This window comes from Capra hircus, chromosome 4 (assembly GCF_001704415.2).
Source record: "Capra hircus breed San Clemente chromosome 4, ASM170441v1, whole genome shotgun sequence".
Lineage (NCBI taxonomy): Eukaryota > Metazoa > Chordata > Mammalia > Artiodactyla > Bovidae > Capra > Capra hircus.
In genome coordinates, this window is record NC_030811.1 from 16,776,279 (window position 1) to 16,898,174 (window position 121,896).

Sequence of the window (121,896 nt, forward strand, 5' to 3'; positions counted from 1 at the left end):
TTCTCCAGGCCAGAATACTGGAGTGGGCAGCCTTTCCCTTCTCCAAGGGATCTTCTCCACCCAGGGACCGAACCCAGATCTCCCACATTGCAGGTGGATTCTTTTACCAGCTGAGCCACCAGGAATGATACTGCATTGACGGGGTGTTTTTTTACCCCTATTTTATGGATGGAAGATCAAAGTTTTGAAGAGGCTTATATCCTTCAGTGACAGAGAGGGAACTGGACCCCAAGTCCATTGCCTTCCTACTTCCATTGAATATGAAATTCAAGTCACAGGAAGATTACAGGGGACATAACAGCCTCAGTGAACATGTAACAGGTCTGAGGGACAAAGGTATCACATGAATCTGAGCAAACTCTGGGAAATAGTGAAGGATAGGGAAGCCTGGCACGTTGCAGTCCATGGGGTCGCAAAGAGTCGGACATGACTGAGCGACTGGACAACAACATCAATAAATCACATTTTAAGGGGAACAAGGGTAAACTCAAGCATTTCCTAGATTGAAATAAGCTTCATGAAAACACATCAGGTGGCTGCTTTTCAACATTGTATCCCAGTGCCTAACAAGATCTGACACAAAGTGGGCGCACCATCATTTATTTACTGGATGTCGTCGTTCAGCTGCTAAGCCATGTCCAACTCTTTGTGGCCCCACGAACTGCAACACGCCAGTCTTCCCTGTCCTTCACCATCTCCCTGAATTTGCTCCAACTCATGTCCATTTATTGGATAAAGCAATGAATTGGGGAGATGATGAAAGACCTGGAAGCCAAGTCATTTAGGAAGTAGCTGAAAGAGCTTAAAGCATGTAGGCAGGAGAAATGTCTTCACATCTGAAAAGCCCCCATGTGAGAGAGGGATCAAGCTGATTCGTGTAAATCCAGAGCAAGGCAGAGACAGCCCAGGGGCAGGACAAGAGCCCGCGGGCAAAATTAGAGTGAGAGCAATCTTGGCTCAACAAAAAACTTTGCAACAGTGAAAACTGTCAAAACAAAAATGGAAGGCTTTGGAATGACTGTCAGCTCTAGCATTTTGTAAAAGCAAAGGGTATGCTGTGGGAAAGATTGGGAGCCACAGTACTTAGGCTGAGTCTACAGAGAAAGCAACTCAGCTAGCAGGTGCCAGAGAAACCAGGCCCGTCTCCCCACTCACTCCCAGGAGACCAAGCTTCTGGGAACTTCTGGGGCCCTTTGTGCACTCCTAGGAGGATCAGAGGACCTTTGAGCCCCATGAGCCTGTCTTACTGCAGAGGCGCAGAGATGAAACCTCAGCCATGTCAGTGATACTTGAGCACAGCTCACAGGGCAGATAAGAGGAAGAAAGCGCTGAAGATCACCGGCTGGCAGACCTGCCACGTGGGGAATTTCGGGGGAAGGTGTCCCAGCCTGGGTTGCGGCCAAGTATGGAAGGAGAAGTGAAGACATTAAGCGCGTCTTCACTTAAGACTCTTTGCGACCCTGTGGACTGCAGCGTGCCAGGCTTCCCTGTCCTTCACTATCTCCCAGAGTTTGCTCAGATTCAAGTGATACCTTTGTCCCTCGGACCTGTTACATGTTCACTGAGGCTGTTATGTCCCCTGTAATCTTCCTGTGACTTGAATTTCATATTCAATGGAAGTAGAAAAGCACTAGACTTGGGGTCCATTTCCCTCTCTGTCACTGAAGGATATAAGCCTCTTCAAAACTTTGAAAGGAACCACGGGACTTGTTGCCTGATTGAACATGGCGGGGAAAGGACGGGAGGCTGAAAATAATTCTGAATGTGAAACTCAAGACTGGTGGTTGTACATTCAGGGAAGAAATTGGGAAGGAGAGACCATTTCTGATCCAGGTAGGCTGTCAGTGAGATGCTGGGGGTGAGATGCTTTAAGATAAGCCTAGAGCCTGGGTGAGATGGTGGAGCTGTGAACCCAATGAGATAGCAGAAACTCAGTAGAAATTGAGAAGGTGAGGTCTTGTGGACAGAACTGTTCCGAGGGGAAGAGTTGAAGAAAGGGAACGAAGCCCAAAGAGGGTGCACAAGAGTCACAAGGTCCCAGAATTCAGGGTCCCTGGCTTTTAGGTATACTCCCAATTACTATAATAGTTTTCCCTTTGATATTTTCTTATACATGAGAGCTATTCCATTCTGACCTCACAAGGCTGGTCATTTCCAGAGGTGGTGCGCCTGCGCTATTCCACGTTCTCCTGGCCTGATTCTCCTTGGAATTTAGAGCCTGAGTGGAGGACTGGCTTGCAGGTTACAGGCAGACCTCAGAGATGCTGGAGGTTCCGTTCCAGACCTCTGCAAAATAAGTGAATTTCACAATAAGGCGATTCACATGAATGTTTTGGCTTCCCAGTGTGTATAAAAGTTTTGCTTACACTATCTTGTAGTTGGCTAAGTGTGCAATAGCAAGATATGCATCCCTTAATTTGAAATATTTTGTTGCTAGAAAGATACTAACAATCACCTGAGCCTTCAGTAAGCCGTAATGTTTTTGCAATAGTAACGTCAAAGAGGACAGAGCACCAAGAAAAAGAGAATAATAATGCAAACATTTGAAATATTGTGCAGATTACCAAAATGTGATACCAAGATACAGACTAGCAAAGGCTGTTGAAATAAAGGGTACCAGTAGACCGGCTCCATGCAGTGTTGCCACAAACCTTCAATTTTTCTTTTTTTAAATACAGTCTCTGGAAAGCACAATAAAATAAGACATGCCTCTCATTTATTTTGCAAAGAGATTCCAAGGAACAAGAGAGAGGACTGGGGAAGTGAAACAGGAAGGGGAAAGGTCCATCCTATTGGCTTTGGGCAACTGGACTTTGGTGGCTCAGTGATAAAGAATCTACCTGCTAATACAGGAGACACAGGAGACACAGGAGACAGGGGTTCAGTCCCTGGGTTGGGAAGATTCCCTGGAGAAGGAAATGGCAACCCACTCAGTATTCTTGCCTGGGAAATCCATGGACAGAGGAGCCTGGCATGCTGCAATCCATGGGGTCACAAAGGGTCAGACATGACTGAGTGACTAAGCAACAACAACAGATTGGAGCTTAATCTCCCTGGGGGCTGCATAGCCCACACCTAAGCACTGATGACACCACCTTTATGGCGGAAAGTGAAGAGGAACTAAAGAGCCTCGTGATGAAAGTGAAAGAGGAGAGTGAAAAAGTTGGCTTAAAGCTTAACATTTAGAAAACGAAGATCACAGCATCTGGTCCCATCACTTCACGGGAAATAGATGGGGAAACAGTGGAAACAGTGTCAGACTTTATTTTGGGGGGCTCCAAAATCACCGCAGATGGTGACTGCAGCCATGAAATTAAAAGACACTTACTCCTTGGAAGGAAAGTTACGACCAACCTAGATAGCATATTCAAAAGCAGAGACATTACTTTGCCAACAAAGGTCCGTCTAGTCAAGGCTATGGTTTTTCCAGTGGTCATATATGGACGTGAAAGTTGGACTGTGAAGAAAGCTGAGCACCGAAGAATTGATGCTTTTGAACTGTGGTGTTGGAGAAGACTCTTGAGAGTCCCTTGGACTGCAAGGAGATCAGCCCTGGGTGTTCTTTGGAAGGAATGATGCTAAAGCTGAAACTCTAGTACTTTGGCCACCTCATGTGAAGAGTTGACTCATTGGAAAAGACTCTGATGCTGGGAGGGATTAGGGGCAGGAGGAAAAGGGGACGACAGAGGATGAGATGGCTGGATGGCATCACCGACTCGATGGACATGAGTCTGAGTGAACTCCAGGAGTTGGTGATGGACAGGGAGGCCTGGAGTGCTGCGATTCATGGGGTCGCAAAGAGTCGGACACGACTGAGCGACTGAACTGAACTGAAATGAAGCGTTGTTCGCTCAAGGGGAGGGGGAGGAGGATGTTCACTGGTTCTTGCTTCCTGAGAGTCACCATTGTCCCATGGTGAGGGGATTCCTGCAGGCTACCAATGACAGACAATAGCAGAGAGACCCTGGGCCAGAAAGCAAGAGATTTGGGGCACAGCTGAGACAAGGCATTGTAGATGACCCTCCCATGCAGCTGGTTGTCAGAGCAAGAGCTGGAGCAGAGAGGGTGTGAGGCACAATGTCCCATCCGTGCAGGTGTTCAGCATCGCTAGGGGGACTTCCCTCATCAGTGCTAACAGCACCAGGAGGAAGAGTTCTCCTAGGTTCTCCACCTGTGGTTCCCACCATAGTGCTCAGCATCACGGGTGAGGTCATCTCTCACCTGCTGCTTGATCACTTCCACTGTAGCTCATCTCTTCTATGGGCAGGTACTGCCCTTCTCTTGTCTTCCCTGACAGCTCAGTTGGTAAAGAATCCGCCTGCAATGCAGGAGACCCCAGTTCAATTCCTGGGTCCAGAAGATCTCCTGGAGAAGGGATAGGCTATCCACTTCAGTTTTCTTGGGCTTCCCTCGTGGCTTAGCTGGTAAAGAATCCACCTGCAATACAGGAGACCTGGGTTCGATTCCGGGGTTGGGAAGATCCCCTGGAGAAGGGAAAGGCTACCCACTCCAGTATTCTGGTCTAGAGAATTCCAAGGACATCCATGGGGTTGCAAAGAGTTGGACATGACTGAGCAACTTTCAGTCTCACCCTTCTCTTGCAGTTTTTATAATCAAGATGATTGCAAATGTCAGGATTCACCTTGATCAAAAGATAACCTTCTTTTTGCCTCATTTCGTAAGTATGGGAACCAATACAGCGCTTCCCATCCCTGTTAGCTGCCCCAACAGCTCGGCTAAGGCATTAACCAGTGCCTATGTGTCTTCACACTGGCCGGTGTCTACCATCTCCCCACTTCACTCCTAGGACTGGGGTCAGGGCTCCAGAGATGTTGTAGTCCTTGCATGATTGTGGAACTGCCAAGTTCAGACAGAGCTGTGTTTCCTAAGTTGTGTCTCATCTGTGGGAAGTAGGTGGAAATTCCCTACATTCTGGTCTCTTCCAGCCAGACTGAATTTGTTACTTGAATGGAAAACTTTGCTGAAGTTTTCAGGATCCCATTCTAGCTATTTCTATCACTGTTGGATTCTAATCTCCTTATATTTATTCTTTTTGCCTCACTCATAGCTACTAAGTGTATTAATAATTTTACTGAGTTTCTGTGGACAAGGTTAAGTAGTCTCTTTTCATGACTTCTTGCAATTTTCACTGACCCCTGTTTGAGTTTCTTAATCACACAACCTCAGGGGTTTTCTGAGGTTAAGGGAATAAGGCAGCTTGAAGGCTCAGGAAGTGGTTGGGCTTTGGGAGTTCTGGAAATAGAGCCCATTTGTAGACTTAGACATTCTTGATGAGCCTATATTGGTGACTTAGATGACCTGGTACTCTAAGGACTGAGTAATGCAGCTAGGCCGGCCTTCTGCCTCAGGAAACACAGCACACAGGGGCTCTGAGAGTGAACGGAAGGTTGCTAGTCATACTTCCCAAGCCATAGAGTTGGGAATTATCCTTAGGGCCTAGAGAAAACTTTTGAACTTGCTCCTGATTTGTATCAATTATTTCAGATTAAGCTGCAACAACAGCAACTTAACCAAGATATACTAAATAGTCTAGTTGCTTTATGTCAGCTTCACCATCTTAAGGGACCCAAGCTCCTTCCAGAACTGTCTGCTCTCCCTAGATAGTGTGATACATCTTCATGGTCCAAATTGACTGCTGCAGCTCCAGCTATCACATCTTACTTCCAAGCAGTAGGTCAAAGACTTTCTGGAAGAACCATACTATGCTTTAGCTTACAACTCATTGGCTAGAACTTAATGGCCAGATGAAGTTGAAGGAAGACTGGGAAAATTAATCCTTTAGCAGGGTATGGTGTTACTCAGAATAAATTTGGAGTTCTGTTATCCCAAGGGGGAGAAGGAACATTACTGTTGGGTTGGGCAGGCAGCTAGAAGCCTGTATCAGAGAAAGCTGGATTTAGAAGCTGTAAAATTATCATCTTATTCCAATTTATAATTCACTTCTTTGTGTGACCATAGATCACTTTACTTCTTCGAGCTTTAGTATCTTCATAAAAAAAGTGAGACTTTATGATCAATAATTGAGGTTGTTAAATGGTTCCATGAAGTCCTGGGGTTTCTTGGAATTGCCTCAGAGGTGAACGGGAGGTACCAGCTGAGGCAGGAGAGGAGCCCATGAACATCTCTCTTATCGGATTTGTTATGTTCCCATGGAGCTCAGCAGCTCCAAGTCTCCATGGCCGGGGGGGAGACACTTAGGTGCAGAGTTTCTGGGTTTCAAGAGGAACAGACTGGACAGCTTATGTAGGCTCAGATTTCTTTGGTTCGGGATACAGAGAGAGGCATTTCTATAATTCTGAAAATCCAGGGAGGCTTCAGAAAAAAAGCCTGGTTATACTTTTATGAATCTGTAGGTAATCAGACATAATTTTCAGGGACTTAGGGTGTATTTCCTAAGGGCTAGAGTGAAGAGAGGAGAACCTGGTGGGCTGCCGTCTATGGGGTCGCACAGAGTCGGACACGACTGAAGCGACTTAGTAGTAGTAGTAGTGAAGAGAAAATGGTCTTCAGAATAAGATCCAGGCTTATTTTCTTCCTCTGCCATTTGCTGCTTATTCTCAATCTCTCTGAGTCTCAGTTTGCTGCTGCTGCTGCTAAGTCACTTCAGTCGTGTCCGACTCTGTGCGACCCCATAGACAGCAGCCCACCAGGTTCTCCCGTCCCTGGGATTCTCCAGGCAAGAACACTGGAGTGGGTTGCCATTTCCTTCTCCAATGCATGAAAGTGAAAAGTTAAAGTGAAGTCTCTCAGTCATGTTCGACTCTTAGCGACCCCATGGACTGCAGCGCACCAGGCTCCTCGGTCCATGGGATTTTCCAGGCAAGGGTACTGGAGTGGGGTGCCATTGCCTTCTCTGGAGTCTCAGTTTGCTCATCTATAAAATGGGGTTAATAATGCCTGCTGTGAGAATTAAATGTAATCAAGTATGTAATGATTAGTAGGCTGTGAACATTCAGTTGGAAAAGAAAGGACAAGTGTTAGTCACTCAGTTCTGTCCAACTCTTTTCAACCTCAGAATATTCAGTTAGTTTACTTTAACGTTACCCCTTCATAAGAGGGTCCCCACCACTTAGGCGGCTAGGGTAGAGTAGAAAGGCCTAGTCTTATGGATTCCGCCAATGAGTTTCAGTTAGCTCAAGATAAAAATGATGACACTGAGGCTTTGAAACATCACTTTGAGCACTGTCTGGGCCGAGCCCCTATCCCATAGTGTTTGTGTAGTGCTTTAGAACCAAACAAAATGAAAGTGAAAGTGTCAGTTGCTCAGTCACATCTGACTCTTTGTGACCCCATGGATTGTAGCCCACAAGGCTCCTCTGTCTCTGGAATTCTCCAGCCAAGAATACTGGAGTGGGTAGCCATTTCCTCCTTCAGGGGATCTTCCCAACCTACGGATAGAACCCGGGTCTCTGCATTGCAAGCAGATGCTTTACTGCCTGAGCCCTTATGGAAGCCCAGGCCAGTTGGCCAGTTCAGTCACTCAGTCGTTTTCGACTCTTTGTGACCCATGGACTGCAGGACACCATGCCTCCCTGTCTATCACCAATTCCCAGAGTTTATTCAAACTCATGTCCATTGAGTCTGTGATGCCATCCAAACATCTCATCCTCTGTTCTCCCCTTCTCCTCTTGCCTTCAATCTTTCCCAGCATCAGGGTCTCTTCAAATGAGTCATTTTTTTCACATCAGGTGGCCAGAGTATTGGAGTTTCAGCTTCAACATCAGTCCTTACAATGAACGCTCAGGACTGATCTCCTTTAGGATGGACTGGTTGGATTTCCTTGCAGTCCAAGGGACTCTCAAGAGTCTTCTCCAATACCACAGTTCAAAAGCATTGATTCTTTGGTGCTCAGCTTTCTTTATGGTCCAACTCTCACATCCATACATGACCACTGAAAAACCATAGCCTTGACTAGATGGACCTTTGTTGTATGTTTTTAAACTCTTGCAGCTTTCCTCTCTACTGTTCCTGTCCCCCTTCCCATGGCTGTCTCAGTTCTGCTCCTGAGGGCTGCCCCAGTTCTCTCTGATTTACGTGATCCCCCAAATTAGAACACATCCCCTCTGTCTTTATACCAAGAACATACCACTCACTCAGTGCAACCAGGTAAAGAGACATTATTCAAGTTTATAGATGCTTTCAGGGAATTACCTCACAGGTGAGAAAGCAGAAAGCATGGAGCACCCTTCCCAGGGACCTGTGACCTGCCGGCCACTGGCCCTGTGGAATCTCTTCCCAGCACCTCTCTTCTTGGCCAGTCTCTCTTGCTTTGTGGCTGCAGCCTCCTTGCTTCCCACCTGGAATCTCCTCCCATATTTTAGCTTCTTTTAGTCAAAAGGCCCACCCCAATGTTCTGTCTCTGGGGTCACCAAAGGCCCATGAAAATAACTCTTACTCTTTACGCTGGGCAATTTCAGTTCCGTGTTGACTCAATGTTCTCTTTTTGGCAAGAGCGAGGGTGGGTGCCTGGGGGTGCCCCCGCCCTGGACTTACCCAGCAGGCCCTTATTCCCCATTCCATCCCAGGGGCTCCATCATTAGCCGCAGGAAACACTGGCAGATACTCTGAGTTCAACTCTTCTTTCATGAGTCAGTGATTTAAAGGAATATCCTAGGCTTCCCTCCCCACCGGGAGCACCTGTGGAAGGAGTATGATGTTTTCTAGTGCAGACTCTTGGGGTTGTGGTTTGTTTGTCTTGTTTGTCTCCCCCTTACATTTCTGGGACCTGTCTGCAGAGCTGACCCCTCAGACCACAAGTTCCTGCTCAACATCCTGACACTCTCCTCCCTGGGCTGTCGTCACCTTACGGTCTCATATTGTCTTGCTTCCTCTGTGCCTATTCTTTCTTGTCTCCTCCCAGGGCACCTCTTCATCTGATTGTTTCTTTTCTTTTTAAATTTTTATTTATTTTTTGGCCGCTGCACAACATGTAGGATCTTGGTTCCCTGTCCAATGATTGAACCTGTGCCCCTTTTTGCAGTGGAATCTCAGATTGTTAACCACTGAACCACCGGAGAAGCCCCTAAAAAACTTTTATGTAAAAATACTTTCATGCTCTCCACCCCAAACTGTCACAACATTGTTAATCAGTTAGACTCCAGTTAGACTCCAATATAAAAGAAAGCTTCTTACTTTTAAAGGTTAAAAAAAAAAATACTTTCAGACTTACCAAAAGCTGTTGCATAACAATTAAATATACTTGACACTCTGAACTGTGCACTTGAAAAGTGGTTAAGATGGTAAGTTTAGTGTTATATATTTCTTTATTACAATTTAAAATAATAAACAAAAGAATGCTGTTTGAAGTCTTAGGCTTCCCAGGTCACTCAGTGGTAAAGAATCTGCCTGCCAATGCAGGAGACACTAGTTTGATCCCATTGAGAAGATCCCCTGGAGAAGGAAATGACAACTCACTCCAGTATTCTTGCCTGGGAAATCCCATGGACAGAGGAGCCTGGCTGGCTACAGTTCATGGGGTCAAAAAAGAGTCGGACACGACTAAGTGACTAACATTTGAAGTCTTAGTTACATTGCAAAGGAAAGGAAGGGGTAGAAATGAGAGTTGAAATTTTTGGAGAACAACTCACAAGTCAGTTTGACACTACTTAGTAAATGCCTAGCCTTTAATACACACCTCAAAACAATTTGGGTTTTACAGAAAAGTTGAAAACAATGCCACAAAGAATTCCAGAATATCTGTACCCAGGTTCCCCAAATGTTAACAGCTAACATTTTATCACATTTGCTTTATCCTTATCTGTTTACCTATCTATCTATCTATCTATGTTACTTTTCCCCTGAACTATAGAGAGTAAGCTATAGACATAATTCTCCTTTAGCTCTAAATACTTCTATTGGTATTTCCCAAAAAGGGCTTTCTCTTACACAGTACAGTGACAAAAGTCAGATCAAAATTATAAAACCCCTGATTTAGTACTAATGTCTATATTGACTATAAACTTTATCTCAAATTTTGCTAATTATCACAGAGCAATTGTATCAACTGTATCTCGTATTTCCTGCTACAGGATCTAATCTAGGATCATACACTGAATCCTTTAGTTATTATGTTTGTGACTTAGTCCCCTTTGATCTGGGACAGTTCCTTAGCCTTTTCATGCCTTTCATGATCTTGAAATTTTTGAAGAGCACAGGCCAGTTATTTTGCCCTGTTTTAGTTAAATTTTTGGAGAAGGCAATGGCAACCCACTCCAGTGTTCTTGCCTGGAGAATCGCAGGGACAGGGGAGCCTGGTGGGCTGCTGTCTATGGGGTCGCACAGAATCGGGCACGACTGAAGTGACTTAGCAGCAGCAGTTAAATTTTTAGGTCTTTGAAATGTCTCATCTTGTTTCTGGAGTTCCTCCTGGATGTCCTAGACCAATGAGAGCTGTATGCCAAAAACTGGCCACCCTGCCCCTAGGAACCATTTCTGTGAGTCACCATAGTCTTGATTACTTTCCTAGCTAAATAAGAATGCTGTAGATGTCTTTCGATATGGATTTGTCCTATGTTCCCTCATGATTAGACTCAGATTATGAATTTTGGGCAGGAATGTCACAGGAGTGATGTTGTTTCCTTCCCAGTGATTCATATCAGGAGGCCCGCGATGTCTATCGGCCCCATTAGTGGCCATGTTCATTTTGATCATTGGGTGATGGTGGTAGGTGGCAGGTGTCTCCACTGTAAAGTTAATTTTGTTAGTAACTTCAATGTTTTTACATTGTAAAGTTACATTCTGGTGATAATAAAAATGTCATGTATGGAAGACACTTTGAGACTATGTATGTTTCTTTTTCAATAATATTTTTCTTCATCATTTCATTTTAATTTACTTACTTTTGGCCATACAGCATGTTGGATCTTTAAGGTTCCCCAACCAAGGATTGAACACACGTTCCTTGCAGTGGAAGCCTGGAGTCTTAACCACTGGACCCCCAGGGAAGTCCCAGGATTATGAAAATGCTTACGTCTTCATGCTCCCCTGTCAGCCTCCAGCTCTTCTCACTCGGCCACGCACGTGGCTTCGGCTACTCTGGGTGCACCCCTCTCAGACCTCTGTCTTTGGCTGAGATGGCTCCTGCAGGCACAACTCCCTCACCCGTGGCCGCCTTAGAGTCAGCACCGCTCTTCCTGTCCAGGGTCTTGTCTCTCGTTCCTCCTCTGTCCCTTGATGACAGCTTATGGCACCACCACGTTCCCATCGTCCATCATCCTGGCCTCCAGACCCCTCCCCTTCCCCTCACACTTCACGCCCAGCCAACCACTAAGTCCCATTGATCTTACATTCCCAGTCCTTTTACTACTCCCTTGGTGCAAGCTGTTATCATCACATCCTTGGAATCCTGCCACAGTTGCCCCTTCCTGCCCAGGACCTGCCGTCCCTCTCACTCATTCTCCATCAGGTGGCTGAGCAAGCTTCCCAGAGTATAGCCCTTGATCATGAAGAGCAGAGCAAGTGCCGTGGGTACCACTCAGACCCCCTGATGGCTCCCCATCGCCCTCAGGATGCCAACCAGCTTCTCTGTGATTGGGCCCTGCCTCTTCCTCCAAACTGCCCCAGTCACTTTGACCTTTTCAGTTTCCCTGAGGCTTTTCTCATGTGAAATCTGCCATTCTCACTTGAACCCATTCACCAGCTCTGGTTGCCATTCAGGATGCAGCTTAGACTCTCTATCGCTCGCTGAGGAAGACAGTCCCTGCACCCCTGGACATGAATTAGATGCCATTCTAGTGTTCCCCTAGTACCTTGAACTTGCTCCATCCCACTGTGACACTGATCACATCGGTGAAATGGATTAGATCTGCTTGGATACCTTCCAATGGGCTGGGAGCTCCCCTGGTCCAGGAGGCATGTCTCACCATTCCTTGTTGGGCAACTTGTACATTATCTGGCTCCAAAGCACGTGCTCTGTAAACATTTGCTGCCTGGATGAATAGATGAATGAGCAGAGGGGCGAGTGAAGGCAGGACTGACACGGCTGCAGGGTGGTGTTGATCTAGGAATGTAACCAAGTCTCTGGCGACTTAGTTTCTAGGGACAGGGGGGCCAGTTCTTGGGGTCCAGCTCTCACAGGTTTAGGGCATCCAGGGGGAGCACCAGAAACAGGAAGAGATATTTCAGAGACCTAAAGATTTAATTAAGGCAGAACACTCATCAGATATGCACAGTGCCTGTGATCCAGCAGGACTGGGTTTCCAAGTTGTACATGACTTCAAAGCAACAGGTTTCCAAGGCCTAGGTGACTCAGATAGGGTTGGGCTCCTGAGCTCAGGAAGGTAAAGTGCCAAGTAAGAAAGCAATGAGCAAGCCTTCTGCCCAGGTGGCCAACCACATGGCCAAAACCCTCCATTGACTTGGCAGCCAGTTTAGCCTGTGATTTCCTAGGGAACTGAGGGCCAATCTGTAGGACAGCTTGGCATGGAGCTGGGGACAGTTTTTGAGGGCCAGATGGCCAGACTCTGGGTGTTGTCAGTGTCACAGGGTGGGTAGCTGAGGGTCTTCAGGTTAGGACTCAGCACAAGGGCTTGGAGGGTCTGAGAAAGGCTAGAAACTCACCAGGTGAGGGGCATGGGAACAGTAAGATCTGGAGATGTCCACCACAGTTGGCAGTTAGGAATGTGCAGAGCCAGAGCCTGGTAGGGAGGCGAGGCCCCATGTCCTAAAGTCAAGGTAAGAAAGTGACTTAGAGACTTGGGAGTGACGACATGGTTGGCTTCTGGGTCTAAAATATTATTTGCCCCATGAAAGAAGAAACTTGTCTCTCTTTTTCTCTGCTGTAATCTGCACTGCTTAGAACACAGCCTGGAATGAAAGACATACTATCTCATTGAGAGCCAGTTATGGCTCTTGAAGGTCAGGGCTGATGGTGGCCCTTTCAGTCCCGGGAGACAGAGCAGTCTAATGAGAGAACTGACCAGACATTTTTTAAAAGTTTATTTACTAGGATTAATATCTACATGAAGCGTTGATGGTAAAAAGTCATGAGGAATAAACTTGTAAACAGTCATGGTCCTGCTTCCTAGGTGGTGCTAGTGGTAAGGAACCCCGGCCGATGCAGGAGGCATAAGAGATGTGGGTTCGATCCCTGGGTTGGGAAGATTCCCTGGAGGAGGGCATGACAACCTACTCCAGTCCTCTTGTCTGGAGTATCCCAAGGACAGAGGAGACTGACGGGCTACAGTCCATAGGGTCACAAAGAGTCAGACACGACTGAAGCGATTTAGGTCCCCAGCACCTCAGACACCAAGCCCAGGTGTTAGAGGGTGAGGTTGTTTTGTCAGGGATGCCCCATTGCTAAGGCGACCTTGGAGGAGGGAGGAGGCTTCAGTGGGAAGCTGGTGGGCCAGGAGCGAAACTCTAGACCTGACTTATCCTGAGAAGGCAGGAAATGACTAAAACTGAACCCAATCACCAGATAGTTTCTATCTGGATCTTACTCAGTGCATATGTAGATTAAAGGAGTTCCGAGCATGCGCACTGGCAGTCTGAAGCAGCCTGCGTTGCGTAACAGCAAGGGGAAACCGTTTGTCATATGCGGTTGGCGATGGGCGCAAAATACTCCATCTGTTGGATTTTTTCCCCAGTGGCAGCAAGAACTGGGAGGTAGGCACATCTGCACAGAGAACCGAGGGGCTGACAGACGAGAGGAAAGGCCTGTATTGCTTACATGAGCTAGCAGTGCAGGGAGGGAACCCCTGCCGCCAGGAACTAGGGACTCTGGACTCACAGGCTCCTGGGAACTCTGGAGAAGCCTCTGACATACAGGGGATGGAGGAGCTCAGGTCGGGACAGGGAGACTAGTTAGAGAACTGGGCAGACTAAAGCCAGGTCTAGGGAGAAGGCTGCATGAGAAGGCGGAAGAAATGGCAGGATCTGTTCCAGCCCAGCTCTGGAATGGGTAGCCCATTCTCTGTAACATAAGTGACCCTCTTAATGCCTTTCAAGGCTTGGTATCACCGCCATCATCTTCATCTTCCTACCCTTCACCATCAAAGTACCATTTATTGAGGACTTCCTTTTTGTTCAGTTACCTCACTTAATTTGCACAAAAGTGCTGAGGCCGGAACTCCTTGAGGAAACAGGCTCAGAGAGGTTCAGTGACCTGCCAGAGGTGACTGTTACTAGGTCCTTAGTTGCGGGGTTGCAGAGCCAGACTTTGCATCAAGGTCTGATGGACTCCAAACTCTGTAAGGTAGCTCAGAAGCTGGGGGCACGGACTGTGGAAACAGACTTGCTAGTTGTGTGGCCAGGGGCAACTCCCTGACTTAGTTTGCTCATCTGTAAATGGGAATGATGGTGATACTAGAACCAGTTCATAAGGTGCTACTGAAGAGCAAGTGACAAACTGAAAAATATACACAATGGATAATGTTTTAGAACAAAAAGTTTTGCAATATTTGGGACACACTTATACTAAAAATTACTCGTTGCTTTGTCTGAAATTCTGATGGAACCGAACATCTGGTGTTTTATCTAGTCACCCTATGGAAGGGGGCTCCCAGGCAGGCTTGACCCCTTGTCCAGCTCAGAATTCTTGACTTTAGTGGAGCTGGGTCCTCCCTGGCCTCCCAGCCTCCTGGTTTCTGGTCCTTCACTTTCATGCCTCCAGCTCTCTCCCCTCCTGGCCTCCTGGCCTCAGGGCCTTTCCTTCCTTCCAGCCTCTTCCGGGGCGTCTTCCTCCGTCTTCCTGTATCTTCCTCTCGCTGATACAAGCCAGTCCATCAGCTGCTCATTCAGGTGCGTGACTCCTGTCTCTCTTAACTGGGCGCCATGAGCCTGTCACACAAAGCTCTGTCTTTCGTGTTCGGCACACGTACAAGTTTCAGTAAATTCTTGCTTCATGAGCAGTTACCGAAATGGAAGCAGCTTCCTCAGGGAGCCACTTCTGTTTTCCTAGAACTGCTGGGGTTGTGCAGGCAGACTAAACCAGAAAGTCTCTGTGTCTCTGGAGGACCCCAGTCGGCCCCCCTCCCTCTGCTCTGCAGCCCCGTTTCACTTCTCCTTCCCACAGAGGGGAGTGGCTTGGGCAGAAGTTTGTTTTTTTCTCCACCAAGGAAGTGGCCCCTCCCTTCCACTGCAGTAAGGAAACACAGCCCAGCCCAGGGACCCTTAGAACACAGCAGGAGGGGGGGCCCTCACAGATGCTCGTCCAGCTTTGTCGCACCTCGTCTCAGGTGGCATCAGGCCTGCCTGGCTCCTTCCCCTGTTCCTTAGCCCAGGGTGAGTCCTTGGATGGACACCTTGCCCTTGATACTCTGCCCTTCCATGCTTGCCCTTGTCTTTCCTGGCCAGGTGTGGCCCTTGGAGGCTGCATCACTAAAGCCAACCTTCCAAAGAGTGAGCCTGAGTCACAGGAGGGCATATTAGAACACTTGTAGCTGGCCCTACCCGTGGATTTTCGGATTCAGAAGTCTGCACTGTGAGAATTTGCATGTCTATCAAGTTCCCAGGTGATGCTGAGGCTGGGCCCAGAGTCATGCTCTGGGACCCATTATGTGTACTAAAGTTTCTGGGTCAGCAGCAGGTTGAGCTTCTGAGAGGTGTTCTTGACTCTTGGCTTCCTGATCAGAAGACGAGGGATCCTGAGTTAGGATGACAGTCTTCCGCAGGCAAGTTTTTCATGACTGGTGTCCCTGTAGCATGAAGGACTGAGTTCGGTTATGGCAGAGCCACTTGGTAAATCCTGTCTGGGCACACTATCAGGAACCATGGAGTGGTGATCGAGGGATGCTTAGAGCTGGAAGGGCAAGACTTTCCCACAATGTATTTATCACCCAGTGGAGACACACAGTGAGAAGTAGGGGTAATGATTAGTCACTTTCAATGTAATCACATCACTCAGTAGTGGGTTCTGAGGGTGCTGCTGGGAGCAGGTGGATTCAACTCTTGAGCTGAGTCCCTACCAGGAATTGCCCTCCTTGTTCAAGATACCTCCTTCCTCCAGGGACAGGTCACGTCCCTTGACTGGTCAGTGCTGGGGTATGGCCTCCTTTCCTCAATTCTGGACACTCTGAGGGGCTATCCCAGCTCCAGAGCTCCCTGTTGGGGAGTGAGGCCTTTTTTAATGGCCCCTCACAGCTCAGCTCCTCCCTCTGCCTGAGTCTGCAGCCTTCACTCCTCGCCCATCATTAAACCTGAGAGCCTTCCCAGTAAACCTCCTGCGTGCCAGTGTCCCAGAGTCTGTGTGCCTGGGAAACTGAGACATCTGTTGTTGTTTGGTCGGTAAGTCATGTCCGACTCTTTGTGACCCCGAGGACTGTTACACGCCAGGCTTCTCTGTCCTTCACCATCTCCTGGAGTTTGCTCAAACTCATGTCCATTGAGTCAGTGATGAATCCAACCATCTCATCTTCTGTTGCCCCCTTCTCCTCCCACCTTCAGTCTTTCCCAGCATCAAGGTCTTCTCCAATGAGTCAGGCTCTTTGCATCAGGTAACCAAAGTATTGGAGCTTCAGCTTCAGCATCAGTCCTTCCAATGAATATTCAGGGTTGATTTCCTTTAGGATTGACTGGTTTGATTTCCTTGCAGGCCAGGGGACTCTCAAGAGTCTTCTCCAGCACCAAAGTTCAGAAGTATCAGTTCTTCAGTGCTCAGCCTTCCTTATGGTCCAATACTCACATTCATACATGACTACTGGGAAAACCATCAGTTCAGTTCAGTTCAGTTGCTCAGTCATGTCCGACTCTTTGCGACCCCATGGACTGCAGCATGCCAGGCCTTCGTGTCCATCACCAACTCCCAGAGTTTACCCAAACTCATGTCCATTGAGTTGGTGATGCCATCCAGCCATCTCACCCTCTGTCATCTCCTTCTCTTCCTGCCCTCAATCTTTCCCAGCATCAGGGATTTTTTTTAATGAGTCAGTTCTTCGCATCAGGTGGCCAAAGTATTGGAGTTTCAGCTCCAGTATCAGTCCTTCCAATGAACACTCAGGACTGATCTTTAGGATGGACTGGTTGGATCTCCTTGCAGTCCAAGGGACTCTCAAAAGTCTTCAACACCACAGTTCAAAAGCATCCCTTCTTCAGCGCTCAGCTTTCCTGTTTATCTCTAAATCTGGGGAAGGTAGGCCAGAGAATGAACACTTCTAGAAGTCAGAGGAGGGTTCTGTCTTTAGGACCTGGTATTCATATGAAGAAGATGGGGCAGTGATAGGGTCTGGAAGCATTTTCCTGCCTTCTGCACTGGCTCCTTGCTCCTGAGACCCTGGAAGCCTGAGATTTATAGCTTGCTCCTCTCCTGGGACTTTAACAGTCCATCTGCTCACTCCCCTTCCACCCAGACTCTGGCTCCTTTCGCATTCTTCCTTGTACTAAGTCCTGAGGTATTACTACAGAGAAGATACTCATCTGTCAGTCATGACCTTTTATCACCGTAAAAGCCACTTGGGTAGATACCATCATCAGGAAGAGATGTCTGGAAGGAAAACAACACTGAAACTATGCAGGGAATCTTTGAAGGGGTCCCCTGATAAGGTGCTGTGAGCATTTACAAAAAACAAAGAAGCTCTTGAAACATGAGGTGCCCAAAGGACTTCAAGATGTAAGGATTGCTGTCCTTGATCAGAATGACTTCTGGGCTTCCGTGGTGACTCAGTGGTGAAGAATCCACCTGCCGACGTGGAAGACATGGGTTCAATCCCTGGTCCGAGAAGGTCACACATGCCACGGAGCAACTAAGCCTGCGTACCACAACTACTGAGCTTGTGCTCGAAGAGTCAAGGAGCCGAAACTACTGAGCCCATGAGCTCTGCAACAAGAAACAGGAGAAGCCACCGCAATAAGTAGCCCCTACTTGCTGCAACTAGATTATAAAAAAAAAAAAGAGAGAGAGAGAATGACTTCTGGGTTGAACTAGGGAAGCTCTGCAAAGGCAGACAGGAGGACTAGCCTCCGGGCTTGCAGTAGGCTTTAAACAGACATCGACTGAGTAAGGAAATATAGGCTGGGTTGATCTCTCTGTCAGATATCTCTTCCTGAGAAACACTGATGATGTCAGCTAATTTTTAAAAATATATTTATTTTAACTAATTAATTTATTTGGCTGTGCTGGGTCTTAGTTGCAGCACTCAGGACCTTTGATCCTTGTTGGGCCATATGGGCTCTTCAGCTGGGGCATGCGAACCCCTAGTTGCAGCTCATGGGATCTAGCTCCCAGATCAAGGATTGAATCTAGACCCCCTGCATTAGGAGTAGGGAGTCGTAGCCACTGGACTACCAAGGCAGTTCCAATGTCAGCTGATTTTGAGACTCTAAAAATATTCCCACCATGCTTCCATGAGACCTTTGCAAGTAGTGGCCCCCAAAGATTCCAGAGACCCCCCACCCCCACTGAATCCTACAGAATGTGAAAGAGGAAGTCCATTTGGAAAGTGTATCTGAAAAGGAGTCCTCAACTGCCTCTCCCCAAAGCTTTCCTAACCCTCCCACCCATGGGCAGACTCAACCTGCCCTCCCCAAGGACGGCACCACCCCCCTCTAGGACGGCACCACCCCCCAGGGCCTTCTCTGAACACCAGGCTCTGCTCATGTAACTCTGCACTGCACTTACTTCTGGACAAGTTTCTCCTCCCCGGCCTGTGAGCTCCAGAGGGGCAGGGGCCATGCCTGCATTTACTTCCATGACCACAGTGCCTGGCACGCTAGGTGGAGGGGGAGCATTAATATTTATTGAGTGAACCAACAAATGACATACATTTCTTCCAGAAATAATCTACGGTGGGAAAGATAGGGCAATTCATTTTGTGTGTCTGCGTTCAGTTCAGTCGCTCAGTCGTGTCCGACTCTTTGCGACCCCATGAATAGCAGCACGCCAGGCCTCCCTGTCCATCACCATCTCCCGGAGTTTACCCAAACTCACGTCCATCGAGACGGTGATGCCATCCAGCCATCTCATCCTCTGTCGTCCCCTTCTCCTCCTGCCCCCAATCCCTCCCAGCATTAGAGTCTTTTCCAATGAGTCAACTCTTTGCATCAGGTGGCCAAAGTATTGAAGTTTCAGCTTTAGCATCAGTCCTTCCAAAGAACACCCAGGACTGATCTCTTTTAGAATGGACTGGTTGGATCTCCTTGCAGTCCAAGGGACTCTCAAGAGTCTTCTCCAACACCACAGTTCAAAAGCATAATTCTTCGGCATTCAGCTTTCTTCACAGTCCAACTCTCACATCCATACATGACCACTGGAAAAACCATAGCCTTGACTAGACGGACCTTTGTTGGCAAAGTAATATCTCTGCTTTTGAATATGCTGTCTAGGTTGGTCATAACTTTCCTTCTAAGGAGTAAGTGTCTTTTAATTTCATGGCTGCAATCACCATCTGCAGTGATTTTGGAGCCCCCCAAAATAAAATCTGACACTGTTTCCCCATCTATTTGCCATGAAGTGATGGGACCAGATGCCATGATCTTCGTTTTCTGAATGTTGAGCTTTAAGCCAACTTTTCTACTCTCCTCTTTCACTTTCGTCAAGAGGCTTTTTAGTTCCTCTTCACTTTCTGCCATAAGGGTGGTGTCATCTGCATATCTGAGGTCATTGATATTTCTCCCAGCAGTCTTGATTCCCGCCTGTGCTTCTTCCAGCCCCGTGTTTCTCATGATGTACTCTGCATATAAGTTAAATAAGCAGGGTGACAATATACAGCCTTGAGGTACTCCTTTTCATATTTGGAACCAGTCTGTTGTTCCATGTCCAGCTCTAACTGTTGCTTCCTGACCTGCATATAGGTTTCTCAAGAGGCAGGTCAGGTGGTCTGGTATTCCCATCTCTTTCAGAATTTTCCACAGTTTATTGTGTGTTAGTCATAGTCATGTCCGACTCTTTGCCACCCCATGCTGTAGCCCGCCAGGCTCCTCTGTCCATGGGATTCTCCAGGCAAGAATACTGGAGTGGGTTGCCATGCCCTTCTCCAGGGGATCTTCCTGACCCCAGGGATCAAACCCAGGTCTCCTGCATTGCAGGCGGATTCTTTACCATTTGAACTAGCTGGGAATGGATGAAACTTTATTCTTCCAAAATCCTTGAAGGTGATAAAACGGAAACAAAGAAAAAAGCTGACAATGTAAGTGGGAGCACACAAAACAAGACTGATTAGAAAACTGGGGAGAGAAAAAACAAGATGTTCTCTATGAATCTGGGTTCATTTTATTCTCAGCTCCTTTTCTGGAAACCAGGGCTTTCTGTATCTTTTTGACACAGTGGAGGACACTGAATACAGAGAGCATAATGATTTTCTTTGTTTTACTATGAAGCTGACCCCCACCACCCACCTCCAACCCCCAGTTCTTAGATTTTGTCTGATTCTCATAAAACAGGCAAAAACCGACAAGTCAGTTTCCTTTGACATGAGTTTCGTTCACAACAAGAATTCAAAACATATACCAAGAAAGTCAACTGATGAATTTACAGCTAATGCTTAGGTAAGCTGTGCTCTTGCAGTTGCTATATAAAGCATTCGATGAGAAGTTATGGGCTTCCCTGGTGGCTCAGTGCTAAGAATCCTCCTCTAATGCAAGAGACCCAAGTTCAGTCCCTAGGTTGGGAAGATCCCCTGGAGAAGGAAATGACAACCCATTCCAGTATTCTCTGGAGAATTTCATGGACGGAGGAGCCTGGTGGGCTATATACACAGCACATTTTAATGTTCCTGAATATCAAAGTGATTTCAGCCTGCAAAAGGGCATTTGTATATCTTTCCCATTAAATGTATTTCTCTTTTCCTAAGTGTCCCTGTTTCCTTTTTATTCCCCAGAGACATTTGTCATGTCTTCAGGTTTTTGTATCAATCTGTCACTCAAACAGGACTTCCTTGGTAGTCCAGTGGTTAAGAATCTGCCTGCCGATGAGGGGTGCGTGGGTCTGATCCCTGGTCTGGGAAAATCCCACATACTGTGGGGCAACTAAGCCCTCGTTTTTCAACCACTGAGCCTGCACACCCTAGAGCCCATGCTCTGTGACGTGATAAGCCACCACAGCTAGAAAGTATTCTTCACTCGCTGCAACTAGAGAACGCCCAGGCAGCAACGAAGACCTAGCGCAGCCAAATAATAATAATAAATAAAGGAACATGGAAGGAGAAAGTTTTGGAAAATAAAAGACTAACAGTTCAGATTTACCGAGATTTGCTATGTCCCAGGGTCTTTCTAAACATGTTATACTGCTACCTCATTGAATCTTCACAGCAACCTCGTGAGGCAGGCTCTGTGAACTCACCAACCATGCACGTGGAGTTTCGCCCAAGATCACGCTGGTGTTTGTTGATGGTGCTGGAGCGTGAACTCTAGTGGGTGATGCTCTGAGCCTGTGCTCTCCTCTACCGTAACATCCTACCTGCCTTCTGTGATCAAAATGAGGAACAGAGCAAAGGGAGGCTCTTGCTTCAGCCCAGTTAATGAGAACTGATACATGATTACCTTGCATGGAGGATGTCTTTCCCGGGTGCTACTGAAAGGAGATCCAACCAGTCCATTCTAAAGGAGATCAGCCCTGAGTGTTCTTTGGAAGGAATGATGCGAAAGCTGAAACTCCAGTACTTTGGCCACCTCATGCAAAGAGTCGACTCATTGGAAAAGACTCTGATGCTGGGAGGGATTGGGGGCAGGAGAAGGGGATGACAGAGGATGAGATGGCTGGATGGCATCACTGACTCGATGGACATGAATCTGAGTGAACTCCAGGAGTTGGTGATGGACAGGGAGGCCTAGTGTGCTGCAGTTCATGGGGTTGCAAAGAGTTGGACACGACTGAGTGACTGAACTGAACTGAACTGACTGAGCTTGTCTGCTCTGATGCTTCTTGGCTGTCTCCACCCTCAGAGTCACCAGTATTTAACACAGAAAAAAAGATTCTATATCTGGTTCTCACCCTCTCTCCCTTACTCTGTTGCTGTCTATTTCAAGGCTTTCTGTTGGATTCTCATCAAAAGAAAATCTCTTCTACTGATGCTTAGTAGACACTTGAACTTCCTTCTCCCCTCCCCAGCCTCCCTGTTGTTCCCAGACAGAGAACCACTGAAAACAATTGAAAGGTCAGAGGTCAATGACAGGAGTCAAAGGATGCTGGCCTGGCCCCCTAAACAATGGTTGAGGGTCAGACAAATGAAAACAGAAGGGTGGTAAAAACTTCTGCATCTGTGAACCAATTAATTAGACCCCGTGTCCCTGTGGCATGTGTGCAGGATGCCTCAGGTCCCATGTGGGCAGCGCGAATGAAACAGCGCTAAGGTGACGGCTTCACAGAGAGACTGAGCTTTCCGGAAAAATGCATGGCCTTTCAGAAACCTATCTTATTCATATATTCCATTCATGATTCCAATCAATATTTGTGGTCTGCCTGGTGTGAGCAGGGCACAAGGAGGAGGTAGTGGTGGTAGCTTAGTCAGTCGTGTCTGACTCTTTGCGACCCCATGAACTGTAGCCCGCCAGGCTCCTCTCTGCACGGGATTCTCCAGGCAAGAATACTGGCGTGGGTTGCCATTCCCTTCTCCAGGGGATCTTCCCGACCCAGGGATTGAACCTGGGTCTCCTGCATTGCACGTGGTCTCTTTAACCAACTGAGCCACCAGGGAAGCCCCAAGGAAGAGGGGATGAGGCCATGCTATCTGTGAAGTCAGGGAACTTCAGGTGACCTGTTCTCCACCAGGGCGTAGAGGGTGTCAGCTCAGCAGGAATGAGCACCTGTGACTTCTCAGATCTATTCTGTGCTCCTTTTATTCACCATCCAGTGTTTCAGGCTAGACTCTCTGGCACGCACAAGACACCTCTACTTTCCTTTCCAGGAGTGAGGGCATTTTGTTCTGGAAAGAGAGGCTTTGAGGCCTGCCAACCTAGGGCAACTCAGACCTCAAAAGCCAAACAGGTTTGGGCTCTATATTCAAACTCTTGTCCAAACTCTTCAATTTTTTTGGCCACACTCTGTGACATGTGGGATCTTAGTTCCCTGACCAGGGATCCAACCTGTGTCCCCTACAGTGGGAGCTGGGAGTGTTAAGCACTGGACCACCAGGTAAGCCCCTAGGCTGTGGCTTCTGAATCTAGAAAAAGAGGAAGTCTGGGAGAGGGAGTTCAGAGGGTGGATGAGGTATGGCCTCCATCTGCCCTGGGCTGTGAGGATCTCTAGCAAGCCTTTTGCATCCTTCATACAGGATGTGTTGTTTTCTCCCTGGGAACTGTTTATTGAGTCCAAATAACTGCTGGCTGGATTCCTGGCCATGCTCTGCCCATTCAGCAAACGCTCTGTGTTGTTCTCATGGCAGAGGGTGATTTCTGGTCTTCGGGTAACCAGGGGTGCAAGAAAAAGTCATGTTTGAAGCTGGAAAAAATTCCTCACTCCAAAATTTTCCTTGGGACACAGTATTTAAACTTCTGTCACTGACGAGACTTTGCTCCTCATTTTCCTGAATGACTCAAATGTTTGCTTCAGACAATGGCAGAGTGTATCTTGCTTGAATCATTGGATTTCTGTTATTTTTGTAAAATGTGGGTGGGCAATATGACTCAGTATTTTTCCAAGAGATGTAAAAATTATATTGCCTATTTTGGATCATTTCGTGCTGAGATCTGAAGACTTTTTCGTGAATTTCAAATCTTGGAGCTTGGGAAATTTTTGTTTTCATTTTGCTTCTCGATCATTTCGGATCTTTCCCAGATAAAATGTTAAAGGAAAATGACTTTAAGTTACTGAGCCATAGTTCTAAGTTGTGAAATATATTTTGAATTATAACCTATCCTACATTTGAAAACTAAAAAATTTGCTGAATCTAGGAGTGTGTTTGCCATCTTGGTTATAAAAAAAAATTGGGGAATGTGGGGTAAGTAGTATTTTGAAGATCATCTAATTCAAAACCTTATGTGTGGACTTCCCTGGTGATCCAGTGGTTGAGCGTCCACCTGCCAATGCAGGGAACATGGGTTTGATCCCTGGTCTGGGAAGATCCTACATGTCATGGGGTGACTAAACCTCTGAGCAATAATTGCTGAGCCCATGGTCTGGAGCTCGTGAGCTGCAGCTACAGAAATCTGCCCACCCTAGAGCCCAGACTTCACAAGTGAAGCCACCAGCCATGAGAAGACCAGTGCAACCACAACCAGAGAGTAGCCTGTGCTCCTTGCAACTAGAGAAAGCCCGTGCCTAGCAATGAAGACCCAGCACAGCCATAAATAAATAAAACCTTATGGGGGCACTTCTCTTTGGTAGCTGAGTTCTCTCTGAATGCATTAGGTGATGGAGAGCTCTTTGGGTACGAGGCAGTACCACTTCTGCACAATACTTTCACACAATACTAAAACCTGCCTCCCTGTGCCTTCCAAACCCTAGTTCTGATTCCTATTCTTCATGGATCTCTATTGTAACAGTGCGATAGGTTTTAAAACACTTACTGCTGTATTTTCCTTCTTGATAAGTCAAGTCCTTTAGTGGTCTTTCCAGTATCAATATCAATGTTAATGGTAAGATAAGAGTCTGAGGCTTAGTGTCTCCAGGGAGGATAGTGTTATCTGATGAATTGTGACCCCCCTCCCGCCACCCAATTCAGCTGTTAAGGTACTAACCTCCAGTACCTCAGAATGTGACTGTATCTAAAGATATCTTCAGAGATGATGAAGTTAAGACAAGGTCTTTAGAGTGGGCCCTGATCTGATCTTACTGGTGTCCTCAGAAGAAGAGGAAAATTTGGACATACAGAGAAGCACCAGGAGCATGAGAGCGCAGAGGGACAGCACAACGATGGTGGCCTCCAAGCCGAGGAAAGAGGCCTCGGGAGAAAGCACTCCTGCCAACACCTTGATCTTGGACTTTAAGCCTCCAGAACCACGAGAAAGTGATTTCTATTGTTTACGGTTCCCAGTCAATGGCATTTTGTTGCAGCACTCCTAGCAAATGAATATAGATTTGGCAACTAAGAATAAGGAAGCCAAGCCACTAGGGCAGTGATGTTCAGATAGGAGGAATGGAGGGGAACACGAAGTCCTTCCGGAATATGTGCAGGAGAGCCACTGCGCAGAACTCCAGCGGAGTGTGGAGAATGTGTGTGGCCCCAGGGCTCTCGCTGTCCCCGTGCTCCGCTTGCCTCCAGCCTAGAGTTGGCCCTGAGGGGAGCCACTAAGGGGCAGCAGAAACATCTCCAAAGCACCGGAGCAGAGGCAAATTTACCATGAAGCTAATGAAGCTTACGTCTCAGGGCCCCTAACTTGTTGGCGCTTCTTCCAATGTCTGAGGAGGTGCCCTAGCAGAGTGTTCACATAGTTGTGTTTTTTAAAATTGGCAAGGAACTTCCCTGGTGGTCCAGTGTTTAAGAATCCATCTTGCCCTTGATTGAGGGAAAGGGATGTGGGTTTGATCCCTGGTTGGGGAACTAAGATCCTACAAGTTGAGGAGCAGCTAAGCCTGCACGTGGCAACTAAGACCCGATGCAGCTGAATAAATAAAATATATTTTTTTAAATTGTCAAAAGACATTTTTACTGCAGTTGGTTAAAACTGCTGCCTCTTTCCGCTTGGACTTTCTCTCCGTCACACTTATCCTCCTGTTGAGAGTAGCTACAGCTAAGAAAAATTTGAGGTGGAGTTTCATTTTGTTTGCTTCTGTGGAACATATTTGTGTGTGTTGTAGTCGTGTCTGTGTGCACTTATTTGATGGCTAGCTGTCCTGGGGTAGGAATGGCCACCAGGTTGCGGTGCGCTAGCGAATGTTGAGCAGCGGATTTGCGGTGTTGGCTGATTTCCGAAGCAAAGACATCACTAGACGGCAACAGTCCATCTAGTCAAAACTATGGTCTCTCCAGTGGTCATGTATGGATGTGAGAGTTGGGCCATAAAGAAGGTTGAGCAACGAAGAATTGATGCTTTTGAACTATGGTGCTGGAGAAGACTCTTGAGAGTCCCTTGGACTGCAAGGAGATCCAACCAATCAACCCTGAGGGAAATCAACCCTGAATATTCATTGGAAGGACTGATGCTGAGGCTGAAGCTCCAACACCTTGGCCATATGATGCGAAGAGCCAGTTCATTGGTAAAGACCCTGATCTGGGATGATGGACGACAAAAGGAGAAGGAAGGCAGCAGAGGATGAGATGGTTGGATGACATCACTGACTCAATGGACATGAGTGTGAGCAAGCTCCAGGAGTTGGTGATGGACGGGAAAGCCTGGCCTGCTGCAGTCTGCGGTGTCTCAGAGTCGGACACTACTAAGCGAATGAACAACCATAGCAACATGGTGTAAATACTCCCATCGGCGCATATTTCAAGCTGTCAATGTGACATCACTGTAAGCAGAGCTGGAAAGAGGACACACCATTATATAGCATTCACATCCAATAGACTCAATAGATATAAATAACCTTAACAGCATAGTAGTGGTAAAATGCAGTGAGATAATTTGGAGATGATGAATTTTGAGTATTTATTATCTTTTAGTTATTATTTATTTATTTAACTTTTAATAATGTCTCTGTTTAACAACAGACTCCCCAAATTTCTGAAAACCTGACAATGGAGTCCTATGAGCCAGAAGGAGCCGGCTTCATCACAGGGCTGTGAACCAGCACATGTCTACTGCCCACTTTGTAGATTCACCCCGTTTTATGTCAGAAAGGGGCAGGGCTAGAATCAGGAATTTGCTATGAAACATATGAATAAGGGAGGAGAAACTAGGTTTGTAAATATCTGGAACCAGAAGCTAGTCTGGAAAATTCTTTCAGTCATCAGGTATATAAATTTGCACATACATGATTTGGTTCTCATCAATGCCTAGTTGAAATGATAGCTCTTGCCTGTCAAGAATATGACTGATAATGCAGTTTGTACACTTATAAATTCTCTGTAGAGTTAAAAGGAAATTTTGATGGTTCTTAGCCCCTATCCACTTTCTTCTCTCATATCTTCCCCGACAACACTCCCTTTTGCTTTTTCTACCCTAGCCACTCTGGCCTCCTTGCTGTTCCTGGAATTTACAGGGTATATTCCTGCTCCAGAGCCTGTGCTCTTTTTTCTGGAATACTTGGCCCAGGTAGCAAGACTCCCAGACCTTCATCATTATCATGTATAAGTCATTCAGTCACTTTCTCATGAGGCCTTCCCTCAGTCTAAAGCTACCATCAGTCAGCCCTCACACTCAGTTGTCCCCTTGTCCTTCCCTTTGTTCAGTTGCTAAGCAGTGTCTGACTCCTTGCGACCCTGTGGACTGTAGCGTGCCAGGCTCCTCTGTCTTCCATTACCTCCCAGAGGTTTGCTCAAATTCATGTCCACTGAGTTGGTGACGTTGTCTAACCATCTCATCCTCTGCTGCCCTCCTTCTTCTTTTGTCATCAATCTTTCCCAACAGTAAGGTCTTTTCCAATGAGTTGCTCTTCACATCAGGTGGCCAAATTATTGGAGCTTCAGCTTCAGCATAAGTCCTTCCAGTGAATATTCAGGGTTGATTTCCCTTAGGATTGACTAGTTTGATCTCCTTGCAGTCCAAGAGACTCTCAAGAGTCTTCTCCAGCAATATAATTTCGAAAGCATCAATTCTTCAGGGCTCAGCCTTCCTTATAGTCCAACTCTCATATTTGTAAATGACTACAGGAAAAGCCCGGAGAAGGCAACGGCACCCCACTCCAGTACTCTTGCCTGGAAAATCCCATGGATGGAGGAGCCTGGAAGGCTGCAGTCCATGGGGTCGCTGAGGGTCGGACACAACTGAGCGTCTTCACTTTCACTTTTCACTTTCATGCATTGGAGTAGGAAATGGCAACCCACTCCAGTGTTCTTGCCTGGAGAATCCCAGGGACAGGGGAGTCTGGTGGGCTGCCGTCTATGGGATCGCAAACAGTCAGACACGACTGAAGCGACTTAGCAGCAGCAGCAGCAGCACAGGAAAAGCCATAGCTTTGGCTATATGGACATTTTCTTGGTTGAAATTTATTTATAAGAGCTTATTGCCTAGGATGTGAGCTTCCTATATTAGGATGCAAGTTCCATGAGGACAGTCAATTTTTTTTTAACTTTTTAAAGTTCACTGCTGCACCCCTGGCTCCAAGAAGAGGGTCTGAGACACAATGGTAATGAATTCTTGTGATCTACTAGTCTAGTAATCAGAAAAGAAAGTCAAATTCAAATCGTAACGGCTCCTGTTGATCTCTATCTCCCTCGTTTCCTTTTTTGCTTAACTGCTTTGTAATTTTAGAAATAATGCATGCACATAACAAAATTAGAATGATACAAAAAGTATAAAATAAAAGTATAAGATGGAAAATAAACTTCACATTCCCTTCCCCGAACTGCTCCCTCAGACTCACTCCTCAGAAGCCCCCACTGTGAAGATTTTCTGCTTTACATTTTATGGTAGTTGTGATACAAACTGACATAATTTGTTTATGACTGTTTCTTGAATTATCAATGTAGAAAGTATCTACTAATTCCCTGCTATGCAAATAAAGAATTTAACATATATATAATGCTGCCTACTCTCCCTAATCAGTTTTATTAGATATGTTATTTCAGTTCTTTACATCTTCTATGGGATATCTTATAACCTCACATAAAACACTAAAGCCTTTTTTCTGGGTTTGCCAAATTCAGACAGATCCTATTGAATCTCTGCGGACAGATGAAGAAATTTGCACATTTCCTTTCCTTTCTTTTCTTTTCTCATCTGCCTCTCATTTCTTTATTATGCATTTTTTATGTTATCAAGATTTAAAATATACATTCTGTTCTGTAGCCATAAGTCAAGTTTTCCATGTTTTGACTGTAGACTGATTCTAAAAATAAAAATCATGTAAAAAGCCATGACAGTATTGTAATTATTTGAATATTATTCAGGGACTTCCCTGGTGGTTCCCTGGTTGGGAATTCACCTGCTGGTTCAGGGGACACCAGTTCCATCCCTGGTCTGGGAAGATCCAACATGCCGTGGAGCAACTAAGCCTGTGCACCACAACCACTGAGCCCGTGCTCCAGAACCCGTGAGATGGAACAGGAGAAACCGCTGCCACGGGAAGCCTTTGCACCGCCACTAGAGAAAAGCCCCTGCTCGAGCCCAGCTAGAGAAAAGCCTGCACAGCAATGAAGACCCAGCAGAGCCAAAAATAAGTAAACAAATGGTATTCACCATTGAACCAACAGTGATTAGCTCTGTAGGGTAAGAATGTAATCCAATGTTATGAAATCTTTGAAGCCTAAAGAAAAATCACAGATGCATTAATCTTCTTTTACTTCTAGGTCATTGTCAGCTACCATTGCTTCTGATTTTTTAAGTCACTCTATTTCTTGGAGTTCCTGATTTATTTTTCTGGAAGTTCTGGGGTTTTGGGTTTTTTTGTTTGTTTTTGAAAACCACTCGTATGATACTTTTTTTTTTTTCCATGCAGGGTAAGTGTCAAATTTTCTAAATTCTGACAAGTCCAGAAACATTGGTTTGCACTTCCATTTAATTGACTGTTTGGTTGAGTATAGAATTTTAGGTTCAAAGTCTTTGCTTCTCTAAGCTTGGAAGCAGGGCTGCCTTCACTCCAAGGAAGAGAGCAGCATGAAATACAACAAGCATTGGTAGCTGAGAGTAACCTGAAAATAACTGAAGTACCATTAAAGAAGCCTTATATTTAGAAGGGCCCTTGTTTGGCTTAAGTCTCTCCTGTCCCAACTTGGAAATCTTGTATCTATTTATTTTTGGCTGCACTGGGTCTTCTTGCTATGCAGGTTTTTCTCTGGCTTTGGCGAGCAGAGGCTACTTGGTGCTCAGGCTTCTCATTCCAGTGACTTCCCTTTTCGAGGAGCACAGGCTTCTGAAGTTGGGATTCCCCGGCTCTAGGGCCCGGGCTCAGTAGTTGGTGGCCCATGGGTTTAGTTGCTCTGAGGCATGTAGGATCTTCTCCAACTGGGAACTGAACCCATGTCTCTTGAATTGGCAAGTGGATTCTTTGCCCCTGAGCCACCAGAGAAGCCCCAGGGTCTTGAAATTCTTAATGATTTTTTGTGGAGTCCCACCTTTCCGTTCTCCCTGAGCCCTGTAAATTATGAAGCCCTCTTCAGAAGACAGTCAAGCATCTAGCCATGTGGACAAGTCTGAAGTCAGACTAATTTTTCTTTTTAATTGAAGGATAATTGCTTTACAGGATTTTGTTGTTTTCAGTCAAATCTCAACATGAATCAGCCATAGGTATACATATAACCCCTCCCTCTTGAACCTGCCTCTCATCTCCCTCCCCATCCCACCCCTCTAGGTTGATACAGAGCATCTGAGTTTCATGAGACATACAGCAAATTCCCGTTAGCTACAGACTAATTCTTATTCCTTGGCAGGTAATATGCTTTATCTTTCTGGAAACTTTCAATATGCATAAATAATAAATGTTTTAACCTTAATTTTATTCTGGATTTTCACCCCTTTCTTTGGGTCTCATTATAACTGCTCTGCTTTGGCATTTACTGGGTCCTTTCCATCTGAAATCATTCATTCTTAATTGTAGGGGATTTTCTCCTTATTATTTCTCTGATTTCCCTGCCCCCTCTTTGTTTTCTTTCTTGAAGAACTTCCATTTAATAAATATTGGACTTTCTTCATCCTCTATGATTCAATTTCCTTCACATACCTTCCTTCTATTTGCTTGCCTTTTTGCATTATGTTTTGGGAGATGTCCTTAGGTTTATCTTCCAGATCACTAATTTGGCCTTTAACTTTGTTCATTCATTATTTCACTCATTCACTTTTTTTCTTTTACTCCAGTAGTCAGATTTTTTAGGTTCCTCAAACTCTGTGAGGAACAAAAAAGGAGACTTCTTGGTAGCAGCTTGCTCTTTTTTCTTGAAATTCACTCTCAACTTTCTTGAGGCTACTATGCAGATGACACCACCCTTATGGCAGAAAGTGAAGAGGAACTAAAAAGCCACTTGACAAAAGTGAAAGAGGAGAGTGGAAAAGTTGGCTTAAAGCTTAACATTCAGAAAACAAAGATCATGGCATCTGGTCCCATCACTTCATGGCAAATAGATGGGGAAACAGTGTCAGATTTTAATTTGGGGGGCTCCAAAATCACTGCAGATGGTGATTGCAGCCATGAAATTAAAAGACACTTACTCCTTAGAAGGAAAGTTATGACCAACCTGGATAGCATATTCAAAAGCAGAGATATTACTTTGCCAACAAAGGTCCGTCTAGTCAAGGCTATGGTTTTTCCAGTGGTCACGTATGGATGTGAGAGTTGGACTGTGAAGAAAACTGAGCGCCGAAGAATTGACTCTTTTGAACTGTGGTGTTGGAGAAGACTCTTGAGAGTCCCTTGGACTGCAAGGAGATCCAACCAGTCCATCCTAAAAAAGATCAGTCCTGGGTGTTCTTTGGAAGGACTGATGCTAAAGCTGAAACTCCAATACTTTGGCCACCTCATGCGAAGAGTTGACTCATTGGAAAAGACTTTGATGCTGGGAGGGACTGGGGGCAGGAGGAAAAGGGGACGACAGAGAATGAGATGGCTGGATGGCATCACCGACTCGATGGACATGAGTTTGAGTGAACTCTGGGAGTTGGTGATAGACAGGGAGGCCTGGAGTGCTGCGATTCATGGGGTTGCAAAGAGTCGGACACGACTGAGCGACTGAACTGAGCTCATCAGAGTTAAGAGAAGATGTGTTTCTCTTATGTTCCTGAATTATGCTTCCTCTAGTGAGCTGTTTCTTTTGTGCTTGTTTTCCACATTAGTCCTTCTCTTTTATGCTGTAGATTTTTCTCACGTGCCTTTTTGTCCTTTATGTTTATAATACACAATTCTGTTTATTAGTCTGAGCTGGTTTGGGCTTTTTCTGCAGTTTATCCACATGGTTCTTTCCTCAATAGGAGCTCTGACTGTGTGTTTTAGGTAGATGGGCGCGGAGTGTTCACTGGCATTCAGATCAGGTCTGTGAACAGCAGCCCAGCAGGTTGGGGAAGCTCTCAATTATCAAACGAAGAAGGGCTTTATTCTGGGGAAATGGCTGCTTAGTGTATTTCTGTCCTTCTCGTCCACTCCAGCTCTTCCCTTTTTTCCTGGTGTTCTGTTATGGAGGCCTGGGGTTACCTTAAGCTCTGTTGCGTCTCTCTCCCATTCCTCAGCACCCTGATTAGGAGCTCTGTAGGCATGCTGCCTGCTTTCTTTAGAGAGCAGTTCTAGCTTTCCCCTAGCTCAGTGGTTCTCAGTGTGGTCCCAGACCAGCAGCGGCCTAGGGATCACCTAGGAACTTGTTACAGATGCAAATTCTCTGCCCCACCCTAGACCTACTGAGACTCTGGGGGTGGGGCTCAGCAATCTGGGTTTTAACAAGCCTGAAAACATGCCCAGTAATCTGACAACTGGACCACAAAAAAGGCTGAGCACCGAAGAATTGATGCTTTCGAATTGTGGCGTTGGAGAAGACTTTTGAGAATCCCTTGGACTGCAAGAAGATCAAGCCAGTCAATCCTAAAGGAAATCAACCCTGAATATTCATTGGAAGGACTGATGCTGAAGCTGAAGCTCCACTATTTTGGCCACCTGATGCGAAGAGCCAATTCATTGGAAAAGACCCTGATGCTGGGAAAGATTGAAGGCAGGAGGAGAAGGGGATGACAGAGGATGAGATGGTTGGATGGCATCACGGACTCAATGGACATGAGTTTGAGTAGTCTTTGGGAGTTGGTGATGGACAGGGAGGCCTGGCATGCTGCAGTTTATAGGGTAACAAAGAGTTGGACACGACTGAGCAATTGAACAACAACAACAAATCTGATAATGGTTATCGGCCTGAGGCAAAGCTGATGCCGCCAGCAACTCTGTTTCTGAGGAGGAAAGGCGAGGATATACCTGTTCCAGGAGGTTGAAGGGTTCTTTAATGAGTTACCCTCATGATTGTCCCATAGTTCACTCTGTCTTTAAATGTATTGACTGGAGTTTGAAGCTTCCCTAAATCTTTCTTGGGACGATCCACAATTACTTTTGGTGTGTTTCCTTTCTCTTTTTCCAATCCCATCTGTTTTTAAAATGCTCACAATTTTTTCATAATGATGTAAGGATATAAGTAATAATAAATCAGATAGTATAGAATTCAGTGAAAAAATGCTGGGAAATATTGAAGGCGGGAGGAGAAGGGGACAACAGAGGATGAGATGGTTGGATGACATCACCGACTCAATGGACATGAGTTTGGGTGGACTCTGGGAGTTGGTGATGGACAGGCAGGCCTGGCACGCTGCAGTCCATGGGGTCGCAAAGAGTTGGAAACGACTGAGTGACTGAACTGAACAGTGAAAAAAGTAGTCCTTTGCTATCATTGCTACACCTTGGCTACCCCAACCCGGCCACATCTGTCCCCATGCCTCCCAGACCCATTCTCCGCTGGCAAGTACTTTTAACGCTTTTATCCACTTTTCTGTTATTTCACTTCATATTTCTAAATAAAATACCTATATGGCTATTTCTCAATTTTGGATATTGCCAAATGATTTCCTGTTATTGTTATTGAGGATTTAACTCTTTCAATCCAACCCCTCTTCTAGATTTTCCATCTTCTAAGTACAGTTATATTACCATAAAAAACAAAACGAAACAATAGCCAGAGTTTAAATAGGGTTCACTATAGAACTCCATAGTGTACTCCGATTATTTCCTTTCTCTTACAAATTTAGTGTATCCTAAGATTAAAATCAACTTATTTTTCAATTTGCTTACTTTTCTAAATACTTAATTATTAATTCTCCTCCCTCTGCTACCCCATGCTCCAATATCTGAGGAAGGAAATGGCAACCCACTCCAGTATTCTTGCCTGGAGAATCTCATAGGTAGAGGAGCCTGGTGGGCTACAGTCCATAGGCTCGCAAAGAGTTGGTCACAACTGAAGTGATTTAGCACATGTGCTCCAATATATGTCATCAGTTTGTTTTTTTATGTTAACAAGATGATTCAAAGCAATTGATCAGTTTCATTAGTTTTTGGTCCCTGAAGACCTTTCTCTTGTCCTCCTGTTCTGTCCTCCTCTCTCATGTGACAGATTGCTCTCTAGGCCTTCTGCTCAGTTATAACCCTGGGATTTCCCTCTACCATTTTCCTGGGTTGTGTGAATCTTAGCAGGAAGTACTTAAGCACCTCAGCAGCAAGTCATCTTCCTTGAATTGTATTTCTAATTCCTGGCCTCTGTCCTAGTCCCTGCGACAGGTCATTCTTTTGATATATCCAAGACCACATAGGCCTAGGGCCTAACTTTGTTCCTGCCAGTCCCTTTGCCCAGGGAAGGCCTCCTGCCTCCTAAACTCCAGTTCTAAGACAGGAACCCTCATAGCTGCTGACACACTTCCTTGATGTCAATGGGTACCTTTGATTCTTTAGTTTATTATCCCTTGGATTCCCTATTATTGGGCCATTTTTGGAACACAGAGGAAAGAGACTGTGAAGTCATATGGACCTGGAGTCATATCTCACGTGTTCCTCTTGCTAGCTGCATAGCCTGAGCAAGTTGTCTTATTTTCTACATCAGAAAAGTCCAAGGATCAAAATACTACTCTCATTAAGATATATATATATGTGTGTGTGTGTGTGTGTGTGTGTGTGTGTGTGTGCACGCTCTAAGTTGTTTCAGTTGTGTCCAACTCTTTGCGACCTTATGGACTGTAGCCCTCCAGGCTTCTCTGTCCATGGTATTCTCCAGGCAAGAATACTGGAGTGGGCTGCCAGCATATCTTAATATATGTTTATACACACACACATATATATATGATAATGTACACCAAGAATCTAGGGTAGTTTCTGCACATATATATTGGGTTGGCTAAAAAGTTTGTTTGGCTGTAAGTAAAAGTAAAAGACACATTTTTCATTTTCACCAAGAACTTTATTGAACAACCTATTCACTAACAGAATGAACCTTTTTCGGCCTACCTGATGGTTCTGGATTCCATTCTTTACCACCTTGTCTCTAGTCCTACCACCAACAGCCTTCTTGGCGCCGTCATCCGGTGTTAATGTTTCCGCTGGATACACTGGTCCTTTGTGCATCTTCGCCTGGATCTCTCTAGGATCACCTGCCTCTGCCTCTCCCATCCTTTGATGCTTCCCTTTGGCTCACTCAAGAAGCGAAGTCTAGTATCAAATAGAGAACATTTCTAGTCTTCCCAGTGCTGCTACAAATAAGTAGGTCAAATCCATACTTAGTCTCACATACCATCTTTTTTTGGCAGAGACTATTTTCTAGCTCAAAAGACATGATAAGAGATGAAAATTAAATAGATGTTGAGAATTTCGCTTTATCATCTGTCAGTACTCCGCCATCCGCCTCTACCATTATGCCTACACCTTCCTTGTTCTTTTCCCTACTCTAAATATAGATCCAAGAGTCCTTTTACTTGTCCCACATTTATTTTGGCACGGCCCAGCTCATCCTAGGCTTTGGTCTTCCTCACACCTTTTATAGAAATCTGTGCTGCAATTTTGTATTTGTTTTTGACGGAATGTTCTTTTCACCAAGTTCTTTGAAAATCTTGGATTAAAAGGGCTGCCTGCGTACTACATGTTTAACTCTTGGTTCACTATTTTTTTAATCATGTAAATTATAAGTGTCTTAAAAGCAGGAACAATTTATACATTTCTTTCATTTTTTTCATGGCATCTAATATACTGCCTTACATGAAACAGGCCTCAGTAAAACCTTATTAAGCCAACTTATTCGTTTCTACATGCTAAAGTAATTCTTTTTAGTGTTTTTGTCAATATCATCTTTAAAGCAATTTTTTTCTCGAATGTATGAGACTATAAGCTTCTTTCCCATAACTGGCCCTGAATATTAAGGCTGACTATACATGAATTACTATTTTTAATTACTTAAGCAAAAGATAGCTGGAAATTCTAAACCCTATCTCTGATACTATAGTATTTTATAGTTTCTGCGCAATTAGAAAACAAAACTAAAACTTCAAAGCACTTATTTAAAAAAATTGGAGGATAATTGCTTTACAATGATGTGTTAGTTTCTGCTGTACAACAGCATGAATACGTATAAGTATACCTATATCCCTCCCTCTTAAGCCTTCCTCCCACTCCCCCTTTTTGTTTTAATGTTAATTTCTTAATTAGGACTTATAAAATAATAAAGCTGTGATGCAATACAATTAAGAGGCAGGACTCACAATTTAATTAAATCTACAGATGTAATAGGTTGTAAATTAAGTTGTAAGTTATTCTTGTAAATTATCCATAGGCAAAAGGTTTATAAGTCATGAGGAATTCAAAGATGATGAACAATATCCAAACATTACATATAATGTTGCAATTTTCAGGTCACAAAAAGTATTAGTTGTCATTTTGGGTTCAATTTGAAAGAGATTCTTTGCATTTTAAAAACATTGTTTACTGATCATTAGGAGTGACTGCTGATTGCCATCAATCAGGAACAAGGAGGACTCACCCCTGAAATAAGAATGCAAACAAAATTTATTAAGAAATTGTTCATAATTTTCTCTTTTTATTTGGCTGTGCTGCATGAGGGATCTTAGTTCCCCAACCAGGGATCAAACCCATGCCCTCTGCATTGGGACTGTGCAATCTTAACCACTGGACCACCAGGGAAGTCCCAATAACTTGTCTACAATTTTTATTATCAGTTCAGTTCAGTTCATTTCAGTCACTCAGTCATGTCCGACTCTTTGCGACCCCATGAATCGCAGCACTCCAGGCCTCCCTATCCATCACCAACTCCCAGAGTTCACTTAAACTCATATCCATCGAGTCGGTGATGCCATCCAGCCATCTCATCCTCTGTCGTCCCCTTCTCCTCCTGCCCTCAATCCCTTCCAGCATCAGAGTCTTTTCCAATGAGTCAACTCTTTGCATGAGGTGGCCAAAGTATTGGAGTTTATTATAGTGTTAAGCAAATTTTTCTAAAATCTACAGTACGGCTGAATACACCACCTCGAGTGCTTATAAATTCTGTTGTTACACATAAGATTTTTCCGCTGCCACTCATTCAGCCCCCTTTAACGATAGATACCCCAGACTCATTACTAGTAAGTAGTACCTTGATTATTTGGTTTGCTTCTTATAACCTGAAACCTATAAACCAATGTATAAATCCCACCTCTTCTAGAGGTGGGAGTATAACTTCTTTATACTGCTTGAAAAGTAAATGTTTTACTACTTCATAAACAGAGAAGGTGAAGGAAATACAATTTTTCAATATTTTTCTGTCCTTTCAGACTAAACATTCCCTGATTAACTCCATCAGATTAGATGTCCTTCCTATGTGTGGCCAGAGCTCTTTGTGTTTGTCTTCTATGGTGTGTTATGTTACAATTTTATATCTACTTGTTTATCCCATTCATGGTGAGAGCACACTGAGAACAGGTGATGTGTCTTTTGTTCTTGTGTTCTTAGCAACTACCAGCTGTATGGAGCAGACACTCACTAATGAATTAACGTATGAAGAGGCAGACGGATGAATAAATACTTTTAATTTTTGCCAATGCCTCAGGCTAATGACAGGTACATATGCATACAGACACGGACATGCAAAATGTTCCAGACTAAATCATTATTAATAAGATGTGGCTTACCCCACCAGGTGTATCTTTTCCAGCTGCATTGAAGTACACCAGAACTCAGAATGGAAAACCATGATCTAATGCCCTGCATAGGTCTTTTAGTAAGTGGATTGGTATTTGAAACATGGGGACTATGTCGGTAACATACCCAAGAGTTTTTTGATAGATCAAAACAATGGCAAATCCAAAGCATTATGATTATGGGCTAACTCTAAGCTCTAGGCCCCTGAAAGAAGAGTTTTAAATTTACAGAAAAATTGAGATGATAGCAGTTGCCAAGTTTCCCCTGTCATTAACATCCTCCACTTGTCCAATACATTTGCTACAATTAACAAACTGACATTGATGCATTATAATTGACTAAAGCTCATGGTTTAACCATATTTCCTTAGTTTTAACCTAACATCCTTTTTCTTTTCCAGAATCCCATCTAGAATACTACATTACACTTGCTTTTATTTTTTAATTTTTTGGTGGAAAGGAAAGTTTGATTTATTTTGGATGCCGGCATTTGGGGGCGGGGAGAGAGGGAGGGCAGGCTCCTTTTCAAAGGCTGACTCCCTACACTGACAATCAGTGGGCAAGAGAGTTCTAGACTGAGGGAGGGGGCTACCTACAGAAATAGAACATTCAGCTGTGACAGTCATCTTGAATTTAGTCATGTGGTGGTGTGATCAGCATCATCTGGATCATTTTAAGAACAGTTAAACTTCAGTCCAGGGTGGATTTGTTCCCATTTCTTCGAGACCAGGTCTCAGAACTGTGGCAGCTTTGGTCTTGGCTACAGTCTGGTCATTGAGCAGTTAATTTCTCTGCCTGGTGAGGATTTCAGTGTCTATAAGACAGTTCACAGGATACAGCTTAGAATATTATCTATAGCCCTTGAAAAGGAACTAAAGTCCTTAACTACACCTAATGGCTATTTAGTCTTGTTGGACTGTTTCCCTTTGTTTCTGCATTTTCTTGCTTCTCTGATTAAACTTATTCTTTTTCTTTATTGGAGTATAGTTGCCATACTGCTGTATTAGTTTCTGCTATCCAGCAAAGTGAATCAGCTATACTTAAACATATAGTCCCCTCTTTTTCAGATTTCCTTCCCACTTAGGTCACCACGGAGCATGGAGTTCCCTGTGCTCTACTATAGGTTCTCATTAGTTCTCATCTCAGCATTAGTTCTCAATAGTCCTCATCTATTTTATCTTTAGTATCAGTAGTGTATAGAGGTCAATCCCAATCTTCCAATTCATCCCGTCCCCCTTGGCAGGACACTACATGACATTTAACTGTCATGCGTCCTTAGGCTCTTAACTGTGACATATCCTCTGGTTTTTCTTGTTTCCCATGACCTTGACAGTTTTCGGGAGTACTGGTCAGGAACATTGTAGAAGGCCCCTCTAATGGTTAGACTGGGGCACAGTTGGAGCTTTTTGTAAGGAGATAGAGTCTAAAACAGTGGTTATCAACATTCTGCTGCATCTTCGCGGTCCACGTGTGGGGCACACGCCCACGAGTAACATCATCTCTCATTACACAAGGGATGGAGTGGTGGGCGCACTAGGAGCATTTAGGAAACTTTTTTGTAAAAGATGCCCCTCCCTATTCCTGTTTAGAAGGGTCAGATTTTCCCTCTTATTTCATAATCCTTTGGTTTGTAAAGCTTAAACAAAAAAATGGTCCCATAGCGCTTTGATCTCTGAAAGACAGGTGTAACTCGAGAAAGAATTACCCACTGCAAAAATATCATTTAACTTTTGAAAAGACTCAGGAAAGGTTATACTTTTAAACTTATGAAGACTTCCAAAATACAGATAGTTGAAAGACTAGTACCATGAACATTCATACACACATTACCTAGATTCAACAATTGTTAATATTATCAGATTTGCTTCATTCATCTCCATCTTGCTTTTCCTTTTTTTTTTTTTGCTGAACCTTTCAAAGCAAGTGCTGACATAACGCTTTACTTTTAAAGCCTTAGCTTTGTTGTTGTTTAGTTGCTAAGTCGTGTCCGACTCTCTGCAACTCTGTGGATTGTAGCATGCCAGGTTTCCCAGTCCTTCACCATCTCCTGGAGTTTGCTCACGTCCACTGAGTGGGTGAAGCTATCCAACCATCTCATCCTCTGCTGCCCCCTTCTCCTTTTGCCTTCAATCCTTCCCAGCATCAGAGTCTTTCCCAGTGAGTCGGCTCTTCCACATCAGGTGGCCAAAGTATTGGAACTTCAGCATCAGTCCTTCCAATGAATATTCAGGGTTGATTTCCTTTAGGACTGAGTGGTTTGATCTCCTTTTACTCCAAAGGACTCTCAAGAGTCTTTGCCAGCATCACAGTTCAAGAGCATCAATACCTTAGCATGTGTCTAAAAATAAGGGTGTTCTTCTATAAAACGACAATATTGTTTGCACCAAAGAAAATGAATGTTTATTTAATGTTATCTACAGGTTGTATTTATTGACTATGCCAAAACCTTTGACTGTGTGGATCACAATAAACTGTGGAAAATTCTGAAAGAGATGGGAATACCAGACCACCTGATCTGCCTCTTGAGAAACCTATATGCAGGTCAGGAAGCAACAGTTAGAACTGGACAAGGAACAACAGACTGGTTCCAAATAGGAAAAGGAGTACATCAAGGCTGTATATTGTCACCCTGCTTATTTAACTTATATGCAGAGTACATCATGAGAAACGCTGGGCTGGAAGAAGCACAAGCTGGAATCAAGATTGCCGGGAGAAATAGCAATAACCTCAGATATGCAGATGACACCACCCTTATGGCAGAAAGTGAAGAGGAACTAAAAAGCCTCTTGATGAGGGTGAAAGAGGAGAGTGAAAAAGTTGGCTTAAAGCTCAACATTCAGAAAATGAAGATCATGGCATCTGGTCCCATCACTTCATGGCAAATAGATGGGGAAACAGTGGAAACAGGGTCAGACTTCATCTTTTTGGGCTCCAAAATCACTGCAGATGGTGACTGCAGCCATGAAATTAAAAGACACTTACTCCTTAGAAGAAAAGTTATGACCAACCTAGATAGCAAAAGCAGAGAAATTACTTTGCCAAAAAAGGTCCATCTAGTCAAGGCTATGGGTTTTCCAGTGGTCATGTATGGATGGATGCAAGAGCTGGACTGTGAAGAAAGCTGAGCACTGAAGAATTGATGCTTTTGAGCTGTGGTGTTGGAGAAGATTCTTGAGAGTCCCTCGGACTGCAAGGAGATCCAACCAGTCCATTCTAAAGGAGATCAGCCCTGGGTGTTCTTTGGAAGGAATGATGCTAAAGCTGAAACTCCAGTACTTTGGCCACCTCATGGGAAGAGTTGACTCACTGGAAAAGACTCTGATGCTGGGAGAGATTGGGGGCAGGAGGAAAAGGGGACGACAGAGAATGAGATGGTTGGATGGCATCACTGACTCGATGGACTTGGGTTTGAATGAACTCCGGGAGATGGTGATGGACAGGGAGGTCTGGCGTGCTGCGATTCATGGGGTTGCAAAGAGTTGGACACGACTGAGCGACTGAACTGAACTGAACTGAACAGGTTGTATTAAGATATCCCCAAATACCTGCAACTGTTGTCTAGATTTTTTTTCAATCAGGATTAAAGTTCATAAATTACAGTTCTTTTCTTCTGAAAAGAATTTACAATGTTTTACAATGTTGTATACTTTCAGGGGTACTGCAAAGTGATTCAGTTTTTCTAATGATTCTGTTTTTTCTTCAAGTATGGATAGTGTTTTGGAAACAACCTCCATCTTTTTCTGAATCTCTAAGAAGAAAATTAAATATCCTCTAGGGAAAAACACGTATAGGCACTGACTGAAGGGCTGAGGAGCACACCAGTAATATGCAAATTTAATTTTTTGTATAGAAAAGAATATGGAAGAATCAGAGGTCGGAGAAGCTGGGTTTTGAAGGAAAAGGAAGGAGAGGGAAAACTGAGGAAGAGACTAGCAGACATGGTCCTGGAGATAGACCAGTACCGGTAGTAGAGGGAAGCAAAGTTGTCAGGCTGGCGCAAACATTTCTTTTCAGAGAAATAAGGGTTTACAGATAAGTGAAGTATTAAAAAAAATCCACAAGTGACTTACACTTGATATCAAACTTAAGTAAGATGTATGTGTGGTAAAGTGCAAGTTGCTCAGTTGTGTCCAACTCTTTGTGACCCCATGGATTATACAGTTCATGGTATTCTCCAGGCCAAAGTACTGGAGTGGGTAGCCTTTCCCTTCTCCAGGGGATCTTCCACAACCCAGGGATTGAACCCAGATCTCCCGCATTGAGGGCGGATTCTTTACCAATTGAACCGCAAGGGAAGCTGAAGAATACTCGAGTGGGTAGCCTATCCCTTCTCCAGGGGATTTTCTCAACCCAGGAATCAAAGCAGGGTCTCCTGCAATTGCAGGTGGATTATTTACCAACTGAGCTATCAGGAAAGCCCATGGTAGTTACCAGAGGACCTGCAAAGGAGAAAGGCTGAGGGAGTCCCATATCATTGCCAATCAATGCTGGCATGGAGCTGGGTGTCTCTCCTCAAGATATTTTCTATCTGAAATTCTCTTCCCCCTTGTTTTTGGGATAATACTTTCCTAATCTTCCCTCCTAAATTTCTAGCTGCTCTTCGGTTCTACTATTTTTAATAAACAAAATAATTACAGATAAATATTGTTGTTTAGTCACCAAGTCGTGTCCGAGTCTTTGTGACCCTGTGGATTATAGCCCATAAGGCTCCTCTGTTCATGGGATTTTTTAGGCAAGAATGCTGGAGTGGGTTGCCATTTCCTTCTCCAGGGGATCTTTCTGACCCAGGGATTGAACCCGAGTCTCCAGCCTTGGCAGGCAGATTCTTCACCACTGAGCCACACTCATAACTAACAGCTATATGGGTTAGCATGTACCAGGAATTGTGACCTGCATTTTGTTATCTCATTTAATGCACTGAACTGTGTGAAGTAGATATTCTTATCACGCCTTAAAATAAGAAAACTAAAACCCAATAGCTAGTTGCCACAGAGATAGGAGACTGTGGAATTCAAGCACGTGCTCTTAATTATTAGGCATGGAGCTTGTCACTAAAATTTCAGCATCATTCAGAGTTCCAGCCTTCATCCCTTTCTTTTCAAGGTTCAATCTCTGTGTTTAAATTTCTCTAACCTTTCCTTATAGATCTATATGCCTTATAGTATTTATATTCTTGCTGATTTTTTTGATGTGCCTTTGAAACTAGCTGCATTTCCAACTGGAGACTCAACTAAGTAGACCAGGTGAAATCACACAGAAGTGATGCTAATTTCCTCACTGGATCCTCTCAGGTGCGGGTGTCTGATGTGTTCCATTGCTGACGTCCGCTGAAGTCTGACAAGGTGGTGCTTGTCAGAATTCTCCACTGTCAAGTTACTTTAATTCTGTTTGTAGTTAGTAAGAGTTTTGTGAGTAGATACTTTGAAAGTATGTAAATATTCCAATCATTTTCAAACTTTCAATTTATGTTGAATTTTATCTGTATGATTTCCTGTGCTATTCAACGGGTTTTAACTTTTTTTTTTTGGTCCCAGATTTGGGACACAAATTGCCCTGTGTCCTTTTGACATGCCCCATAATTCTTGAACATATGCTTGTTTTCTGGCACAACTAGGGACTCCAGTCTCTTGTTTTACTTCTTTCCTCCAGTCCTGGAATCAGCCATCTGGCCAAGAAGAAAAATGAAGTGGAGAACAGTATTTAGAAACCAAGATCTGGGCTAGATGCCCTCATCATTTTGTTGTGTCCCAGACTTTCTTGGTGGACAGAGTATGCATGGACTTATATAACTATATTTATTTCTATAAATAGAAATAGATTGATACCTCTATTACCAGTTCACTACTACAAGTTTCATTTTAGTTTTCTTTCCATATTTCTCTCTTTCTCAACAGTGAGAAATTAGCTCCCATTTTCCTTAATATATTTGCTTATCAATCCTCTTATACATAACCTACCTCTAATCATCAGGCTGCCTCCCCCTCTGCTTGGCTACCCTCTCACTACATCTATGCTGACATCCCAAGGCCAGGTGGTTCCTCTAGCACCAAGAACACCCCCATACCAGGCCACCTCACTGTCTGAATGCCCTTCTCATCATGACACCCACATGACAGCTTCCACTGCCACCCCTTCTCTGACAACACACATCCTCTACAGTGTACTTTAAAAATACATGGTCTCTTCTGCTTGTGATAAAGTCTCTGTGAGGTAGTTAAGTAAGATATTATTATCCATAATTTTTCTTCCAAGAGATCTTAAAAATCTAATTCAAGAGAAACCGAGTAACCTGCTCAAAGTCACACAGCTTCGACAAAACAGGATTTGAATGTAAGGCTCTTCACTACCCCAATCCAGGATGCCTCTAAACTTATGCCGAAATTACAGTAACTTTTCTCTTTTCACTAGCAGAAACAGGTTTCAAACTCATTCACTCTGTGGTCAACTCTGACTTCCAGGTGTTTCTTTTCATGCAAAATATGAGACAAGCAATGGTGTGGTAGAAAAAGGACTGGAATCAAGAAACTTAAAAACTTCAGTTCAAGCCCAGCTCTGAGACTTTAACCAAGTTAATCGCTTTCCTCAATTATAAAAAGGTTAGACTAGGTATCAGTGATTCTCTGCCGTGGGCTGAGATGGCAGTTACAGGTGTTTTTTTTTTTTTAATCAATGATAGACATGCCTTCGAAATGTAGCTGTGAACATCTGTTCCCATAATTCCTATATATATATATACACATATATATAATTTTATTGAAGTATAGTTAAATTACAATGTTCCATAATTCTTAACATCCAACTCGCCTAATTATGATACCAAGGCAATCCATTCCTATTGGATGTGTTAGTTGTTTTTATTATCAGTCTCATCATTCAAAGTTATTTATTAGTGGCCTATTATCTGCCAAATCCCGTATTACCGTTTTTCTAACAGTCCCTTTCCGACGTGTCACTGTCACTTAGAACTTTATTCCTGTTTTCCAAACCTGGAACTCATCTAAGTATTCGCATCTAAGCCGTGTTGTTTATAAGGAAGCCAGATTCCTCTCCGGTCCTTTCTCCACCCACCACATTTCAAGACTGGTTCCTCTCCGCTCCCAGACATTAAATGAATTCCTCTTGGGAACAACCTCCCTCACCTACCAGTGGCTCCATCAACACTACATTCCTGGCTGGTCGGTGGGAATTCGGGTGGGACGTTTTTGGAAGTTGGAAGCACACTCCTGCCCCTCAACAGGACTTAAGCAGATCGTTGTGCTATTAACCCTCGGCTGGGACCTGCGGAGGTTAATTGATTTAAGATTCTCCCGGGGTCGGGAGATGGCCCCGGCGGGGCTTTAATTTCCTCGGGTCCCGGGTCCATGGCACAGACGTAGCGCGCCGCTTTCCACTGCGCAGGAACTTCCCCGGCCTCCGCGGTCACTCAGAAACGCCGGAGCCGGCCGGTCGCACGCACCCGCCGCCCTCCTCCCGGGGCCGCGCGCCCCGCGCCGCCGCGCGTGTCCTCAGGGAGCCTCTGCTCCCCTCCGCCTCCCTCGCCCCGCGTGCCCTTCAGCGAGTCTCCCTCCGCCCGGTCGACGCGAGCGGAGCGGGCGCGCGCGCCGGGCAGCAGAACGACGTGCGCGACACGCGCGGCCTCGCGCGGAGCGCCGGAAGGAGCCGGGCTCGGTCCCCTCGCGGCGTGCGCGCGCCGCCGCCCGCCGCCCGCCCCCTCCGGGCCCGGCTGCGGCCTCGCGCGCGCGCACTGAGACGCCGCCGCCGCCGCCGCCGCCGCCGCCGCCGCCGCGGCTGCTGCTCCGGCTGCTGCAGGAGGCGGCGCTGGCTGGCGGCTGCGCTCGCTCCAGTCTGCAAGCGGAGCAGCGAGCGAGCGTGTGTGTGTGTGTGTTTTTTAAAGATGGCCGGAGCGGCGGCGGCGGGGGCCGCGGGAGCAGCAGCTGGAGCCGCCGCGGCAGCCGTGTCGGTGGCGGCTCCGGGCCGGGCCTCGGCAGCCCCGCCGCCCCCGCCGGTGTACTGTGTGTGCCGGCAGCCGTACGACGTGAACCGCTTCATGATCGAGTGCGATATCTGCAAGGACTGGTTCCACGGCAGGTAAATAAACCCCCTCCAGCCCTGCCGCCGCCGCCGCCGCCGGCCACCGGCCAACCGCCGCCGTCGCCGCGCCGGCCGCTCGCGCCGCCGGCCGCCCGGCCGCCGCGCCGCACCGAGCGCCCACGGGCCCGGGTGCCGAGCCCCCCGGCCCGGGCAGCGGGGCGCGCGGGGCCCCGGGCTCGCCGGGCGCCCGGCGGGCTTAGAGGGGGCTGGTGGGATCGCCCGGCCGGCCGAAGAGTCGCCACAACAAACGGGAACAAAGGGGACCGGCCGAGAAGTTGGCAGGGGGGGTACCGGGGCGAGGGGACGCGGCCGGGGCAGGCGCCAGCGGAGGCGGCGGGCGGAGCGCCGGCCCGGCCCGGCCCGCCGCGCCCGCAGCCCGGCCGCCGCCCCGCCCGGCCGGGGCTCCCGGCCCGGAGTCGCCACCCGGCCGGCCGCCCTGCCCGACCGGCCGCCGCTCCTTCCTTCCGGGCGGCGAGCGGTCGGCCCCGACCCGGGGGTCTCCAGAAATTGCCCTCCTCGCCTCCGCCGCCCGCCCGCCCGCGGGTCGCGGTCGCGCCCCCTTCCCCGGGCTTTTTATCAAACTTCCTCCGCCGTGGGGCGCTGGGACGGGGGCGTCGGCAGCGCCGGCCCGGCGGGGCTCCAGCGGAGTAAACAGAGCAACAGATGAGGAGGCACTTGCGGGGACTCGAGAGAGATGCCAGTCGGAAGTTCGGGCCGGGGGTCCCGGGCGGGACGGCGGGCGGCTCGGGTCTCGGCCCCCAGCCGCCGGAGCGGCTCAGCCGGTCCCCGCGGGGGTGGAGCGGATGGAGTGGGCAGCGGGGCCCGAAGGGACAGCCTCGCGCCCCCAACCCCCCGCGGCCGCCCCCGCGCCGCGGCTCAAACTTTGTTACAAAGAGTGAAACGTCCCCAATCGCCCGAGGGGACGGCGACCGGGGGCCGGCGACTGGGGGGCCAGCGCCCGGGGCGCCTGGTGCGGGCGAACTTTGGCCGGCCGGTGGGGACTTCGGGGCGGGTGGCGGGGGCGGCGAGCGTCGCCCTCTGCCTCGGCCGCCGCCTGTGTCTCGGGTTTGACGTTTGTGAGAGCTCGGGCCGCCCCCGCCGCCGAGCCGCCGACTCGTGTGTTTTGTAATCAAAGTGTGAGGCTAATAAAGGGCGGCGCCACAGCCTCTTGACTCCGGCGTGGGAGGGATTCGCAGGCATTTAAACAAAGAAACTAGTTGAGGTTGGGCTCCCCAAGTCCTTATTTGGGTGTTGTGGCAAGGCCTGCGGTCACTTTTAGGTGAAGCAGGTTTCCCGAGCCCCGTTTCGGGGTGTTTCTGGGCGAGAGTACGCTCGCGGGTAATAGCAGATATGGTGACTGTGATTGTAGGAAGTGTCCTTTGATTGACAGCAGGACATTTAAATACAGCCTCCGCTCCCCCCCCTCCCCAATTTTGCAGAAACACTATACTACCAGGCCAGATGTCTTGGTCTCCCTCTACTGGCCCTGGGAGAGAAAACCAGTTCATGGACAACGTTCCTGTCAGTGTTGAGCGCTGGGTACAGTTAGTTTTACTTAATTTTCAAGTACAGCTAGTTTTACTTGATCCGTTTTCAGGTTGCCGAATTCTGACAGCAACAACAGGAGAGTAAAACCAAAAAATTGTCAACGTAAAAGTAAGACAGCGTCCTTGCTTTGTATAGCAGATCCTCTTTTCACAGTCTGGTATATGCTGGAAGTGTTATTACAGCGTACCGCTTGTAATTAAAAACAAATTCTCCAAAGTTTTTTTTTGTTACTTGGAACCGATGCTTTTCCTTTATTTTGGTTGTACATAAAACTGAAATAGGAAGATACAAGTCTTGCCAGTTCTATCTCTATATCCTCTTTTCCCATCATACGCAACCAGAATAGAGATGATCCAGAAATCTAGGTTCCCTGCAGAATAAATCCCGAATCCCTGGTGATTATGCAAATACTTATTTTTTCAAAGAACTGTTTTAGCTGCATAAGAAATTTACCCCATTGTACAATGTAGAGGTTTGGTAGGTTAATAAATTTTAGACTGGAATTTTATTTATCTTAATTTAGGTAACACTATAACAGTGAAAAGCTGCAGGTAGTTTATGAGGACTCTTGTTAATACATTTAAGTATTAAATTTGTAAACAGAAAAGGTTTAAGGGAAAACAGGGCGTGCATGAAGGAGGGAGAGCAGGGGTGTGGGCTGCTTTGTCACATGAATTTCTGTGACTTTATATTTGTGGAGATGACTTTGAAAAATGTTTTTTTGAACCCAGGGCTTTTTTGACCAGCAATCCTTGAGAACTTAATGTGATTCAGATGTCAAAAGTTAGAAAATTTAGTGATACATAATGCCCTATGGTACAAAAGCAGTATCTCATTAACAAGTTTAACTAAATGAAATGTTGGTAATTTGGGGTCCATATGTTTTTCTTGTAATCAATATTTACTCTGTTTATTGTACCACAAGTGAATGGTTTATTGAACAGAGCAAAATGTTCTTATGTATTAATTATTAAACAGATGTCATTTGCTTATGTGAGAATTGGCCCCTAAAATACCATGGTGTATCTTTAATCCTGGAGAAGGAAATGGCAGCCCACTCCAGTAGTCTTGCCTGGAGAATGCCATGGACAGAGGAGCCTCGTAGGCTACAGTCCATGGGGTTGCAAGAGTGGAACACGACTGAGCAGCTAAGCTTACCTATCTTTAATTCCCATGCTCAACTTTCCTTTGGTTTCCAGGGATGGTCCATCTGCAGAAGAGAAAGAAAGCATAGGAGAATGGATACAGCGGATTATCTCTATCTGGAAAACTTCTTGATACTTTTATTTTTTCAAGTAGAAAAAATTTTTTAATCTCAAGGAGTCAGTGAATTTTGGTATGAATTTGGGTTTACTCTGTCTGGAGTTCCTGGCATCTGGAAATCCAAAAAGGTTTTGCCCTAAATTATCCTGACTGGGAAGACCTTCTTTGAGGCTTTTTAGTCAGGCATGAGGTCAGATGGAGCCAGCTTCCTCCAAGTTTGAGGCTTTTGAACTTTGATTGCGTCCTTAGTGTTTAGGAATTCCTGTTCCTCAAGTCTACCTAAGCCTTCTCTGAAAATAAGAGGGAAAAAGAATATGGGTCCAGGGAGGAAAAGAATATGGGTCCAGTAAACCAGTAATTGATACCCTGAGGGTGGTGAGCTGAGGAATTAACAGGACTTTCCTGGGCAGGTTTCTTCCAACCTGGAGATGGAGTTCTTCCTCTGAGTCCTTAGTGGGAGTAAGACAATGGAGAACTTTCTTGACAATGCCCTTCCCCCTAATCTCTAAGCTAGATGTCTTTCCATAGTGCTTTTATATCGTCCTATGCAGAATTGAGGAAATGGCAACCCACTTGAGTACTCTTGCCCAGAAACTCCCATGGACCGAGGAACCTGGTAGGCTGCAGTCCATGGGGTCACAAAGAGTTGGACACGACCGACTTCACTTTTCACTTAGGCAGAATTGCATCGTTGCCCTAATTCAGTTGTATTATAATGTCTTTTCTCTCCCTGTTATAATGTAAATACCTTTATTTGCTAGTCTTGTTAATCACATATTCATTTTAACATTTAAGTTATAGGTATGCACTTTTAAAAATAAAACTGGAAAAAATAAAACTGGGATTTTATTTTATGCATTCTACTGTTTCCTGTCATTTATCAGTGTTTACTTTTTCTATATCTTTAATGTTCTTGAAAAACATTTTCAGTGGCTGCACAGAGGTTAATTTCATGGAAGTACAATGCACTTCAAAATCATTCCCCTCTTGTTAGTTTTTTACTTTGTTTACAACTTCTTGTATTTCCTAATGATGGATGGTTGACAGCCTTCTAAACAAACCAATTGTGAACATTTCTAATCATTTCCTTAGAATAAATCAAATGAGTTTTAACACATGTAAAACACTTAGAAGCCGATCTGGGCCATGTAAATACTCAATAGGAAATTTCCTTGAAGTAGCATGATTAGTCACAGGGCATAGATATTTTTAGGCTTCTTGTGCCTATTGCCAGATTGTCTTCCAGAAAGGTTATTTCAGTTTATACTCTTACCCACTGCCCACTTTTCCTGGATTCTCACTAAGGTATAATTATTAACCACTACCACCCCTTCCCCCCCAAAATCCTCAAACAATAAATGTTGCATTCTGCAGATAATGGAATATTTCCACCAAATGACATACCCATGAACCCAGAAAACCATTCATGGCAGCACTGTTCCTATTATTCTCAAATGGGAACAGCTTAGATATCATCAATACTTGATTATATAAATTGTGGCATAGTCATAAAATGGAATGCTACTTAGCCTTAAAGAAGGACTGTACTCCTGATGTGTGCAGCGACCTGGGTGGATCCCATGGATATAAAGTTGAATAAAGGAAGACAGGTTTGATTCTCCGTCTGTGAAGTTCCAGTGCAGGCATAATTGGGTGATAGAAGTCAGACTGGTACTAACCTCTCCAGGGGTGTTTCCTGAGAGGAGGCAGAAGGGAGCTTCTGAGGTGCAGGAAATGTTCCGTATCTTGGTCATGGGTGTATACAGGTGGAAAAGTTCACTGATCTGCATACGCATTGAAGATTTTTTAAAACTTAATTACATTTCAAATATTAAAATGAAAAGTATAAAAAAATAAAAATTTGCCAGTTTGCATCTAATTCACACTGTAACCTTGCTGGATAAGTGTTGTTGTTATCTCCATTTTACAGATGAGGAGTCTGAGGGTTGAGAGGCCAGTAACTTCCCCAGGGTTGCAGAGCTAGAAGGTCATAGAGCGAGGTCTGAACTCCGCCTCTGTCCTGGGGTGGCGGGTGTGCTGGGTGGTGGTGTAGGTAAACAGATGTGACATGGTTCCGTAGAAGTACATCTGTAAACATCTTCCTTATTTTTCTTTATTACAATTATTTTCTGTGGTGTAAATAGCCAGCACATAGTATTTTGTAATTTTATTTCATCTCTTGTTCCTGACACAAGGGATTGCCTCTTGGGTTTTATCAAGTATGCTGTTGGCTTTGGCCCAATTTGCAGTATGCCTGGCGCTGTTCTTGGTGCTAGAAATATAGTGGTGAGTAAAGCAAAGTCCTTGGTCTCCTGTAACATATTCTATGGAAATGGCAACCTGCTCCAATATTCTAGCCTGGGAAATCCCATGGACAGAGGAACCTGGTGGGCTACAGTTCGTGGGGTTGCAGAGAGTCAGGTACAACTGAGCGCACTTGCACAGGGGTGGCGGGGAGGGGGGATAGATGAACAAATACACATGACGAAAGAATGTTTAGTGCTGTGAAGAGAAACTGAGTTAGAAGAGAAAGGACTGGGAATAGTACAAGTCTGCATTCATATGGTATGATTATGGATGGTTTTGAGAAAGACACTGGAATGCTAAAAAATGTTGGATTTCACTCGGAGCAAATAGTCAAATATTTTGAGTGAAGGAATAAACCGTTTGACTTAACCTTGAAAAGATTCACTGTGGCTGCCGCACGGAGAAAAGACTGGAGAGAGGGGAGACAAAGGTGACAGGGAGACGAGCAAGAAAGCCACTGTGATAATCCAGGTGAGAGAGGATTTAGGATGTTTGAGTGGGTTTTGGTAATTTACACAGGTCCTATATTAATTTTTATTCCTGAAGTTTGAATGAATGAAGAGCCTGGTTTGTGGGGATAGAAGCATGATGCTTCTATCATGCTTCCAACAGCACCAAGAATGATGCTGTTGGATAGGAAGGAGGTTCCCAGCTACTCACTGTGGAGTCCTGGGAACTTACTCAAACACTTAAACTGAATGCTTCACCAGCGCTAGGCGCTGTTCTAACTGCGTTAGCTCTGTTAACTACCTCATCTAACTCTCACTGTAACCTTGCTAGATAAGTGTTGTTGTTATCTCCATTTTACAGATGAGGAGTCTGAGGGTTGAGAGGTCAGTAACTTTCCCAGGGTTGCAGAGGTAGGTCATAGAGCGAGGTCTGAACTCCGCCTCTGTCCTGGGGTGGCGGGTGTGCTGGGTGGTGGTGTAGGTAAACAGATGTGACATGGTTCCATAGAAATACATCTGTAAACATCTTCCCTATTTTTCTTTATTGCAATTAATTTCTGTGGCATACATAGGTTTAAAATAATCGTAACTGCCTTGGGAATAAAAGTTACTTGGAAATTTTTATAATTAATTGTTTCATCCTTCTTATAATGGACTTCTTATTGGACTGTATTTTGATTTTTCTTAATGTCAAGGTTAAGTTCAGTTCAGTCACTCAGTCGTGTCCGACTCTTTGCGACCCCATGAATCGCAGCACGCCAGGCCCCCCTGTCCATCACCAGCTCCCGGAGTTCACTCAGACTCACGTCCATCGAGTCCGTGATGCCATCCAGCCCTCTCATCCTCAGTCGTCCCCTTCTCCTCCTGCCCCCAGTCCCTCCCAGCATCAGAGTTTTTTCCAGTGAGTCAACTCTTCACATGAGGTGGCCAAAGTACTGGAGTTTCAGCTTTAGCATCATTCCTTCCAAAGAATCCCCAGGGCTGATCTCCTTTAGAATGGACTGGTTGGGAATTACTTTTAAAATTGGTTTTATATACATTTCTGCTTAATGATCAAGTCTTTTAGTATTAAAAACATACTATGTGAACATGTATCATCTCCCTGTAAGAGGCAAAAAGTCTATTTATTGAATTTCTCAGTATCTTTTTTTTTGTTGTTGTGACGGTTTATTGTAGGAGAATATATGAGTATTTGCTTCATATGTTTCACTTACAATAGTAATTATGCATACATGCTCAGTGTTGCTTTTTGAACGAAAATATGTTGTGAAATGGAGTCATATTATGCTTAGCGACACTAACATATAGTTCTTCCATCAAGCTTTAAAAAATTTTAAACCGTTAGTTTGGGGGCAGATTTCTGCTTGGTTTGCTCTCATATCTTGTGTTCTTAGGCATGAAATTGAGTTTACTGATCACCAAGGGGAAGAATGCCTTTATATTTGATGGTCTGATGTGGTGGAGCTCAAGAATAAGAATAGAACAGGTGTAAAGGAATTTGATTATAAAGTGAGCTTTGGCTGGTTTGAGCAGTTGAAACACCACAATAACTTGCACAGCTTTTGAGCAGTAGGTCAGTTCTGATGTTGCAGCTGCTACCAAGTGTCTAATTATTTTTGGAAGTTACGTTTTATTGTTGTAGTGATTGCTTACTTACTTTTATATTAATTACAGTGTGAGTTAGTGGTAACTTCTATGATTTTTGTATGTATTTGTGTGAGCCCTGGTTCCTTTTATTGGAGAATGGTTGTTAGAAACCAAGGTCTGGCACTTTGTGGACTCATTACTTCTAGGCCTTCTCACTGGACAGAGCTAGGAAATACTCTGGTCATACATGTGCACACACATATGTGTGTTTGCGTCTGTCTATCTGTATTAAGACTCTAAAATTTTATAATACCTTTGATTCTAATCTAACATCACAGAGTTCATTTTAACCTTCCTCTTTCCTTACTTATAACTTTGTTGACTAACAGATGCGGCTCTCGTTATCTACAATATATAGTTTACTTATTTCTTCAGTCCTAGTGTATACATAAAGTATGGCAACCCACTCCAGTACTCTTGCCTGGAGAATCCCATGGAGGGAAGAGCCTGGTGGGCTACAGTCCATGGTGTCGCAAAGAGTCGGACACGACTGAGCGACTTCACTTTCACTTTCAATCCTAGTGTATACATAAAGTACATAAAATAGTTCTCAAATGGCTGACCTATACACTTCTGAGAAATGCAATTTGCTAAGTAGATTCTAGTATCTGTGTAGTGTTTGGTTTTTTTGTCTTTCGCTTTATAGCCTTTTATCTAGGCAGAAGACCGTTTTCCAAAGTTACCTTAGTTCTTTTCTTTTACTGCCGTTTCCTTCTCCAGAGGATCTTCCTGACCCAGTGATCGAACCCGGGTCTCCCGCATTGCAGGCAGATACTTCAGCCTCTGAGCCACCAGGGAAGCCGCCTTTTACTTTAGTGTGTTATTTGTTTGTAACATGGTTAGGTTTATTTGTCAGGCTTCCCTTGAGGCTCAGCTGGTGAAGAATCTGCCTGCAATGCGGGAGACCTGGGTTCGATCCTTGGGTTGGGAAGATCCCCTGGAGAAGGGAAGGGCTACCGACGCCAGTTTTCTGCCCTGGAGAATTCCATGGACTGTATGGTCCATGTAGTTGCAAAGAGTCGATGTGACTGAGCTGAGCGACTTTCACTTAGGTTTATTTGTTACTGTTTATATTGCATTCTGGATTCCTCCTCTGTCCTTGTTGGTTTTGATTGTTGGTGTGTATTTTGAGAATGCCAGAAGTTATTTGAAAAGGTATGCTCAGAAGTGTCAATGCCCCCTCCACTCCTCCTGCCCCTCCCCGTCCCCCGTCTCCCCTGTCCCCATGAATAATCAGTCTCTTTCGGTGTGAAGTCTTTTGTTTGTTTTCTCACAAAACAAGCAGATCCATGTGTATTTTCTCACATCTGCTTTTTTTTTTTTTTTTACACGAAGTGTATCATGCAATAAATACTCTTTTGCTTTTTTTTTTTTTACTTTGACAGTGTATACTGGAAATCACTCATGTCATTTTGTGGAGCTCTTCTTTATTCTTTTTAACAGCTGTATGGTACTCCTTTGTGTGGATACACCCTGATCTATTTATCCATTTTCTTGTGTATGGGCATCTAGGTTGTTTTTACGATTACAGTAATGAGTAACCTTGTGCATATGTATTTTCATTTTAATGGAAGTATATCTCCAGGTTAGAATGAGTGCATTGTTTTGTCAGGTTCCCCAGATTCCTCTCCTGAATGGTTGGACTACTCTTTGTTCCCACCATCAGTGTAGGAGAGTTCCACTTTCTCCACATTCTTGGCATCAGGACCTGTTGTCATATTTTTAATCTTTGCCAATCTAAGAGGTGAAAAATGGTGTCCATGTTTTTATTTGCATATCTTTAAAAATTACAGATGAATTTGAACAATTTTTCATGGGACTCAGGGCCATTTTCTTTTTCCCTTTTTCTAAGCATCATCTGTTTATATATTCTGAGAGCCCCAAGCATGGTTAATGGAAACTAGTTGAATGTTAAGATTCTTTCAGTGGGTTGGTTTGTCATTCAGTTGGATGTTGCTAGCCACCATGATAGTCTTGGCTTTGATTTTAATTTTTGTGTTGTTTTTTTTTTTTTAAGAAAATTTCAGATGTAAACAGAAATAAACGGAACAGTATAATGGGCTCCCAGATAGCATCACTCTACTTCGCTCAGTCGTGTCTGACTCTTTGCGACCCCATGAATTGCAGCACTCCAGGCCTCCCTGTCCATCACCAACTCCCGGAGTTCACTCAAACTCACGTCCATCCACTCCACTTTAATGATTAACAATTCATTCATGACCAATCTTGTTTCATTTAACCCTGCCCTTATTTCCCTTGCACTTGGTGTTATTTTTTAAGTCAACTTGGGGTGTATCATTATATCTGTGACTATTTTAGCACATATATCTCTTAAGATAAGGCCTCTTCTAAGGAAAACTACAATAAATGGTAAATCTTGGTACTATATTAATAGTTTGCGTTGAGGTCCAAGTAAGGTCCACACATTTGATTTGTTGTATCATTGGTTTTCAGCTGGATGCGATGCTGCCTCCCAAGGGACACGAGGCAGTGTCTGGAGACATTTGTTATTTTGGCAGGGGGTGGGTGGAGCTGTTCCAAGCATGTCATAGGAGAGGGCAGGTATGCTGCTGAACATCACGCACAGAGCAGCCCCGTAAGGAAGAGTTCAGTTCAGCTCAGTTGTGTCAGACTCTTTGCGACCCCATGAATTGCAGCACGCCAGGCCTCCCTGTCCATCACCAACTCCTGGAGTTTACTCAAACTCATGTCCATCGAGTTGGTGATGCCATCTAGCCATCTCATCCTCTGTCGTCCCCTTCTCCTCCTGCCCCCAATCCCTCCCAACATCAGAGTCTTTTCCAATGAGTCAACTCTTCGCATGAGGTGGCCAAAGTACTAGAGCTTCAGCTTTCCATCAGTCCTTCCAGTGAACACCCAGGGCTGATCTCCTTTAGAATGGACTGGTTGGATCTCCTTGCAGTCCAAGGGACCCTCAAGAGTCTTCTCCAACACCACAGTTCAAAAGCATCAATTCATTGGCACTCAGCTTTCTTCACAGTCCAACTCTTGCATCCATACCTGACCACTGGAAAAACCATAGCCTTGACTAGACGGACCTTTGTTGGTAAAGTAATGTTTCTGCTTTTCAATATGCTATCTAGGTTGGTCATAACTTTTCTTCTAAGGAGTAAGCGTCTTTTAATTTCATGGCTGTAGTCACCATCTGCAGTGATTTTGGAGCCTCCCAAAATAAAGTCTGACACTGTTTCCACTGTTTCCCCATCTATTTGCCATGAAGTGATGGGACCAGATGCCATGATCGTCGTTTTCTGAATGTTGAGCTTTAAGCCAACTTCTTCACTCTCCTCTTTCACTCTCATCAAGAGCGTTTTTAGTTCCTCTTCACTTTCTGCCGTAAGGGTGGTGTCATCTGCATATCTGAGGTCATTGATATTTCTCCCAGCAATCTTGATTCCAGCCTGTGCTTCTTCCAGCCCAGCGTTTCTCATGATGTACTCTGCATATAAGTTAAATAAGCAGGGTGACAATATACAGCCTTGACGTACTCCTTTTCCTCTTTGGAACTAGTCTGTTGTTCCTTGTCCAGTTCTAACTGTTGCTTCCTGACCTGCATATAGGTTTCTCAAGAGGCAGGTCAGGTGGTCTGGTATTCCCATCTCTTTTCAGAATTTTCCAGTGTATTGTGATCCACACAGTCAGCTAGTCCTAAATGTCAATAGTCCTGCTGTTGGAAAACCCTGATTTGTCAGTTTTGCTCATGTTTCTCTTTTTTCCTTTGCGATTTATTTCTTGCAGAAAGTGGTTGTTTATCCACTTTCTGGAATTTGCTTATCATATCCCTGTAGTATCTCTCAACATGTTCCTCTCTTCCCTGTAAATTGATAGTTGGAGCTAGAAGATCTTGATCTGATTTCAGGTATTTTTTCCCCCCAAGAGTATTTTATGAATGGATGGTATAGTCTTCTATCAGGAGGAATGAAATGTCTGGTTGTTTCTATTTTTGTTATGTTTGCTGCCATTGGTCAATGCCAGTATCCATTCATTTGTTCATTAGCAGTTGCAAAATGATATTTTAATTATAAAATTTCTTCTTCATTTATTAGCTGGAGTACTTTTATAACGAGAAAACTTCCCTTTGTCTACTCCTTTGGTTACCTAGTGGTACCGTTTATATAGGAGAGGCAGATTTAAATGCTTGATTCTTTCCCTTAATCACTAGTTTTGAAATTAATTGGCTCATTAGCATCTTCTATTGGTTATTAAAGGAAAAAATTCAATGTAAAGTATGTATTAGTTTTGAGCAATGTGAAGTAAAATGACTCTTAAAAAAGGTCCATATCACCTTTGACCACATAACTTGTAACTAAAAAACAGAAAACTTCCAAAATCTGCTAAGCAATTCAAGCAATATAGAAAGATAGAAAAATGAAAAGTGGAAGTGTCTTGTCTCCTTCCTACAGTCCCCTTTCCCCAGTGGGACATACCATTAACAATTTTGAATTTCTATCCAGATGGAAGGGGTCATATGGTAAACATGGTTTTGTACCTTGTTCTTCTTAATTTTTAAAAATATTCCAGTGGTCTAGGAGAGCTTTTCACATCAGCATATACAGATATCTCATGCTTTTTAATGGCTGCATAGAATTCCATTCTGTGGATTTACCATAATTTACCTGGTTCTCTGTTGATGAATTCTTCAGCTGGTTTCTCTCTCTCTCTCTCTCTTTTTTTTTTTAGTACTTAACAGTGCTGTGATGTATATGTATACATTTTTGTGTTTATCTTTATTCTTGATAAGCATTTAGGCACATTTTTAAGTTCCTAGCATTATACATCCTGAAATTGTTTTTAGCTGTGAAAGTCACTCAGTTGTGTCCGACTCTTTGTGACCCCGTGGACTATACAGTCCATGGAATTCTTTAGGCCAGAATACTGCAGTGGGTAGCCTATCCCTTCTCCAGGGGATCTTCCCAACCCAGGAATCGAACTGGGGTCTTCTGCATTGCAGGCAGATTCTTTACCAGCTGAGCTACCAGGGAAGCCCACTTTTTTAAAGCTGTAACCCTATTTAAAATTTATTTTCTAAAGAGACTTTTGATTAAAGACAGAAAGGGTAAGGAGCACTTGTAGTGAAATACAAGTTTGATAAACATACTAACTATGCAAATATAAGATACTTCTTTATCAGGGCTATAAGTTGCATTGTTAGAGGAAACACAATGACATATCCAATGTTTATTTTAGGGGTAGGGGGAAGTAAAACTTTCAGAATGCTTTGTGGAGAAGTGTTAAACTTCTCTTCCTTTGTAAAGTGGAAGTATTTTCCTTGAGCTCAAAACACAGGATTTCAAACATAGTATCGACTTGTGTTTATCAGTAATTATAGCAGTCTGATATCGTGTGTGATAAATTATGAAACTGCAGAAGCTGGGGAAAGCTATGCCATTGTAGATAATTTGGTGGTTTTGTATGCACAAAAGCTATTCACAGATGAGTGGTCCTGTTTGACAAAGAAATTGGGACATAGTCCACTGTGGTCCTTTTGATTTATGATACTTAAATATTAATAAATGTAAAGAAAATTAAATGGCCCTGGACATCTGTCTGGAAGTCCTGGAGATATTTATACTGCCCAGGAATCTCTGTGACAAGTATGGGGCAAAAGGCACCTTTTGAAGCAGAGACTTTGTGGATGGTTCCCATCGATGACTTGGGAAGCTTTCTGTGGTGGCCGGCCACATGGGGGCCTTCTCTCCAGAGCCTTGTGGGTTCCTGGGACTTTGCTGTTCTCTGTGGCCTCCCTCAGAGCCTCATGGGTCACACATGCTGCGCCATAGACATGTGGCCAGTCTTTTTCACGTCACTGCCTCACGAAGGAGCCTTGGGATGTAAGCTGTCTGCAGATCAGAGGAATTGGAGCTTTTTTACTTAATTTAACTTGTCATAGATCTGACTCATATTCCTCTTACATTCTTCCTATTTTAAGGCCGGCTTTCTGTGTGTCTGGTTCTTGAAGTCACTTTCCTTTTTTTTGCTGGCCTGTCCTTATTTTCTGCATATCGGAGGATCAACATTTCCTTTGATGCCATGGTTACGGGGAGAGCAGAGTCCCTTCTATTTGATTCAGGGACTTCTCTCCTCATGCTCACTTTTCCAGCCATCCAGATGCCAAGTAGTCCGCACTGGGCTCTGCTTGCCTTATTTTCCTCTTCTTTGCTCTCCCCTTGTGGGAGGAGAGCTCAGATTCCCTGCCCTGGGCTTGGGTTCTCATTCCTTGAAACCCGTGTTGGAAATGATGAGCGTTTGGAAGCTCCACAGCCTTTCACACACCCCTCTCCCCCAGGATTGCCTCGTTGGGGCTCCCTGTTGCTTCAGGAGTGTCACCCAGCGGCTCTCTCCTCACCTCCTGCCAGCTGCACAGTGCTTTGTTTTTAGCCTTGTCCTGGCCGGAGGGCCGCTGCATGATGCATTCACTGGTTTTGGTGCTTTGAGAGGTTCTCTGTTTCTTTGGACAGGACAGAGGAAGACTGTGGCACAAGTTTCTTAGAACTTAAGGATCAAGTGATGTTAAGATACGCATGATTTTTCGTCTCTCTTCACCACATCAGTGATGTTTGGTCTCCTTACCACTGTCGCATTGCCAGCTTTCATTGACCACCATCATGGTTTCTGCCGCATCTGCGTAGCACTTGTACTGTTTACTTAATATTTTTCCTTGAAACCACTTTAAATAGATTTTGTTTTTTTTAATTTAATTTTGTCCTAAACAGTGGTATCTGTTAAATCCTGTGTTTGCAGTGCTTACTACATATTTTAATATTTGTGAGAAAAGATTTATTTATTGAGATAAAGAGGCATTATCATCTAAAATGTTTATGTGTAAGATTGTCAGAAGGGTGATGGTGATTGCCGAAAGGATAATACAGACACAGGTAAAGGATACAGGTTTTGCTAATGGAAGTAAAGGGTTGAAGAATTAACCAAATGAGAATGGCTCTGTAAAGCGGAAGGCTCTGCAGAATTCGTCCCATTGGCAAGACAAGCTAACCTGGTCTTCACTTTTCATACTGATGTCCTGTTGCCAGTGACAGTGCCATCCAGGAACTGGATCCCATCAGGTTCAGCCGTTCTCACGGTGTTGACCGTCCTAGGGTCCTCTGGGTTCCTCTCTGTTTTAATGGTGACCTTGCCTGCCCAGCAGTGTGAGTAACTACTCACAGCCTCGGCACATTCCTCTGTATTTATGGCAAGACTGGATGACTAGTAGATCAGCTGCTCAGGCGGGCCATCTTTCTAGCAGACTTCAAGGCTGCTTGGAATCTATTCATTCATGTATGCATAAGGGTACACTTTGGTAGACCTTGAAGTAGATTAATAAAATGTAGCTAAAGGGTTTGTACACACCCACAGAAAGAAGGGATCCTTAAATGATGAAAAGTAGTGTATCTGTTTTGTCAAAATAGTATATATTCTTCAAATAAGTGACATTTTCCCCTTGAGACATTTTTTATTGTAGTCGCTGGTTTTGAAGCGTCAGTGCTACACATCTCACATTCAACCATTTGTATGTGAGCCAACGTTTGCTTTAGTTGGAGAGATCTATTTTCAGAAATAGGAAATTTTCTGGAAATGTAATTTCAGGAAGAAAAGGAAACTGCTAAGTCATTGGAGATTATCTGTAGGTGTATTCATTGTAGGAGATCCCATCTCCTTATTCAAGGACTTGACCCCAGCAGTTACCCCCTTCCCCAGTATCATTTTTTTCCCCCCTCATTAGTGTGCAAATAATATTTAACTTCATTAAAAAATAAACAATCTGACATTCATCCTTCAGTTGCAGCCTCATTTCTTTTCTCCCTTTGTAGTGAAATTCACCAGAAGAGTTGTGTGTGTTCGCTGCCTCCAGCTGTGGCTTTTCTTCCCATCTTTCCTTATCTAGTTGGGGTCCATTCTCTCTGAACCTAGTCCAGGGGGACTGTCATCTCTGTTGCTCCGTTGGAGCAGTTCTTATCAAAGCTGGCGAGTTACCTGGCTTCTGGAAGATCCCTGTACTGATAGTTCTCGGGCCTCCCCCTTCCTTCTCCTCATCCTCAGTCCTCATTGCACTTCCTTCTTATCTCCCTGGCCTTTTGTCACTGGAGTGCCACAGGGTTCATTCCTCAGTAGTTCCCTTTTTCTGGCATTTATCTGGTCTCACCACTTCAGCTTTCATCTGTGTGTGGGTGATCCCTAAATTTTCATCACCTTTGTAGACCTCTTCCCTGAGGTCTTAAATATGTAATCACCAACTCGGTATCTCTACTTGGATGAATAGTAAGCATCTGATCCTCTGGTGTGTCTAAAGTCAAACTCCAGATCTGGCTTCCCAGTCAGCCCTACTCTTTCCACAGTCCTTTTCATCTCAGTTAATGGCCGTTCCTTTGGGTCAGAATCTTTAAAGCCATCCTCGCTTCGTCTGTGGAGAAGGGAATGGCAACCACTCCAGTATTCTTGCCTAGAGAATTCTGCGGACAGAGGAGGCTGGCTGCAGGCCAAGGGGTCACAGAGTCAGACTTGACTGAACGACTCACACTTTCACTTTTCTTCTTGCGTAATCTGCACTAAATTTTCAGCAAAATGCTGTTGGCTCAGCTTTAGAATCTCACCGCTTCTCATCATTTCACCTCCCTCTCCTATATAAATTGAGATTGTTGCAGTAGCCTCCTAACTAGTCCTCCTCCTGCCAACACAGAGACCAGAGGAGTACTTTTAAAATGTCAGATCCTGTGACTCTTCTGCTGGAATCCCACTCAGAGCGGAAGCGTTCCTGTGGCCCATAAGACCCAGCAGATTGTCCCCAACTGTCTGGCATCGTCCCCTGCCACTGCTCCTTCGGGCTGTACCAGCCTCATTTCTGTCTCTCTCCTTCCAGTAAAATGTAAGCTTCGAGAGTGTAGACACTTGGTTTCTTGATTTTATCACTGTTGTGTTTCCAGTGTCCCGAGAGTGCTTTGGATGAGTGAATAGTTGCGCCATAGAAGGCATTTGGGTTCATTTTACACGGTGTGTTCCTCGCCTGGTGGAAGGAAAGCAGATAGTGTCAAGTGTCTGTTTTACGCATGTACCGTACTGCGGCATACAAACGAATAAACTAATACGGCTGGTACCTCCACCTGCAGAAATCCTTCTTCATTTCATTTTTGTCTCTTGCTGTCCCTGCATGATCTAATCTCTTCTGCCTTATCCTAGCTTTCTTTGTTTTCCTTCCTTGGGCGAGTAGCCCCCGCCCCCCTTTCCTTAGTGTTTACCCTCCCTCTAGCCATCCCCCCACCCCTCAGCCCTCACCACAGATATATAAGTATAGCACAACACTTTCCTCTTCAGCAGGAAAAAAAAAAAAATCTCTGGAAATTCCCTGGTCATCACCATAATGTCTTTTCTTCATTCAAAAATAGTTCCTGAAGTGCTACTTTCTCTGTGGAACTTCTCTTAAAATAGCTAAAATATTTTAATCCCTTTTGTCTAAAAGATGATTGCCCTCCTTCCGTCTGCTCCCTGTTTCATTCTTCTGCATCATATCCTGTCTCACAAGGGATTCATGGTAGTGGGCCCAGAGCTGAGGCTGCTCTCAGAGGTGGGACAGAACAGATCTTTACAACCCATCAGCTGTATGTGTGTCTCTGGAACTGGTAGGAATGGTTATTTCTCCCTCTGGAATGTTGCTGAGTTCCCACATGCACAAATCAGTTTTGGATTTCCTCCTCAAGTTGGACAACTTTGTCCTTAATCTTTGTTCAGAAATTAAGTATTAAATATTACTTATTAATTGGTAACTTTATTAATATTACTTAGTCTATACCTATTTACGTATAATCACTTTATCATATGTATTTGTGTGTGTATGTAGCATATGCCTTTATTTATTTTAAAAATTAATTATTTTAATTGGAGGATAATTACAGTATTGTGATAGTTTTTTGCCATACATTGACATGAATCAGCCATGGGTGTACATGTGTCCCCCCATCCTGAACCCCTCCCCACCTCCCTCCCGACCCCATCCCTCTGGGTTGTTCCAGAGTACCGGCTTTGCGTGCCCTGCTTCAAGCATCCAGCTTGCACTGGTCGTCTGTCTCACACATAGTAATGGACATGTTTCAGTGCTGTTCTCTCAAATCCCCCCCTTGCCTTCTCCCACAGAGTCCTAAAGTCTGTTTTTTACATCTGGGTGTCTTTTGCTGCCTTGCATATAGGGTTGTCATTACTGTTTCTAAATTCCATATATACATGTTAATATACAGTTTTTGTGTTTCTCTTTCTGACTGACTTCACTCTGTATAATAGGCTCCAGTTTCATCCATCTCATCAAAACTGACTGAAATGTGTTCCTTTTTATGGCCGAGTAATATTCCATTGTATATATGTACCACAACTTATTTATCCATTTGCCTGCTGATGGGCATCTAGGTTGCTTCCATGTCCTGGCTATTATGAACAGTGCTGTGATGAACATTGGGGTACACGTGTCTCTTTCAGTTCTCGTTTCCTCGGTGTGTATGCCCAGCAGAGGGGTGGCTGGGTCGTATGGCAGTTCTATTACATTTTTTAAGAAATCTGCACACTGTTCTCCATAGTGGCTGTACTAGTTTGCATTCCACCAACAGTGCAGGAGGGTTCCCTTTTCTCCACACCCATCGTATGTATTTTATGTATGTACTTGTTCATTATTCATCACAGAGAGAATGGAGGAGTAATGGACAGAAGGATGAAGAACACAGGGCATGTTAAGATGAGCATGTGTATAGGTACAAAGAGTAACCAAATTCAGTATTGCTGCACATCAGTTTGGCTCGACTACAGTGCACCCGGGTAGCGGGCTCACCTGAACCCCGCCCGTCTCCCCTGGCTTCTGTATTCCCATCTCTATCTCTCCCAGAGTTTGGGAGATTGTAAAGGACAGGGAAGCCTGGTGTGCTGCAGTCCATGGGGTCGCAAAGAGCCAGACACAACTGAGCAACTGAACAACATCATCATCTCTCTCTCTGTCTCTGTCCCTGTGTCTGGAATACCTTCTTGTTGAAAGCACTTGAGAATTGACCTGAGGGCTTGTTCTGGCTCCAGGTGCTCAGCAGCTTACCATGTGAAGCAGGCTGGGAATTCTGGGCAGTTAACGCCTCTGGATAGCCCTTAACCTTTGTTGATTGGGAGACACTGGATAAATATCCTAGCTTCCTCTTCCACTGCTGAGACCACCTGAAGCCCCTTCTGCATGGAGTCATCTTCCAGGTGTCCCCAAAGGGGTAAATACTCCTGAAGGTACCTGCTGTGGCCTCCTCCCCTTCTCTGTCCCCCTTTTCCATTCACCTGCCAGTGCTTCCAGAGATGACCTCCCCTATGGGCACCCCACTCAGATTTGTGTGTTAAGATCTGCTTCTGGGACACTCCAACCTCAGTGGGTTGAAAAGTGTTAATTGAAGAGTGGCCAATCATAAGTAAATGGTTGAAAGATAATTGGATTCAAAAGTAGAGTTTGGATTCCACTTATTGATAGCATGACTATCATATACATTATATGATAATATACATTATTATGCCTGTATAATAAGAGTGTTTCCATTTACTCGTGTCTATGTGCAGATGTTTTGGTACCATGACTCCCAAAGGAGACTGTGAAAGTTGCTTGCTTACTTCCCCGAATAGTTTTCTGGTCCTGCTACCTTAGAAAGATGCCTTGACTTGGAGTTTCTGTGTGATATGATTTTAATTTGAAACTCTTTTAATTTATTTCTCCCTTCCTTTATTCCTTTTGAATCCCTACTTTTTAAAATGCTAGAAACATTTCATAGTAATAGGTAACCTTTAACCTGGGAACAACTGCAATGAAGTGTTAACATTTTACAGATTAACGAGCATATAAAAAACTATAGCAATGGCATTGCCATCTTTGGGAAGTGTTATAGACTTAAACAAGATTTCCCCCAAGGTTCTACTTGTGAAATGTGGCTGAGTATCCTCAGAAAAGTTACTCAGGAGTTAAAATTCTTTATGTGTCAACGAGTTTTAGCAGGATTTTAGCAGTATACTGTCTTTTCTTGATAGAATATCGCACCACTTAATTTTAATGTCTTGATGTCATGGACCTAAGTTGCTCTCTGTGCTCTGTGAGCTACTGGCATGGGTTGTACAGTTTGTGTGCTGTGTTGCCACAGGTCAAATGGGCATTCATTTAACAGTGTTTCCTTGATACATGTTTTTCCTGGTATCTCTTATCTTCTTTAACTGGCCCCTATTGCTGCTCCTGATTTTGTTTTCTTACCTAGAGAAAAACTTCAAGATTTTGATGGGGAATTCACTAAGAGGTCTTCTTAAATTGCCCACTCTCATTCTGATACATTGGTGACAACTGGATGGGCCTAGCCAGGAATGGAGTCTAGCAATGCAAAAGGGACTTTGCAGATATCACTTAAACAGGCTTGGCAGGAAGGGTTATCATTTTAGGGGTCAGAGATCTCACACTGCTGGATGGTAGCTTTAAATTTTTAACCCTTAGAAAGAAGCTCTGTGGAGAAGGGTGGTCCTGGCTGACAGGTAATTTTGCCCAGAAGAAGATCAGACGTCTGGCATAGCGATATGGTGTATCTTGCTTCTTATTGTATATTTTGGTAAAATTGTCAGCTCTTTAAGATAAGGGTACAGTTTTTAGGCTTGCACCTAGGAAGTGCCCTATCAGTATTTGTTAATTACATCATGATGGGGTCACAAAGAGTCTGACACAACTGAGCAACTGAGCACACACACAATTAGATTGTGTTTTTCCTTTGGTCATGTATGGATGTGAGAGTTGGACTGTGAAGAAGGCAGAGCGCCAAAGAATTGATGCTTTTGAACTGTGGTGTTGGAGAAGACTATTGAGAGTCCCTTGGACTGCAGGGAGATCCAATCAGTCCATCCTAAAGGAGATCAGTCCTGGGTGTTCTTTGGAAGGACTGATGCTAAAGCTGAAACTCCAGTACTTTGGCCACCTCATACGAAGAGTTGACTCATTGGAAAAGACTCTGATGCTGGGAGGGATTGGGAGCAGGAGAAAAAGGGGATGACAGAGGATGAGATGGCTGGATGGCATCACCGACTCAATGCACGTGGGTTTGGGTGAACTCTGGAAGTTGGTGATGGACAGGGAGGCTTGGCGTGCTGTGATTCATGGGGTCACAAAGAGTCGGACACTACTGAGTGACTGAACTGAGCTGAACTGAAGGGAAATATGAGACAGACATCTCGATAAGTTTCTTTTAAGGTTGAAAGGATAGTTTAGGAACTTCCCTGGCTGTCCAGTGGTTTAGACTCCCAAGTTTCCACTGCAGGGGTCATGGGTTCAAGGATCCCTGATCGGGAACTAGGATCCTCTCTGTGGTGCTGTGCCCAGTCTCTCAGTCGTGTCTGACTCTTTGAGACCACAGACGATAGCCTGCCCGGCTCCCCTGTCCATGGGGATTCTCCAGGCAAGAATACTAGAGTGGGTTGCCAGGCCCTCCTCCAGGGGATCGTCCCAACCTAGGGATCAAACCCAGGTCCTCCCACATTGCAGGAGGATTCTTTACCCTCTGAGCCACTACGGAAGCCCTGGATCCTCAGTGCAAAAAGAGAGAGAGGCAGAGAGAGTTTTCAAAAGTTTTAGTGTGTTATTAGTTATTGACTTTTCTTGCTCATATGTTTTCCAATACTAAATGCTGTAAGTGATTGGTAATGCTGTTGCTAATTTGGTATCCTGTGTTAAGGAAGTGGTTTTAGTAAACATTTAATATACCAGTACTTTGTACCAATTGTAAAAATTGTAAATTTTAAAAAATTATAAATTTAAACTATAACAATTGTAATTATAAAACATTAAATGTGTAGTAAATATTCACAGCTGGTGAGTCTGAACATTAACTTCTATAACACATTCCTAAGGTGGGAAATAACACCACCTTGATCCCCATCTGGGAAATGCAGTGTGCGCATCAACTGGTTGAATTCTCCAAGGCGTTTTGCTGGTAAATAAAGTGATTTGATCTCAGCCCAGCACCTCCCTAGTCTTATTTGACTGTGGAATCTTTATGTGTGTAACCTTAACTCCCGTGGGACAGTTTCAGAAATACTGTTTTAGAGAATGCTGTATAAGCAGTCCGTACTTTGTGTGGTTCTGATTTGCACAGATTTCAGTCACCATGCAAAGGAAAACTGTTTCTCTGGTTATAGCACTTCTGACAACAAATGTTTGGGTTTTCTACACTCAGTTCTCTGTAGACACCAATTGGGTGTCCTACAATTTAATTCAACTCTGACAGTGATTACCTGGAGTTAGCGTAGACCTCACAGGTTGACTGTGAAATGTTCTATAAAAGAATCTGCCTGCCCATGCAGGAGACACGGGTTTGATCCTTGGGTCGGTAAGATGCCATCTGAGAAGGAAATGGCAGCGCACTCCATTATTCTTGCCTGGACAGTCCCATGGACAGAGCAGCATGGTAGGCTACAGTCCATGGGGTTGCAAAGAGTCAGACGTAACTTAGCCACTATACAACGTCACCACCATAGGTTAAGGGCTCAGTCCAGCTAATCTGCCCCCCTACTTTAGACACCAATCACAAATAGTGAATTCGTGGGTTATGTCCATTTCTGTCTGACTTGGCTGCAAATTGGGGGTTTCCACGACTCCCTATTTAGGTTTGATAATTTGCTCTGATGGCTCACAGAACCCAGGGAAGCACTTTCCTTTGTGCTATTTCTTTATATAATTATAAAGGATATTATAAAGGTTATAAATGAATAACCAGATGAAAAGGTACATAGGGCAAGGTCCTAAGGGTCCCACATACTTCTGTCCCTTTGGAATTGGGGATATGCCACTCTTCTGGCCCCTGAATGCATTCACCAACCCTGAAGCACTCCAAACCCTTTGGGTAGGGTTTTTAATAGAAGCTTCACTAAGTAGACATGATAAATTAAATCATTGGCCATTGGTGATTTTTTTTTTTTAAATTTCCAACTTCTCTCCCTTCCTTAAAGGTTGGACATGGGCTGAAACTCTAAATCTCTAATCACACAGTCGGTTCCGGGGGCAACTTGACCATTGTGAAGCTATACATGGGCCCATATTAGCATAAACTCAAGTGTGGTTGAGAGGGGCTTGTTATGAATAACAAAAGATGCTCCTCTGTCACTCCGGAACTTTGCAAAGGTTTTAGGTACTGTTGTGCAAGGAACCAGGAAGGAAGACCAAATATGTATTTCTCCTTACATCACTGTATCACCATGGTTTAGTTAAATACCAGTCCCCCAATAACACGATTCAAATTTTGGCCACCATGATATATTAACTGTGCAAATAAAGAACAGAGTTTGCTGCTAGCTCTTCAGTGTGCAGGTCAGCAAGTCAGTATGTCAGTGGCAGCTGGGCGTCTGTCCTTCAGGTCACACCCAGGCAGGAAAGGGTGCTGTGCTCCATCCTGCTTTCCCACCGATAAACCCGACATCTTATCCATCTTACATACGAAGCTGGGTGATCAAAAGAGGGAAGTGGTCAGTAAAGACGAAAGTCCAGCAAAGAACAAAAAGCTATGTTTCTGGAAGTGAGATTTAAATTGAGCATAAATGAAATAGTGAAATGAGTAACTGATGGTAAGAGTGTTGACCCTGCTGCCCCTTGAGAGACTCTGGATGTGCAGCCAGGAGCACTTAGTGAAGGCACACTTAACAGCCTCATACTTTAAATTGCAGTGTACTAAGTAAATGTTTCACTAATTTTTCATTCCTCTATACATTATAGTTAACAGTAAGAGAGTTTTAAATGTTTTCACATTTTTGAAGCTCAGGGGACAGTTGTGATTGTCCCAGTGATTACTAAGATAGCTTTGTGTGGTTTCAACTTGTGTAAGTATTTTTATGGTCCCACATTACCATGCAAAGCAAGGACTGCCTGGATTTTCCTTGTATTTGCCAATCATCTATCATCTGACCTCTAGTGGAAATAAAGAAAAACTACAAAATGAACTTTGAGGAACTTATAATAATACATTTTCTTCAGAATGGATCTAATAGGTAAAAATCCCTGCACATTACGCACTTTACACTTTGCCCTCACTGTGTGTTTTGAAACAGTATGGTGCACTATTTGCTGCTGACTTTTCTGGACAACTCAGCACTACCCATTTTGCTTTTGTTGAGTACTTCTGATTTGTAATTTTGTTGAAGTTCTTTGAAATCTTCCTGTAGGAATACTTGCTAAGGATTATGTCAAGGTTTCCATGATCCAAACCTCTACTCTAACTCATCCTTCATTGAGAATGAAAAAACCTGCTAAGGGTGTTGAGTAGACCTTCGTTTCTGTTCCAACGGGAAGTTCTCTAAGATGAATCCTTTCTCTTGGCTTGGCTCGGCATGTAACTCTTCCCTTAGGTTTGGGCACTGAAGACTGTTTAAAAGAGGAGAAAGGTTACTAGGGCACTGGATCTGCTTGAGTTGATTCCTGTCCTTTGTAGCTGACTTGTCACTGAAGTGTCCTCAATATAAAAGTTATGACTTGCTGTTGTATTTTATCCCAGGGTGTGGTTTTTTAGCCCTGTATACATTAAATCTTCTGTCGATGTCATTAGACTAGAAAATATAGCTTTCCTTCCCATACTCACAGTGGACAATAGAACTGTGAGCTGGGCTATTGGTTCATCTTTTAAAAATCTGTTTCAACCTATAATCTGTTTAATCTACGTATTCTTCTAGTAGTTAACCCCACTTGGAAAATTAAGATAGGAACACTTAGAAGCTACAAGAAAGGAGAACAGAGTAAATGAATATAATATATAAATCTGTAATGAACAGAGATCCTTTTTTGCACAATACGGTTATAAATGAGTTCCGTTCAGTTCAGTCGCTCAGTCGTGTCCAGCTCCTCATGACCCCATGAATCGCAGCACGCCAGGCCTCCCTGTCCATCACCATCTCCCGGAGTTCACTCAGACTCATGTTCATCGAGTCTGTGATGCCATCCAGCCATCTCATCCTCTGTCATCCCCTTCTCCTCCTGCCCCCAATCCATCACAGCATCAGAGTCTTTTCCAATGAGTCAACTCTTCTCATGAGGTGGCCAAAGTACTGGAGTTTCAGCTTTAGCATCAGTCCTTCCAAAGAAATCCCAGGGTTGATCTTCAGAATCGACTGGTTGGATCTCCTTGCAGTCCAAGGGACTCTCAAGAGTCTTCTCCAACACCACAGTTCAAAAGCATCAATTCTTCATCCCTCAGCCTTCTTCACAGTCCAACTCTCACATCCATACATGACCACAGGAAAAACCATAGCCTTGACTAGACGGACCTTATTCGGCAAAGTAATGTCTCTGCTTTTGAATATACTATCTAGGTTGGTCATAACTTTTCTTCCGAGGAGTAAGCGTCTTTTAATTTCATGGCTGCAGTCACCATCTGCAGTGATTAAATACCTGTGACTAAATTTGAACATTCAACAATACTACATTCTTTTTCATTAACAAAAAGTATGGACATTTCAAAATAAGATCTTGAAAGAAAAAGTCATCTGTTATTTATTTTTTCCCCATCGCATCTGTTTTCTACCTATTTACATCTGCAAAATTGACATTTAATTTGAGTGCGGTAGAATATTGGCCAGGATAGTAGCCCAAACTAATGCCTCTCTAATGTGCTCGGAATTTCTGCTTTCTGTCAATCAGTAAATATTCTTTGATCATCTACTGTATAGTCAGGTTTAGATAGATCAGAGGAGAATAGGAAATTCTTAGTTATTAGTGAAGTGAAGTGAAAGTTGCTCAGTCATGTCCGACTGTTTGTGACCCCATGGACTACACAGTCCATGGGATTCTCCAGGCCAGAATACTGGAGTGGGTAGCCTTTCCGTTCTCCAGGGATTCTTCCCAACCCAGGGATTGAACCCAGGTCTCCCACATTGCAGGCGGATTCTTTACCAGCTGAGCCACAAGGGAAGCAACTATTACTCATATCTTTAAGAAATATGAAGTCTAATTAGAGTAACAAAGTTTTCACAGGAAGCAACTGTGAATAAGGCATTGCCCTAGCCTCTCTGCTAGGGTTTTAGATCAGTCGTTCCTTAACTGCCATTTCTCTACTGAGCAAAAGAATTGCCTGGGGAGCTTGTTAAAAATGAAGATTATTAGGTACCACCCATTAACTTTTCCCTGTAGATCTAAGGTGGGGCTCAAGAATGTATTTTTTTCTTTTAAGAAAAAATAAGCAGCTCTTTTCACCGAAGATCCTGGTGTCACCATGACCACCGCCCCACCTGGTGTCCTGTAAGAACAAGCTCTATTCAAAGTCTGGCTTTGGTTGAGGTGTGTCCGTGATGCTAAGATCCACATCTTTGACATGGGGCAGAAGAGGCCTAAAGAAAGAAGCTGAGTTCCCACTCTGTGACCACAGTGTCACATGCGTAGGAGCCACTCTCCTCTGAAGCCCTGGAGGCTGCCTGTATTTGTGCCAATAAGTGCATGGTGAAAAGCAGTGGCAAAGATGGCTTTCTCATCCAAATGTGGCTCCACCCCTTCCACGTTATCCACAGGAACAAGACGCTATGCTGTGCTGGAGTTAATGGGCTCCAGACAGGTACACACAGTGGCCAGGATCGACACTGGCCAAGTCAGTGTCCATCCGCACCAAGCTGCGGAACAAGGAGCATGTGATTAAGGCCCTCCCTAGGGCCAATTCAGGTTTCGTGGATGCCAGAAGAGCCACATCTCCAAGAAGTGGAGATTTACTGAGTATAATGCCAATGAATTTGAAAACATGATAGAAAAGCAGCCCATCCAGAGTGGCTGTGAAGTCAAATACATCCCTGATCATGTTCCCCCGGACAAATGGTGGGCCATGAGCTCACGAGAGCCTGGCACGGTCCTCTTCTTACACGTGCCCACCAGTATATCCTACTTAAGCGAAACAAACAAACAAAAAAAACACAGTAAAAAGATGTAGACAGTTGCATGGTGAAAGCAATTGTCCCTCCCCTCCATTCTGTATCCATTCAGTTTTCTTTCTCTTATATGTTTTTTGGCAGATGGTTCCACACATTATAGTCTGCATTTGCAGGCATACAGGCATGGGTGGGTGGGGTCGTACTCTTCTGCACCTGGCTTTTGTTGCTTTCCAGCATGTCCTGGAGATCTTTCCATATCCCTTCTTGCAGATCTGCCTCATTCTTTTGAAAGGCTGCCTCACTCAGCCTGTAAAAGCTCCACAGGAGATTCTAAAGCATAGCCAGGTTTGGAGCCCACAGATAGACTGAGTGTTAAATGGGTTTAGAAAAAGTTTTCTTAGATGTTAACTCCTTAAGTCTTGCGGTTTCTTAGCAAGGAACTGAACTCTGCAAACGTTTCTTATACTTCTAGATTCAAGTTGTTTTAGGACAGATTTTTGTTTATTTTTTACTTTTAGTTTTTGGATTGTGAGAGTTGGGCTATAAAGAAAGCTGAGTGCTGAAGAATTGATGCTTTTGAACTGTGGTGTTGGAGAAGACTTGAGAGTCCCTTGGACTGCAAGGAGATTAAAGCAGTTAATCCTAAAGGAAATCAGTCCTGAATATTCATTGGAAGGACTGATGCTGAAGCTGAAACTCCAATACTCTGGCCACCTGATGGGAAGAACTGACTCATTTGAAAAGACCCTGATGCTGGGAAGGATTGAAGGCGGGAGGAGAAGGGGACGACAGAGGATGAGCTGGTTGGATGGCATCACTGACTCAATGGATGTGAGTTTACTCTGGGAGTTGGTGATGGACAGAGAGGCCTGGTGTGTTGCAGTCCATGGGGTCACAAAGAGTTGGACACGACTGAACTGAACTGAGAAATCATCAGTCAAAAATACACGAAGGCATTTATGAAATAAAGATTTTTTAATCCTATAGCTGCAGATGTGGAGTTTAAATTTCTCATTAAATTAATTATTAAAACATACATGAAGGCAGTAATGTATATACTGATGGCATAGTTCTTAATTCTTTCCTTTACTAAGGACATTTCTAAGCATACCTTTCTATAATTGTTTCTGTTTATCCTTTATCATCATGACAAGTTTTTTCTCCCCCAGGATGATTTACCAAGTTCTTACTAAATTCTCAAATAATAATCATTTTGGGATGGCACTTATTTGCTCTTTTACTGGTTATAAATAGAAGTATAGTCTATCACCATGAAATAGCAAGTCTGCTGGGCACTGTTTGCATTACAGCTTTCCTTAGCCACTATAGACACACCCCACACATAGCTGGACAAGCCGAAAGTAGATTGCTAAAGAGTAGAACAGCATAGTAAGCCCCATAAATAGGAACAGGTTCCATTCCAAGAGTGGATTCGTAAGTAGTTTGTTTGCAAGTCCGATAAAGTTAGCCTAGGTACCCAGCTAATGCAGTTGGCTACACAGCACTGTACTGTAATGTGTTTATAATACTTTTCACACAAATAATACATAAAAGCTAAACACAAAAAATAAACATTTTTATTCCTATAGTACCTTGGAAAGTATAGTAGTACTTTTCTTTCTGATAGTTCAGTTGGTAAAGAATCCGCCTGCAAAGCAGGAGACCCCATTTCGATTCCTGGGTTGGAAAAACCCGCTGGAGATGGTTTAGGCTACCACTCCATATTCTTGGGCTTCCCTTGTGGCTCAGCTGGTAAAGAATCCACTTGCAATGAGGGAGACGCAGGTTCTGTCCCTGGGTTGGGAAGATCCCCTGGAGGAGGAAACAGCTGTCCACTCTAGTATTCTGTCCTGGAGAATTCCATGGACTGTATAGTCCATCAGATCACAAAGAGTCGGACACGACTGAGCCACTTTCACAAAGATCCTTTATTTACTATTTATATCGCCGCCTTTATGTACTCAGGTGTCAGGCAGTGACAAGCAGAACAAGCATGTTTTCTGCACTCTAGGGGTAAATAGTGTAATGTAAATTATATTTGATGTGTACGTTTCACACATTCATCCTGGAACAAGTTTTATTAGAAGCATACCAACAGGATTTTCAGTTTTTTGAAGGGTGTGTTTTGTATCAGTGAGCTCATCTCTTGGTTCTTCAGTCCCTCTTATTTTCCTGTCGTGTTCTTTGTTCAGTTCCTTTTTTTTCAAAAAAAAAAAAAAAAGCTTTATTTATTTATTTGACTGCACCAGGTCTTAATTGCACCTCATGGGATCTCGTTCCCTGACCAGGGGTCAAACCCTAGCCTGCTGCATTGGGAGCATGAAGTCTTAGCCACTGGACTACCAAGAAATCCCTGTTCAATTCCTTTTTATATTGTCTTCCTCCCTCACCCTTGGTAACCTGAATGTTCTTAGTTAGCTGGTTGGAAATAACTCAGGAAACCGATAGGACGGTTGGAAGGATGAGCCGACTGTTAAAGGTAGAGTGTCACATTTTTTCTGAGATTATTATGAACTAAAAGAATTTGGTTCAGTATGCACTTCATTCAAAATCCTTGTTAAATATAGTTAAGCACAAAATATGCCAGTAAATAGCTTTGATGTGTCAAAAATAAAATCTTCAATGTCATGCTCAACTTGTAAGGAAAAGCACTTAATTTTATGAACACAGTTTATATGTCAGCAAGATAATAACAGAAGTTGGTTTTTTCTAAACCAAAGATTTAATTAAAAATTACCAGTTTGATTTTCAGTGAAAATATTTCATACATGCAAATTACACATTTTTGCTTTAGCTGATACCTGATAATAATGTATCCTAGGGTTAAAACTCCAGAGAAGGCGATGGCAACCCACTCCAGTACTCTTGCCTGGAAAATCCCATGGATGGAGGAGCCTGGTGGGCTGCAGTTCATGGGGTCGTGAAGAGTCGGACATGACTGAGTGGCTTCACTTTCACTTTTCACTTTCATGCGTTGGAGAAGGAAATGGCAACCCACTCCAGTGTTCTTGCCTGGAAAATCCCAGGAACGGGGGAGCCTGGTGGGTTGCCGTCTATGGGGTCACACAGAGTCGGACACGACTGAAGCGACTTAGCAGCAGCAGGGTTAAAACACTGCATAAAACATAATTTAGATGTGAAAATGACTGTTGGCATTTTAGTATAGTTCTAGCAGGAATGTCAACCTATTAAGCCAGTATCAATAAGCAAAATAAGGTTTTTGGACCTGCAAAACAGTTTCATTCTAAATATTCTGTTTACTAACTTAATTAATTTGCTAAACTTTGAGGGAGATACTGTCATCTCCATCCTTAGAGTGAGACAAAGAACACACAAGGAAAGTTACCCAAAGTCTATACATAGTTGTACATAGTTCAGAATTTTAGCATAGGTAGACTGACTCCAGAGAACTCAACCATCAAAATGTAATTAAAAATTGAAAAAGAATTATCTTCTTTTTCCTTTTAAGAATGGCCATTTGAGTGTCTAATGTGTACAAAAAATATTAAGCCTAATCATAAGGCCAAGTTTCCTGTGTGGGCTCAGACCTCATAGGTAATAAGCCCAGAGCTGTATGAGCTGTGATTGGTACCTAATAGAAGCATAATAATGTTATGGTAATGGTTACTATTTATTAATGTATTTACTGTACCATTGCTTATTATATGCTAAGCCATATGCATTACATATTTACCTGCATTGTCCTGTTTAGTCCTAGGGGAACTCCTGCTCAGAGTTTGCTCAAAGTCAAAACTACTGGAGCTAGAAATCAAATCGGTTTTCCTGATTCCAAAATCTGTGCATCCCACTCAAGCCAATTGACCCCTGTTTTTCTGATGGCTTGAAACTGGACTGGGTAGTCCTTGCCTGGCTTATAGCTATCCCAAGGCCTCAGCCGACTCCAGAGTTATATGAAAGGAAATATGAAGAGCAGGTTATAAACCACCCTCTTTATTCCTGGAGTTAATCAATCTCAAAGGCCACTCCCCAGCCCCTTTGGTGATATTACTGTGAGGTTTTGGGGCTTGCACAGTGGATCACTCAGTCCTTTATGGAGAAGCTGTAAAAATTACTTTTGGGTAGAAGGGTGAGCTTTTGAAACACAGGTGAAAACTTGCAATGAAGCAAAATTTTAAATGAATGAATTGCATTACTGCATGCTCCTACCATCTAAGGAAGGATGAGAAAGCTACTAATTCATACATTGAAAGATCATCCCCCCCCACTTTTTTTTTTTTTAACAGACTGTGTTGCCTTTAGTTCCTATACCAAATTCTTCAGAAATTCAAGCTGGACTTTTTTTTTTAACTTGCTTGTAACTTTGCCACAATGGATTGATTTTCAGATAAGTTTTCAGCACAGTTAATAATCATCAAAAATTTACCGGGATCGTCATGTTGAGAGGGCACTATAAGTGATCCTGGGAGAAGTCTGAGCTCAAGTCAGGAAGTCAGGTGTGTAAAACAGCTCAGTGTTAGATATCCACGAGTGGAGATGTGTGTGAGTAAAGTGTTGCAGAACTTTCTGCGGGGTGATCAAGTGAAGTTTCACCAAGGAGAGTGCTGTAAGATTGCTTGGTGAGGAATGGGGAGAGGATTTGAAGCAAGAGGAATATCTAATGAAGTCTGCTGGCAGGAAGATCTTTAAAAATTTGGCCTCCAACTCTTCTAACATTGAGAGGAAGGAATATAAATGGGAGCATTATCCAGGAGGAAAAAAAAAGAATGTTTGGCAGATCCCAGGGAATCCTGGTTAGTCATTAATTCAATTCTGTTCTTGTCAAGTGTCACACACACACAAAAAAAGCCAGCTAAGCAACAATTTCAGAAGGTTAAGACAAGAGAAAGTGCTAAAGTTGTCACTGTCCCACTTACCAAAAGGCATGGAGACTGTTCTATAGATGGAAGCTAGTCAGCAAAGGTCAGGCTGTCACCCCACAGGAGGGCACCCCCCTCCACACACACACTCACAGTAGTCTAAGAAACGTTGCATATGTTGCCGTTAGGAAAAAATGGAGCAGTTTGTATATGAAGGAAAGTTTTTTTAAGAGAAATGGAGTGGGAGACTAAAGGAGATTGAAAGAAAGTTTGCTTTCAGAGGCTGCATCTTACGTATCCTACTGCATGTACTCAACACATCTGTTAAAGCTGTAGGGACTTAGAAAAGTGAAAGTGTTAGTCGCTCAGTCATGTCTGACTTCTTTGCGACCCCATGGACTGTATGTAGGCTGCCAGTCTCCTCTGTCCATGGAACTTTCCAGGCAAGAATACTGGTGTGGATAGCCATTCCTTTCTCCAGGGGATCTTCCCAACCCAGGAATCGAACCCTGGTCTCCTGCATTGCAGGCGAGCCACCAGGGAAACCTTTGTGACTAGAATTCTGTTAATGGGGGCTGAGGGGTGGGGGTTATCCTTCCTTCTGTGAGAGGAAACTGAAACGTATGTAATAGTTCCTTTTAGATCTACTTAGAGATCTGAAGTAACGTTCTTGGTTTAGGGATATTTAACTTTTATGTTTAATTTGATTTTTTAAAAAAAATTAATTTATTTATTTGGGAAGTCCCGAAAGTACTTTCATGTTAAACTTGCTTGGGAGTTTTATAAGAATCCTTTAGTAAGCATTAGTAATATAGATTTAGTAAGTATCTTTGTCTTAATTTTCTAAGGAATTTTGTTTGCATTTTAATCAGAAGTAAATGTCCTGCTCCTTTTTAAACGGTCATGTGGGTTTTTCTTTTAATCTGTTTAATGTGGCAAATTTCACAGATTAAATTTTTTTAGCGTTAAAACCACCTTACATTCCTGAGATAGACCAAACTTGATATTTCCAAATGAGAGTGGCTTATAATTTTTCTTCCTTGTATCATCTTTTCTAAGTTTTAATATCAAGGTCATGTTATCATAAAATGAGTTAGAAAATAAGTCCTTTTTTTCTACTTGCTGGTGCAAATTAATAATATTGGAATTATTTATTTCCTTAATACTTAATAGAACTTTCTTGTGAACCCATCTGGGCCTGGGATTTTTTTGAGGGTGGGATAATTTTTAATGTTAAAAGTAACAACTTTAGGACTATGCACATATTTTTTCCTTTGTGACTCAGGTTTGCCTGTCTTATATTTTCTAATCTTTTAGCATAAAATCATTCATAATACCCTCTTTTACATTTAGTATCGATAGAATCTATAGTTTTCTCCCTCTTTTCCTTCCTACCACTGGTTATTTATGTTTTATCTCATTTTTCGTAAGCTTGCCAGAGGTTTGGCAATTTTATAAGTCTTTTCAAAGGATCCGTTTTTGGCTGCAGTGCTCTATTGTACCTTTGTTTCCTGCGTCATCAATTCTGCCCTTTTAGTTTTCCTTCTGTCTGTCTGTTTAAGGTTTATTTTGCTATTCTTTTTGTTACTATTTGAGGTAGATTTTACTACTTCATTAATTTTAACCTTTTTTTCCCGTAATGCATATATTTAAAGTTATATATTTCTGTTTACAAGTTCTGCATTTGACACATTTTGTTACGTAGCATTTTCATTACTGTTCAGCTCAAAATAATTTTTAGAGTTTTGTTATGATTTATCTTTTTACTTAGCTTAGTTATAATATTATTTCTTAATTTCTAAACACATGAAGATTTTCTAGTGTGCCTTTTTTGTCATTGCTTTCTCTCTTAACTGAACTGTGGCCAGAGGATTTCTGATTTCACACCTGCAGACCTGACTGTGGCCCAGCGTGTGGCTGCTGTTAAGAATGGCCTGTGTGTGCTTGAGAGGGAGGCTGTGTTCTACGGATGTTGGGTGTAGGGTTCTATAAATGTTCATTAGGCTATGTTTTTTTAAATTCTGCAGTTCAAACCTTGTATGTTTCATAGATTGTGTTTTGCCTACGTATTCTGTCAGAAATGTTGCTCTACTTTTCTTGGCTTTTCCATTTTTCTTGCATCTCAGACTTGTCTGTGACCATCTTCCTTCTGCCAGAAGTACATCCACTGGCATTTTCTTTACTGTGGGTTGGATGGAGGTAAACTCTGTTTTGGTTGTACAACTGTTTTCCTCCCCCCTCCTTCTTGAAACACATTTTAACTGAATATTGAATGCTCAGTTAATAGCCATTATAGGTTAGCAGCTAGTTTCTTTAAGCACATGTAAGGTATTCTAATGTGTTCCAATTTTCATTATTTCTTTGAGAAGTCTCTCATCTTTGCACGTAATCTGTGAAATTTCCCAACTTTTGTTTTCTGCAGATTTACTGTGATGTGAGTTGACTTTTTATTCATCCTGCTTGGGATGTGTTGGGTTTCTTAAATCTGGAGATCAGTGTCTCATTATTTCTGCAAATTTGTAGCTGTTAGCTCATGATATTGCTTCTGCCCCTGTTCTCTCTATTTTACCTTCTGAGGCTCTGGTTAAATGTATGTTACATTTTCATTTTATCCTTCATGATTCTCACACTCTTGTTTGTATTTCCTGTCATCTCATTCTCTTTGCTGCATTCTGAATAATGTGACCACCATCCATTTCACTGATTTTCTCTTCCACTGTATCACCTGTCAACCGATACCCCCAAATTCTGTGTTAGTACTGCTTTGGCTCTTTCAGGTACTACTAATTGTGGTTGTGTTTTTGTTCTGAAACTTTCAGGGAATACAAATGTGTAAAATTTCACCCTAATAAATTACTTAGAAAGTGAGCAAAGCTGCTGTGGTCTTTCATTGATGAACTATTCCTGTGCTCAAGATGTCATGATATAGTTTTCGAGTTCCTAGTTCCCTCAATCTTCATTTAAATGCTGCTGCTGTATACTCCATGGAATAGAGTATTCCAGATACAACGCCTCACACTAATTTAACTGGTTAATTAGGGGTATGAGACCTAATGCAGAATTGTTAGGACTCAGTGCGCTCACCATGTCAGTGATGTTACCCAAATTTTCTAGCCACTCTGGCTGATGACGACCATATTTTACAGTTAGGTGTTTTAATCTACCCAGGAAAGGGAGGCAGAGAGAAGAGATCCAAGAGAGAGAGGGTTTGTGAGCTCTCTGGTGTTACTTCTTAAAAAGACAGTAATCCTGTTGGATTAAGGCCCCCTCCTTATGACCTCACTGAACCCTTATTACTTCCTTAGAGGCCCTATCTCCAAAACATAGTCACACCGGGGTTTACAGCTTCAGCATGTGAATTTTGGAAGGACACAAACACATTGAGTCCATAGCAGGTAGCATTTACATAATGGTTTGAGGGTCTTACGGTTTATAATTACTTATAACATTATAAATAAAATATATATTTATAAAATAAAATATACTTATTATGTTATAAATATGTTATACTTCTGATGTCTCTACTGCTGCTAATAGTGAATTTGGGTATATTCTCAAATATACCCAAATAGTGGTATATTTGGGTATATTCTCCTCCACAGTTATTCAGCAAATATGCAGAGAAAGGAGGCTTCCCTGGTAGCTCAGCTGGCAAAGAATCTACCTGCAATGCAGGAGACCCCAGTTTGATTCCTGGGTGGGGAAGATCCACTAGAGAAGGGATCGGCTACCCACTCCAATATTCTTGGGTTTCCGTGGTGCCTGAGCTGGTTAAGAATCGGCCTTCACTGTGGGAGAGCTGGATTCGATCCCTGGGTTGGGAAGATCCCCTGGAGAATGGAAAGGCTACCCACTCCAGTATGCAGAAGTGAAGTGAAGAGAAGTCGCTCAGTCCTGTCCGACTCTTTGCGACCCTGTGGACTCTAGCCTACCAGCCTCCTCTGTCCATGGGATTTTCCAGGCAAGAGTACTGGAGTGGGTTGCCATTTCTCCAGTATGCAGAGAAGAGAATAAAATTTATTCTTACACGAGTTTCTCTACTCTTCAAAATACATTGGTGAGATTGTTGTACGTTTCTTAGCTAAATTCTAACCGATCTATTATAGTTAAGTAAAGATTTTTACCTTATTTATATGCTGGCCTTATATTTCTTTCCCTTAGCTGTGTTGGAGTAGAAGAACATCATGCCGTTGACATTGACCTGTATCACTGTCCCAACTGTGCACTTCTACATGGTTCCTCCTTGAGTAAGTACTGGAAGCTTAAATCAAAATTGGAGTTTAGAACTTAATATATACATGACAATACTTAATGATACTGACTAGTTATGTTATACCCACCAAGAACTATAAGAAAGATTTTTCTGAAGATATTGGGAGTGCAGTTTTTGTTTGAATTACTAACTTATTTAACAAGTCAAAGCATTAAGTGAAAAAACCACTGTTGTTCTTAATTGCCAGTGCAAAGCGCCATACTCAAAATACATATTTTTCAAAGCTTTCAACTTGAGAAGTGAAATAAACTTTTTCTGATTCTGGCTGTTTTTATCTCTCAATGTTTTTTTAAAAAGGATTGTAACTAGACTTACTGTGGTGATCATTCTGAAATGTGTAGAAATACTGAATCACTATGTTGTGTACAAGAAACTAACACAGTGTTGTTGGCCATTTATGTTTCAAAGACAAAGGCTCATAAAAAAAGAGAACAGATTTGTGGTTACCAGGGGCAGGGGTTGGGAGTGGGGGGCAAGATTGGATCAAGGTGATCAAAAAGTACAAACTTCCAGCTATAAGATAAATAAGTACTAGGGCTATGCAACATATAAATATGATTCAGCACTGCTGTATGTTCTTTGTGAAAGTTGTTAAGAAAGTGGATCCTAAGAGTTCTCATCACAGGAAAAAAAATTTTTTTCTGTTTATTTTCTGTCTACATGAGATGATGGATAGTCATTAAACTTATTGTGGTCGTCATGAAATGAGGTATGTCAGTCAGACCATTATGTTGTATAACTTAAACTTATTCATTGCTGTATGTAAGTTATATCCCAATAAAACTGAAAGAAGAAGAAAAAATCAGTACTATTTGGGACAGTGTATAGGATAAGACTTTAATGCACACGTGCAGTACACTTGGGGGAAAAAATTAGGGCACTGACATGCCAAGGTATTACTTCTGTTGTCCGAATTAGGTCCTGCTGTTGAGTATGGCCTAGAGTCCTGTGCCGCTGTCCTCTGTGATGAAAGCAACCTTCCAACAGTTCTTGTCCTGTCCCAAGGACAGAGGCCAGACCAGCTCTCTGCCTGCATCGTCCTTTCTGAGGGCTGAGGGCTTGGGCAGGGAAGCCACACGTCTTCTGGAGTGCACCAGCAGCACATAGGAAAGGAGGCAGCGGCTGTGTAGTCGCTTAGTCGTGTCTGGCTCTCTGCGACCCCATGCACTGTTGCACACCAGGTTTCCCATCCTTCACTATCTTCTGGAGCTTGCTCAAACTCATGTCCATTGAGTCGATGGTGCCTTCCAACCATCTCATCCTCTGTTGTCCCCTTTGTCGTTAGCCTGTTACAAATGCTTCAGAATATATTGGAACATTAGTTATCGTACAAATGTGAGAGCAGAGAAGTGATTTTAAAAAGGCTTTGGGATATATTGTAACTGTTCTCCTAAAAATTTAGACTGCATCCTAGCATTTTTGTGTTCCTAAAACTAAAGGGGAAAACTGTAGACTTAATCATTTTAGAATTGTACACACTTGGGTCAGACGTGGGTAACATAGACAATCTCTTTTTTTGAATTCAGTTTTTCCATAGTACTTTTTAAAAATAGAAATTGTGTTCTCTGGTTATAGGCAAGTGATTTTTCAAAAGCAACTTAGTAGCAACTGACTGCTTATCTGTTTTGTTAGAAATATCAACACCTTACCTAGTTTCTAAGAGATTTAGCAATTTAAGCTGTATAAATGTATTGAATCTTTTTTTTTGTAAAATACAGATTATCCTTTTTGTTGTTTCTGCAGTATAAAATTTGAGGTTAGCAAATTGGTTGAACATGTATAATCAGTTGTTACATGTATAATTGACTGATTTATTGTCACAAATTAAAAAAAGATATTTACTCATCTGTTTGGCTGCAGCGGGTCTTAGTTCCAGCCTGCATGCTCTCTTTGTGGCGTAGGCTCAGTAACTGCAGCGCAGGCTCTCTAGTTGTGACATGTGGGCTTGGTTGCCCCACACATGTGGGATCTTGATTGCCCAACCAGGGATCGCACCCATGTTCCCAGTAATGGAAGGCCGGTTCTTAACCACTGGACCACCAGGGAAGTCCCATAAATGTTTATAAAGTTTCATATTATGTAGTGCTGAAGTATGTAGTATATAACTTGAAGTAATTATTGACCAAGTGTAATTCTTGGAGGAAATAAATAATACTGGTTTGTTATATCAAGAAGAGAACAGAACTGAAATGTAAGTTTCAATTTGGAATTTTAGTAAATAACCCCCAAATGAAATAATTTGAATTTAATTTCTATGAAATGTTATATGGGCTACTATGAATCAGAATAATGTAGTATTTAAAACACTGCTCCATGTAATGCACTCTTATTTTCTTTTTTCCTGTGTGATTTAATTTTTTTAAAAGCTTGTCATGCTCACTAAATTGATTTCACAATCCATAATGGATCATGAAGCTACACTTTGAATAACAATGCTTCAAAGGGGAGCTCATTGACTATTACCTGCCCCTTCATATTCTTCTCATCCTTGAATAACATAAGATGAGGCATGGACTGTCTTCTGGGCAAAAAGTCTGACTCTAAGTAGCCATAAGGAAAATACTCCAGATCCAGCAGTCTGTTTTATCCCGTTTTAAGGTTCCATTGCCCCTCCCCTCACCCTCACACCTAGTTTGGGTAATCCCTTTTGGACATTTTCTGTCTTGCTCTTAAGCCTCTCTTACTTGCTACCAAAGATGTCCTATTTCTTTCAGAGTTCCCCAGGAATCTTTAATACAGATTCCATTTAGACAGTAAAATATTCATTAATATGGTGAATTTAGACTTTACCTTCTTAATGGGAATTAAGAACTATGTTCGAGGACCAGTCTCAAAAAACTCAGCCCAATACTTAAACACATATTCTCAGTGCTCCTCAGGCACATGCAATCCAAATGCAAAATTTTCTCTCCTTTCCCTGTGACCACTATTAAAATATTCTTTCGCTGGCCTCCTTCCTTTAAGAAATTCAGTCAGCTCCTGCAGTGACTGATTTGATGTGTTGAGGATGTTGGTCCAACAGGACATTGTAGCCTTCTGTTAACATCCTGCAAGTCAACACATTTAAAAGGAAAGAAAAGTAGTTGGCAGCTGATTGATTGCCCCAGACACTGTGCTGAGAAGTACTGCTAATAGATTTGTTATCTACTTTGATATTTGTAACACCTTGATGTGAGAAAAATGATATTACTAGGTCTTTGATGTAGCTGTTTGGCAGAGCTGGAGTTTGAATCCGTAGCTGTCCAATCCCAGTCTGTTTTAATTTTAATCTGTTATGCCAAAATGAAAATTAAAACAATGTAACATCATTATTAACTTTCAAATGGGCAGTTTATTCTTTTTCTTTTTTCCCTTCCTCCCTCTTTCCCACTGTTGGCCAGGTGGTTTATATGTATTGGTGAGAATGGGTTACCTACCACTATTTGGGAGGCAGTTTTGTAGTATGTAGCCAGAAACAGATTTATGTATATAAATATTAATTTCATCTTTGTTTAAAGATGCATCTTCATTTACATCTTAAAATTCTAGGCTGCCTTTAAATTGTTTTTGAACATTTAATAAGGAGAAAATGCCCATGATAGTAAAGATAAGCATAAACATTATGATCCTAGCTGAAAATAAAATGGGGTTATATATCTGTTTATATGTAAGCAAAAAGCCTGGAATGAAATACCTTTGAATCATGTACCTTTGATTTGTTTGTTTGTTTGTTTTGTTTTTTGACTGTGTAGCGAGGCTTGTGGGATCTTAGTTCCCCACCCAGGGACCGAATTAGGGCCCACAGCAGTGAAAGCACAGAGTCTAACCACTGGATCGCCAGGGAATTCCCTAGAAGTGATTTTAAGTGAGGAAAAAAGAACACACACACACACACACACACACACGAAGCTTGCCTTAATGGTCTTTTCTAGGAAGGTTGCTTAATGATTGTCAGTTTTTTTCCACAAGGTTTTTTTAAAAAATGGGACTTACTGTCTTCCATTTGAGGATCTGACTGCCATAAGTTACTTGGGAATCTTGTTTGAGACTTAGATATGAAGGAACCTGATTTCTACCCCTATTGATTATTTATGTGTGGCTTGTCCTTATCCTTATGAGGATCCAGCAGTATTTTATTATTATGATCTTTGTAAGGTGAAGGGTTTGAAATAACTTAGATTCATAGAGTTGTCACCCCTGCCAAGGTTTTATTATGAAAATGTTCAAATATCCAGGAAAAGTTGAAAGAATATTACCTCTAAACCCACCATCTAGATTCCACTATCAACATTTCACGTTACTTGTTTATCTCATATCTGTCCACTAACTATCCCACTGTACATTGCCCATCTTATTTTTTTATTCCATCTAAGTAAATTTTAGACATCAATACAGTTCCCGGGCTTCCCTGGTGGCTCAGATGGTAAAGAATCCACCTGCAATGAGGGCTGCTGCTGCTGCTAAGTCGCTTCAGTCGTGTCCGACTCTGTGCAGTGACAGAGACCTGGGTTTAATCCCTGGATTGGGAAGATCCCCTGGAGAAGAGAACGGCTACCCGCTCCAGTATTCTGACCTGGAGAATTCCATGGACTGTAGAGACCATGGGCTCTCAAAGAGTCAGACATAACTGAATGACTTTCACTCACTCACATACATTTCCCAGAATTATGGAAGTTTTAGGCTTAAAAGTGATTAAAAAAAAAAAAAAAGATGTAAAACTGAAATCTTACCTTGATGCCACACAAAAGATGTGCAGGTGGTTCCACCCTGATGAAAAGAGGAATGAATGAGATCCAGAGCTCCAACCTCAGTCTCTTCTCCATCTTCCCTTTTATTAAGGGTTCTGCAGCACAGTCTGAAAAATAGAACATTTCCCCTTCATTTCCACATCGAGGACACTGCACCCAGACATGTTGCAGAGTAAGTTGGGGCTTCCCAGCTGGTACCAGTGGTAAAGAGTCTGCCTGCCAGTGAAGGGGCTGCAGGTTCAGTCCCTGAGTCGGGAAGATGTTCTATCGGAGGATATGGCATCCCACTCCAGTGTTCTTGCCCAGAATGTTCCATGGACAGAGGAGCCTAGTGGGCTCCAGTTCATGGGGTTGCAAAAGAATCAGACAGCTAAGTAACTGAGCATGCACACACATGTGCAGAGTAAGTTGTGACTAAACTAGGAGTCAAAGCCAGGTGTCCTGATTTCGTCTGCTGTGCCTACTCGAGTCTCAGCCTCCCAGAGCTGTCGACTCACAGGATCTGAGCGTTAGAATGAGCCCTCCGGTACTGATTCTGTCATCTCACTTGTGCTCCTTATATTATGATGCTGTTCCTGTGTCAGTGTAACCATGCTTATTTTGGGAATAAATCTTGACATAAAAGAGAAGTGACTGTGCTGTTAAAATAGATTTCTGACGTGAGATCAAAGGCCCTGTCCTGAGAGACTGATTTGGATGATCTATAAAAATCGTGTTATGACCTAATGTTCTAGTGACAGTCAAGATTTTAGAGTCTGTATAAATATGGGTATTATAAAAGGCTCAATCTGCTAATTTGAATTCCTTGGTTTAATTTTAAAATAATTTTTGAAGTAGAAAGATTTAAGGGACTTCCTTGGTGGTCCACTGGTTAAGATTCCGAGGTTCCATTGCAAAGGGTGTGGGTTCGAATCCTGGTCGGGGAATTAATACCCTGCATGCTGTGAGGCGTAGCCAAAATAATGATAATGATAGTAGACTACTATCATTAGTAATCGAAGGATTTTTAAAACCCCACAGTTAAACTGCCTATAGTTGCAGCATGGCATAAAGTAAACTTTACTTCTTCAACCTTAGAAATACATTTTAAAATGTGAGTTATTATTGTACTTCACAGTTGTCTCTGATTATGTAGACTATAATGGCAGAAAGTATGTGGTACCGCCAGTTACAGAGATGTGTTCTTCTTTCAATCTTCTCAAAATCCAGTGAAAAAGAGGAGGAACTGGCACAGGCACGACTACACGGAGATTGATGACGGTTCCAAACCAGTGCAGGCTGGGACTAGAACTTTCGTGAAGGAACTGCGTTCTCGAGTCTTCCCAAGGTACGGAAACCTGTTATGACCAGAAACACTTAAGAACGTTGCCTAGCTTGGTCCTTGCGTTGTCCGCCGGCTGCTTCTCTCTCTCCTTTGCCTCACCTCCTCTTCTTTTCACGCTCTGTTTTCCCTTATGTTTTCTGATCTGTCTCCACCCTACTTCTGCCAGAAGTCCTCACAGCCATTGCTCAGCCTCTGGTGGCAGCAAGACTAGGTTTTTGTTTTTAAATTTTTATTTTTTTAAGATAATGTATTTGAGTTACATGGCTTAAGAGAAGAGCGTCAAAAGCATTATGCAGCATTTAACCATGCTAATTTAGATCATTTCCTACTCACTGCCTGACATCTATTTAAAGTGATAATGCTTAATAGGCTTTTTACATGGGATCACATCCAGGCTTGTTAAAAAGGGGAAGTACAATTTAAATTGCAATCACAATATCACCTGCAGCTTATTATGGAATTATTTCAGATCCTGTAAGTATAAAACCCTGCTCTTTCTTTGTAATCTTGAGGATTCCTGGCCATTCCCCTTCCTTAAACAGAAGCATAAATGATAAGTGGCTTCTGTTGGCTCCCACAGGTAACAGAGAGAGAAAAAAATATGAAACAGTAATTTCCATGTGCTTTTTGTGATATTAAAGGCCCTGTTCTCAAATATTCTCTTTTATCACTATCAAAGTCATTGGAGAAATGTCTATTTTCATTGATTGATTTGGAGCCCAAGTTTTCAGCCAGTGTCTCTCGGCTGGCTTCAGAGACTTGTGAGTTCCCTAAAACTGTATAAACTATTTATTGTTGATGTATGAATGTGAATTTTTCAGGGAGAGGGGGCATAGCTTTCATTTTTTTAAATAGGTTTGTAACCCAAAAGAGTAGTGTCAAAAATCCTGGCCCAGTGATTCCTGTGGCTTCTCTGCCAAAGTGTTAAACACAACGAGTTAAATACAGATTACAGAGATGGTCACAAATGTCCACACTGTACTTATCATTAATTAAAGGTCTTGGTTTTATTTTGTATAACTCCATAAACCTCCACAGGCAGAGTGACAATAGTTAACTAAATCACACATATTCAATGGGATTAGCATAGAAATGTGTAAAATAAAGTGAATGGGTTATCTTCTCCACCCTTATTTTAAGACTTAAAGTTTTTTTGGATCCTTTTTTAATGTAAATGATAATTTTTAAAAACAGTTATGTGTACAGATGTGTGATGTGTATACACTTCTAATTTTAAAAGATAACATGGGGTTATGTTACACATATGTTGTGCAACTTGCTTTCTTTTTTTTACTGTTATATTTAATAGATACCCTTCCGTATATATACATAAGTTTATCTCACTCTTTAACTGCTGTGTAGTGTGCAATAGTGTGTGTGTGTGTGTGCATGTGTGTGTGTGTGTGTGTGTGTGTGTGTGTCTCTTCCATATATACGTACCATAGTTTACTTAACTAGCCCACTATGGTATAGTGTCCAGTTTTTTTCCTCTTGTAAGTAATGATGTACCTGTGTGTTTAAGAACTTGAACCTAAATATTTTTGATCACTTTCGTGGAGTAAAACACCAAACATTTAAGATGAAGGAGTACAAGAGATTTAAGATTTTCCTGTAGATTGGAGTTTAAGGAATTGTTAAATTCTCAGAGGCTGAGGAAGAAGGAACACTTGGGAATATTTATAGGGAAAATAAAAGGCAGTACAGAACTCAGTGAGTCAGGTAAAGAAGCTCTAAGCCTTCTATTTACATGACTGTCCAAGAAAAGTCTGTGTGGATTTTTTTAAGGCCTTAAACTGACCTACTGTTACTGAGAAGGTGGAATGATCTGAGCTCAGTAATTCAGAGACCTAGTTTCTCCTGTTATCTCCTTGACAGCTAGGCTACAGATAACATCAAGATAGCTAAGATCTGATTGTAAAAAAGGAAACTGTTGTGTTTAACCTATGATGGAAATGTTGCCCTTAACTTTCAATGTATAGCAGCTGCAATTCTGTGAACATTTGAAATATAAAATTGAGACTATCCATTTTTAGAGATCTCTGATTTATGGTTAGGGAACAGTCAACAAACTGGAAAATTCTTGAAGAGATGGGAATACCAGACCACGTGACCTGCCTCCTGAGAAATCTTTATGCAGGTCAAGAAGCAACAGTTAGAACCAGACATGGAAAAATGGACTGGTCCCAAATTGGGAAAGGAGTGCGCCAAGGCAGACTGTTGTCACCCTGCTTATTTAACTTCAGTGCAGAGTACATCATGCGAAATGCCGGGCTGGATGAAGCACAAACTGGAATCAAGATTGCAGGGAGAAATATCAATAACTTCACATATGCAGATGACAGCACCCTTATGGCAGAAAACTAAGAGGAACTAAAGGGCCTCTTGATGAAAGTGAAAAAGGAGAGTGAAAAAACTGGCTTAAAACTCAACATTAAAAAAACAAAGATCATGGCATCCAGTCCCATCACTTCATGGCATAGATGGGAAAACAGTGGAAACAGTGAGAGACTTTATTATCTTGGGCTCCAAAATCACAGCAAGTGGTGACTGCAGCCATGAGATTAAAAGACACTTGCTCCTTGGAAGAAAACTATGACCAACCGAGACAGCATATTAAAAAGCAGAGACATTACTTTGCTGACAAAGGTCCATCTAGTCAAGGCTATGGTTTTTCCAGTAGTCATGAATGAATGTGAGAGCTGGACCATAAAGAAGGCTGAATGCCAAAGAATTGATGCTTTTGAACTGTGGTGTTGGAGAAGACCCTTGAGAGTCCCTTGGAGAGCATGGAGATCAAATCAGTCAATCCTAAAGGAAATCAATCCTGAATATTCATTGGAAGGACTGATGTTGAAGCTGAAGCTCCAATACTTTGGCCTTCTGATGCAAAGAACTGACTCATTGGAAAAGACCCTGATGCTGGGAAAGACTGAAGGCAGGAAGAGAAGGGGACGACAGAGGATGAGCTGGTTGGATGGCACCACTGACTCAGTAGACATGAGTTTGAGCAAGCTCCGGGAGTTGTTGATGGACAGGGAAGCCTGCAGTTCATGGAGTAGCAAAGAGTTGGACACAACTGAGTGACTGAACTGGGCTAAACTGAGGGGACAGTGAAAAGGGACAGACAGACCACCCTTGAGTGCAATGCCTAGAACAGGTTAGTCACTAAAGAATGCAGCCAGAAGTTCAGCAACCCGTTTTTAGTGGCTTAAGGTGACTAACGTATTAAACCATTAAATACTGAGGATAATGACCTTTTAAATCAGGAATTCTCAACTGAGGCATTTGGACGTTGTCTCAGTGAGTAGGGACTATGGATGCTAGTCATCCTCCAGTGTGCAGGAAAACATGAATTGTTCTATGTCCTGGGAGACTTTATGATGTCTAATAAATATTTGTGTAGAATTTTATAGCAAGATAAAATATGATCTGTTTTTACTTATCCTAACCGGCTCCTATTGTATTGTACCCCCTCCCTTTTGCTCTTGGCTGGTTTTCTGTGCAGCATGTGTTGAGTTACTTCTAATCTGTTACTTCTTTTAAATCCAACCATTCATTACGACTATTTGTAGGCATCCCGTTATTCTGTTATTCTGTTAGGGAAGCCTGGCATGCTGCAGTCCATGGGGTGGCAAAGAGTAGGACATGACTGAGTGACTGAACTGAACTGTTATTGTTATCTAGTGTTGTTTACCTGAATATTTACATATTGAAATCCGTATTTTGCTATAATTTGTTTTTTCTCTTGTTATAGTTAAGGCATTTTATATAATTCACATATATTTTTCCAGTTGTATGTAGGATACTAAAAGGAGCTTTATAAAACATGAGTTATAAAAAGGAAAATTAGGTATGAGATAGGTTGAGAACCACTGATTCAGGTAATAATAGAGCATATGAATTAATCCATTACCAGATTTTTTTTTTTTTTTTTAGCTGAACTGATCAGCAAAGATGACATTTTACTCTTATATTTTCTTTAGTGCCGATGAAATCATTGTAAAGATGCATGGCAGCCAGCTGACACAAAGGTACCTGGAGAAACACGGATTTGAAGTCCCTATAATGGTCCCCAAATTAGATGATCTGGGACTCAGGCTCCCGCCACCAACTTTTTCTGTCATGGATGTGGAACGTTATGTAGGTACGAACTGGATTCCTTTAATTGCTTGGGAAAACATGGTAAAAAATAAAGTTGATATTATCCTAAAATACTAAAAATTGAATGAAGAGATGTTAGTTTAGTTCAGTTTCTGGGTCAGGAAAAGTGAAATGCCATGTCATGTACGTTGAAAACTTTTTTCTCAGTAGATCTACTTTCAGAAAGACAGAAGGAAGCATTCTGTACAGCCTCATCCTGTTGCTTTATTTGTTTTTTGCCATCAAGCTTCCTGATACTTGCTAGTAAAAATTATTACAGAGGGGTAGCTACAGATATGAAAAAGAAGTCTTTGGGAAACTGGGTGAGTTCTAGACCTTGGTAGCAGCATTCAGGTGCAAGATTTCTGGATCCTGCTTTAGTAACCTCCTGCTGCCTAGAAAAAGAGAAGCTTATTTTCAAACCTAGTTTTACTTCAATGACTTGATGATACTGCCTTTTAATGATGTCTGGACTTAATGTTTGATATTGAGTCCCAGAAAGGTCTAAGAAACAAGGTAGAAGACCCTTTATCTGTTGCGTTATTATTGACATTTTCAGGCACTTCTTTCATTCTCATAAGGGTATTGAGAGGAAAGCTGACTCTATGTAGATCTCATTCCTTGTCAGCAAAGTAGATAAAGATTATTTGAGGATTAGATCTCAAGTCTGTCTTGACTCAAACTGTCTATTCTTTATGTTATCTTCTGAGCCTGAAATAATCTGAGAATTTGTCCCTTTATCATCCATTGGTTGACATTGCCAATTGTTTCACTGAGGAAATCCGGTTAAATTGCCTCACTTCACATTCAGCTTAGTTTTGAACTATTTGATAAATTAGAAGATAAGGCTGAAGTTTCACATAAACCTGTTTGTATAGATAACATTGTAAAATAAATGGCTAGTGTAATAAAAGTGTAGGTAAAATGTTCACACTACTTGATAGCTAACTTTTTTAATACTGTAAAATGTTTCAATTAACAGAATTGTTTTGCCTCCTAAATATAAAAAGTTTGTTTGACTTTCTTAGCTTGTTTAAAGTTACATTCAGGTAAGAAACGGGTACGTGTTTCCTGTTTCAGATTAAGCATTGCTGTATTTTGAATTTCACCTTATCCTGTCAGACACTGTAAAGCTAACTGGTTTTTAGGGTGATTCAGTGTTGTGCCTGCAGTACCTCATGGTTTTATCGGAAAATTGTAAATTAATCCCAATTCAAAACTCATCTCACAGACAATAATATGCACTGCTTTTTGCTTCATTTTTTTCTTGAAGCAGAATATTAGGAGAGCAGACACTACCAGGCAAGCAGAAATTGTTTGTCCTGGTTAATTTGTTCACTAATTCTCCAATGACTGATTGGTTTCTCAAAATGATGGACTCAGAATCTTAAGTGTTAAAGAAGTAAAAGGGAAAAGTCTGTGTCCACATTTTGTGCAGAATTATTAATTATAATTTTGATTACCAGGAATTAACAGCCAGAACAGGTGACTCAGTTTTTACTTACCAGTGTAATATGCACTTCTGTCATAGGATGCACAGGAAATCATTGTTGTGTGGAAAGCTTTGTAAACACATAAATTTTTACACTCAGTGTTAATTATGCAGCTCTGTCTTTATTCTTTCAAAATTATGCAGCTCTGTCTTTATTCTTTCTCTGCTTTATTCTTTCAAAAATTGTTCCTTTGTTCAGAAGTTCCAGTTGGACTTAAAAAGTAAGGATATAGGAAGAGTCTTTGTCTAGGCTGTGTAGTTCTTATAGATGGCTTAATTATCACGTGCAGTAAATATGGTCTTTAAAAAATTTTTGTTTAGGGCATCTATTGGTGAAACTCTTAAGCACAATAATAAGGCTATGATTGTTCTCTGCAGGTGGTGACAAAGTAATAGATGTCATTGATGTGGCAAGGCAGGCAGACAGCAAAATGACACTTCACAATTACGTGAAATACTTCACGAATCCCAGCAGACCAAAAGTGTTAAACGTGATCAGCCTTGAATTTTCAGATACAAAGTGAGTAGATCTGGGTGTTTTGATTCAGCTCTGTGAGTGTTAGCTCAGTGTAGTTAAATGATGCATTTACTTTAGTAAGAAACATAATTGTGACTCCTAAAGTGGTCCAGAGATATAGCTATGTTGTTGTACATTTTGCTTTGGCATGCTCAAACTTGAAGTATTCTTGTTAGCCTTGAGTTCCAGTTAATTTCTTGGTTGGGGTTGAGATGGGAGATGCAGTTTTAAGAAGTTTTAATTTGCATGATGTGGGTGTGTGTGTTTGTGTGTGTCTGTTGTTTTTTCTTTTAAAGGATGTCTGAATTGGTGGAGGTTCCTGATATAGCCAGAAAACTTTCCTGGGTGGAAAATTATTGGCCAGATGATTCAGTCTTTCCCAAGCCATTTGTTCAGAAATACTGCTTAATGGGAGTTCAAGACAGCTACACAGATTTCCACATTGATTTTGGTGGGACTTCAGTTTGGTACCATGTCCTCTGGGTAAGCTTGGCGTATTTCTTTGTTCACTTAACCGCAAAAACATATAGTCTTCTTCCCTCTAGTCAACCCGTAAATCAGATACCTGAGAAGGAGCAAAATTATAGTAATAATTGCTTCTGATCTTAAGGTCAGGCTAAAGACAGCTAGTTGGATAAGTCAGGAATGCCCATAAAATTATGAATTCTCCTTGAGAGCATATATTCACCTTGTTTTAACTAGAACTGTGCAGTAGCCGTTCAGCACATGGGGCTAAATTTAAATCATGAAACATAATGTCAAATTCAGCTCGTCATTTGTACTAACCACATCTCAAGTGCTCAGTAGCCACTTAGGGCTTTACGTCCACTGTATCGCATAGCACAGATAGGAAACATTTCCATCGTCACAGAAAGTTCTTTTGGACAGTGTTGCTCTAGAACCAGATCTTCGTCTAAACCACGTGCCTGTGCATCAGCACCGCTCTGGACTCTGTTTGATGCTGTGCCTCGAGCTCCTGTTCCTTTGCTTCATGAAAAAGCAGAGGGTCAGTTCACTAAGGAAAGTCTGTTCATAAGTCTTTAAAAACAGCTGTAGTGTTATAGGTCTTAGGAGAAAGGGCGAGTTTGCAGAGATGACTCTCTGTAACCTGGGGCCCGTTAACATGTATTTACTTCTACACCTTGAACATGAGATCAGTAGGATGCTTGTGATTCTTTACCCTCCTTTCCTGTAACTGTTTCTCCATCACGACTTTACTGACTCCTTGTCTTATTGGGAGGGGGAGCGTTAGTACCTGTGGAGATGCTTATTAAAGGCAGTAGCTATTGGTCAGGCATGTGAAATATGTCTTTCTGAGCCTAAGAAATCTGATAATTATCTAATTTAATTTAGAACATTGTATTGGGAAATTGCATCAATATAGGCCACCCTGAGAATGGCATTTCCTTTTTCAAAAATAGTGTGATTACTTCCTCCTAGGGCGAGAAGGTTTTTTATTTGATAAAGCCAACAGATGACAATTTGGCCCTCTATGAATCTTGGAGTTCATCTGTGACCCAGAGTGAAGTGTTCTTTGGAGATAAGGTGGATAAATGCTACAAATGTGTGGTAAAGCAGGGACATACCTTATTTGTTCCTACAGGTAAGGTTTTAATCCCATCCCTACTCCCCATAGCGATTGCTCATCACAGAGTCCCGCTTTTGATTGGAACCTCTGAGTTTAACCGAGTTTAACCTCTGAGTTTAACTGAGTTTAACCTCTGAGTTTGGAAAGTGGCTTTGCATAACCTGAGAGATGATTCTTATGTTGAGCTTTTCACGTCCTTGTCCCTTGGAGGGTTTCTCTTGTGGTTCAACTTGTTTTGGCATTGTGTTTTGTGTCATTTGCCTTCATTTTTATTTTGAAAAATTCACATACCTTAATACACACCCTTTAAAAGTGTGCAATTCAGTGGTTTTTAGTAGATTAACAGAACTGTGCAACCCTCTCCCTAATTCCAGAACATTTCATCACCTCAAAAAGAAACCCTGTGCCAGCTAGCAGACACTCCCCATTCCCCCTCCTCTCAGCCCCTAGTAACCTCTAATTTTCTTTTGGCTCTGGATTTGCCTGTTTTGGACATTTCATATATAATAGGTGACCTTTTGTATCCAGCTTCTTTTAGTTGGCATCATGTTTACTAGACTTATCCATGTTGTATCTCTTATCAGTGTTTCATTGCTTTTTATGGCCAAGTAATATTCCGCTGCATGGATGTTTCACATTTCGTTTATCCCCTCATCAGTTGATGGACATTTTGGTTGGCTCCACTTTTTGGCTGTTATGAATAGTGCTGCTTTGAACATTTCTGTGATAGTTTTTGTGTGGAGGTTTGTTTTCATTTCCCTTGGGTTTATACCTAGTAGTGGAATTGCTGGGTCACACGGTTTAATGATGTTTAACTTTTTGAGGAACTGCCAAACTGTTTTCCTAACGGCAGTACCATTTTATGTTCCTGCCAACAATGTACAGGTATTTCAATTTCTCCACATCTTCACCACCACTGTGCTTATCTTTATTTTTGACATTCTAGTAGGTGTGAAGTAATAGTATCTCATTGTGGTTTTAATTTGTGTTTCCTTAGTGAGTAACGATGCTAAGCATTTTTCATACTGGCTGTTTGTATGTCTTCTTTGGAGAAATGTCTGTTAAATCCTTTGCCCATTTTTAAGTTGGGCTGTCTTTTTATTGCTGAGTGGTAAGAATTCTTTATATATTCTGAATAGACCCTTTTCAGATATATGATTTGCAATGTTTTATCTCATTCTGTGGGTTGTCTTTTCACTTTCTTGATAATGTCCTTTGCACAAAATTTTAAAATTTTGATGAAATTCCCTTCAGTTTTTAACTGGTCAGCTCTGCGCTGATGTTGAAGGCCGAGTCTGCTGTAGGAGTCTGGGCTGCTATCCTGGGATAATTAGGAGGCAAATGAGTATGTTCTGAGGGAGCCTAGGAAGGGATTGAGTATCAGCCTTAGTTATAGCCTCAAGAATAGGCATTAGGTGTATCATCTTGAGAGGTGACTGAATGCAGGGCATGGATTCTGCAGGCCAGTGGTTCTGAGAGTTGTGTTCTTCTGATTTGGGTGACCTTAATGGCTGCAGAGCTTGCAAGGATCTGTTACAGGCCCTGCTTTCTTACTTTGGCTATGCAGTATATAATAAGTATGTGTTGAATAAATGAATGAGTAAATGCCTAGAACTACCAGAATTGATAAAATCTAGATACCTATCAATATTTTCACTGTGAATGGGCCAAGCCCTCCCTTAAGGACCCCCAAAGCTCCTTTCTGTAGTAAATAGTTTGTTATATCTGTTTTAAAATCTTAAACTCAAATTTATCATCAGTATAACCTCCAGTACCAATAATTCCCTCCCCCCAATTGATGTAGTAATCTAATTAGATTATAAAGAAATTAGAAGTAATTTATAATAAAATATTATTTTGCAATGTCCCTGCTCAGGCACAGCAACATTGGAAGTAGGGTGATGCACAGGCCAGCTAAGCAGTACAGGTCTATAGCATTGGTGTGGATTAATGGTTCTCAAACTCCGCAGACCCTCAGAGTCACCTGGAGGGCTTATTAAAACACAGAGCATGTGTGCCTGCTCAGTCCTGTCCAACTCTTGGCGACCGTGTGGACTGTAGCCCACTGGGCTCCTTTGACCATGGGATTCTCCAGGCAAGAATACTGGAGTGGGTTGCCAGGCCCTCCTCCAGGGGATCTTCCCACCCCTGGGATCAAACTCGCATCTCTTGCATCTCCTGCATTGGGAGGTGGGTTCTTTACCACTAGCGCCACCTGGGAAGCCCAAAACACAGAGCGCTGGGCCTTAAGCCAGTGGTTCTGATTCAGCAGCTCTGGGGTGGGCCTGAAAATTTGCATTTCTAATAAGTTTGCAGCTGAGGCTGATGCTGCTGGTCTGGGGACCACATTTGAAGAACCACTGCTCTAGATAGTGTGGGGGTTTTTTTTCCCCAAGGTATTTGGCAACTGATAAATTTTCTTCAGTGTACAGGCTACCTGGTTGTGTTCCTGAAAATCGTGCTAAAACCTTGCAAAAGATGCTCTGTTTCATATTAATGGAGCCATCGTTTCTGGGCTCAGTCAGTGACAGATTCTGTACCTGTCTGAATGCCCAGCAGATATTTGAAAGTCCTGGCTCAGGCAGGACAGTTTCTTGCTGTGTGGCACTGTCCTGCCTGTTGCACCCTGCCTCCCGCTTGCAAGATGACAGTGGTGCTTTCTGATCTTTGTGACAGCCCCACCCACCCTGCCCCGAACTCTCCAGACCACGCTCTGCTGGCAGCGCTTCCTCCACTGAGAACCACTGATCTACAGAATTTGAAGCCGACACAGACTTCAAGTTTGTGATTTCAGGGTCAAGCTCAAGACTTTGTGCCTTTGAGCACACAAATGGCCACCACTTGAAATCCAGTCTTCTTGGCCTTTTTAGATACTATATCACAGAACAATGACGAATCAAATTATGAAAAGTATAAAGAAAATGGAATCCGTCTATTTTAACAGTCAATTTTTCCATGCAAATGTATGTGAATATATTTATTTACATCTGTATAGTGTCTTTATGTTTGGTCTACAAGACCTTTCTTTCAAAAGTTAGACATCATCTCTTAGAAATGAGCCTCACTTTGGAAACATGTTGGCTTTATGGGAAGATAACATTCTGATTGCCAACATTTATGTTTGTAGGGCCATAACCCTGCCTCATAAAATACGGGGGATCTACCTTTTCTTTCTTAGAGGCAGGTCCTGGATGGAGTCCCACCGATCCTCCTCTGCTTGGTCCCTACCGGCACTCATTTCAGGATGACACTAGGAAGGCCAGGGGCTCAGCCAGTTCCAATTATTCATTTAATGAAAACATGCTTGCCTCACTCTAACCAGATTTGACTTGTCTCAGAGTAAAATCTTTAACATAAAGTTAGATGTGTTTTTAAACTAAAAAATGAAAACAGTAACAATTACCAAAAGCTCCTTCTGTCCTGCACCATAATTTTGTCTAGTCGGGTCAATGCATTAATCTGAAACACAGCACAGAGGTGGCATAGAATAGGCATTTAATAAATTCTTGAATCATTGTATCTTTAGATCATAATAGACATTAGCTTCTCTGGCACTGAAGTATGAGCTAAACTGATTTTTTTGTGTGTTTCTTAAAACAGGTAGATATCACATTTGTGTTGTTTAAATGTTGAAAAGTCACTGACATGTCCTTTTAACCGTTTCAGGGTGGATTCATGCTGTGCTCACTTCTCAGGACTGTATGGCTTTTGGGGGGAACTTTCTGCACAACCTTAACATTGGCATGCAGCTCAGGTTTGTGTTATCAGCACTTGAAGGATCTTTTTCAGCAACATATTTGATTGTGATCTCATGGAGATAGGCCCTGATAACTTATTAGAAACTTTAAAAAAAAATTGTCTTAAAATTTTGATAAGAGGACACCTTGATGAATCTAAAACAAAAAGAATCATTTATTCAAGTTGAGACTAAATACTTTCCCACATTTCAGAATCTTATAGAGATGGATAGGCTCTCCTTTGGTTCTCTTTACAGTGAGAGAATTGAAGTAAATCAGGTCAGACTTAGGTGTAACATACGGGGCTGGGACAGGACAATTCGAAGTTAGGAAACACCTGTTTTAATTTTGCTGTGGTGAAGGATTACCAACTATTTCCCCTTCTGCATGACAAGCTGACTTTTGGGCAAAAACTTCGCCTGGTAGCTTAATAAGAGAAGAATGTTATTAGGCAACATTACTTATGGTAAAATGATTCCTCATTGATAAACTGCACAGGACTGGGAGAACTGGAAATACCTGGTAGGGAGCCATGTCTTTTGACTTTCCTGACTTGTAACTTGGCATGCCCGTGGGGAACCCTGGAAGCCATGCATCAATGGAGTTATTACAAGAGATTCTGGCTCTTATGGGGCACGAAGCTTTAAGCCAAACTCCCGCACTTGCCAAGTGAATCTTGCTTACACCTGAGCTGTCCCTGGGGAAGGACGGCTCCTGGCTGTATGGACTGCTGCAAGGACTCTTGCAGAAAACTCTACCGTATGGTTTCTCCCTTCTCACCTTGACCCCACCCAAGTTTGGTCCTGAGCTAGAATGCTTAGTGGGACCTAAAGAAAACTCCGCGAGTGGATGTTGGAGTGCTGTCTAACACAGGGAGCTAGTTTCTAAACATGTTATATTTATTACAGTGGAACCCTTGTAAAATTCCTTCTGTTAAAACTAGGCTACAGATCCCTAGGGGTGATCTTTTAGAAGCCTCGTGTAAATTCTTCAGTATACTGTCAGATCTGATAAGGGCAGACCTGAGTCAGATCACGACTCAGTCTTACTCACCTGTGTGGTGTTGAGCAGTGTGTAGGACCCCATTGGTCTTCTGTGTCATGGGCTGCCTTATTTCAGTTAAGTTGGTTGCCTCCATTTAACTTTGGAAATGCTAATGTTGAATTTCTTCAACTTTTCTTTATTTAGGTGTTACGAGATGGAAAAAAGACTTAAAACACCAGATCTTTTCAAATTCCCTTTCTTTGAAGCCATATGTTGGTTTGTAGCCAAAAACTTGCTGGAAACCCTAAAAGGTAATAATCTGAACATTTTGTTGTTTCATGTAATGCATGATATTTGTAAATTCACTTAAAGTCACTGATAGAGAGGTCCTTTTAAAAATATGGTGGCTGTTGTCCCTGTTTTGTTTTTTAAATGCATGATTTCCCCCTGTTCAGAACCTTTTTAACAAATTAGGAGAGCTCTAGTCCATAGTCATAAAAACACACGAACTGCTGCATTGGAACCACACAGGGAATCCTGAAAAGTGTTGCTTTCTCCCGGGACTCTAGTCACCTGCACAGATTTTCAGGCATGTAAAAGCGCCTCCCTAGCAAAAAACGCAGTTGAAGCCAAGGGACTGGTACTTAATGTTTGTCCCCAGGCATTTGCTTTAAAAGCCTTTGAGGGAGCACTTCTCTTGTCCTGAGAGAGTCAGGTGGTGCCTGTGCTGTTACTGCTGTGACCATTATGTGGCCAGCATAAGGCACCTGTTAGGGCACACCAACTAGTGTCAGGCTGTGGTCTGTGCCTGAAGAAACATGGTTTTGGGTGGTGGGTGGGTGGGGGAATATCCCTTTAAACGTGAAAGCCACCTTTTTATGTGGCTTTTCAGATTTTAGTGTTTTATTATTGGTTTAATGATTTTTGAGCAGTCAAGTTGGAGACTCAGGGTCACTTCTCACTTTTATCTAGTTTTGCTTTACAGTTGTGCCCATGAGAATACAGTCGATCTAGTTTCTGTGTTGTCTTACATTTCTAGTCAGTTTGCAAATAGTGCTACTATTACCATTAACTTCCAGAAGAAGAGATATAAACAGATTAAACAGCAAAGTCTGTTCTAAACATTGGGGGTTTTCTCAGTTAAAAGTTGCACAAGAAGAAAGGGTACAGTGAAAAGAAGCAAATCAACGACTCTTTCCCAGGATAGCATGCGCAGAATTAAATCATAGGACTCATTCATGGTTTCTTTCCTTAAAAGGGGTGAGGGGGGCTCACTTTCTTCGGAAGGAAGGTGTAGTAAGAACCCCATCTCACACTGTGTAGCGCTGTGTGGAGGTGGGTGTCTTGAGAGAGGTGCTGCTGTAGAAGATGGCGGCAGTAGTATTGAGTGTGGTTCTGTTTCTTTTTCTTTCTCATCTTGTCAATTGATTGTTTCTTATTTCACTTTTTTTCCCTCTCTGTTAACTTGTTTGATATTTGGTGGTTACTCAAAACCTAAAGGTAATCACTTTGCCACAGAACCTAACTCCTTTCCCCCTTAACTTCGTTCCCACAGAACTGAGAGAAGATGGTTTTCAGCCTCAGACTTACCTAGTACAGGGAGTGAAAGCGCTGCATACTGCTTTAAAATTATGGATGAAAAAAGAAGTAAGTAGTTGTCTTTGGAGAAATAACTTAATTTTTATATGGCAAGGTCAGAAAAGTGAAAAGTGTGAAACTGTTAGTCTCTCAGTCATGTCCACGACTCTTTACAAGCCCATGGACTGTCGCCCCTCCAGGCTCCTCTGTCCATGGAATCCTCCAGCCAAGAATACTGGAGTGGGTAGTCATTCCCTTCTCCAGGGGATCTTCCCAACGCAGGGATTGAACCTGGGTCTCCTGCGCCGCAGGCAAATTCTTTACCATCTGAGCCATCAGGGAAACTGTTAATTTTTGTATGGCAAGGTCAGGAAAACAGAGCCTTATGCTGTTCTGTCAGTAAGTGGGAGTGCTAGAAGGAATGGGAATCATGCTTTAACTGAGAAGTACAACCTGTGTTTATTAGTATATACAGATATGCTGGTTTTTGTTTATATTTTTGAGAATGAAGTACCTAGGTACTTCTTTAATCTTGAAAAGAAAGTAAATTTGAGACTATCTTGGATATTGACTAAGAAATTAACATGTAGATATAGAATAATAGTATATAACTTTGTGCTCACATCGTGTGCTAACCACTGTGTTTAGTCTTTATATCCATAAATGCATTTACTAACTCATTTACTCTTCAGAGCAACTAAATGAGTTTGTGGTGCTGTTGTTGTCCCCATTTTAAATACGGAGTTGAGGTTCAGAGTGTAAGTGCTTGCTCAAGACAACTGGTGGAGCTAAGATGAAGCTCGGTCTCTGCAAAGCCTATGCTGTTATCCCTCTGCTGGTCTTATGTAAGAACAAAGGAAAAGAGAGGTCCGGGTTCAGGCAGGAGCTTTCCATTTTCCCTGAACTGTGGTCTAGTTTGCATTCAAATCCTACCACCTCTAAGAGGTCATCTCAGATCTCTCCATTTGGAATTCATAGGTCCTTTCCTTATACGTCCATAGCATATCTCTTGAGCCAGTGGACTTAAAAGTAATGTCCATAAAGTAATGTGTCCATTTCTTATTGTCTACATTTATGAGCTCTTAAAAAACAGGGACTTTCTCATCTTTATTTCCTTCCTGGAACTTTGCACACAATGCTTTAATAAGTGATAAATATTTTATCTGATGAAAATACATTTCCATGCTGATTTCTTAAATGTCCACTTGAAGTGAAAATCCTGCTCTTAAAAGATACTTTCTGTGTGCTTGTGCTCAGCTGCTCAGTTGTGCCTGTCTGTGACCCCAGGGATTGTAGCCCGCCAAGCTCCTCTGTCCATGGAATATTCCAGGCAGGAATACTGGACTGGGTTGCCATTTCCTACTCCAGGGGATCTTCCCGACCCAGGGATTAAACCTGCATCACCTGCATTGACTGGCGGATTCTTTACCACTGAGCCACCTAAAAGATACTGGGAAAGTGTCAGTCTGTCAGTCGAGTCCGACTCTGCGACCCCATGGACTATAGCCTGCCAGGCTCCTCTGTCCATGGGATTGTCCAGGCAACCATACTGGAGTAGGTTGCCATGCCCTTCTCTGGGGGATCTTCCCCATCCAGGGATCGAACCTGGTCTCCTGCATTGCCTGCAGATTCTTTACCCTCTGAGGGTAATAGATTACCCTCCCAATAATTTTATGCTTCTTTTCATTTTTTTTTTTTTTAATCACTGCTGTATACACATTAGAGCAGGGGCGCTGTGGAAGCATATAGGAAAATAAAATCAGCATCAAAGACATCATCATGTAATTGACAAGTAAAGGCAAAAACGGATTACAAAAGTATATCGTATATAACAGGATAAAAACAGAGTATCTTGCAAAAACTGTAATTCCTCTTCTTCTGAAAGCTTTAGACAAGTTGTTCTCAAGCTTGTGTGTTTATCAAAATTGCCTTTAGAGACTTTTAGAAATAACTTTTTTCCCCTAGAGATTTTGGTATAATAGATCTGTAGTAGGCTATGAACCTCTAAACTTGTGGGTGATTTTGATGGACAATGAAGACAGAGGAGCCTGGCATGATGGAGTCCATGGGGTTGAAAGGAGTCGGACACGGCTGAGCAACTGAACAACAACAAGAAAATTCATCAGTAATAGATACTGTTAATTGATTACATCTAGAGTATACTTTGAGAGGCAGCTTATTAGCCTAGTGGTTCAGGGTGTGGACTCCAGAGTCAGAGGCTTGGATTCAAGTCTTAGCCGTGCTGCTAATAAAGCGTGAACCTGTGCTTCTGTTCCCTCGACGTACAATGGGAGTCCTGGGAGAACCTCTGTCTAGTGTTGAAATGATTTATGAGGTAACATTTGTAAAGCACTCAACTGTATCTTGCCTGGCACATTTGCTGTTGTTCAGTCGCTCAGTTATTTTTTTGTTGTTGTTGTTTAATTTGTTGTTGCTCAGCCTGGCACATAGTTTGCACTTAGTGTTACTGTTACCATTGGTTTGTTTTAACAAATTATGCTAAAACCAGGGAGAGGATATAAAGCAGGAGTAGCAGTTAGTATGTTAAGGGCATCTAAATGGTCAGATGCTCTTAGATTTGTTGTTTAGTCGCTAAGCTGTGTTCAGTGCAACCTCATGGACTGTAGCCCACCAGGCTCCTCTGTCCGTGGGATTTCCCAGGTAAGAAAACTGGAGTGGGTGGCCATCTCCTTCTCCAGGGGATCTTCCTGACCCAAGGATTGAACCTGCATCTCCTGCAATGCAGGTGCATTCTTTACCACTGAGCCACCTGGGAAGCCTGTTCTTAGATAAACAGATTAATGTTTGGAATTAGACATAATAAACAATGAGAGCAGTTTGCACTTCAGTAGATACGGTAACTCGCCAATTAATTCCTCTTTCCTATTGATGGAATCTTTTTCCTATTTTACTTTTGGAAAGCAAAAAATAAAAGACTTTATGAATTAGATTTACCATGAGAAGCTAGGATTATTTTAGTGCCTATGTTTCCCCTTACAAATCCTTTTGTATTATGAATTAAATTTAAGACTTCATTAGTTTCTTTACTAATTATAGTAGTATTTAGAATTACAGTAGGCTTTGAGGTGTAGAGTCCATTTTAAGCAGAATTCACAGTAAGACAAGTCCATGTTTAACTCAAAGTAAAAGGATTTCATAAGTCAATAAGGATCTCCTTAGAAGCTATGAAACCAGCTCCATGAGTTCTGAGACCTGGCTTGTTGGTATTTGACTTTGTCTATAAAATCTAGAGAACTTAAAAATTTATTAGTTTTTACATCTTAAAATGTGAATAACTTTGGTTGTCTTATCTTTGTTAATCCAAATACAGCTTGTATCTGAACATGCCTTTGAAATTCCAGACAATGTTAGACCTGGACATCTTATTAAAGAACTTTCTAAAGTAATTCGAGCAATAGAGGTAAGAGTAGAAACTATCATCTAAATGCTTGGTTCCTATCTATTTTGAGAAGCAGTTGGATCTACCATCACACTACAAATACTGGAAAGCCTCGACATTCTTAGAAGAACTAGAATGAGCTGTATCTTGAAAGGAGTCTCAGGGTTTCAAAGCCCTACAGAGAAATCTGGAATATTGTATCATCATGAAGTAATAAGGATGTAGTTACCAAGTTACTTCAGGTTTTTCAGGTTACTCCAAAAATGAAAAAAATACAGAATAAACAAAACTTTCAGATCTCACTCATTTCTGCAATGCAAAGATAAATGCATGTTAAGATGTGTAACATGAGTAAGAACCGGTGAAGTTGGATTGGAAAGAGGGTTGGGGCAAGGAGACCCACTCAACTGAAAATATTATGACACCTGGGTTAGGTATATGCCCTTTGATAAAAGCCCATGAAGTCTGACATTAGGTATTTTATTAATTAGAAGATATTCTAGGTGTTAAAGATAGGGGATTTTAATTAAAGTAATTCTTCAGGAAGGTGGTTCTGTTAGTGTCTAGCTTGAACTGAAAGGAAGTTAAGTGGAGGAATGGATGCTGATAATTTAATGGCTCAGATCAGGGCTGTATTTGGGAAACCAAAAAGAGGTATTAAAATGTTGGATTTAATATCCTTGGATAGAGTACTTCATATAATTCTCAACATGTTCAGATAGAGTAGGGAATTTTTTATGTTTTTGAAGAGCTGCATATACATGAATTTTTAAAGTCAAAAGTCATATATTTAATCTTAATATATATAAATGTGTAAATATATAAATATATATCACAACAATAACCAAAACTAAGAATACACTCAATAAAAAAGTATAGGTCTATATGAAAAAACTATAAATCTTTACTAAGAGAAATAAAACTCTAGTTTAATAAATGGAAGTGTCATTTCTAAAATATGTCAATTGCAAATTAGTATTACAAATTGAAAATGGTGAAATATTCTTGGAAGAATAATTGGACAAAAATAGTCACCAAAGTGTTTTGTTTTTTTTTTAATTGGAGGGTAGGGAGTACAGAAGGCAGCAAAATGACTGTAGAAAAATGTACAAAGAAAATATAAACAGAAATTTCATTAAAGAAGAGATGGAAATGGCCAATTCAATAAAAATATGAAAAATATTCTCAATATGTGAAAAAGTATTCAACCACATATTACCACATAATTTATGATTTCAAATGATGGTTTATCACATTGGCAAAGATAAAATTCTGTATTTTTGCTCCGCTGATAGGAAGTATAAATTAGTGTATGATTTCTAACTGGCATATACCTTGACTTAGCATTACTTTAATAAAGTAAAGAAGACAATTCCAGTTAAACTTGATATATGACCATACCTGCTTACCACTATCACCTCTTGGAACCAAAATGATAGTAAAAAAATGAAAACAATATCTATCCCTAAGTATTAGGTCAATGAATTATGCTATATCTCTACAGTAGAATATGATACAGCCTTTAAAATGATGTTGAAAATCAAGGATATGTGTTCACAGTATTTTATGTGGGAGAGAAAAGGGGAAAAGATCTCAGTAGAGCTGTTCAGGTTTTATAATTTGGTGTTTTTTGTTTTTATGATGAAAAGGAATGTTTTTTGTTTTCTAAAATATTTTTATAGATGATTATTTAGTCACTTATGTTTGTGGCCTTGTCATAAAAATACCCCAAATTTTGTTCTTAAAGGAGGAAAACGGCAAACCAGTTAAATCTCAGGGAATCCCTTCTGTGTGTCCAGTTTCACGGTCCTCAAGTGAAGCAGCTTCCCCATACCATTCCCGACGAAGGATGCGGAAACTTCGAGACCACAATGTCCGAACTCCTTCCAACCTCGACATCCTGGAGCTCCACACGAGGGAGGTGCTCAGAAGACTGGAGATGTGTCCCTGGGAAGAGGCAAGCTTCTGTTCCATGGTTACGTGAGAGACTCAGTCATTTCTGAAAGGCCTTCAGAAGGATGATAGAAAGAGACCAGGCTGGCCATTCTTGTTGTCTGAGCTTTGCTTAGCACCCTAGGGGTCAGCAGCACTTCTGCTTGTGATGGGGGCATGCTTCGGTGTAGAAGTAGGACGAACAGGTCCCATCGGTTTGCTGACATGTGTATCGAGTGTTTACTGAGTGCCAGGTACTCTTCTAGGCTCTGGGGAAGGTACCAGAGTGGGCAAAACCCAAGCCCCTGCCCTCATGGAGCTTCCATCCTAGTTCAAGTTGGAAGGATCGAAGTCAGAGACAGGTATTAAAGTCGTATAATTTCAGATAAAAAGGTCATGAAGAGAGCAGTAGAATAAAGGGGCTGGTGGTTGGCTGCTTCTGCTAAGGTGATCGGAGAACCTCTTAGGTGGGTGCATTTGACAGACACTTACATAGAAGAAGTCAGGTGGATACACAGACTTGAGGAGGAGTATTGAAGGCAGAGGAAAGTGCAGGTGCTGTAGGCCTTTCCCTGGCCCAGCGGCAGCAGCATGCATCACTGTTAGGCTGGGAGACTATTAAACTCATTACAGTTTGAGAAATGCTGGCCTGACAGAGTGATGAGCTCAGTGTGGGGCCTTTGGACAACATGCTACTGACCTGTGATGAGATCCATGTCATCCATGTTTGTACATCTTAAGGAGAGGACAGTTTAAAATGAGTAAGATAGCAGTATCTCTGAATTAACATATTTACAGATGTTATATAGAAATTAAAGCTTCCTTAAATATTTTAAATTTTATATAATTATATTTATACTGTTGTAAGCTTTTGTTGTTCTAAACCTCCTTCAACCCATAGCCATCTGGTAGAAGATTCATCCATAGCTATGTGGGAGAAGATTCAGGTTATTATAAGAAGCTCTATATATTATTAAAGAAAAATATTAAAGGAAATATTCTTTATGTTTTAAAAACCTGCCACTGTTGTGCCTTTATGTCACTCGGTGGCCTTTGTTCCTGGTGATAGCAGGATGGTGACCTGTAAATCGCTGAGAGTACCTGGGGGGAAGACTAAAGATTAGGTCAGAGATGGGGGAACCAGAAAGGACCCAGCAGTTAGGGAGAAACAAGGGAAAGAGAACTCAAAATACACGAAGGCAGTACTTCTCCAGTTTTCCAGCTTTCTACAAGAGTGAAATGTCTGAATTCACGTGAGGCAGATTTTATATTCTGCTTTGTAGAATGTATTTTACTGTTACTGGCCCTACAGAAAGATGAACCACATTCATGCTGGTTTTAGGAGTCATTTAGCTTCCATGCTGCATCACTGCAAATGCCCTAGCCTCTGGAGGCTGCCCAGCACTCTTAGCATGCAGGGCTGTGGGGACCAGGGCAGGGGGAGGTGGTGGTACACTCTCCTGCTCCTTTACCTGTCAAGCAGGTATTTTTGAGGGTGGAGGTTAAGTAAGTTCTGTTTTTATACTTTAAGGACATCCTGAGCTCAAAACTGAATGGAAAATTCAACAAACATCTCCAGCCATCTTCCACAGTACCTGAATGGAGAGCGAAAGATAATGATCTTCGATTACTGCTGACAAATGGAAGGATAATTAAGTACGTGAAGTAGATGAAAGTGTCAGAGAGTTTAGTTTTCCATGGATTCCCTCTGTTCATTTTATTCTGGGTCCAGACCATTGCACACCTGCCTGAAATATGGGGAAAGTGTCTCAATTCTCAGTTTTCTCTGCAAAGTAAGGAGAGTGTAATACTGTTTGGCTGCATAGTTGCGCTATTTTCTGAGTTGATTATTTTTCCCTCTGTGTACAGGGATGAGAGACAACCCTTCACAGATCAGAGTCTTTATACAGCAGATAGTGAAAATGAAGAGGATAAGAGAAGGACAAAAAAGGCAAAAGTGAAGATGGAAGAGAGTTCAGGAATAGAGGGAGTGGAGAATGAAGAGTCTCAAAAACCACTTAACAGTATGTTTGTTTTAATGGTCATTTTAAAAGGTCTGTTCATTATTAATATGCTAATAATATGTCAGGTAACTTGCTAATTTTAAAGTGCTTAAATTAGTAGTAGGATTAAAATTTCTTGTGTCCCTAATACTCTTTTGAGAAATCTGGAGCATTTCTGAGTCCTCTCTCCATCAGGGAAATGCTGAATGTGACCTCCCAATGAGGGGTGGCAGCTGGGGAAAGTGGTATTAGTGACAAGGATGTCATTGGCCAGTGACACCCTCATCTAATGACAGTTTTTTCAAGAGTCACATAAAAGCTCATGCATTTTATGGGCCTCTACTCCGAATTATGAAGCAGTTGAAAATGTAGTGCAATTTCCAAGATACTTTTAGCTAACATACATATGGTTTTCAGAATTAGGAGACATATATAACTGGCTGATCTGAAGCTATTAGTAACCCAAGTATTATTTTATTTGATTGCATATTGACAAGAAGGCTCTACTTGGTTATTAATTGGTTACCATCAATGCGATGAATAGTAACACCTCCTCCTCCTTGAGATCTTTGAATGAAGTCTTTCATTTTCTCAACATTTTTCAGGGCCTCCGTATACCCTTCTATCTTAAAAAGTAGTTAAACATTTTCGTACTTGATAAGTGAATATTCTAGATAATTAACATTATTAAATCCATGTCGAATACCTCAGTTCCTGATAATTCCAGATAAGTTTGTTATTTTAGTCAGTGACTCTACATTTGTTCGCATGCCAGGGGAGACACAGCTGATCAATGGACTTTATCCAGCAGTTGCTAGCCGAAAGTGCTGTGGGGAAAGAGAGGCAAGGGTGAAGCTTGGTCTATAAGCTTGTTGAATTCACTGTCTACTTGAATGTGTCTTAGGCTCAGGAGAGTTTTTTTGTTTTGTTTTCTGTTGAGACAAATAAAGCATAACAGAAAGTGAAAAGCATTGTAGCTAATTTTAGTGTTGAGGTTTTTTTCTGGGAAGAAATAAAATAGTCAACCCACCCATGCAAGGATTGTAAACCATATTTGATAAATACCACAGAAGTTTTAAGAATACACTTCAATCTGTATCTTGGTTAATTAGGGGAAAAACCCTTGGGGGAAGAACGAAATGAAGACAATGAAAGCAATGAGAAAGGACAGAGCCGGCGCAGTTGAGTTGGACGGGCTTTGGATGGCACTTTGTTCCAGTTCTGATGGCTCTTTTTCTCTGATCACTTTCCTTCTCAGGGTTTTTAACAAGTGTGAAATCAGAACTCAGGAATCGATCATCTGAATATTCTGATATTTCTGATTCAGAAGACTCTGGACCTGATTGCACTGCACTGGTATGCCTGGGACCCTGTAACTTACAGTTATGTGGTGGAAAGATGAACACCCACTTTCCTTTACATGGGAGGAAAGTGGATGACAGCTTTCCCGAAGCCTGTCTGTCTGACCTTTGTGGCACAGAGCCTTCTCTTCAGTGGTAATTACACACACACCCCGTCACGTGACTACTTACATCTGATCAACAAAGCTTCTGTCTGATTTTGGAAAGGGTGGAGGGAGATACAGCTCTCGTTTCTCATATTTCCTCATAGGTTATATTTCATTTTGCCTTAAAGAAAGCCTGTACTGTGTGGTTTTTTTTTTTTTTTTTGTAAAACTAAGGAATTATGTTACTGCAGTAACTAGAGATTTATTTCCACTTTATCATATGAAACACAGAAATAATTCCATGATAATGAAGTTCTCACTTTCCCTTTAGATGGATAAACTGTTTTTGGTTAGTTTGTATAAACGTGTTCTGATTTCTTATATAGACTTCCTTCTATTTAATTATCTCAGAAAAATAATTTTACCACTGAAGAGTCTGAAAGTTCAGGTGATGAAAAGAAACAAGAGATAACATCAAACTTTAAGGAAGAATCTAATGTGATGAGGAACTTCCTTCAAAAGAGCCAAAAGCCATCTCGAAGCGAAATTCCAGTTAAAAGGTAGGCATGCTGATGATGATGGTCTTATTACAATGTTATATAAATTATAGGAAAACATTTGTTATTTTTTGTTTGTTTTGTTTGGGGGTTTTTGTTTTGTGTGTGTGTGTTTTGGTTTTAAAATTTACCAAATATTTCCTTAAGAGTAAAAAAGTTCTTGTCTTTTCTGTTGATCTGCCCTTCAGGGAATGTCCTACCTCGACGAGCACAGAGGAAGAAGCTATTCAGGGCATGCTGTCTATGGCAGGGTTGCACTATTCCACGTGTTTACAAAGGCAGATTCAAAGCACAGACTGCGGTGGTGAAAGACCCTCTCTCCAGGACCCCAGCAGCTGCCACAGCAGTAACCATGAGGTCAGGCAGTTGTATCGCTGTGATAAGCCAGTGGAAAGTGGTAAGAAACATAAATTGTAATTTTCTGAAAAATAACATAGAACCCTCACCTTAATAGCCCTGTAATCCTAGCTTGAGGTTAAAGATTATGAACAAGAAATGTTTATTAAACATCTTTAGTTGGAGATGGTGTTAGACATATTGGCAGATATATATATATATATATATATGATGTTGACAAATGTTAGCTGCAAATAGAATAACTCACAATGTAAATTAACGGATTAGGGGTTGTATTCACTGACTTGCAAGACAGTGTTGTTTCCCTTTTATAAGCTGATCAGAATGGAGGGCATGTTTGTGTCTTAATTGATGTGCTTAGTTTGAACAATCCACTCTTTTTCCTTTTATGGAAGGGAAGGCGAGCTTTCAGCTGTTTCTGCTGGAGGGTATCCTCTTCTACTTAACAGGAGACATTGGGAAAGAGAGGAGACTTGCTGGCGGTATCAGTGGTGCCTGAGTGTTTCCTTCTGTCTGCTTTTAGAGAGATGTTTTGTTTCCCAAAAATCTGAGGAGGATTAGGGAAAAGATGGTACTACATTAAAACTGAAGTCTGTTATAGGAATTATGTTCATTCCCACCTAGCTGTGTTGATTATGTGCCAGGAGCTTGGCATTCATTTCACTTAATTCTTGAAATGACATGTTGGGTGTGTGTAATGTAGCTTTAATAGGTAAAGGAAAAAAGATTTAGTGGAATTAACTTGCCCACACTTACATGGCTACTCAGTGACTGGAATTTGAATCCAAGACTAGATCATGTGGTCTCAAAATCTTTGCTTATTGTATAAGAGGAAACTCAGGTTTAAAGAGGTTATATAACTTGGCTAAAGATGTATTGGTAATGAAAGATCTCAAGTTCAAATCTGGATTTTTCTGTCTTTCCACTTATCATTCTGTCTTCCTATAATCTCTTTGGCCCCTTGAAAAGAAAGCTTCTCTGGAAATGCTGCCAGATTCAGGCAAACATATGCCTTTATTCTGTATGGGAAAATATACTATTTTTAGAGAGACTGTATTGCACTTGGTTTTACATCTACAACAGATGGCCACAGAATTTGATCTAGGTCCTCCAGCATCTGGCCCAAAACCTGCTGTAGAAAGAAAGACAGTCTTTGAGAGAACTGAAATAATTAACATGTTGGATTGCAAGCTGGTGACTGTTTTGTTTTTGAGAGGGAAAGGAGTATGGTGAAAGTATATGAATAAAGAGTTAGCATGCTCATTTTTTGAATAAAATGTCAACATAAATTTACTTTCAGTTTTAAGCAGCAGGCTAACTTTGTTCTTTAAGATCCAGTTTGTGAGAAGATTTTTAATTAAAATTTCTCTTTAGGATATCATGTCAAGACTGAAGATCAAGAGTTGAGGAGTTCTTCCTGGATTAAACAATTTGATACAACTTCCAGATTTAATCTTCAGGTATATTCAAGGTTTGAAATATTGAAATAGGATTGTCATTAGCTCTGTTTTTGCTTTTGTTTTTAAAACTGCAATCAGTAATCAACCCCCAGATGTAGAAAGCTTAATAATTGTCATTAAATGTACCTTTGAACAGCTGTCCATTTTTAGGGATTCTGATGTACTAACCAATGAAAGGTTTATGGATAGAATGTTATCTGGAAAAAAGCAACTTATTTAAGAAAGCAGTTAAAAACTCCTGGCTGCCAATACCTTTAGGTTATGTCTGCCTAGAATGAAACATGAAAGGAAAAAAGTACCGCAATACCACAAGGACCTTTTAATCTCTGCTGTTGTTTATTGAGCATTTTTAGATACCAAATTTCTTTGAGAATTTGATGGCAGTTACAGGAAAATGTTTTCTTTCCAAAAAATGTTCTCCATGAATATGACTTGTGCTTACGTTTTTCTCATGGTTTGTACCCCACCCTCACCCCAGACCATTCATTAAGTCCAGATTGAGAGTCACTGCTCTAAGAGAAGACACTTGATGTCTGAGGATTCTCATGTATGAATGCTTATACCAAACAAAATGAACCCCCAAAATACCTTTTTTTAAAAACGTTGCCAGTAGCACCAAAAAAGGAAGGCTGTATGACCTTTTGTGGAGAAGGAAATGGCAACCCACTCCAGTATTCTTGCCTGGAGAATCCCAGGGACAGAGGAGCCTGGTGGGCTGCTGTCTGTGGGGTCGTACAGAGTTGGACACGACTGAAGCGAGTTAGCAGTAGCAGCAGCATAACCTTTTTGCTGCAGACCTTGGAAAATGACAACCAAAGAAAGAATCAAAACTCTTAAGTGGCACAGTGGAGTCTCCAAGCCTCCCCAACCCCATTTGCTCTCTCAATAACAGAAAAATGGGTGGTTTTAACGTTCTTCATTTGGCTTATTTATATTTTCTAAATACTTGTCAATTACTTTTATAATAAGAGAAAGAACCAAGTTATTTTTTAAAGGCAAGTACAAGTTCTTTTCATGGGAGGATATGCTCCAGAGACAAAGGTCAGGTAAGAAATTCCTTAACTATTAAGAATTCACTTACTAATGTATGATTCTATAGTGCCTCACTGGTTATAAAATTTATAACTCAGTAGCATTATTGGATTTAGTATTAAAAGGTAAGCTGTTATTTAAATTCAGCTGTTGCTTTTATAATTGTCTTTGAAAATGAAGAAGCAGAAGACAAATGATGAGCAAGATCACCTTAGAGAAAATAGAATTTCTGTTTCTTGTAATCTATAGAGGTATTAGAATAGTGTATCAAATTGAAAAGCTGTTTCTTCATACTCAAGCGTATTTGTAAGACTGTTTTAATGCTCAAGCGTATTTGTAAGACTGTTTTAAAGCAAGTCTGTGTTTAATGCTGTTTTTAAAACTTACTTGACCATTACAGAATCAGAAATTCACTATAATACACAGACACAAACACACACTTAAAACTAGTTTCATGAAACATTATGTCTACAGTATGCTCTTTTCAGGTTTATCTTTTCCTTTTCTCTCTTTAATTCTGGTTGGGACCCTCTCTGTTTTGATTTCAAGACCTACCAGTCATCTATCTTATCTATCTATAATGTTTTCTTCTCGACTTGAAGATGTCTCAAGTTATGAGGCATCTTTAAAACCTGAATCCTTCAGAGCTACTAGGTTTTAGAATGAGATGACCATCAGGAGGGGTCATCTATGGCCACTTCATGTTAAAAAAACCCAAGTTCAGTAATCTATTTCTTCTCTCTCTTAAATTGTTAATACATTACTTCTCGTAAAGAAACCCTAAAAATTCGGCCTTATTTCCTTCTTTCTTAGGATCTAAATAGAGGCCAGAAATGCATCAAGAAGGAAGTTTCATCAGAAATCAGTCAGAAAGTACAAAGTAGGAATTCTGTGGACAGCAGTGGCTCAAGCCTTCAGAATGCAAAGTATACGCAGAGTTCAAGCTTGATATCAGGGGCGTGCCAGCTAAGTAACGGCAGTATAAGCCCAGAAAGGCCTGTTGGTGAAACTTCCTTTTCAGTGCCCCTTCACCCCACCAAGAGACCTGCGTCAAATCCACCACCTATCAGCAACCAGGCAACAAAAGGTAACGTTACACGTGTGTAAGTTAAGTTAAATAGACATGTCTCTGCACTCACATTGCTTACAGCCTGCTGGGTATGGACACTGCATTGATAGGTGCTCAGATTACTATGGGGACAGAGAAGGTATCTCAGTCAGCCCAGAGGAGCAGGAGGGGTTTCCTGGAGGGGGAGGTGGATCCTGGAAAGGCTGTGATGGGTTAGCTGTTGTGAGGCGGGGGAAGGGATAGGGTCGACAGTACTGACAGCAGAGGAGACAGCGTGGCCCAGGATGGGGGAGAGACAGCGGGGGGCGAGGACGGAACAGGTGCATCGCTGGAGCGGTTTGAGGCAGGATGGTAAGAGCTGGTGCTGAAGAGACAGGCAGGGCTTAGCCCGGGGGAGTGTCCTGTAAGTCTTAGGAAGGAGGCTGGCCCTTATCTCATGGGTGAGCTGGAAGGGTTTTAAGCAGTGGACTTCCAGGCGTGAGACTCGACCCATTCAGGACACCTAAAAGCCTTTGCCTGCCGTGTCGCTCTGCTTTAAGTCTTCCAGGTGCTATCAACTGTGATTTTCACTGTTACTTACACTGCTGTTGGTGTGCTGTATTTTGTAGGTAAACGTCCAAAAAAAGGAATGGCAACAGCCAAACAGCGTCTCGGGAAGATCCTTAAACTGAACAGAAATGGCCACGCACGTTTCTTTGTGTGACGGAGCTGCGGCCGTGGCCACTATTCCCTTCGGAGACTGGTCTTGGGGTGCGGGAGCCTGGAGCTTCCACGCGCCCCACTGAAGCAGTTTGCATGTACAGTAGGGAACACTGCCTGAAGAACAAAATGAACCTGATGCTGCATTTTCACTGTGCCACACCCACTCAGCAATAACCATTTTGGACCTGGTGGGGAGAGGAAGAAGGAGGGTAGAACCTTAAAAAGAGACCTTGAACTGGAAAGGGTCTCTTGTCAGGGCTTGAATTTCATTTTGTTGTTGGTAGTGTTTTGATTTATTTTCAGTGATAGGGTAAAGAATTATCAGTAATTTATTTAACAGATTTTTTTTTTTAAAGTTAACAGCTTTTAAATTCTTTCTTTTTTAAAGCTATTTATTTGGAAGATTTCTGGAGAAATATCTCACTAATTTAGATTTAAGAATGTGAAGGTTTTTAAATTATTTTTGATAGTGTGTATGTTACACGTGGGGAAGAGCCACGGTAACAGTAACTAGTCTGGACTCTTAAATTTGCTATTCAGGTTAAAGTCTTAAACAGGGATTTGATGCATTAATTATTTTAAATTAAGATGTATATGAAAATCATTTTATTTTATATATTTCATGTGTTTTTTATAAGCTATTAGCTTCGCTTTTGCTAACATCCAAGGTGCATACTGTTATCCAGGTCGATTACCTATGTCCCACCTTCCCTCTGCACTCCCCCTCATTTCGTGACGACACAGACTCTTCTCTTTGCAGGGAAACACTTTCGTAGCCAGTGTGTAAGAACTACATTCAAGACCCCACATTTCTCATTTCGTTTGACATTGCAGTTTTCTTCTAAATAGAAAAATAGGCTTCTTGCATTTTCACTTTTGCTGATGATATCTGGGTCCCAAAGAGTACAGCTTTAATATCTTTTCCCTACTTGTGGGAAAAGTATTATAAGTTTGATTAAATTGTCATGTTTGTAGTTTTCCAAATACATTTGTAACTCCAGAGGGCCTTCTTCATACTGCTGGTGTTGGAGGGCAGGGCCAGCACCTGCCACAGAGGTTATATTTTATGATGCTTTTATTCTGTATACCTAATCTGTTGGAAAATATGAAATATGGTTTGACTTAGAATATTCAAATCTGCATAATAAGCCGTAATATAATAAGACTATACTATATTAAGTTGTATAGAAGCAAGCATGTTGGAGTAGATGAATTGGGTGTGTATGTGTGTGTGTGTGTGTGTGTGTGTGTGTGTTTAGTTTTTTATTTCTTAACCTTCTAATGAGTTATTTAAGATGTGGATTTGGAGTAAAATGGGTGCTTTTTGCAGTTTCTTCCATCTGTCCTAACTTAACCAGTGCATAGTGAGGTTAAGTATCCGGTTGAGCTTTAAAGAATCATTTATCTCCTTTGTGCACAATTTTTACTAAATGCCAGTTTTCAGCTGCTTGCAATAGCTTATGTTTTCCTCTCCGCCTGTGACATAAAAACAAGTAATTTCTTGTTTCTTGGGGGGTGGGGTGGAGATATTTCCAGTTCTGACAGTAGAGCATTTTATAAGTTCCTACAAAAAATACAGGCAAATTGGATAAAATTTATTTTTATGGAAAAGAAATATGGCCATATTATGGATTTGTCTTTTTTTTTTTTCCACTCAGCAAGGTAGCAGGACTTTCCCTTTTAAGTATCACTTGAAGAGCTAAGAAAAAAGAAGTCTATACCATTGTCTTTCATGGTTACATTCAAATGTATTTTCAAAGAGAAATATTTCTTACTCTGTTTCCATTCCAGTGTTTCATGGAATATATATATATCTTATGAATTAGCCTTTTTGGTTTAATGATTGGACCACTGTCTGGGTCTTATCTGGGTTTCAGGAAGAATATTTTTGGAAGTACTAAATGTTTATAATTGGCTGACTCAAAACTCTGTCTACACTATGCCAAAACTAGGTAAGAAGTAGGTACAGTCAATCATTTGGCTGGTCATCAGATCTCAAGATATGAAAACTGTGGGTTTGCGTGATTCTCCCACCTTCCCTACACAATATAGTACTGTGATGTTTTGGTTTTCTGTAGATAAACCATTTTAGTGTTATAGTACACATGTTTTGGTTTTAGTTTAGAAATAAGAATTATAATTTCTTTTTCCAGCTACATTATGATCTGGGTTCTTTTGTTGTCTTTACATTTTTCACAGCTTTAAGTATTTTTAATTACCTTTTTTTTCTTTAGCCATAAAAATGAAAATAAATTAATTTATTTTTATGAATTAAAATTGTGGCCAGTATCTGCCCTGTGTACTTAGGCCAATAAATACTAATTTAAAGTAGCCAGTATATGGAACTTCTAAGTGAAGGTACTGTGGATTCATTTTTGGCAGTGTTAATTATTAATTAGCCCATTAACTGGCTAAGTTTTAAGTAAGATGAAATAACCACTAAAATAGAATACATGTAAACTTTTTGTGAATTGGTAAAAATTCAGCCACTGAATCCAGTGAGCTCCATAGTCAAAGCTCTTATAAAATCACTGACTGTGCTGCATCCCTGCATCTCATGGAAATGACTGAACTTTGAAGTGACTGCCGCCAGCGTCCAGACTCGACTGTAATACCCTTTCGTCTTTCCCTCAGTCTCATTTATAAATAATACCACCCTACAGACACTGCAACTTAGGAAGACAGCAGTGGTGGCATTTAGTTAGTTATAAGCAAATACAAATAATAACCAACAATTATCATTTAACGTATGCAATTTTAATTGTAGTAGCAGGTAATCATTTTCCTTTATTGATTCAAATAAGTGACTTCTGTTAACCTGGGATCCACTGTACTCTATTCATAATATCACATAATACTAAGCTCTCCAGTATTGATTAATGATGTAAACTCTACAACACTGGCAGTTCATAATAGTCCAATATCCTAGAAATACTTCGAACTTAATGAGCATCAGTTGATTTTTAAAGCATACAGAATTGAAAATTCTAACCAAAACCATCTTATGAACTCAGAAAACAAGCTCATCTGTATCACTACTTAAATACTCAGCACTGAATACTGCTCTATTTTTTAATCCAATTATTGCCTTTTTAATGAACTCTACTGTATTTATTCATATGAGATCAGATATTTATCATGCATCTACTATGTGCCCAGCGCTACTTAGTACTGTGGGAGTGGGGGGATATAAAGTTGGAGTTGTGATCTCTGCTCTTGAAGGTATTCTTCTCTAGGAAATAAGCAGTATTATTTTCACTTCTAAGGAAACTTAAACAAAAGAGGGCCCATTCATAGAAAAAACAAGACATAACTTTATTAGTTTCAGTGGAGATACACTCTACAACTATAGAAGTAAAAAAAAATTTTTCAAAATATAAAAGACATTTCAAAAATCAATAATTTAATGTTCATAATCACAGGGGCATGTTATAGCATGAAAGGAGCAGAAGACCAGATGTTCGTCCAAGTTCTGCCCTTTATATTTTAGTTGCGTGACCATGAATAAGTCACTTATTCTTTCTGAGTCTTAGTTTTCTCATTTGTAAATTTGGATCAAAACTCAAGAAAAACATAGAAAAGTGTTATTTACACTTCATATTTGCAGAGAACTTATGATAAGTACAACTGACAACGAATGTACATTTATGTGCATTTTTAAATGAAAACTGCTGTTACTCATAAAATTTGCTTCACATCAAATATATGCCCAGAGCATGCTACCTAAAGAAAAAAACTGAAGAATCTCTTAACAAGGTGCTGAATTAGAATCAGTGCGTGAAGTGAAAGAAAAAGGAATGAGATAGTTTGTGGAGAAGAGTGAGAATGTTTATCCTCAAGTAATCATTAAGATAATTAGATGATTTAAAGTAATTAAAATTAGTTTGAGTTCTTCTCAAAGAGTACTGCTTCACAGATTCTAGGTACTCTTCAAGGCACTAGAATAGGGTAAAATAAATTATGGAATTAGGTTGGTTTAGCAACTACTCACAGTAGTAGGGCAGGAAAATAAGATGGAAGAATAATGGGGGATCAGCAAAGACAGCTCTGAGTTGCCCAACAATGGCTCATTGGGTAGATAGAAACCACTGTAGTGTAGGAAGGGAGTCTTGAAGCTTCAGAAGAAAAGATTTTGCTTTTTGCAAGAAGTGCTCTCTAGTGATGTCACCTCCCCAAAAAGTTGATGAATAACTGGCCCAGTATACTGCTGTCGTAGTAGATATTGCAGTGTATAAGCATTTTATGATTTCATGTTAAGAGATGAGGCCTTCATTATAAATTTGAAATTTTTTCAAAACTTCATTTTTCTCATTAGTTATTAAGCTAATTGCTTCCTCCAAAAAGAGAAGTTAAAGGTCAGTCATTTTCAGATGCCCCAGATTTCCGTTTAAAGCAGTTTTGAGAAGGTTGAACATCTGATCTTTAGCTTAAGAAGAGACAAATGAAACCCAGAGAGGGCGGTGACCAGCTGGGGGCACAGTGGATACTAGACCTCTGGTACTTTGCTCCCTACAGCAGCCCCTCTTCTGTGACACTGCAGCCTCGGCTCATCTGTGGTGGGTGATGTTGATATGCTTCCTGGAAGCCAGGGGGAAAGACAGAGGAAGTGACATACTCACTACATTGCTGTTGAACGTAATAGAATTTTAATGCTGTAGCCTTACTAAACAACCTTCCCTTATTTTTCTTATTTTTCAGTGAATGTCATGCCATAGTCAAATATTTGATACCCCTTACCTAAAAATTTAAGTTAAGGACATTAAGAAGCAAATGCCTATTTCCAAAGCAATTAGCTTATCATGACTGTAGTTTTGTTCTGTTATGGTATTTCTTTTTTTCTTCAGTGGGTAGAGGAAACTTAATACTCATTTACCTGCATTCTACTCCTTAGGGTCTCCCTCTCACCCTTCCTGTTCTTTTCTAATGTCCTGAAGCTTTGTCTTAACAAGTGTAATATTGAATTTTTTTCTTGTTAAAGCCTTTTTGAAACTGTGTTCAGTGATTCTTCCAACAAGTTTTATCTGCTCTGCACTATTTCACTAATAAACCTTGGCTACCACGTAGCCCAAGACCTCCAAGTAGTTTACCTATGCAAGACCTGTGACGTTCTGAATTCACTTTTATTTCAGAAGACAACCTTAAATGGAACTTAATCATAAAGATAAACCTTGCCTCCACCCAGTTTTATTTTGGCCATTTCCTTTTCAAAGTGTCAGTTGTTTTCCCCCAAGATTTTTCACCAAAACAATGATCATAAGTGCTAGAATATATAATATTTTGCAGGAAAAAAACCCAGAAATACTCATATTTCTTTGGTGGATTTTGGTGGATAATCATTACCAGCAGCAGGTGTAATATATAATAAGGAGTTGATTCCTTGCCTAGAATCATTTCTTCCCTCTAAGATTCATAGGATTCACCTTTTATTTTTGCAAAGCATACATATAACTTCCACATTATAGTCAGGGACCTGAGGTGTAACTTGCTAAGTGAACCCCAAGGTTATTTTATCTTGCAAAAGAAACCTAAACCAAACTAAGGGCCTTACATTTATGGTTAGACTGAATCAAAAGCTATAACCTCAGTTTTTCCAAAAACAGCTTCTGACTGCAAAGCAAGTCATGCAGTTGTTAGGTATGAAATAGCACTGATCAGGAAATGCACATGCATCTTGGCAGACCGCGTTTCCTTCCGAAAAGACTTTTCTACTTTTAATATAAATTAAGCCATAACAGTTTCATGCTGTGGAAAGAGGGTGAAAAGGTTCATTTTAAGAGATTATATAATATGAATTTTCACATTTGCTGTGAAATGTCTAACTTCGCCAGTGCTTCAGCAGGTTTGTTTGATTTGGGGGGGGGGCTGGGGGGAGGGTAGAGGGTGGTGGCAGGGAGGGGTAGTCTTGGTTTTAGGGGGTTGAAATCTGTGAAGTTTGAAAAGGGACAGTTGTTGGCTCTGGTATTTACTAGTTTTGTAGTAATGTTTTGCTAGCCTGACTGACTTTCCTGACCTGATTTTCATGCCCATGGTCCCAGGTGACTGGTAGCCTTTCTCGTTCGGGGTGTCTGCAGAGTAGTGTCTTGTTGTGTGGGTAGGCAGTCAGCGTGTGTGCACATGTGTGTCCTTTGAATACAGAAGCACACTGTGACGGCGGAGTGGGGTGTGGCTGGGAAGTGGGGTGCTGAAGCTTTAAGAGCATTTTTTTTTTCCGATTCATAACAGTATTTCCCATCTTTTGCCTGCAGGCAGGGAAAGTGTACAGTATTTATTTTGTTTCTGTTTTAAATTTGTAAGTTTTTAAGTAGTTTACATTGATTATTATAGAGAAGGACAAGTGACTTGTTTAAAGTTGTATTTGGTATTCCTACTTTTCAATTTCTGTATTTTAAAATATTGAAATTAAAATTGTATTCTGTTTTGATTTTTTTTTTTTTAGCACTCGGTGTATTTTTTGCTCCTTTTGTTTGAAAGTATAAATGTTGAAAGTTGTATAAAATGTGTCTTTGAAAGAAAAAAATCTGAATTCTATATCCAATTCTGACTTTCTGCCCTTTTTCTCCTTATTGAGTCTTGAGAGAATTATTTGAGAATGTGAAAAGCTGTGTCAAACTTAGGCTCCTTCAAGTTCTGAGGGTTTCAGTGTGAAAAGTTTGAATGTCTTATTACCTTATTAGATGTGTTGCTGGGGAAGCAGTTGCTGAAACAGGAACACAGAGGGGTGACTGGCTGTGCGCTTCTTTATGGTCACTTAAGAGCACGCGCACACACAAACACACACACACAACCCTCTTAGAGCACCCACAGTATCACACACACACACACCCCTCTTAGAGCACCCGCAGTATCACACACACACACACACCCCTTAGAGCACCCGCAGTATCACACACACACACCCCCCCCTTAGAGCACCCACAGTATCACACACACACACCCCTTAGAGCACCCGCAGTATCTCACACACACGCTTTAGAGCACCCACAAATCACACACACACCCCCTATGGAGCGCCCACAGTATCA

The 121,896-nt window shown here is 42.1% G+C and overlaps 1 protein-coding gene and 1 pseudogene across 1 annotated transcript; both read left to right on the plus strand.

Annotated features, from left to right (window-relative positions):
• KDM7A (lysine demethylase 7A) lies at positions 45,361-121,407 on the plus strand. Its single transcript, XM_018046869.1, has 20 exons — positions 45,361-45,642; positions 80,717-80,802; positions 86,765-86,882; positions 90,863-91,023; positions 92,890-93,031; positions 93,325-93,511; positions 94,469-94,631; positions 98,283-98,370; positions 99,542-99,648; positions 100,893-100,984; positions 104,247-104,336; positions 106,063-106,272; positions 107,779-107,903; positions 108,117-108,271; positions 109,509-109,606; positions 110,109-110,257; positions 110,443-110,651; positions 111,986-112,071; positions 113,917-114,190; positions 114,781-121,407. The coding sequence occupies exons 1-20, from the start codon at positions 45,449-45,451 to the stop codon at positions 114,873-114,875; spliced, it is 2,829 nt and encodes a 942-aa protein (XP_017902358.1). The 5' UTR covers positions 45,361-45,448; the 3' UTR covers positions 114,876-121,407.
• Positions 59,723-71,809, plus strand: LOC108635862 (annotated as a pseudogene).

Bases quoted from the DNA above. Each gene is read 5' to 3' on its own strand.
- KDM7A (XM_018046869.1), top strand. From the start codon at position 45,449: ATGGCCGGAGCGGCGGCGGCGGGGGCCGCGGGAGCAGCAGCTGGAGCC. The intron at 93,512-94,468 runs GTAAGCTTGGCG...ACTTCCTCCTAG, and splicing joins TTTGGTACCATGTCCTCTGG to GGCGAGAAGGTTTTTTATTT. The intron at 99,649-100,892 runs GTAATAATCTGA...TCGTTCCCACAG, and splicing joins CTTGCTGGAAACCCTAAAAG to AACTGAGAGAAGATGGTTTT.